This window comes from Erithacus rubecula, assembly GCF_903797595.1.
Source record: "Erithacus rubecula genome assembly, chromosome: 2".
In the NCBI taxonomy this organism is placed as follows: Eukaryota; Metazoa; Chordata; class Aves; order Passeriformes; family Muscicapidae; genus Erithacus; species Erithacus rubecula.
In genome coordinates, this window is record NC_136685.1 from 79535947 (window position 1) to 79680125 (window position 144179).

The 144179-nt window shown below is 47.0% G+C and overlaps 1 long non-coding RNA gene across 1 annotated transcript; it reads right to left on the reverse strand.

The window, feature by feature from the left end:
* Positions 1 to 3444: 3444 nt before the first annotated feature.
* On the reverse strand, positions 3445 to 69916 carry LOC306798475. Its single transcript, XR_013773362.1, has 3 exons — positions 69826 to 69916; positions 69503 to 69724; positions 3445 to 3795 (listed from the first exon to the last, which is right to left on the reverse strand). It is a non-coding gene; the product is annotated as an uncharacterized lncRNA (long non-coding RNA).
* Between the last annotated feature and the right edge of the window lie 74263 nt (positions 69917 to 144179).

Genomic DNA, 144179 nt, shown 5'->3' on the forward strand with positions numbered 1-144179 from the left:
GCTCAGTAGCAAAATTAGCATTTGCTTTTTTTCCCCATGCTCCCAATTTTTTCATGGTTGTCAGTCCAAGTATTTGGCCTTCAGAGCAGTCTGAGGGGAAGCATAAATCAGGCATATAAAAATCCAGTATATAAAAATGTAGCTTATTTTACATGCAAGACAAAAGTTCCTTTTTGCAGGTGTGAAAGTGGAAGTGAATCTCTGTTTCAAAGTGTGATCACTACTTTTTCACTGCAGAAAACTGCAGCATTATGTTACTACAGTGAGGAAATTGCTATTGGTCAGCTAAAGGGCAGTAGATCGTAACGTGCTGCTGCGTCTCCCGGAGAAGAAATGGTGATCTCATCATGGAAATGTTCACTGGGCTATATTATTACTGCAGCTTGTCCTCCAAGAACAAGGGCAGAAGCTGGTAATGGATATGGTGGCGGCACAGTCACACATGAGAGTGCTCTGCTCTCCACATGCCTCTGCACTGCTTCTCCTCCCACTGAAAGGTCAATGACACAGAGGTGAGAGCATTTATGTACTTGGTGCCCTAGCAAGAAATGATTTTAGGTAGGCTGGGCCTGGGCTGTAAACAGCCCCACTTACTTCAGCTAAACATCATTAAGGTCATAAAATGTCTCAAGATTCATGCAGACTTCGTGCCAGATTGGCTGTGGCTCAGGTGCATCTGCTGTGAAAGCCCCCTGAGAATGGCTGGAGAGCTTGAGGCCATCATAAGTCAGAGCCTTAAAGGGGTTGCTTTGGGAGGTTTAGTGTCTGGTTTCGGCAGTCCAGCTTTCTATGGGATGAAAACACTGCAAAAAGAAAATGCAACAAGGTGGTTTTATGGCTCCCTGAGGCTCTCTGTGGTTGTGAGTGGCATCTCCAAGTGAATTGCTGGGGCATCCTGGTATTTGGGTTGATCTGAAAGTGCAGGTGTATAGTTTTGGAAAACAAGGCAGACAGTGGCATTGCAAGGTGAGGAAAGGTTTTGCAGTGCTGCTGACTTCCATGCTCCAGTGTACAAGGTCTGCCCAGTAATCCTCAGATATTATTTATTGTGCAGGCTTTATTTTGAAAGCCGTGGCCTTTCCTTCTCAGGGAGGTAACAGCTTGTTCCTCTCCTTTTGCAAAATCACTGGCTGCCACATTTAGCTAGTGGTGGGACTCAGTGCTTGCTCTCCTTTTCTTCGTCCATGAGGTAAATCCACAAGGGCATGAGGGGAGGCTCAACAGTGCAGCCAAAGTCTGCATTTGCAGTGTGGGGATGGGGATGTTCCACCTCACATCCATACTGGGGTGTCAGCTGGGAGGAAGCTGGAGGAGGGAGGGGTGCTGGAGCCAGGAGTGCCAGTGAGCTCCCACACAGCTGACAGGGGGCTGTCAGCTCTGACATCCTGTAGCACCTACAGGGCATCCTGTAGCACAGGCAGAGATGGGAGAGCTGCCCAGGGAAGAGCTGTGCTCCAGTGGCAGGACAGTTATTAGGCTGGGGGAGCCTGGTGCTGCCTGATTGGTCTACAGTGACATGATGATATGCTCCCAGTTCCAGGGAACGTCTTCCCAAAAGAGATTTTGTATGCTAATCCCTCCTGCCCCCATCAGCCAGGCCTTAGGCTGCTGGCTGCTAAGTTCTCAGCAGGAGTAACCCCTGCTGCACTGATAAGAGGGGATGAAAGCCCCCCTCGCTGACCCCTCTGGCTGTGGTGGGCTCTCCCCTGAGCCCCCTGCAGCCAGCCCCTCACTGGAGGCTGCTCCCTTTCTGGGAGGGTGATGCAGTCACCCAGTGAGGATGGTGCCTGGCTCCAGGTGAGCAGGGACCACCAGCCCACAGATGGGGTCACCCCAGACCCCAGGGAGCAGGGAGTGGGTTCAGCACCCTGGTCTTGGTGAATCTGTCCCTTTTGCTGTGCAACTCAGCTTGTGAAGCAAAACTGGGCACATGGATGATGGACAAGGCTCTTATCCAAGGCATTACCACAGCCTGAAACACAGGTAGCTCTTTGCTCCAAAGCTCAGTGAGCTGAAGATGATCTGCTCTTCCTCATGGTGATCTCTGAAGTTACCTTTGCACTTCCCATGACCCCTGGTGTAGTCACAAATATATCTCACTGCTCAGAGAACCCTTAGGGTTGCTCACCATGTCAGCAAAAGCCTCCTTTTGGCAGCTGGGACTGGCTGGAGTAGACCATAGATTGTGTCATTAGTCCAACCATTAGTGCTACCTCTCTGCACAGGATTGTAAGCAAGTAATACACACCTCTCTTGTTGATACTCCTGCACCATGAGGAATTCAACAATGACAAAAGGTGTATGAACTCCTCTGCTTTGATTCAAAAGTTCTGAAATACAGTCAAGTTCTGGGCTCCTGGTATTTTGATTAGTGTTGCTGTCATATCTTGAAAGATAACTCTTAAATTACACAGCACTGACAAAGCAGCATACTGCTAAACAGAAAAATAATCCTTGTTGCAGCAACGTGTTTTATGACTAACTGCATTAACAGGTTTGTCTCTCCTTCAGAAAGCTGTTTTAAAAAAATTAGGTTGTTATGCAGACAAATCATGTCTCTTTAGTAAATCTATACTCTAATCAGATGAGGTAAATACCCAGAGACTAGATATGGGGGCTGTATAAATACCTCCATAGATAGAGGCATCAAGAGATGAAATGTAAAGATATTTATTATTTTATGAGGCTCATTCCTCTCCCTAAGGTCTAAAGAGACATGCTTCACTGAATGTCAGTAAATTGTCTTTGATGTAGAGAAAACTTCACTAGCTTTGATAGTGTCGATTTGATCTTTTAAAAAATAACCGTATATTAAAGTATTTCCTGTGGCACTGGTGACCTTTAATGTCACATTACTGAGTCTCAAGTGGCCATACATGGCTGTGATAGAGCAGGGGCTCTATGTGACTCAGGGAGTCCCATAACACAGGAGCTCTCCAAAAGTATTAAGTGTTCGGCAGAAAGTCAAGGCACTGTAGATTCTGCACAGCGTGTTTCACACCCAAATGTTTTTGCCATTTAGCTTTTTGGTGATTGATTGATACCATGGCAGGCACCAGGAATATTTTCTGAGCCCACTGACTGTGGAGGATGCCGCTGCCTGTTTCAGTAGTTACACATAAATTGGCATTTCAGCCCTTTGGGCTGCTGAGACACACAATGCTAATACATGAAGCCAGTGAGAATTCCCAGGGCTAACCCTGGGAATGGGCAGCCAGCCAAGGTTTCATGGCCTTGGTGATGTCCTCAGAGATGAAGGTGAAGGGGTAGCCCCAGTTGCTTATTTTAGGTGACACACAGATAGTTGCTTTCAGAGAAAGGCAGATAGACCCAGCCATTGATCAGAAATCTGTCCTGCTTGCACAGCAGTTTATGAAAGAGGTGGGGGAGAAAAAGGACCATGTTGCAAATACCTGGCTGGTCCAGGAGCTGGCTGTATGAGACCTGAAGTTCAGACGGGCAGAAAAGCTTCCTCTGACAGTCCCTTCTGCAAGAAGTGACAAGGAGGTGGCAAAACATTCAAGGCCCTCAACACTGCTTGTTGGCGAAATCATGCAGAGAGTTTGTTCCTTCTTCTCAGGCTTTTAATCAAGGCTTTATTCTCAGAGAGAATACTGCATTTTTTTTTATGTATGGGAGTGTTCTACCTCAATTATAATGTCTTCCTCTGGACTCTTTGGCCAGTTCAGGGTCATCAGATACCATTCGGTGCTAGGGATCTCTTCAGGAAGAGAAATAATTGATGTATCTTGAGTTTCTTGCCTCTTAGTGGAGGACATGTCAGAAGGCCAGCAACTGGGAATTAGAGCATGCTTGTTACAGGTTTATTTTAGTCATGATCTTCACACTCCCTTCTATCCTTAGGTTAAAGAAAATGCTGGTTTTGTTTCAGCTGCTGATTGCTCTTAATGACTGCAGAGCCCCACCCTTTCTGTTAACGGGTCAGTGCCCAAAACATGCCCACTGTTAGTCAGATCTGCCGAGTTTAAACAGGTGCTTTTTCTAACACACAGTAAATATGAGCTGACCTTTTAAAGTCAAGTTGTCCTTCTCATAGCCTAGAAGCAGATCTTGCTCTCACAGTTACCCTCAATGGCTGTGAATTTAAATTATATCTATCCTTAACAAGTAGTGTCTCGGGACATAGTCCCTGGCTAATGCTGAAACTGCTGCTTCTGATTAATGGTCAAGTAAACTCTCACATGACAAAGACACCTGAATCTGTGTCTGCTGGCAAGCAGAGAAATGACTGTCTGCCATTGCACAATGCCATGTGAATGGGTTTTTTTCCATTTCAAACCCTTCCCCTAAGGTAGCAGGGGAGGGCTCCCATGTATTCTGCCCAGTGTGGAATGTGTTTTCTGATACTATGGCAGGTGAATGACCACATCACTGCTGCTGAAGGTTGTGGGTGAAATGTGTTCAGCAAACTCAGCACTGTGATAAGCACCTGATCTTCATGTCTGCTCACCACCAAGAGGAGGGAGGTGCAACACTCAAGGAATTGGAGAAGGACTCGGGAGATTCACTTTGCCCTGGATGAACCTGCTGCCCTTGCTTGGAAACAGCCAAATCCCATTTCCCCAAGGGTGCTACTGAGGGCAGTAGGAAAAGTCCTGGGAGAATGACTTTGGGAGCTAAGTGCACAGAGTATGCAAGTATGTGTTGTCAGGGGGCACACACTTCATCTCAAGTCAGAGTCAAAATCCATCACTATTCTCCAAGATAAAACACATGCTCATTTGCTCTTTTTACGAATGCCTTTGAAGGAGAGGCCAGAGCCAGTGGTCCCAAAATATGACCTTGAGAACCTCTTTGTGATGGTATTGTTACCTGGATTCTGTCAAGGTGGGGTTGGAGGTGGGTATGCCCTGTGTGACCAGAAGTCCTTTAGGTTACCTTTGCTTTTCTGCCAAAAGTAGCCCAGAACTGCCCCAAAGAAGGAAGACCAGCACTCTGTCCCTTCACAGCTGCCCCCAAATCAAGATGGAGACCTGTCTGTCTCCCAGCACTCAGGCAGCTCATTGAGAGGGATCAGTCATTTTGTGGGAGATCAGGTGTCAACCCATGCAGACCCAAGTTGAGTTACAGAGTGTCTGACAGCCCAGGATACCACAAGCAACCCCCAGGACAAGGAGGGACAGAGCCCTGTGCTCCTTTAGAGCACAGTTTCCCCTTCATAGGCTGCAAGTACCAGGCTGTGGGGCTGTAGGCAAGGCAGGGTGAGGACAGGCTGGAGAAGACACCCTTGTGCTGAAGGTGAGAAGCAGAATGCATGGAAACCTGATGCCCTGTGCTCCCAGGCATGTCTGCTGAAATGTGACGTGGGCAGATCAGTCCAGCTGAGGAGCAAAAAGGCACTCTAGGTGCACAGAGGTGTATCACCCTTCACTAAGATTTGGCAGCTCGCTGTCTGCAGGGCAGAGGGGCAGGAGGAGCCAGGGCACCTTCTGAGCAGAAGGCAGGCAGCAGCAGGATGGAGTGTCACAGAGCAGTGGGCGTGTGGGGATTAGTGAAGGAGTGGGGCATTTTCCAGGATTCATGTTTAGTGTGCTTAGCTTAATCCATTGTTTTGCTCCATCCTCTTTCAAGCACCTTATCCCACCAGATATGATGATTTTTCAAAGCCCTTTTTGGGGTGAGTTCTCTGTTTGTTTTGTGAGGTGTTTTTCCAAAATACTCCAGAGGCAATGTAACACAGCCCAACCCTGCGTACGTGCTGCACCATTCTGGAAGATGGAAAACAAAAGCTAAAAGAGGATGGTTAACCTTTTCTAATTGTCACAGCACAGGACTAGTTGCCAGGAGGAACTTGAGTGCTAATCCTACTTTACTCACCATGTGACCTTTGGGTAAGTTACCTAATTAACTTGTCCTTCGGTTCTGCCGAGCCTGCAAAGAGCAGGTGTTTCAGTGAAACACAGCACTGCTGAGCCAACCTGTGGCCTTAGGAAATAACCAGGGAATAAAACCTGCTGCACTTTTTAAAAGGTGGTATTAATACAGGGAATGAAAACATCCTGCTGTAAGTTTAAGTGTGCCCTTTAATCTTTCGGCAGGTACAGGATCGAGCCCAGACTATTTGGTTGAATGGAAGGTCATTCTGGATGGCATTTGATATTTGTGGAGAAGTGATATAGAGTGATCTGATCAAATTATAACTGAGTCAGTTCTGTTCTGCTGGAATTCATTTCCTTCCACTGGAGGCACATGGATCCTGATTTTCCCTGACCACCCAGTGCTGTACTGCTGCTATAAGGAGTGCTCTCCAAATATCGCTGTGGCTGTCCTCTAGGAGGATTTGGGATTATCCCTCTTTCCCTTGCACTTGAAAGGAATTTTCAGGTTGAATTAAAAACACTAGGTGCAAAAAGGCATAGTTATCCCTTGATTCCAGGCTTTTTCCCAATCAGTTTCTCCTCCTTCCTTCATATGTCTTTTTTATTGACTCACTTTAGTGGTAGTTTAATCTCTTTTCCTGAAAGTATTCAGCATTAGGTACATAGACACAGTTGGATTCTTCATGCTAATGTGGAATGAAAAGATACTAACAACCATCCCCAGAGATCATCCTCTCTCTGGTGAAAGATCTTTCACCCTGCATTGGAAAAAGCACTTTACAGAACTATTCACTCCCTCTTTAGCATTTGATGTTAAAGAAAATGCCATTGCATCTCTGCTATGGATTACAGACACATCATTTATTATTATCTGGTGCTCAGGAGGCAAGCCTGCCTCCTGGGGTAGGTATGGCTTGTTTTCCAGGCTTGATCTCTCATTTAAAGAGGGAGTTTTCAGGAATATTTTTTTGCAAAGAGCCAGCCTACACTCTTCTCTTTCAAGAAGTTTGGTCTTCACAGTCTTTTGCTACAATGGTCCAATACAGCATTTATTTAAAACATCCCTTTTTATAATATGCTGTGGACTGGGGAGCTGAAATGCAGCCTTGGTTTGGATGAATGGATTCTACAACCAGGTTTCCAGAATCAGGTTTTGATCCCTTCTTATTCAAAAGTGCCTGTAACCATGAATGGTCTAATTGAAACCGGAGGCGCTTGCTGCAGACTAAGGAACAATTCAATGGGATTAAGGCAATGTCGCATCTGGGCTGCTGTGATTAAATTTTGCAAATATTAACTGAAAAAATCTTGGCTCAAATCCTAGCCAATATGTATTTGAGCAGTTCCCCAGAAAGGAGTGAAGCTGAGCCTTGCCTGAGGTGTAGCAGTGTTGCTGTTTTAACATGTCCTTCCATTGTCTTCACTTGACAGAATCTAAGGATTTTGGCTCAAAAAGGGCAAGCTCTTTGAGAGATGTTAAGGTTAGAATTTGAAAAGAGCAATTTCCAAGGGAAAAGAGTTTGCAACATGACAATGAAACCAGAGAGAAACCCTGCTGCCTTGAAAAATAACTCTGGGAGTGAGAATCTTTCCCACAAACCCAACAAGCTCTTTGGGGCACGTCCACAGCATGCAATGAAACACACTGCAAGGATCCCAGTGTTGGCCACTGATGGCAGGACCAGGGGCAGAAAAACTTTGTCAGCGTTTTTGTCTCCTCAGAGGGCAATCTACCATGATTTCAGGGAAGAACTTCATGTAGGTGTTGTGCTGTACTCAATTTACAGGTGAGTCTAGGGTTTGCTCTGGAATTTTGGGAAAGGCAGTATAGGCACATTAGCATATTCACTTACCCAGAGAGTGAGCTTTGGGACATGAAAAGGAAGAATTTCCTTTTCTGGGACAACAGGACAATGTCACTTGTCCCTGAATACATTGCTAACAGACTGTTTTGTTCTTTGCATGCTCTTCAGAGGAACTCATCATATATCTATCCAGAAACTGAAGCAAAAATAAATTTAACTGTGTGTTTATCACAAAGAGCATCAGGCTGTGAGTCCATTATGGCATTTCTAGTGGTAGGATTTTCTCTGTTGAGGGGTTTTATTCTTTTTTTTTCTACTACTGCCCATTAGGTTCCAGGATGAATCTGAGATGCTGATATCCATCTATGAATCCTCTGCTTCTCTGTGAGACTGCCAGTCTGACTCAGAGCCAAGTTTTGCAGAGCTGCCACAACTAGAGTGACTAGGTCATTCACAGTCAGGATCTCCCAACTTTGAAACTACTCCCTTCTCTCCTTTGGCCTGAAGTAACCTGTTGAATCAATCTACATCCACTTGTGAGCACCAAGCTTCATGAATAATGTTGACCAACTGGAGAGAGTCCAGCAGGCAGGAATAAGAGTGATGAGAGGGCTAGAAAACATGAGCTATGAGGAAAGACTGAGAGTTGGGTTTGTTTAGTCTGGGGAATTGAAGACGGGTAGATGTGCTAACACCCTTCAAGTATGTGAAAGACTACTGCAAGGAGGAAGGATAAGCTGTTCTTCATGTCTACTGGAGACAGGAAAGGAAGTAACAGGCTAAAAGTGAAACAAAGGGCATTTAGGTGAAATGTTAAAAGTAATTTTCCAGTTAGCATCAACTGAGACAACTATCTCATCACCGTCAGCACAGATGATCCTTTCTGGAGGCTGGTGAAAGGGCAAGACAACCATTAAAAGTTTTTTCCAGCTTGATTTTGTGTGATTTCTGCTATGGATGAAAAAAGTCACAAGAGTGATTCTTAGTTCTCTGGTAGGTGTTTTGTGACCAGGCCACCATCTGTTGTCTGATGGGAGAAGAGATTAGTTGTCTATCCTAAAAATGTCCAGAAGAATATCCCCGAAATGTCACAGGGGCTTGTATTCAAGAGAGTTATGGATGCAAACAACCATGAAGGCCAGGTCTTAGCTGATGTAAAAAACAGAAAGTCTCCCTGCTGGACCAGCTGCACTTGGCAGTGTCCTAAACCATTTCTCCAGTGGTGACTGATGTGGTGCCCTAATAGCACCAAGGTACACCTTGGTGCCTGAGCCAGCTGAATCAGACAGACAGCCAAGCAGCCAAGAGCTCCTTGGGTTTCTCTGTTTGACTCAATAAAAGGAATGAAAACAAAAGCAAAACCTGACGCACACAACAAGCAGCACACAACAATCCCTCCTTCTTCGGTTTCACAGTGAAGCAAGTTCCAACATTGTAAAGTCAAAGATTAAATAAAAAGAAAAAGCCAAGGGCACCCTGCCATGTGTATATTAGACCTGGGCAAAACAGCACTGAGCACACCCTCACAGATTTAAACACCATGAGGTGAACAGGGGCTTAGGAACTGGCAAAGATGCTGCCTTTTCATCAGATTCATTGTGTCTGCATTTTCAGCCCTTCCTTTTCTGTAATCATGTCTGCTTTTAATGAGGGGACATTATGCAACCAGCATTTGTGCAGAGGAGTGACCCTCATGGGCCAGCACGGGAGGAGGGGAGGCTTGGATGGCAGTGGTGGCTAAGGGCTCCCCAGGCTGTGGCTGCCCACGCTCCTACTCCTGAAGAGGTTGGAGCTCATCGCTGCTGCCATGAGCCAGGGACTGCTGGGCAGAATTCCTCCATGCAGCTAAGCCAGCACAATGATCATTGGCTAGTTTAGAAGTAAAAGGCATCTCAGACATACTCATGGATAGCAACTCTCCCGTTTGTGAGTTCAGTTCCCTTCTGTGTCCTTTTGTCCTCTTTTGTGACTCTTTTCTGGACTTTAGATTTGAGACACACACACCAGCCAAGGGACAGCGAGCTCCTTCGACCTTCCACTTCATCTGCAGCAGACCCATGTCTAAATAGGAATAATGATAGATGCTGATGAGGTGCAATATTTGACATTCATCTGGGAGTGCAGAAGCACGTGATTGCTAATTTCACCAACAACTAGAAATGGGTGGAAATTTATCTCTTTTGTCTGTGCAGTTTTGAAGGTCAGCAATTCAGTTGAATTTTCATAGGTTTCAAAAGCACTTATTTTTCCATGGATTTGCTAGTTGCTCAGATTTTTAAATTAATCTTTTTCTTCTTGAAGAAATCAGAATATCAAATTCTTAACTGCAAATTAAATTTTTTTTTCAAGAAATAAATCTTTTTTATTGTTGCCTTTGAAAAACTGATAATGCTGATCAAGGGAAATGGCAATTGAAAAACCTAGAATAAATGCTGGAGACAAAGACTATGGGAAAAATGTGAAATACTTTCAAAAATACTTGCAGAGGAATATCTATGTCTTTAACTATTTTTAAATGATTAGTAAAGTTAATATAAATTATGCACAACCTTGGTTTTATCATTGGATGTAAAAGGTAACTTTTCTCCAAAGAGAAAGTTTCCATTGTGGATAGAGGGGGGGTTTGGTTTATATAGTGAACTTCTTGAAAATTAGAAAATAATTTTCAAATTATGTGCATCAGTTCTTTTATACCCCCAACTCCCCCTTTGCACATCTGAAAACATACAGGTCTGGTAGAATAACACTCCCAAGATGGTAACTCTTGGACAATTTTTTCTACTTCCACCCCTCTGCTCAGACACCTGGAAGGCTTTCTGTTCTTGGAGGACCTGTGCCCAAGGTTTTCAGCAGCTCACTGCTTGGGATGTGCATGTGGCTTTTGAACATAGCTGCTGGCATGCACTGAGGGAGGAGAAAGTTGTCCTTCTGACTAGTCCAGTGCTGGTGCCAAGTCAGGGCTGGGATAACAATGCCATTGGATGCTTCAGAATACTTAGCAGGACAGAGAGGTGTGTGTCCTGGACAGCAGGGTTTTTGCTATTTTGTATCTGGAGGGGTCTTTGACAGGATGCCAAAGAATTCAGTTATTTTATACTTGGGAGTATTTCACCTGATGAGGTCCAGTCATCTCCCTGTGTGTTCGCTCACAAACACAACGGGTGTGACTACAAGCCTGTGTGCCCAAGTTGTCCCTGGGAGTGTGTATCACCTGGATCCCAGATGCCAGGAGCCATGCACACGGGGGCAGGGCCAGGGCTGGAGCAGGGTGGATCTGCAGCTGGGGTGCAGGCTCTGTATGAACGCCTAGCTGTTCTTCCCATTGTTACTTGGGGCAAAGGTTCAGCTTCACTCCCTTGTATGCAGGATGTACTAATGCTTTAAAATGCTGCTGAATGAAAGGTGTTTTATGTATAAAGGGTATTAAGCCCTTGTACAGCACTGTGGCTTGTGTATTTACTTTGGGTCCTGGACACCCAGCCCAAGTTACTGGAGCAAGTAATCTCCTGGTGCATGTTGTCGCACGCTCCACAAACTGCTGGGACCCAGGCAGCTGCCTCCTGAATCCGGCTCGGGCTTCCAGCCCACAGCACTGCTTCAGATGCCAGCCACAGGGACCTCCTCTTCTCTTATGCAATGGTGTTTGGATAAGGTTCTTTGTCTGGAAAAAATCCTGCAGGGGAATCCCAAGTCAGATCTTTCCTCGACTGCCAGCTGCACACCTAGTACTGCTGATCTTGCTGAGACTAAACAACCCTAAGATTGTTGAGGAATTCTGCCTGAATGAATGTAGCTAAATCTGCACACCTCAGCAGTAAGAACTCTTCACCCAGTACAGTTGTGGTGGATTGTAGCACTTGATGCACTGTGGAGTAAACTGTGGGCCTGGTACAAGAACAAAGCATCTTGACTGCTCTCATATCCCACTGGGACCAGTCCAACTGGAATACCCCTCTGTGAAGCCCTTGACTTTAGATAAATGGGAGGGCTGCAGTCCTCTGGGAAACCAAATTTTCTTGTGCCTCTGGCAGAGGTCAAGAGAAGATGAGGCCAGCCCAGGCAGTAATATCTGAGGCACCCCAAATGGAAGGAAACATGATTAAACTGATTAAATGAGTCACGCCTACATAATCCTGTGCTGCAGAGGTAGGCAGAAAATCCCACCCCTTCCAGTCTGAGTTACAGATAGCAGTGTCTGTTAAAAGGCTTTTCATTGTAGCTACCAAGATGCTGGTATCTGTGTTATTTCCTGGAGAAAGGGTGCCATTTTTGCTTCACTGAAGCATGACAAAGCAAGAACGGTCAGTGTTTGGCCTGTGCTCAAGTGTCAGGGTGTCTTATAACTGTGATACACAGTCTGTATTTTTGTGAAACTCCTGAAGTGGAAGAAGTACGAGGAAACCAGAAGGATTAGGCCAGTAAGCATAGTCCTTATTTGTGAATATTTCCACAAGCAAGACTTTATAGTCATTAAAGTAGCTGCAGCTCCTTTTGGAGCATCCACGGAAGGACAGGATAAGTTCACTGTTAGAAAAGATAAACTGCCTTAAAGTGGGTTTGACAGTGCTGCTGTGGGATCTGTGGACAAATATATGAGGCTGCAAGAGCTTGATGTGTCTTAACATCCTCAGTCTATTCAGGTAGAAATGGAGACTGACCTCATCTAAAATCAAGTATTTCAAGGGCCACCAAAGTAGATTTGGTGGTTTCACAAACAGGACACCAACTGGGATTGTTTGGTCTCTGGTTTTGAGGTCTGGGTGTGTGACACGGGACAAGCCCCATCACTCTCATGTGCTTTCTTTTCTCTATTTATCTTTTCTCTTCCTTAATTACGCTCACCTAATATTCAGGCCATGCACAGGCCATTACTAAGTGTTATTACAAGGGTTCATGTGCCCTCTGATGCCTCTAAGTATGAAGTTACCAGTTTAGCTTCCAAATATTTTTAAATCTTTATGATACACAGAGCTGTTTCTTGCCATTGCCTCTTATTAAGCAGTAAAAGTAATTGAAAGCCTTTGTGTTCTCCTCTTGTGAAGACAAATGGGCAACCAATTCCCACACAGTCACCTTTTCATCTGACAGAGGGACAGGCACACCTCCTCAGGGCTGGCCTAGGGATTTCATTTCCCTAAAGCTGTGATGATGAACATGAAAGCTGTGTTCATCATCAGTTTTTATGTCACTTTTTCAAATGTGACATAATCAGAGAAGATTGCCTCTTTGGGAGAAGGAGGGGTTTAAAGAGGAGACCACTGGCTCAACTAACAGACCATTTGCTAAAATTTGCTGGCTGTTACAAGGAAGATGGGCAAGGAAAGCTGGGTTGACATCTTCAATGGCCTCTCTCAAGCTAGACCTTTGCTTCAGAGAGGAAACTGGAGGCTCGGGAGATCCACCTCTCTCTGCCTGGCCAGTGCATGCTTGTGCCATGAGCAAAACAAGCCTAGGGGAGATCCCTCAAGTATAAATAGCCATCCCAGAACACCTCTGAGGATTCCAACCAGCTACATCAGGTATGACTACCCATGCTTGCTTGCTTTTCCCTGCTGCAGCCTGCATAGCTGGAGAGCTAACACAGATGGAGAATCCAGCTCCCCTTGCTCCCAAGTGTCCAAGGAATGACCCAGCCATCTGCAGGAATCATTACCATCCTCCATAAGAGGGGACAAGGTCAAACCAATTGAATGTTGTCTGAAGAGGATCTTGGGGAGGGAATGTTTTCATTACAACAGTTCATCTTTCTTTTCACAGCTCATCAAAAGCAGGCCTTCTGCATACACACGCAAGACAAATAGGACCGAGGGGTGATGACGGATACTGTGGGCCCGCGGTGATCGGGGTGACCCTCCACTCACACAGTTGATCAAAGGCAAGTAAAACAATCAGCCAGCCATCAGCAAAGATGTAATATTAACCTCCCCAAACACCTCATTTAATTAAGTCTTTATGATCAAAATCTCCATACCAGATCTTTTAAGTTAAACACTCTTAGACCTTGCCCTAAGATAGCAGAAAAGGACTTCCGGAGGGAAAATGTCTGTAAAAAAATTATTCCTAAAATAGTGTTTCTTCCCTCTAGCCTCCCAGATAATCTGCCTCTGAGAGGATACACTTCTGCCTGGTTTGCCCTGGCAGGACTCAGAAAGGTAGGGTGCCTCATGCCCAGCACTTGTCCCTGCTAATTCTGCTGCAGACAAAAATCGGGAAACAACAAAGCTGCCTTTTATGATGTCATATTTTGGTTGTGGTGATGATCAGGGTGTGATAAACCCCATGTCTGTGAACCTTCTGTTGGCCTTACAAGTCTGAGCCAAAGCTGACTGAAAAATGTCAGGCCTGGGCAGGTGCAGACCCCCGTGCAGGAGGGGAGGAGAGATGGATGGGTACAGGCATACACCAGGAATACATCAGCATGGAGGATGCCTGCACTGTTCAGCCTGGTCCCCAGAGAGTAAACATTTCTGAGCCAATCTCTAGTCAAAAACAAGATGGGATGTGAAAGGCAGATGTCCTGGAGGTGGAGCTGGAATTTATAGTAAGGAGTACCTAAACAGTTAGAGCAGATCCAAGGGAGGGGCACAAAATTGATCAAGGTGTTCGAGCAACTATCCTAGAAAGTTGAGAGTTGTGGTTATTCAGCCTGCACAAGGGAAGGCTCCAGGAAGATCTTAGTGTTGCCTTTCACTATTTAGAGGAAGCTTTTAAGACTTTTTACCAGGATCTATAGTGAGAGTAAAAAGCGTGACAGTTCTAAAATGAAAGATGTTAAATTCACAGAATCACAGAATCATCAAGGTTGTAAGAGCCCTTCAAGATCATGTAGTCCAATCATCAATCCAGCACCACCATTATCACCTCTAAGCCATATCCCCAAGTGCCACATCCAGATACCTCTTGAACACTTCCTCTACACCACCTCCCTGAGCAACTTATTTCAGTACCTAACTGCTCTTTCAGTGAAAAAATGTTTTCTAATATCTAATCTGAACCACCCTGGCACAACTTAAGGCCATTTCTTCTCATCCTTCCACTTGAGACATGGCAGAAGGGACCAACCCCCACCTCACTACAACCTCTCAGGTAGTTGTAGAGAGTGAAAAGCTCCATCCAAACCTTCTCTTTTCTTTATGATGAGGGTGGTGAGACACTGAAACCAATTGCTCAGAGAAATTGTGGATGCCACATCACTGGGAGTGCTCATGGTCATGCTGAACAGGGCTTTAAGCAACCTGATATAGTGCAAAGTGTCCTTGTCCAAGGCAAAGTGGTTGGATTAGATGATCTTTAAGGTCCTTTCCAATCCAAACCATTCTGTGATTCTGTGAGCTCCAGGTGTCTCAGATACCTCAAACACACATATTTGTATGAAATATACCCTGCTTTGGAAGCTTCTCTCTCCACTGAGGAATCTGCAAAACTAGCTCAAACTAGCTGGATAAATGAGCAGAGGTGAACCCCATCCTTTAGCTTTGCAGCAATTAATGGAAAGACATCAGACACTGTATGATGACAAATGGGCATTATTTTAATTCCTACATGAAAAAGGAATTTTTGTAGTTTTCTCTCTGTTTTTGTCATTGGCTTAGTAATTGTACCACACCTGAAAGGAATGACTCAGCCCTGCATCATGTGTTCCCACCTCACCACCTGTGCTCCTTGCTTATCAAGTCATTTAGCAGTCAAAACAGGGATTTGGATGAGGAAACCCTTCCCTTTTTTTAGTGTTTTCTGCTGGGTGGAGCATTTATCTGGCTCAGCCTGATGTGCTCCATTTCTCAGATGGATGAGCCCTACAGCTGGCTCAAAGAAAAGGATGGGAAATTATGGATGGGGCAAAACAATTCAACACATTTTGACAACATCCACAGTTGGATGGGGTCAGGGTGGTCATAAAACCACACATAACTCACACATGTTCTTGTGATCTAGTGGTGAGAGATTCTCCGTCTTGTTACTGGTTTCCAGGGTCATCTGAGCACTGCTATTCTTTTCCACTTCTTCATAGAAAGATAAGACACTTAAGCACAGTAAAGCTTGCCATACATGAGTTCATCAAACACTTGAAGTGAAACCTGTCAAGGTGTTGTGTGGCAGCCAACTGCTGCACTTGTAGTAAGCACAGTTCCATTTGTCAGTACTGAACAGGGAAAAAAGATTCATGGGAATCAGCAAGTGTGGTTACTCTGGAAGATGTGAGACAAAAAAGAACCAGGATTCCTGGAGTAGCAGTTACTGTAAAGACTTCTTGGACAGGATAAGAATGTGTTCCTGTCCCTTCTGATGAGGAGAGGAGAGGAGAGGAGAGGAGAGGAGAGGAGAGGAGAGGAGAGGAGAGGAGAGGAGAGGAGAGGAGAGGAGAGGAGAGGAGAGGAGAGGAGAGGAGAGGAGAGGAGAGGAGAGGAGAGGAGAGGAGAGGAGAGGAGAGGAGAGGAGAGGAGAGGAGAGGAGAGGAGAGGAGAGGAGAGGAGAGGAGAGGAGAGGAGAGGAGAGGAGAGGAGAGGAGAGGAGAGGAGAGGAGAGGAGAGGAGAGGAGAGGAGAGGAGAGGAGAGGAGAGGATTAGCTATTCAGGAGGAACCTCAAAGCCTGTGTTTATGTTTTATTTTGTTAAAACACATGAATTAATTAAATTGGGCTGAGTTCCAAATTCCTCACCGTATGTTTGTTAAGGGTAACAGTAGTCTAAAGGCCTGAGTCACTAAAATAAAACCCCCTTTATCTGCTCTACACCACTATCCACTTATCTACACCTCTACTACTTTAATAAACCACCAGGTGACTTAACTGCTTTGACAGGTTTATACAGTTAAGTTACTCCTAGAACTGGTTTCTTTAGTGAAGCACTACTTTTGTTTGTTTGTTTTCCACCTTCCCCTAATTGCTATACTATGCAGAGATGTTTCCTTGGGCAGTACACACAGCAACTTTGCTACCAGATAGATCTGTACCTGGAGGTTTTGTCATGTTGTATTACTGTGCTATAGCCACAAAAGGCAGAATTATCTGTAGCTGGAATGAAACTCATGGGGCAGAGCAAAACATGAGGTTGCAACTACATCTGGTGATACATGAACTAAACTCTTGATGGTGTCAGTGGAAGAGATTTCTTTCACGACAATTTGGCAACAAGCCATTGCCATGTAGCTGAAGCTGGATCTGGTGACTATCCTAGCTGTGTTTCCTGTCTTCACACTGACCAGCCTAATGTCAGCCCAGAGTGAAGGGATGTGGGGAGGAGGAGCTGAAATTAAATGAAAATAGCCCTCTCAACATTATCGTGTTCCTCTGGGGTCTGGGTTTCAAGAAGACTCTCTGAGAGTTGTGTATGTAAGATCAGAGAAACTCTGGGCTGTGCGTGCAAAAGTAACACAATGAAAGCCTAAAGGCAGACAGCAGCATGGAGCACACAAGTTATCCTTCAATAACCTCTGTAGTGGTGAAACATTTCCAGTGAGTAACTCACTGCTAAGGAAATGGGATGTTCTATAGGACCAGGTAACAGTAAACTGGAGTCTCTGCCTTATCAAGCAGCCACAGAGCTGAAGGGTATCCAAAGCTAGAGGGTATCCAAGTTGGCTTTTCTCTTTTATCTCTTGTTAGAGCAGTTCAAGTTATGGTAATATAGCAAGAGCCAACTTTTCTGGCTTAGTGGTTAGAACAGGCTGGGATGAGAAGGGGAGTCACCCAACATATAAACTCTGATCCAGGGAGGAGCTCATTAATTTTGTAAAATTGAGCCCATCAGCAGAAGTCCTAGAGAGTCATTCACCACTGGGGTGCGTGCCTGGGGCTGTGAGCCCAGATCTGGGAGGTGGCCAAGATGTCAGCTTAAGATGGCACTCACTCACCACCATACTGTACTTCCAGTTGACTTAAAGATTTCCAGTGACCGGACTAAATTTTGTAAGTGTTTCAGCATCAAAACAAAGAAGCAAAAGAAAATATTTGTTTCTATCCAAACCAAAATATTTGGGGATTTTTTTTTTCTTTCTTTTCATTTGGCTGACAAACAAGTAACTTCTACATTATTAAAGGAAATGAACTAAGTCTTCTGTGGTAATAAGTCATTCCCCTCTCCCCCTTGGTTTCAGGGATTCAGGAAGGTCAGCAAAGACTCTGACCTCGTAGTTCACAGAAACCAAAAGGTCATGTTCTCCAGAAGAACCTCTGAGTGCTCTGCCTCAGGACTGACTTTGTTTTATCCAAGGAGTTTTTTTGGGCTGTCTCCCACTTTCTGAAAAGTACTCATAGATGCTAGGTATCTGCAACCACTTCTTGGCACAAAAAAAGTTATGGATGAGTCATGATTCTGGTAAAGGGAGTGATGTCTCCTCTCTATGGACAGGGATAAATGAGGACACTGGCAACAAGGAGTTTGTCCAGCTACTTACCCTCTCTTGAGTGCTCAGGCACAGCCTCCAACCAGTTCATATATTTCTATTTGTTCACTCTTCTATCATCCATCTTGTGTCATGACAGATGAGCATGAAAAGACCTAAACTCTGCCAAGCCCTCAACAAAAACATTAATATAATTCACCTTCCAGAGCTCTGCTCCAGCTGCTCCACACTGTATCTTTTGTTAGATACTTGTATGAATAATAATATCTGCAGTTAGTCTAGCTAAGATTGCAACAGAAAAAGAAGTTAACCCTCCTGCTTCAGGGCACAAACCAATTCAGATTCTGGCAGGTTTGCCAGGCCTGAGGGTAGGAGTTCATACAACCTTCTCCACAGGAGCCAGCAACACCTGCATCCCTTCCCTCTGCTCCTCCTTCCTGGCCTGTTTTCTTGACCTCTTGTACTACCTTTCAGGATTTTTACTTGCTGCCAGCTTTTGCCCCTGCCAGGAGAGGCAGACTGTTCACCCTGTTGCATGCCTGCAGCTAGTTCCAGCTGTTCCCTGTTCATCCTGGGTTTTGTCAGTATTCTCTTTCTACAGCTTGAAGTGAAAATTTCTGGGTTTGCTTCCCCATCACTGCTGTTCCTTTCTCCTCAGCCTCAGCCATCCCCTGACGCCTCTGCAGGTGTGTGTGGACTCAGCTCCATCAGGTCCAGCCTCATGCCTATGCCACCAGGTCTCTGTACTTGAAGACAGGGAGAAAGGGAGTAGGAAAAGGCATCAAGGAAAGTGGGGATGGCTGAGACAAATCCCCCTTTGCCTACAGGGTGCTGGATAAAGATGAGAGCTTCTGCCTAGTGTGTTGGCCAGAAAAGTCTCATTTTTTACACATTCTCCCTGAACTGCTGTCTTTTATTTATAATTAGACTGAAATGTTTGTGGAGCTGGGACCATCCTTCCACTCAATATTTATAGCATCAAACACAAGGATCTTACTGGGTTAGTAGGGTCATAGTCACTGCTCAGGTACAATGCTGACTTCACTGGCTGGTTAAATTAGAGTATATGAGTAAGGCAGGGCTGGAAGAGGAGTGGCAGAACAGCCCATCACCCAGTCCTCCAAGCTGGGACACTTTTTCTGTCCCCTTGCCCTGTTCCTGCAGAAAGCATAATGTTAGCTGCTGTGAGGGTTTTGCTGAAGGAAGATTACACAGCCAGATTCTGCTGGCACATGTGCCATGCGGAAGGACTAAGGGCAGACACCTTCTCAGGACTTGCTGTTCCCACTTTGAAGTAGGAGACACAATGACAAATACTAAGCAAAGGAAATAGACTTACCCAGTGCATCTCAGTGCAGACAACAGACTTCAAGCCACAGAGTTTGGTGCCTCCCACCACATATTCCCCTAACCTGCTCTCACCTTGCCCTGTCCCATTTTTGTTTTCCTCAAATCTTTCCCTGATCATAACCAGGAAAATGTATCAAAGCAGAAGATGGACTCCTTTCAAATCTTGTCCCTGTTTGCTTACATTCTGTGTTTTTATTTCTCCCCTCTCCCACTGAGATCATTTGCCCAGAAAATAGCTAGAAAAATGTAGTATGTCCTAATGGAAGCCTGGTACTAACTGTGGTTCACCATGCACATAGTTGCAGGCCCAGTAGAGTGTGATCACATACCCTAAAAGTGAGGAGTTTATGGTGGCCTGATCCAAACCCCTGTAATGTAAATGGCATCCTTTTCATTGGCTTCAAGGGGCTTTGGGTAATGCTGTAAATAGTCCAGCAAGATACTGTACATGGATATGACAACTATTTATAGGCGTTATGATAAATATGTACTCACCATCTAAATCTGGCCACTGTGTCATCTGAGGAGAGACAAATCAGGACTGATGCTTAGCAGTTATCAGTGAGATATAGAGAGATATCAGTGACGATAAGGGACCATTGACTGATGTGTCACTTGCTTCCCCAAAAGAGAATCACCTGGGATCCTTCACCATCTATTGCAAGTGCCCTTCATAACTGACAGTTTTGTTCTAAAGGAGAGTTTGTCAAATATAGCTAGGTAATAGCCTTCAGATTTATGACATTCTTCTGCAGCAAATGCTCCTGGAGCATCTCATGGTGATCCAATCCCTCTGAGAGATCTGTAGCCTTGTATCTTCCTTTGACTGGATCTCCCTCACTGTGGCCAATGACCCCACAATCATTGCTTGGTGATGGTGCAAGTTGATGTGGATGACCTTGTTACCCAGGATTACGTGTGCCATACAGACTTGATTGCTATCATCAGTACCCAGGGTTACCAGCCCTGACAACATCAGAGTTGAGTTACCTGCGTGGAACAGCCTATTCATATTCACACCTGTGAGCAAGCTCCTCACTGGCATTCATAAACACACTTCTCCCTCTGAGCAGAACACAGTGTGCAGGTGTTATCGTGCAAATGGATTTTTTCAGATAAAGATGTCCTAGCTTCTGACGGAGAAGTGTGTAGTTTCACATTACAGAGGGATCACCAACAGATAATTTAGAAATCAGTGTCAAAGTGCAGGTGAGAGCAGGTTGTCCATACTCTTGTAATTATGGTGGTGCCTAATCAAGAACAACCCTATTGTCTATGGCACTGCATAAACATACAGAGAGAAATAGACAATCACGTATTCCAAGGATTTTAGCACAAACACCTCAGAAGTGATATAGATAGTGCTAATGAATTAGTGGAGAGGCCTTCAGTAAAATCATCAATGGATCATTAATCTGCAGTCCTGTTTCTTGTCATGAGGAAGGAGAGAATAGGGAAACAGGAGAAAAAAAGAGGAGGGGTTCTACAACTCTTAATAGCTGATGTTGGTTTTACTTTCTCAAAAACACCACTGGCAGACATCACTTTGAATATGATTAGGACAGATTTTAAAGGCCCCTTTGCACACACAAAAAAAAACTCCAGAGCCTTATTTAGCAAGATCCCATGCAGTAGCAAGAAGAGAAGTCAATCTGGCTTATTTGAGGCTTAGCACTGGCCCCAAGATAAAGGAATGACATGGACATTATGCTAGGCTTTGAGGAAATGCACATGCAATTCCTCAGCCTCTGGAACAGAAACAAAAAATATTCATGGAGTGTAGAAAAGCATCTCCCTTCTTTAAATTGCCAGATGGAATTTGTGAGGCTTGCACAAATGTTGTTGCAATGTTTGAATGGATCCTCCACCATACCTACATGACTCCAGACCGGCAGTGCTGGTTGTGCTTGAGTTCCCAGGTAGCAAGATCCAGGCACTAATATCCAGGGGTTTGTGTCAGCATGGTTTCTCTGTCATGCTGAGTTCTGCAATCCCATTTCTGCAAAGCATCTCTTTTATTTCAAGGATCTGCTCACATCCATCAATATTCATGGAAATACTGGGGCCATACTTATTGTTAATCTCCAGCTGGACTCATATGCAAGTCCTCTGCTGAGCAGAAACTTAGGTCCCTGGAGAACACATAGAGCCATAAGAGACTGTAGGAAAGAGGGATATAAAGAAGTCAGCTGTCTCACACTGGCAGCAGCACTTGCACACATGAATTTGGGGTTCCTAAAGAATGCAATAAATCACTGCTGTCTGCATACACACTGTTACAGAATGGTAGGATAGATCTGTTTGTTCATTTCAGTCTCGATCCACTGAGGCTTTCTAGTCATTCTATGCTTGTATTTTTCTGTTGACTTAGTTATATAAACTTCCTCTAAGGCAAGAATAAGTATCTTTTGTACTGTAACCCTAAAATCCTCTGCAAGGGATTCTGAATGGGCTGCAAATGATCTCAGACCCTGTAGTGACCACTCAACTACAGTTGTCTGAAGAGCTCTCAGACTTTGAGAACAACCACATGAATTGCAACCTCAACTGTTTCTGGAAAAGTCTATACTAAGTCTTTTACTTAAAAGGTTTTGTTTTGTTTTGGCTGTTTTGGTTTTTTTTCTGAGAAATCTGAAGAAAAACTACTTCGATTGCAAAGAATTTTTTCCAGTGTTGGGTTGCAATTTTCAGTAAACAGTCCCCAAAAACAAAAACAAAAAACAAAACAAAACAAAACAAAACAAAACAAAAAAACCCAAAAACAAACAAAAAAAAAAAAAAAAACCCAAAAAAAAAAACAAAAAAAAAAAAACCCACCAAAAAAAAAAAAAATTACTTGACATAATCCCCCAAAGTCTAATATGGATTTCTTCAGGAAATGTTAGTTCTGTCCACAAAAATGTGCCAGTTTTGGTATCTTCTGTTGTTGATGTCATTCAAATAAAATCCTGGACCAACATTACTTGCTTTTTTAAATGATCCTTCCTCTGTTTGAATTTTTTCTTTTCTAAATGCATGCATCTAGTTAAGTTCTGAATTCCTTTGCAGTGACAGACCACATCACAGGAGGAAGTATGTTCTTCCCCACAAGAAGGATGGGGAATCCCTTCTCATCTTGTCACTGTGTGCAAAAGAACATACTCTGTCTCTCATTTCTTCCAGTTATTCACCACCCCAAAAGCTTCTGTAATTAGTACTGATTGAAAATATTCATTACAAAGGGAAGTGTTTTCTTGGTGAGCTCCCATGTGGCTTCTTCACAGTGATACCAAGAGCATTACTCTATTTATGCAGCTTGTTACAAGCACATCATTTGTCTCCAGTGCCTCTGGTTTAGGTATTGTCTTAACACCAAGCTGGAAAATGACAGCATATGATGTATACCTCCCAGACACATAATATTGGTGACATGGATTTGTGTTTGGTTACACTTTTTTTTATTGGTGAATTTTCTTTTGGCCAATTAGAAACTGTCCACTAAACTGAACACATTTGAAATGCTAAGTCAATGTGGATATTCCACCAGTGTTGTTCCCTAGAAAGTTATAAGAATTTCAGTTTATGGTGGCCTGAGGTCTGGGCACTTACAAAACCTAAAAGTATAAACAGGTCAGGCAAGTTCTGAGCTTCTGGAGCTGTTTTACAGTCTGTGTCTCACACCTTCCTTGATTGTAGATAAATTCTCCTCTCTTATCTGCTTTCTAGAAAGTTTCCCCGACATGAAAAGCCGAGGAGTATAAGTGAATACTGATTTATGGTGCATTAGCACATGCAGCATATGTTTCTCTAACTCCAGAGAAAACCTGGCTCTGCAATGCTTGGAAATGGTCTTTAGAAGCCCAAGGCAGAGTGTTACACACATCAGAATGTGCTCTCTGCGGGTGAAATTCAGCTCCCTGTAGTGACATACCACAATGCTGAGGTAGTTGCTAAGTTCTGATCAAATGCCAGGATGCATTTCATCCTGTAGCCTTTATTGATATATTAGAGAGTAGATCAGAAGTCATGTACCTTGGCATTGATTTGATATTGGGACTAAATCAACATCAGCTTTGATTGCTCCAAATTACTCTGTAAATTACCAGGCTCCAAATGCTCTGCCAGGGGATTAATCACCAACAACAAAGAATTAACTACGTGTCAAAGTTGTAAAAGGAGGGGTTTTAAGAAGCCATCTCTTTATCCTCTTTGTGAAAACAAGGCAATGCGCAATGAGAGACGTACAAATAATCAGAACACCCAAGGGGGAGGAGCAGAGGTGCAGAACAAGCTTCCAGCAAGACAACCTGCTAAAAAGGTTACTTTAAAAGCTTTTTGATGATGGAGCTTATTGTATTTATGAAAGATGTGACAGAACACACTTGCCTGTAATAGCAAGGGATTGGAATTGTCAACTGGGGACAGCTCTTCTGGCCCTTTTCCTATCGTGCACTGTCTGAGGCATTGCAATTAAACTCAGCACAAAGCTGTAAGTAGGGAGAGCTGCAAAAGTACAGTCAGGTGAAACTCTTATCAATGAAATAATAAAAGCAGTCAGTGTAGTGTGAAGAAAGTGGGTAGCAGGACAGAGAAAGGCTGCACAATGAGAGAGGGGAAGCCAGCAGGCCAGTTTCTGGACACAGACCAGTATCTTGTGATGCATTGTGTTGTCAAGTCAATCATTTCATGAAGCTTAGGACTTGTATCTCAGGAAAAGGAAAAGATCATTTTGAGTTCAAATGTCTGTCATCACAGCTAGGTTTGCAATGCCTTTCCAAGAGCTGAAATAATAGCTGAAAAGGTTCATCTGTGTATAAAATCAAATAAAAGATAAAAAGACAGATTTGTCTCTACTAGAAGGTTAGTGAAATCTATCAAACCATTGAAACCACTTTATTTCTTTAGAAATCTTCCAAAAGCAGCCTCTCTAACTCTGTGTTATTTCCAGACTGCTCACCACTTCCTCTCATCTTTATAATATACGAATGACCCTCCTATCTTTCAGACTTGGCTTTGTTGAAGTTTATATTCTGCTAAATAAATATTACATGTTCAGCTCTTAGCACTAAAAAAATATCAGCTCATCTGGGTTTCTTTCCTCTCTAGATGAAAAGCATCTTCAGGGAAGACTGCACGTCTATGTCCTGAAGGATGGGGGCAGGCAGTAAATCCCATCCATGATGAAACCCATGTTGGGTATTTCCTCTTTTTATTCTTGATTATAGCTATACACACGCTTCCTTTTGCTATTTTCCCATCTTGAGCACTGTCCAGACCTTATAAACATCAAGGTCAGGGCTGAAAACACTATTCTGGAGTGTGGCTGATGGCAGATTTGTGGGGATGGATCCTGATACCTGACTGGTGACTAGCTTGTCATTATCACTGAGGACATTGTGAGCTACTTTTCCTTCAGTCCTTTTCCACTATACCCCCTGTGGTTCCAATGCAAATGAAGCCAACATATGGGCTGGACTCTGGCTGCCTCCTGATCTGTGAGCATCACCTGCTGCTGTGTCCATGTCACTCAACCTGGGAAGCAATGGCCACTGACTTCAACTAACAACTCATACCTGTAACATGGGCATCCAAAAGCAAGTGTGCCCAGAATAATAGCATGAAATGGTCTCCTGAGGCCCTCACCATTGGAAGACCTGGTACATCAGCTACTGGGAAGAGCTGAGGGCAGGATGGGCACAGGTAGATGGACAGCTCCAGCTAGGACCCAGGTAGGGGGCAAGCCCACCCACCTCCCCACCAGTGGCAGGGGTAATGCAGAGCAGAACTTGGAACTGTCCCTTTTAGTAGTCACTTGAGCATTTGCTGATTCCAGTGTGGTTGGTCTATGGCAGACTACAGGCATCTATTACTTCTTGAGACCTTCTATGGCTACAAAAAGAGCCAAGTAGCTCCCTTCTCCCTGATGAAATAACAGCCAGCATTTGGGTGATGCAGGCATTGTTTCTTTCATGTGCCTAGAAGCATAAGAATGAGTGGGGCCAGTGGGAATGAAATGCCCAGGAAGAGAGACAAGCCAAGAGCAGACAACCAGATCTGAAGAGAGGGTGCTATCTTCTGTTTAATGAGGTGCATCTCTGACTTGTATCATCAACAGCCACGGACTAAGCAGAGGAATTATCCTGCCAAGAAGCACAGAGAGCAACATCTCCTCCTCAAGAAACTAAGATGAAAGGCAGGTCTTGCATGTAGGTGTCCATCAGGCTGACTTGATTTCTGACCGGTCTGGAGAGACAACTTTTTGTTCTCTCTGATTTGTCCTCCGCGTTAACATTTGCTTTAGATTCTTGTCAAAACAAAACCAGCCTCTTGAAGTGCAGCACGCATTCTGTCCTGTTTAGTTTTGTAATGTTTTGTTTGGCTGCTGGCAACTTGTTCATTAGCAGAAACAATAGGTCCTTGATCCATGCCCTAAGAAATCTCCTCCTGTTACAGCAGAAATCTAACAAAGCCCACCCTGTCCATCAGATTTCAACAGAAATAAAATAGCCAGCCACATCAGCCTCTGACAAACGTCAGAATCTCACTAGGGTGAAGCTGTGCAGAAAGTTCTTGGGATCAGCTCATCAGGGAACAAGTGGTGGAGAGGACTGCTGTATTACGAAAAATTGTCCACATGGTCCAGTGCCAGAGCTACAGCTAACAGTAGTGGATGCTTGAAGGACAAGTGCAAACCCCTTCCTATTTCACCTAAATTCCATGCCATCAGGGATATCTTACTCTGCCCCTTTCATGGCTGATTATTTCATGCCCTAAATCTGGGCACTACAGTGCTTGTGATTTCCTCCTGGCCAGCCTGGGCTTTGAAGAAACATGTATGGCTAGTGGACTGTAAGTGCAGATGCAATTATTCGTGCTTTATTAAGACATAGTCCATTCTCTTTACCCAACAGCAAAGGTAAATTTAGTCCCATGTCTATAACATGTTCAGTCTAAACTGTTTGTCAGAATATCATCCTGCAACATAGAGCCCTCTGAAAGTACTGTATACATTGCAAGAAAAAGTATTTTCTTTTTTACTTTCAAGTCTGTCTTCTTAAAATAAAGGGAGACTCCTGGTCTTGTTTTATTGGAAAGTGAAGTAGGAGTGCTGGTTGGAGTCACCTGCATTACTATGTACTCCTGCTTCCTCTCCTCATGCTCCCACCTGAGTATAATTCCCCTGACATTATTTCCTCCTCATATCAAAGCTCTTCTTCCCTTCTCACATCTTTCATTTTTGTAACTCTGTGGGTAGACATATTCCATTACCTCTGCTCAGTTCTCTCTCAGGAGCAAGGTGATTTGTGGCCCACACATACCCGAGACTTTCATCCTGGCAGCCATCCAGAGTCCCTGCACTGACTTAGCTGCTGCCCTGTATCCCATCATGGACTGCCTGTTTGTCTTTCCATCACCTGCCACAGCTGATTCTAACTTCACCTGGGAGCTTTTTGAGGACAGAGCCTGCCCTTTAACAAGTATATGTCCCACACTCAGCCCAATGCAGCACATCATGAATCCCACACCACAGACTGAGTGGATTCCCTTGCCAATATAACACAGGCAAAGACAGCTCTTTAATAGGCAGCACATCCTCTTTGCATAAGCAAGACCACTGGCAAATACAATGGGATCAGGAAGGAGCTTGCTGAATGAAGTTGTGTTTCAGTTAATATCAATGAGGCTGGCAGCAGTGAAAACAACATTTTCCTCATTAGCTTCTAAGCACTTCCAATTGTGTCTCATCCTATTTTTCTGATCACTTTTTTACAACTAACAATTGCTCTGTTTCGAAAGAGGGTTTGAATTTTTTCCTTCACAGATATATGGAACTAATTCTGCAAGTGTGTGATCGTGAATAGACCTGAACAATTACCACTTTTGCAGAGAATAATACATACTCTGCAAATGTGGTTTTAGTTGTCCTGAAACTGTTCACACATTATTAGTGCTGCATTTCATGAATGATGCTAGCTGGAAAGGAAAAGAGAAAAAAAGGAATTAACTTCACAAACAGGAAGGAGAAGGCAGTGCTCTTCAAATTGTATGCTTATATCTAGTCTGAAGAGTTGTAGAATAGTCAAGTTAAACTCCCACACAGCAAGGGAGGATGCAACCCTGCCTCTCAGCTGCCTGGAGTGCAGCTGTGGGTGGCAGAACACAGAGGGTCCTGTCCAGACCCTCCTAGGGTGCAACTAGCTCTGAGCTTCCATTTTCCTCTTGGCTTTTCCTGACATAAAGCACATAGTCCCTCCCAAAAGGAGGTGAATCTGTGCATCTCATCCTGTGGGACAGTACTCCAAACCAGCAGGATGAAGAAGGCTCTCTTCTGGCACAAACAGTATTTAGACAAGAATGTCTTCAACAGGAAAAGTGAGGAGTTAAATATCAGCCACCCCAGAATCCTTTAGAGACTGGGACTCTTGGGCAAGGAGGTGTCAGAGACCCATGCTCAGGGCTGCTGCTTCACTCCAGTCAGGGACTTCAGCCTGAACTAGCCTTGCACTAGAGATGGGGAATCTCTTATGGCCTCCTCTATAACAGATAAAAGGCTGCAGTGTCTATAACTGCTCCTTCCTCATGAGGTTGCATAACCCACCCCCTCTTTGCCTTTTGTTTGCATGTTGTCCATAGCAAAGCATTTCATTTTGGATTACATGGAACATTTTGTGTCAACTGAAAACAATAAGACTGATCCCCTTCCTCTGCCTGTGAGTTAAACCCCCAAAAATTTACATTTGTTTTTTTCTCTGAATCTAAATTATTTTCCAGTGAGGCTGCCAAGCTCAAAATCACTTCATCATGTAGCTCCAGAGATGAAATAAATGCATCCTCTCCCATACCTACCTGACTCCCAATGAGAAACAGGACAAGAAAACCTAAAACAGCACAGCCTGGTTTAGTAGGAAGGGTTGTTGATGATGTCCACACAATAGGCATGAAAAGGAATTACAGCTATGTTGGAACAAACAATATATGGTCACTTGGAGCAAGATTTTGCTACAGAATCTGAGGACTCTGACTGAATTTGTAGTCAATACTGCTGGGAAGATGGAGGTGATTTAGAACTAGACTGAAAAATGAGGATTTACACAAAGGGCAGCATCTCCTTCCCCTTGATCTGCTCAGCTGCAATAGAAGATCCCAATGCCACTTCCACTTCTTCTGTCACAATGAAATAAGACCCTAAAGAGCCACTTTTAAGAGCAATTCATCAAGCTCACTCCTCAGTTGTTTTGAGCTGGCATGCAATAGATGTTGCATCCCTCTATGAAGCTGCTGGACTATGCTATCACAAGGTTTTTATTATACCTTTTGACAAGCAGATGCAATCTTTGCAACTAACAGCCATTTTTACTTTTCAGGGCAGAGTTGTACTTCACAGAGGAGAAGGACTATACAATCAACAGACTAAAGTGGCTGAAGAGATAAATAACAGCTAACCAAAGTGCAGGTACTGTTACTTTCTGTGTGCTAATCAACGCCCCCGATGTGGGACATCAAAGCAGGGCAAACCAAGCACAGAATTCAACACGTCCCTGAACTCAAGGCTGTGTGACAGAGACAGCACAGACATGTCCCGATTATGTTTCACAAGCTGGCAAATCTTAGACCCACCCTCAGAGGAAGATTGGCCCTGAAGGCAGGAAGATGTGGTGGGACACGCTGTTCTGTGTGACTCCAAGAGAATCTGTGATAGCCCTGCTTTCATGTGGCATGCTCTCATGTGAAATCTCTAGTGAAGATGATAAAAGTGTGGGACACTCTCTTGTTTTGGTGGGTGCTGGAAAGTAAGGATGAGTGGGAATGCTCTTCCTTGACAGTGTTGGTCGAGCTCTGACCCTGCCACTGAATGGGAGATCTTGGAAATAAGCTTGTTCCATTGACATGGCTCAGAGGGATTATCTCCTCCTTGACCTTACAACCCTATGGCTGATGAGCTTACCAGGTGCTTTTATCTAGCCCCAGCTGACACTGCCAAGGGGTTTTGTCAGATCTGCCGCTGTTGAGCAGAATACCGTCGGATGGATTCTCCATGCCCATTCTGCTTTATAAATTACTTGGACAATGAGGCTTTCACACCAAGCAATGGGGCTTTCAGACTGAGAGTCAGGGCAGGAGGACTGAATGAACCCACACTTAGTCCAGTCTGATGTCCAACAGGAGCATGGATCTCAGCAGCTGAAAGGAGAGCTGAACCTCTGAACAAATGCCTATAGCATTTGTGCCTACTATAGCTCCATGTGAGGGGTCTAAACACAAGCAAATAAACCAGCCATTCAGGTTTAAATGCAGCGCTTATGAACAGAAATGTGGCTGTATTTCCAATCTACCTCTCACCTACCCATCACCAGTGCTTCCAAAGCAAAGGATGGACTGTCAGAACTGCTGAAAAATGAGCACTGGCCACTGAAGTTCTGGAGTGCACAGCGCTGAAAGTGCATTTTCCTGCATCCACGTGGTTAGCAGAAGCTATGCCTAGGCCAAAGAAAAGGTCAATGTGAAGACATGCTAGCTAGTTTCTTGGACTCCTGTGAAGTTCAGGCAAACCATTGTCTTAACATCACGCACATGAATAATAACAGCAAATAACTATGATATAACTATCCTTGCCAAACCACAGGCAATCTGCTGCCTTATAATTCATCACAGCAGCAGGTCCATTCTCTTTCCCATGTAACACTCACAGAGGAGCAGAGAAACATATTTCCTGGCTGGAGTGGGTTTAGACCATAATTCAAGATACATATAGAGCTTGTCTGGCAGTGACACTTGCCTGTATGTATTGCATACATTGCCAGTGTTTCCCTTTGAATGCCATGGGCATAGTTCAATCCTAATGAGCTAGTTCAGTCTTTTAAGGAACACTTCGGCCATTGAGACAACTCCTAAAATGGAGTGGATCCTGATGAAAGTGGATTTTTAACACAGACAGGGTTGCATGATTATCGCCTTCATTACAGTAACTTTGGTGCTGGCAGCCCATTGTGCTGAGCAGGCAGCCCCAGAGCCTTAAGTCCTCTTCATCTCCCAGAGTGCTACAACACGAGCATTTGCTTCCACTACAGCGACCTGTCAAGTTGCCTCAGCCTCGGCTCAGCAGGGTCACTTCCAGGAACAAGGAGATAATTCAGCCACTGTGACCCTGTCCAGCTCTCCCGTTCTTTGATAAGCCTCCTAACAAAGGTACCAATTAGTGACAAGTGTGATGGGGAATTTTGCAAGGCAGGCACCTGGGAGCTGAGCTGAGACAGAGTGCTGGTGGCCATCAGCACTGCATTGGGAGATGCTTCCCCTTGGCACTCACAGGCACAGGGTTTAGAGATGATTTCTGGGGAAACCCCACTACTGCAGGAGATGCAGGGTGTGCTCCAAGTGCAGGCATTTTTCCTCCAGGCTGGTACAGAGCTCCTGCTCTCTTGTTGTGTCTGAGACAGTTTGTTTCAGATAAAAATCAGGCTCAGAGAACTTTTCTGTCACAAAGTGTCCCATCGAATATTTATGGCCTATTTCAGGAAAGAATAAGATGGTAGCTCTTACATCCTCACCACATGTCCCTCTCATCTTTCTAAATCTCCTCTGCACTGTTTTATTTGGATAATGCGGCATTCACAACGTGCTTTCCATTATTATATGCTGCTGTCCAGCTGTTCAGTGTCAGGCTTTGCTTCAGGCTTCTTTTCTCTTCAGTCGTGTGTCTTTCTTTGCACGTTTGATTCACTGATGTGCAGCGTATGCTCCAGGGCAGTTCCCTTTCATGGGCAAGCACCGGACTAATAGATGATCTCAGGAATGATCAGATCAATTCATTAACCTTCTGAATAAAGTTCTCTATTGATACAGCCCCTCTTATCAGGGAAGCCTTGGGTATTATTTATTCCACAAAATGGAAAGGCTGCTCTCCCCCTCTCCCACCCTGCCAAGGCTATGGCCTTACGTCAGCCTGTGCAGCGGTGACCTTGAGGGTACTCACCCTTTGGAAGCGCCGGGCTCTTTCCCGTCGGTGCGCGCACGGGCACGGCTCCCACACTGCGTGGTGATCTGCACGTCTCACTGCGCTTTGCATGCACAGGCCTCTTAGCATATATTTGCATGAGGGTTATTGGCCTTCCCTTGCTGTAGCACCAGCGAGATGTTTGGCGTCAGAGCAGCCTCGCTGCAGTGGTTATCAGTACGTGGGCTTGCAAGTCAAGGGCTGAAAAGGCTTGGATTTGTCAATAAGGGAGAGATGGAAATAGGTTGCCCAAAGAGGTTATGGAGTTTCTATCCATCGTGGTAGCAGCTGAAGAAACAGCTGGGCATGGCCCTGAACAACCTGCTCTAGCTGACCCCGCTGTCAGCAGGTGGGTTGGACTAGCAGGTATCTCCAGAGGTGCCTGCCCAAGCCAACCACGCTGTAGATGTGGGATTCGGTGACCTTGCTGAGTGTGTTTGCAGATGAGGAAAATGAGAGGCAGCAGAACAAAGGGAGTTCAGGGGGTTAGAAAGGGTTAAGCAGCCTCAGCCCAGAGGTGAATCCACCGTTCCCTCCTAAAAACACATCCTTGGGAAAGAGGAGACTGCGGCATAAAGCCAAAAAGCCCGGCACAATGTTCTTGTGAGGCCTGGAGTACATTTGCAAGCTAGGCCTGTCTGACTACCTCTGGTCTTAAATCCATCAGTTTAATAGCTCACAAAAGGCTACAGATTTCTTGTTGCTTTTATTGCAATTACTTGGATTAGCACTGAATCATCTTTTTCAGCTGTAATATATGAGAGTCACACAAGGTTTTGTTCCGTGCCTATTTGTTCTTCTCTTTATTCAATCCACAGAACCCATTAGCCAGATCATCATTCACTATGATCTTTTTCCTTACCCCTACTCTAATAATCTCCAAATGTAATTTTGAACATTTTGGTTAGTTACCAGTTGTCAGGCTCCTGGAAAGTTCTTGGCACTTCTCAACTAGCAAAAGTAAGCTCGTCCCAGCTTCCCCTGTATCCTTTTTGTATAAATGAAATAGTTTGTATCACAACACCACAACACTCTCTTCCTGGCACATTTGCCTCCCCAGACTGTGGTTGTTGGGAGAAGGGGAAAGTAAGCCTGTTCTCATTGCTGCCCTTCTGGGATAAGAATTAGGAGGATTTTTCCCCTTGCCATAATATTAGCATGAAGAATCAAGGCATTTTTATGGTGCAAAAGGTAACATTTCCAGTAGCATTAGCCAGCTTTACCTGCTACATTTTCATGGAAATTTCCTCAGGAAAATACATTTCCCGTTTGCTTTGCTATGGAAAGCTACTGGTAGCAGCTGTCAAAGAAATTCCAAGTACCCACAAATATTGTCATTTTCAAAGGCAAATATTTGCAAAGCATGAAGTCAAGTCGTGGAGTTAAGCCATCCCTTTGGAAGAGTTCCTGTTGGCTAAGGCACTTCTGCTAGTGCCACTACTCACACCTTTTCTCTATATGGCATACCTGTTTTTCCCTCCTTCACATTACTGTTACTGCAGTCACTGCAGTCCCAAAACAAGTGCAGGGCCCTGCCTGTCCATTGTACAAGTATGAATAAACTCACTTTTTTCCAACTCTTATTCTTCTGTTCACTCTTGTTTGGAATTTCACCTGGAGTGTGTTTGGTGACATGTTTTATTTCCGCTTTGAGTGCTTTTTTTTTTTTTTTTTCTTTACAGTAACAAGTTATAACTCACTCACCCTCGAACCAGAAGTGGTGTTTGCCTTCAGTTTTCAGCATTCATCAGCTGCAATTTGAGCTACAGCAACCTGCTCACCTGCACACACCCCCACCCCACACACACACGTTTAAATAAAACAAGGGATCCTTGAGCAAGCACCTGATTTCAACACCTACAAATGGGAAATATTGTGGAATGTTGACAGAATGCCTTTGCAAGGTGATGACCCAAACACTGGGTGTAGGGCTTGCCAGTGTACTTCAGGTCAGCACGCTGACGTACCCGAGTTCATCTGGATCCCTGGAACCTCAGCCCACCATCCCACAAGAACACAACTTGGTTGTCCCATGAAAACACAGTCTCTAAGGCAAATCAGAAAAATTAGCAGGAATTTTCTCAGTTGCTTTGAGAACTCTACAGTTTACACAGTGACGGATTCCAGCAGCTGGTGGATATAGACTCACCAAAGGTCTACTATAAGTCTCTCACAAGTGTCTCTAACCTGAAATTTATGTTAATGATGTGAGAAAATAAAGATCTGTCATGTATTGAGGCTTGTGTGAATGCAGGAGAGAGAGGGACTTGGGAAGGTGTGAGGAGAGAGCCCTCTGTGTCAGAGCCCTGTAGGACACCTGTAGAATGTCCCCTCTGAGAAGCTGCAAAACTCCTTAATGAATTTCTCTGCTTCCTCCTGGGCAGCCATCAGGTCCCTGCCCAGACAGCAGAACACAGGCTGTGTGCCTTGGGTCTGAGGGGTGATTTATTCAAATCCAGCCGCTCTAGTCACACATGTTTTTGCTGTGGTACTGCACAAGTACACAGTCTCTGGGCAGGAATGTTTCCAGGAACAAACAGGTGGAAAACCTCAGTGTTTCTAAGAAGATAAGCAGGAGTTATCATTATATGAGGGATACTCCCTTCAGTGTTGTCATGGCAAGGATAACATATGACTGTAAACACCATAGGCTAAACATCTCTGCATGAAATCAAAGGGTTGTGTATTATCTGGTGAAGAACAGCTGAGAAATTCAGCGGGGTTGGCAAAGAAAGGCATTCAAATTATGAACTCCAGCCTTAATCCTCCCTTTTGGATGGCATCTGAACTCTTTCAGGATGGTACTGGAATCCAAAACCATAAGAAAGACAAAACTGCCTGAGGAGAGAGCAATTTCTGGCTGCTGCAGTGCTTGTGAACTCCCACCCACAGCACAGGTGGGGAGCACAGAACTGATGGAGCACCTGGAGGTGGTGGAGTCAATGGCTTCAAGGACACCATTACCATACACAGATGAAGATTATTTGTGTAGGAGATGAGCTGTCAAAGTGGGGTTGGAGAAAGGTAGACTCCTTACAGGCTGAAGTGTATTTGAAATACAGTGTCAGCAGCTGGCCTGAAATAACTACATCCCATGGCAATCTCCATGGGAGGGGCACCAAGGGGCTACAAGGGGGCTTGGGATGAGATGGTCTCTATTTATTACATAGCACTGATGGGAGGTCACACCACTGGGACAGTCCTGCTGAGGTCTGAGCTGAATCTGGGACCAGTGGTGACTGCTAAACTCTCCAGTTTACTACCCATACATACAGCAAAGGAGATGTCACCACATTTAGCCATCCTTTCACCAGTATCATGAGGAGCAATCCCATCTTTGCAGAGTGGGAACACTGGCAACTCGGGACACTCTGAGAAAACTGTTCCACTTCTCATTAGAAATATATTCACCTTTTTCTCCTGCCATTGTGGCAAAGGGACATGTTTGTCCTCGGACTTAAGGGTAAAACCTTGTAAACAGCAACATTTTAGTAAGAGAAAACACTTTTGGCAGTGTTGGGGTATTTGTTGTAGCAGGATTTACTATTAGCTTAGTAAGATTAAAAGGGATCAGACATGTTATGTGAGGAAAAAACAATATAAACTTTAAAGTTATTTAATGCTTTAGCCCTCCTGCCTCAGGTATAAGCCTGCTGGAGCCTTTAATGATGCCTTTCCATTATTCCTGTTACTCATCCCACAGATTGCAGTGGCATCCATCCCAGTGTAGGCAGGAAGGAGCAGCACTAGTGATGCATTTGGGATGGCAGCTGCCAGGCACACAGATGCCAGCCAACAGCTGTAGACACTGTGGGCTCTCTCCCAGCTAGTCACTCGTGTGATTTCCAAGAGCACCAGAGTTTCAGAGGATCCCAAGTGAGCCCGTGCAAGGAGACATCGTTCCTCCTCCCCTCCGCGAGCTGGCTGCAGGCACGTCCGCCCTGCTGCGATATGCACATTTCAGATTAACTGACCTTCTGCAGTCCGGTTGTTTTGGCTGTGCAGCCTTGGTTTATATTTGGTCTGGGCTGCCTTTTGCTTAGCAGATCAGGTGGGAGGGTTTAACATTGTGTTTCTGGGGATTTGGGGATTTCTTCTTGCTCCCTCTCTCTTATTTCTCAATGATTTCTCCGGCTGGGTCAGGTTGATCTGTGTGGGATCCTGGCAGTGCACCAGACTGTAGCATAAGCAGTGCTTGTAACATTGATTGCATTGTATACTCAGTCACTGGGCTGCTTGGGAGCCGGAAAACCTTTTACAAAACAGCAGATTTGTCCCCATTGAACACACTTACAGCAAGTGAAACGAATAAAAAGCCAACTGCAGGCAAACCTCCAGGTATCTCTGGGGCAGAAAATGTACCAGGATATATCCTGTCACACTGCAGCCTTCTCACACTTGTGGGAGATCAATGCCAATTCTATTAGGCAATACTGCTTCTTTCTGTGGGTTATTTTGCTTCAGCTGAATTTTGTAGACATGAATCCATCCTCAGTCTTACGCAGAGGTCAGAGTGATCTTTGCAAAGTCTGCTCAGTCCTGATTTTCCCTCCACCTTCTAATAACTCTGTTTTGTTATGTTATGGCCTCTTCTAGACCTCTAAATCACTGCTCCTACCAGCAGTGCCAGGTGATCCAACAGAGCCCTAGAGGCAACTGGGCAATCCCATGAAGACTGCTTGGTTCCTCTTGAACACATTCCTCTTGGTCATCCCCAGGAGCAGACTTCATAGCGAAGCCTTTGAGCTGAGAAATTATTTTCCTTGAGATGCTTTTTTGAATTGTTGTGTGCCATTGCCTGCTCCCTTCCTTACTGGGAAGGTCAGCGTGGGCACTCTGCACTTGCAGACCTGCAAGTTTCTCCAAAGCATCATGAGGTATCCACGACAGCCATACAGTGTCTGCAGAGAGGTGGAGGCCAAGGTCACAGGAAAAGTGGGTCTGTACCTAGCAGAAAAAGATTACCCGGGTTAACCTGGGTTCCTGAGGAGAGACAGAGTGACGTGGGGGTAGCATGCTGAGGCTGCCTTTCCCAAAGGTTGGACAGATGCAAGACAGATCTTGCCAGGCACTGCTCACACCCAAAAGTCAGTTTCTAATTTGAGAAATTTTCTAATGCCCACTGTACTCTGGGGAATGCAGCCTGGCAGAAGGCATGAGCTGAATATGGAGTCCTCCTGCCACGCAGCTCCATACCTCTGTCCCCAGCAGAGAAAAGGGACATTGTGATGGCCAGGAGCACCATGCCAGGGAGGAAGCAGCCTGGCCAGAGCACAGCAGGCAGCCTGCAGTCAATGCCATGAACCCTTTGGGACACCTATGGATGTGGCCAGAAGGGAACAGCGCAGTGGGGAAGTCTTCACACAGCTCTGTGACAGCTTCCACGCTGCACCTCAGTCTTCCTCCCTACATCCGTACAGTGAAAGAGGGTGGTGTGCAGGGAATGGGGTCCCAGCAGCTCTGGGACAGGTGATCTGGCATTAGGCTGGATGCAGCTTCCCTGCTGGACAGGCAGCAGCCTCATGTGGGTTCTGCACTCCCATGGGCTTAGAGCTCTTCCGGTTTAGCAGCGAATTCTCTAACTGGGCTACTCTCCATCTCTCTGACACCTGAAACCCAGCGTTAGATTTACGAAGCTCGCAAGGCAGCCTCGTGAGATGCTTGCCAGGACATGAGGCTAATAATTTAATCAGGTGAATTCAGACGGGGTCCTGCGGCAGCTCGGGTTGCGTTATATAACAGGATCCATAGGAGACTTCGCTGGGTGATAGGCTGGATGCTGCACAGCCTGCTCCAGCATGGCCATTAAAGAGAAAGTCTGCCTCCGTTTTGTACCCTGTCCAATGTCATGAAGTTTCACAAGGAGAGAAATGCGTCTTCCTTTCCATAAAACTGTGGCAGGGCTTTGAAAATTAAAATGATTTGGTTTAATAACAGAAAATATCGTGTTGTGGCTGCATTCTCCCGAAGCAAGAGCCAGAAATGGTACAATTCCATCCAAGAGACTGAACACAGGTTTCCATCCGGCTTTGGAGCGGGTTTAGCAATCCAGCCAGCTGCCCTACTGAGGCACTTCGCCCCACAGACCTGCACAGTCTATTATCACATAGGGACCTGGGGCAGGTGGCTGGGTGAGAGCTGCTGCTCTCCTCAGTACCCGAGGTCTCCTGGGCTGGTATGACATGCTCACTTGCCTGTCCTTCCTTGGTGGGTGTGATTAGTATCTGCCCCACGTTCAGCATGTTCACACCCTGCCACTGTGTGACTGGGGGCCCTGCTGCAGCGTGTGACAACACAACACACAGGACAGGAGAGTAGGAAAGATTCAAAACCTGCAGCAGAGGTTGTGCCTGCTCTGCAACACCGAGATTTGCTTTGCAACAGACAGAGCATCAGGTGGGGAGGGACCAGCGCACAGGAATCTCAACTTTTTGGATCATTTGGACCCCACTCATCCTTCCCTTCCTTCCAGGTGCCCCACTAACTCCCCACTGGTCATACTGAACTGCAGACCCAGCAGCTTTCAGAGATGAGTCAATCTCTAGGTGGGAATCCAAGGCTTACACTTAGGTTCATGCTGTTATTTTAGTTTGCTTCTCATTACGGTAAGCTCCTAGGAATGTCAGCACTAAAATAGCACAGAATCACAAGGTTACCTGACGAAGAATGAAGTAAACAAGAAGGATATTCTTTCTCTCTGCTTCTCTTTTATTCTTTTTCTTTTTCTTTTTTTTTTTTTTTTTTCCTTTCCTAAAAAGAGGCATCCTGAGTACTGACATTGAAAGCTGGGGTGGAGATTTCAGGCTGGGAGATTGGGTGTATCTTCACACAGAAGGTGCTTTGGACAGGCTTTGCCTAACCTCCTCTGAGGAGATGTGCAGCCAAGGTGCCATAGGTCTGCAGCAGCTGAGGAGATGCCATTCCTGTTGGCCCACCCTTGCCAGACACAAAGGTGGGGCTCTGCCAGTTCTGGGGAGCACCAGTGCCCTGGCTGTCACCAGCCTACCTATCTCTGGTAACTGGAGCTGACACTGCAGGATGATCCAGCAAAGTAAAAGTGCCCTTTGGAAGAAGATGCATATTAGGGATGTTGGACTGGCAGCACTGCCTCTGATCCCCATATCCCAGGGCTTATCCCGGAGGAATTATGAGCACATGTAATTCTGTGTTCAGGAATTTCACCTGCAGCAGACAGCCCCTGGCCCTCTCTCAGAGGCAAAAACAAGCATGCACAGCCTCTTTCCAGAATCACACTGAGGCCTCCCAGGATACCAGTGCACAGTCCAGAAGGGAATCAGAGCTGTGCTTCTCTGTTTAAACTCCAGGAGAAATCAGAGTAGACAAAAAACAAAATCAGCATCTGTCAATCAGAGAGGGGCCAGGAGTGACTTCCCTGTTTCTAGGAAGACAGTGCAGATGGTGGGAAATATTTCAGTGGCAGCAGCAGTAGCCTGGCACTAGGGCAGCAGGGGTCCAGCTCCCTCCTCTCCTGGGCTCTTTGCGTGACCTTGAGCACTGGGCTTGCACAGAGCCTGCACTGGTGCCCCCACTGCAAACAGCCTCCACCTGCACAAGCACAAGTGCATTCAGGACAGGAGGGATGCTTGGTGACCTGAGGTCCCCATCAGTATGTGGAGGGACCCACATACCCCTCCTTAGAGGCACAGCAGGAGATTGGGGTACAGCCACCACATCTGCTGCTACTTCTCTGTGTGACTTGGAAAGGACATCGCTCACGCCAAGTGTCTGAGAGGGCACTTGGGATGGAGGGTCACAGGGAAACCTGGGCTCTCCTGCAAATTAACAGCTCAGGCTGCCAGCCTGGGGATTGTGTTATGCTCCTCCTCTACCTAGAGGATGCCTGGGGCAGCAGCAGAGACAAACAGCAGGGCTGAAGGGGACTGCTGAGGCAAGCAATGCTTTCCAGCATTAATTGCTCTCTTCATCTCCCCTTCCACTATTTGGAAAAGAAATCTACTATACACAAAAGTGGTTCAAAATGAAAAACCAAACCAAAACAACAACAATCCAACAAAACATCCTTCTTACAAAACCAAAATAACCTCCATATAGCAAAACTTACTTATTTACTTACTTCAGCTGCTATACCTGGCTGGAGTGCACTGGTTCTGTGGGATCACCCATATGCCAGATAGTCAAGATAAGCCAGCAGCTGTGCCCTTTATCCCTGTCTGGTGTACTAACAAAATGATAAAAAAGCCACTGTGGTTTCACTGGCCACACTGTACACATGGCTCAGGACTCCAAGAGGGAATATTATGACAAAACTGGGGAGACTCCAGGCATGAGAACATGTGATGTCCTTCTGTATCAGCAAGGAGGTACTAGCATGTAGGGCACTGCTGTAGAAAGATGTGCAACAGAAATTGCCTATCTGTTGCAAGGGCAGGGATGAAAGCTGGAATGTGGAGAAAAGTGGAGTAGACAATAAGGTCCAGAAATGCAGCTTTGGCATTTTGTCTTCCTAACCTTCAGCAGAGAAACCTGTGGGGAGCACAGGCACAATTCCTTCAGACATATTTACACTATGCATCACACTAGAAACTCTGTTGGAAGTCACAAATAAACCTGCAGCTGGATTGTGTGGGGAGAGGGCCATTGATGCCTGATTTGGAGCTGCCTAGCCTTGGCTTCTCTCCCTTCACCCTTTGCCATGCTCAGGCCTGAGCATACTTTGGAAAGAAGATGCCTGCTTCAAAACAGTGGCAGTCACTGTATTTGGCCAGAGGCAGCCAAAAGGTGGAGGCAGGCAGCAGCTGGGTGGAACACAGAGGAGTTGTGGAAATGTCAAAGGTAGCAAAAGGAGCAGCAGCCCCAGCAGACACCACCTGCACAAGAAATTTCCAGGCTTGTGCAGGTTTAAGTTTTTTTACTAAATGTTGCAGGGGCTTCCCAAGAGAGAGAGGTGACTCATATCTCTGTGTTGCTCATGGGCCTGAACCAACCAAGTCACAGCCCAGCAAACCCAGGTTTTGTGCCTGCAATTAGGAAGGAGATGATTCATGAGATACTACAGGACATGTAACAGATGTCCTGGCTGAGGGTGCTGCAGGGAGATGAAGATACCAGAAAAGCTGGGCAAAATATCTCAGTTTGAAGGGACTTTGAAAGGAGGAAGGTGTGGTTTCAACAGGAAGGGACCTCACAGCTAAGCAGGGGAGGAAAGGTAAGGCTTGGTTTGGGCTTCAGGGTCTACTTAAGAAGCATGTTCTGTCAGGCCAGCTGAGTCCTGTACTACTACATCTGTGTGGTCATTGACATCTGGTTGAACTTGAGCATGTGAACATGCACAGACCATGGGAAGGGGTTCCATCACCTCAGCATGGATAAATCTGGTATTAAATGCTGGAGGAGGCAGTGGGTGAAAATGCAAGCTGGCATGTTATAGTTGTAATCTATTTACAGGTTATGGAGCCCTTTGAAAGACAGAGCATGGTGCTAATAATGCCAAGGTCATGGGCTTGATCACTGTGTGGATCATTTCATATAAGAGTTGGACTTGATGATCCTTCTGGGTCCCTTCCAACTTTGACAATTGGGTAATTCTCTAATATGCTGATTTTACACCATTCATAAAGAAACAGCACTGTCAAAAAAAAAAAAACAGCAAAAAAAAAAACAAAAACGAGATACCTCTAAACTGACTCTAAACTGAGGAGTGAACTCTGTGGAGAAACCCAATAAAAATGTTGTGGGTAATCCTGAATTGCTTCAGAGGGAAGTAGAAATCCAGGGCAGATGGGTAACTATGGAGAGGTCATGTGCCAGGGAAGATGGAAAGGAAACCAGTCACGACGGTGGGAATGGTTCAGGCTCGCCTGCTGGAGTTTGTTTTACACAGAGCCTGTCACTCTTTCAAGGGATTCCACTGCAGCACTGGGGTGAAAGCAGAACAGAGATCTCACATCCATTTTAACCACTTCCTGACCCTTTTGGTTGAATAGCTGAGCTCACAAGATCCCACAAAGGTCGCCCTGCAACAGGATACCCATTGAGTGATGTGGAGAGATCTTGCTCCTCCTCTTCAACAGGCCATTCACCTTCCATGGTGTTTGGTGGCAGGCAGTGGAAGGATTTCACAGGGACACAGAAGGAGTGAGTGGGAGCTAGTACACATCACCACGGAGGGCTTTCATGGTCCTTTGCCACAAAAACGTCTGAACCCTGCTTCCAGTTTTCCTCTATGAGAAAGAAACCCTGCACCAAATCTTTATCAGTGGCACTCCTCAGCAGCTCCATAGCCTTCAGGATGCCTTGGAATATGGGCTGCTGTCTGCCTGGGGCTTCCTATCTGGGAGGGAGGCAGCTTCGGTGGCTCGGACATTATCCGGTAGCATCTGTTTCCACACTGTCCTTCACAGATGGTGCTGCTGCAGGATCCCCAGGGTTCAAACTCACACCCAGCTGCTGGATGTGCCTGTGCAAGGCTAGGGCAGCCACAGCCAGGCAAAGCAGAGCGTAGCCTCCTTTATTGCACTATGTAAAAGCAAGGGATGTGTTTACAGAGGTCTGAAAGGGCTGGCTCAGGACTTGAGATATTCTTCAAAAGGACAAGAGCCAGCTGCCATAGGAAGCAACCTCCATCCTGGTCCCCAGTTGCATGTCAAATGTAACAGCAACCATTAAACAACAGTTGATAATGCTCACAGCACTAATAGCCTTGAGACATTGTACAAATGGTCGCTCAGTTAAGTATTTGCAGTAAAATCTGCCTAGGAAGCATTTTTTCTCCAAGTAGATGATATTTGGTCCGTGTTCAATTTTTTCTTTCCTGTTTCAGGGTCTAGTTCCTCCCTATTTGGCAAATCATCACGTTACTTCCAGGTGGGCAGAAGATGGACTTCTGATAGAGATTCATTTTTAGGTCTAAAGGGGTTCTTATCACTGCCAAACACCCGAAACTCCCCATAGTTTCCATTTTTATCCAGCTCTTGGAACAACTTTAGCACAGCTTCAATTTTTTGCCTGGAATCAGGGTTTAAAGGTCAAAGACAACATCTGCAATAGTCTTGAGAGTGAGCCTGTGCAACACTGAATTTCACATTAAAATTTCCCTCATTTGTTTCATACACAAATCAGCTTTATGTACCTTGTAAGAGTGCTTAGAAAGCGCTTCAAGTTCCAGAGAACAAAGTGGAGGTATTATTAGCAGAGAGCAAAGAGCAGAGCTCTTGCTCTCTCTGTAAGCAGGCATCATGCTGAGCAGGAGGTCTTAAATAGTTTCCTCTGAGACAACTTTGGCTCCTTCTGTTACACAGTTTTACTCAAGTGTTCAACAAATTATCTCATGAAGGAAGCAAATATCACAAGAACAATGTCCCTCATATGTCTTGCAGGGATTGAAAACCACAGCATGGAAAGAGGAGCCTCAGCTCCCTAAACAAGCTAAACAGAAAGGAAAGGCACAGAGAGGGAAATCCTCTCTGACTTTGTTATGGAAATGTGATACAGTTTGACATTTTAATTGCGATTCTCCCCTTATTATCTGGCACACGTTCATAGTGCCCAAGATGTTGTTTAGTGAATCCAGCTGCCTCCTCCGCTTCGTTTGAAGTCCGGTGACTCCGCGTGATAGGGGAGTGTGAGAGTCAATGTGATTTGTGTATGAGGAAACATAAATATGTCACAGGAGTTTAGTCTTATAGGTCTGCAGAGTTTATACTCACAAAATCTGTTGTACCCTTGTTTACACACCCAGATCCAAAGGCCTGACACACCCTCGCTCCAGCTCAAAGCTTTCATCATTTCTGCCTCCTTCTAATGAGGCCATTGCAAAGCATGTGGATGATGTTTGACCACAGTTTAATATATCTAGGAAAATGTGCTCTCAAATGTTAAGACGAGCTTTAATCAAAGTGGTTCGTTGTCATTAGCTGAGATGAGCACACGCAAGGTTCTGCTGCCACATGTACAAACTCCTAGGCATGGGCCTCCTTATGTGCCAAAAACTTGTCCCCATCAAAAAAAAAAAAAAGTGGAAGACTTGCAAATATATGGATTTTAGTGCATCCCTGAGCATACACACCTGAGTACAACGATGCAGCTGCGCTTCAGTGATGAACAATATTTGTGCTCTTCCTGCAGCTTACTTCTGCCAGCCAGAATTGTTGAAATAAACTCATCTGTTTGGTACTGAACTTCACTACTGTTGCCAGCCAAAGGGATAAAATGGTCCCATGATTCTATGTAACAGAAGAAAGCAATGGGCAATGGGCAAATTAAAAAAAAAAAAACATAGGAAGCCCAGGGGTCTAACTTAAGGGAAGAGACTTTCAAGAACATCCTATTGGAAGCAGTCCTAGTCTCTGAGTCTCCTTCAAACCACAAGTTGTAAAATCTGTGTTTCTGAAAATGAGAGACAATAATAGCCTCCCTTTGGATAGGAGGTTCTTTGAGAGAAGCAACCATGTGAATACAATGACTCAGCCTATTTCACCTTAGCACTACAACTGTCTCCCTGAAAGCAGTAAGAACTCTGCCCTCCTTTGAGCAAGAGAAAACTATTTGGTAATTAATGCTGCTGGAATAAATGTCATAGTAAAGGCTACCACAAAAAGGCTTGGTGATCTTCCTAACCCCAAGTCCAGTCCTTTTTCTAGCACTGGGAGAGCAGGGAAGAGTGTTGGCAGGACACACTTGAAAAATCTGGCTAGAGATGAGACCTGTGTCAATGGAGCCTTACATAAAGGTGTCGCCTGGGGAACATCCAGTTCTGTGCCATCTCATTCTTAATTGAGGCCTGAGCTGTTAAATTTCTCTTGCTTCTAACCTTTACTTCTATAGCCCTGATGAGTGACTTGGTGTGATAAGAACCCATAAGTGAGTCACAGTTTGAGGAACAGGATTCAAAGTAACATTCTGTTCCGGATGCTCAGGCAGAAACTTTAATGAGTAGTAAGACAATCATCACACTGAAAATGTCAGCTAATTGCAGGACCAAATTACTGGAGCTTTGCCTTCATGGACACACAAAACATAGCTCCAATTTCTAAAGAGCAGCTTTAGAAATAGCACATAAAGGGGGCTTAGGTGCACAGGTCAAAATTTTCAGGGGATCTGAACACATGGTTTCAGGTAAGGACATTTCCTGCTCAATTTCACAAGAAAGTAGGGTTCTTCTCAAGAGGGAACACAGGAATATGGTTTAGATGTAGCATCTAATGATACCATGATGATGTGGTTAGCATGGAAATTGAGTAGAAACTTAGATTACTCTTCTCGTTACTTTAAGATTCATTCATCAATTAACTGCAAAGTGACTTGACCCCCAGATACATGACTATAGGCTGCTATAGTTGTACAAGAAATGCAATTAATGCTGCAGAAATGACATCCTTGCTGCCAGCAGCCACCATGTTCTGGTCTTCAACACACTTCATGTGTCAACCAGCTGAGCTGGGGAGATGGCTGTGGTGAAAGGTGGAGAACAAGCAGGTGTGAGTAAAGCAGCCCTTAGAGAGCATTGCAGAGGGGCTCACAATATTTTATCCCACCTGTGGTGTCTTAGTAATCTCATTGTCCATCTCTTAAACATTGTTTCTTATTTATGTCCAGAGTCTTAGCAAAGGGAGCCATTCACTGCCCAATGCCAGAGGTTTAGTGATAAGGGAACATGGAAATGAAGCCAATACTTATTTTTGTCACTGAAGCATGTGCCTGACACTGTAGCATGAGCTTTGTCAGGCCTTACTTGTCTTCACGCCAAATGCTCAAATGATGTGAGACTGCGGGGGCATTCAGGAACATTTTGCTGAGTGGAAGCTCCTCAAGAGGACTTCCCTCTCCCCTGCCTTCACCCTTTTGTTTGAGGAAAGCTGGTGTCCGACCTGCCCAGAGCATAAACTAGCTAACACTTGAGCCAGTTAGAGGCCAAGCAACTTATGAACCTCTCATCTCCCTGCAGCTACTGCTGGAAAATTCACTTGTCCCAGGAGCAGGATCAGGGAACTAAACACAAAGCTGTGAATTTGCAGCTGACCTGGGTGAGAAGAGCCCCCATGCTTTAGATGGCCTCATATCCATTTCCACCAGCAGAAATATTGTCACCCTAGCCACTGAATCAGTGAGCTTGGGATTAAAAAGGGAACAGTGTCCACCTGATAAAGATGATTTGCTCTTTTTCTTTAATTGTGGTTCTCAGGAGTGCAACTGCTTGTAAAAGCTCCATGAGCTCCAAAATATCAGCTGAGCCACAGTACCTAGCCATGCCCAGACTCCACACCCTCAGCAAAGGAGGAGTTAAATGAATTTTGTGGCAGCGGTGAAACCTGCACCCCCCACCTCCTATCTGTGAAGTGCTCACACACAGAATCCGTTCCTCTGTCCAGCTGACACACGCAATCTCCAATGACAGACCATATGTCTGGGCCTTCAGAAGTGATTTAGGCTGACTGACTGATTTGTCCAGGGCAGAGAAAAATATCCTTATGTGGTCCTAAAGAGAGCCAGCAAAGATTACCCAGCCCAGATGCCAGTCACTCCCTGTTGGTTGATGGGAGCTCTCCCTCGTCTGTTTTAGTGCAAAGTTTTTAGTGCAAACCAGTTTTAGCAGTAGGTTAAGCTAAACCAGATGACTCTGTCTTTGCTCAGCTGAGGAACACCACCCTAGGAAATCTGTGGGATGTCGTATAAACTCCAGCAGAAGCATCATTGCAAGTAGGTGTTGAGTGCAAGCATCCTAAAATTTTTCCTGGTCACTTGCAAAGTCAGTGTGCATCTTTGTTCTCAGTGGCAGAGATCATTTCATCCACTGCATTGCCTGGGTCATTTACCTAAACCATAGGATCCTTCCTGGTTATTCCATATGGGAGGCAGACATACTCTGCATGCAATGGGAGCTGCCTTACAAGGCTTTGTTGGGGGCAATGGAGGAGAAGTGAGTTTCTGCAGCCAACTACTGACATTGAATAGCCCTGCTCCTTTCAGGAATCCACTCGTGAGACCCTTTAACCACCCATTCCCATTGATCTCTGCCCAACATTGCTAGTTTCACTGACTCTCCTCTTACCCCCATCTCTCTTTATGGGATCACCTAACCTCTCCAAAATTAGTAGTGCTATGTTTAGCTTGTTCTGGCACTCCGGGCACTCCTGTGGATGCTGAGATGGCCTCACAGGGACTCTACGAATTTCCACTGCTGTTGGAGAGAGGAGTGTTTTCAAAACTGCTGACACCGGATCCCAGTGAGTGAACTAAACCGAGAGGCTGGAGCCTGTGAAATGTTCTTAATATAACCGGGGCAAATGGCTCTCATCTTGTGTTACTGAAATCCTGCAGTCATGTGCCCCAGCAGCCCCATGTCCCTGTCAGGCAGAAGGGCAAAAGTATGAGGTCATTTCCAACAGCTCTGTTTCTGTGACATCATCACAGGAAAGCCGAGCATCTACTCATTTTAGGCGTGGGGAGTCAGAGGAAGGGGCAGGCACAGGACTTAAGCTTTCCTTTCTGCTTCCATGAGCCAAGCATAGTTCTGAAGGGTAGAGTGGGGTCATTTTCCTTCCCTTCCCTCCTCCTTGGAGGAGACTGTAGCCGTGTCACTGGCAGCTGTTTGGGAGTGCTGGGCTTTGCTCCAGCCCTACCAGAGTATGCAAGAGCCATCTACAGGTGATGGGAGATAAGGCGGCACAGCCCTACCTTCCCTTGCCAGCGGGGGACAAGAGGCTCACCAACCCCAGATGCTAACCCCAGCTTCCCTGCCTTACAGCCCATCCCCAGGGTCACCACCATTCCTCTCACAGCACACCCATACCTGCTGTGAGTGGCCCTAACCTCTTCCAGCCCATAGCTGTTATCTTCAAGGCAGGGAACCACCGTCTGAGGTTGCTGCGAAGGCTGGCAGTCCCTGGGGTGGTGAACCCACCATAGTGCCACAGGGAATGTGCCACTTACAAGCCACCACAGGTGTGAGAGCCCCATGGAGACAACTCCAGAGCAGCCCTTCACATGCCTCTAGTAAGGCAGCAGGAGGCCAGACCTGTGTGGGACCAACAGAGTGGATTCATAGAGCAAGAAAGGAACCTTCACCTCTTAATCACCAACCTTGAGATGTAGCTAGACTTCAGCCATGCCCCAGAGAGCTTTGCTAGCTGCTGCATGGTGCTTGCCTGTGGCAACCTGCATGGCCATCATGCCAACGTGCCAGAGGAGACAGAGCCCAGCTGGCAGCTGGAGAAAACACAGTGGTCATGCACAGGATACTAAGGAAGGTCAGTCTTGCATTGGAAAGAGAGGGCTCCAGATGGAGAGCAGTGATTGCAAAACAAAAAAAAAGTGGAAACTTCTATTCAAAAAGGAATTGCTGTAGGAGGTGGAAGATGGTATAGATTGGGAGACCACTTTGACACAGTAGTTCTTGAGAGATTTCATGTAAATCTATAAACTTCTGTGCATTTGCTTTTTTCATCCACTGTTAACATAACAGTTCCTCCTTTCTTCCATCTTGTATTTCTGCATGGACAAATGCTCACAAGAGACAGCTCTGGGCATGCTCCGTGCCTTAAATTATACTGATCCCAAGAAAGGCATCTGGTGTTTCTCTACCACAGATATTTGCCTAGCTCATGGGTTTTTGCTTTTTTTTTACTCTGTTGCCTCCAATATCTCATCTTTCTATTTGTTTCCATTCAGGGTATTTCCCCACTACCCCCACCATCCCTCTGTTCTCTTCCATTTGTTTCCTACATATTAGTCTCATTGAACCAACTCTGGCTTCTGAGTGCTGTAGCCCCCAAGGGCTCTGTCTGACTGACACATGACATATTTTAAAGAGTGTGGACGTAGCCCCAGTGAGGTGAAAGAGCAGTAGTCAGCATGTAGGAAATGTGCAGCATAATAGAAAATACAGCTTTTAATTAAAACTGGTATTTTGGGACCTCTGTTGGTGGCAGCCCTGCTGAAATACAACATTGCTGAAGCCCCATGGGTTGTAGTGTGATCCCATCCCCAGGAGCTGCTGCTCCCACCATCAGTGCCAGCTCTTGGAGTGATGGGAAGAGCTCTGTGTAGTCACTAAATAGCCAACTTGGGCTCAGAGCCCAATGATGGACAGGATGGAACAGCTTTGTAGCCTGGAGTAATGACCTGTGTGGCAAAGTGCAGGTCATAGCCATTGCACTGCTTTGTATATTGTTTCCAAAAATATCCACGTAAAATTACATGAAATTGAAATGTTGTGGGATTGTGTCCCTGTTGTCATATACATGAGTGGGACTAGATCCCAGGAGACTGGGAGCAAAGTCTTCCAACATCAACCCTGTTTATTTGACACAGGACAGCACCTGCTCTTACATCTTATTCTGCCAATATCTAATTTCATTTATTCCTTTCGTTTTTGGCACCTGCTGCAGATGACTCTCCAAAGCACTCTCTGCAAGGACAGCCCCATGCCTTTCCCAGCAGGATGCAGCACCCCAGCTCTCTGTTCACTCCTCACCCCTTGAAGGTACCGCCACAGCTGCAAGGAGACACATCTGGGGATTAGACCCAGTGCTCCAGGCACAGACGAGCCTTGATTTGCTCCTTGTGATGCTACTGCCTCCCTGTTATACCTGGGGCAAGTCACTTGAACCTTGATCTGCAAAGACAAGCATGTCTTGGTCTTGGTGTCTGTAAACCTGACTGACAGCACAGCCTTATTTACAAATACCACAGTGGAAGCGGATGTGCCCTACAGACAACTCGCAGGACCAGGATGGCATCTCAGAGGGAAAAGGCAGCAGCAGGCAGAGCTCATTATGAATAATTCTCTTAAAATGGAAGCAGTGCTTCCCACGTGACCCTGTATACCTTATCTCCCTGGCACAAGTGGAAAGGGCACTGGGAACCTCAGCTTGCCCAGTTTGGTTCCTGTGCCACGGTGCCCTTGAACAACAAAAGCGATGAGCTCTCAGAAAGCTGCAGAAGCTTGACACAGCACTTCTCATTTCTCTCTGTGCCCTTTCAGCCAGCCCATGATCTATGCCCAAGGCATGCCATGGGTATCTCTCAACTCAAAGTCACAATGATACCTTCTGACTTTTCAAGCAAAAAAATACCTGTTCCACGGGTGGGCTGTGAGATCGATATTTCCCATCAAAGGTGAAGTGAATTAGTGCTCTGTCCTCCAGGGTGCATCTGCCAGAGTGCACTGAATAGCACTTCAGAGAATATCAGAGGGAGAAGAGAAACTAAGTTTTTAGCATAGAAGAAAATATAGGTTTTAGTGCACACCTGGTGCCCAGAGCCACAGCTCATTTGATAAATAGAGGTTGGTTGTTAAGGGGTTTTTTTAAATTTATAATATTAGGGTGTGTCATGAGGTAGAGCTCCACAATTTGGACCCAGCAATACCTCTACCTATCAGCAGAGGAAACAAACAGCAATGAAGAGCTGGCAGCAATGCTCCTTCCCCAGCACTGCCCTCAGTGAGGTCCTGGGGCTCCTTGGTGCTACATTCCAGTGAGGGAGCATGGTCCTCCAGGTGGGAAGAGGAGTCAGCAGTGACTGAAGGTGGTCATTCTCTCATCATAGAGTGCCTCAGAGGTCTGGCAGGAAGAAGGAAGGACCACCAACAAGAACCCAAGTTCATGCTGGCTGGTGACTCAATGTGGGAATTTGGTTTCAGGGTAGGAGCTGCAGGTCTGGTTCGGATTTGCTGAGAATGTTTTCTACTGCTCTGGAAGTGGGGGTCTTAATGACTGCTGCAGTCATGTAATGGAGGGAAGACCAGGGTTCTGCCATTTAGCCCCAGACTTCCTGAGTGGAGACCCTTGAGAGCTTCCCCAGGCTGTGCAAGTGCTGCAGAGTACAAGGCACTGATCATTTTCCCACTCTTGCCCTTCCTGAGGCCTGTTTGAGGAGAACGATCCTCAGAGGAGGAAGAGGAGCTGCACCTGATGTTGTGCCTCAGCACCTGTCCTTCAGGATATGTGCAAGGGTATTTTGGCTGACAGCAGAGCTCAGCAAGAAAGTAATGAAAAACCCACCCCAAGGGACTCCTGTCCTTTTTATTCACAGATTTAGGTCTTTCACACACCAGCAACCATGGAGTTAAGACTCCAGATCAGATGAAATCCAAACATTTGCAAGTGTGGGAATTCCCAAAGAAAGCAACAAAACTACCTTCACTCTGCCCTCCCAGCAGTGCTTTTACACAGCCTGCAGCTGAGACTGCCTCGGCCAGCTGCAACAAAGGCTTTAATCTTATCAGTGACCATAAAAACTCAAATTCCTCTTAGTAGAATTGCTGATGGGGACAGTAGTGCTAAGCCTGGCTTCATTGCAGGCTTGTGCAGTCAACAGCAGGGAAAATTGCTATATCACAAATTCCTGAATCACGAATTCCTATATCATCCCCCACTCCACAGAATTCAAAATGGCTTTTCCCTCCATCCACTCTAGGGCTAGAATTTTCACACTATTGCAGTTAAACAGCTACAATGCTTCCTACCAGCTCATCTAAAACTGCTGCAGAAGTGCTCTGCTGTGACAGCAGGTGTGCTTGGCTGCAGGTGAGACTGACAGCTCCCTTGCATGGCTCCACCCAAAAGCAAGGCAGGACAGTGTGCCTGTGAGCAGAAGTTCCTGGGAAAGGTGTGCTTCTTCTCCCTGCAAGGTGCAGGATGTTCACCAAGAATGGTGTATGTCCATGGAAATGGCTTGGCATTTTGATGGTGAGAAAGCAGAGTTTCAAATGCTCATCTCCCACCTGGGCTCTCTTCCATGTATGATGGCAGGTGCTAGAGCTGGAGAGTAATAGGTGGGGTCAGGTCTCAGACATGGAGCTGAGACCTGGGTTACACCTCAGTGGCTAATTTTGGTGTTACTGACAGACAAAAAGGTGCCAATAAGGTTGTCTCCCATGGTCTGTAACTTGGACGTGTGAGCTCCATCCCACAGGTACTTGGACCTTGGGCAGGAGTTGGTGAATAAGACCTCCCACACACATGGGACTTTACTGGGCTCACTCAGCTGTCTCTCCCTTGCACGTGTGCCACTGCCATCATCCATCCTGCTGTCTCAGGTTCATCCCACTATCTTCCTGCTTGTCCTCTCTTGAGGCATTTATCTATCACCTGCTACAACCCCACCAGCTATGCCTAGACATCCCACACTTTCAGAAGAATTAACCATTTCTGTGTTTCTCTTGCCTCTGCCTTATGGTGCATGTGTTCTCTCAGCCTGTTCACCCACATGCATTTCCCTCTCCATGCACAAGAGTGGTCTTTACGTGTACGCTTCTCATGTAGAGCTCTGAGACAATCTGAGCACTGCTCCAGCTCAGTCTGGTCTCCAATGGAGATGCCTCACCCATAGAAGGAGCTTTCCCCTCTGCTTTGCAGCTGATGGCTCGTCTTGCCCACTGGGAAGATCCTCCAGGATACCCAAGGACAAAGCACCCTTGTGCCAAAGACCTGGAATGACCGTGCAATGCAGACACACTTGAATGCCCTCTGGGAACAGGTCTGTAAGTACTGCTCATGGCTTTCCAAGGTCTCGCTCCCGATGCTGATAGGAAGTCACTCTGCTTACACAGGAGAGGCTGGTGGAAATACTTGGCATGCACTTGAGCTGTTGATAAGGCTGGACTATCTGCCAATACACACTGTGCCTCTCCCTCTGTCTGACTTGGAGTGGTCTACAGCTCTCATCTCCATCATATGTCAACAGCTGTGCCTTCTGGCTCCTTCCCCTTGCCTCACCCTTTGTACATCTTGGGTTATAGCTGCTCAGCACAGGTTGGCCAAGATGCCAATGTCCAGGTCCTGTGCTATCTGAGTGCTTTGGGAATGGAACCATGGAGGATATCGCAGAGGCACACAGTAGTGCTTGCAACTGCATTGAGACACGTGGCTTCCCTTGCAGGAGTGTGCATCTAACCCCAGTGTTGGGCAGAAGGAGATAATGGGCCTCCTTCCTCCCACTGTCAAAGGCTGGGAGGTGACAAAGAACCATCCTAATTAGGGGCTACAGAGATGACGCTTTCACTGAGAACAACTTTTATTTATGAGCCAGATTAGGAGGCATTAATTGCTTTCTCTCCTGGTTTCTGCTCAGAAAGGTACAGTAATCACAGGAACATTTTTGACATTGTTGACATAGCTTCCCAGCCCTCCTGCTGAGAAACAGGGACTCTTGCATACTTCAAAAGGGCTTAAAGGCTCGGGTTGTGCCACCACAGTAGTAGTGCCGATCTAGGACTGGGGTGGGGGGAATTTGCATTAGAAGGATTAAATACCAGGGCTATTGTGGAATTTTAAACTGATGTTTTCCGGCTGACCACAGGCCCAGAGCTTGTGTGTGGCATGTTTGAGCCTCAAAAGTGCTCTTGATCCTCTGATCTTTTATTTCATAACATTTCTCCCCACTCCCTCCCTTCAAATGTATTTTGCTTTTCTTCTGGCTGCTGAGCAGACACACACTAGCAAAAGGAGCACATTGGGTTGACAGTATTGAAAGCAGTCTGAAGCTCAGGAAAGGGAAAGCTTACTTTGCATGTATTTGAAACACTGAGTGCCTGGATTACTCTTGTAGTCCTGGGCCCTGCAGTAACAACGAAGTTAAGACAAGATCCATTCTGATCATTCTGATCCAAGCGCCCTGTGAAGCTTTCACACAGTCCTGCACAAACACTAAGGAGTGTTCTTACATCTGATTATCTTAAGAGATGTGTGTCTGGCTTGTGGTTCATACAAAAACTCTCCTGACTTTCATAGCATGATGCAAAATGAGAGGTTTCTTGCAGCTTCATCAACATAATGGTGTCTCTGCTGAGACAACCCACTACCAAAACATCAGTCCATTATATTTCTGGCACTTCTCAAGTACCTTGCTCTGCAGGAAGAGATTGATCCTGTGAGGATGCTCAGCCTCTGACACCACTGCAACCATCATGTTTCTGTGCCAACCTGCCACCCAGCTGCCATCAAACACAGGCTCAGGCTGCACACAGATATCCTGCTGTGGTAGCAAACTGCTTCTTATTAGGTATTGCAGCTGTTTCTGGGTTAATTCTCAGAATGGTCACCCCCCTGCACAGGATTGTGTAGGAAAAGTATGACTCTGGCAGGGAAAGATATCTGGGGCTGGGGTTTTGGATTGGTTTTTTGTTTGGTTTTTTTGGGGTTTTTTTGGGTTTTTTTATGCTCTGCACAGAGGTAAATAGCCAGCCTTCCAATATTAGCCTTGCCACGTACAGCATCCCAAAGTTGAGCAAGTCTTGCCTTGGCTTGTCTTTGAGACAGACTTTAGAAGCTGAAAAGAGCCAGTCCTGGCCCTTAGAATGCAACATTGTGATTTGATGTCTGAGCAGGGCCTGAGAGAGAGACGCATGCCTCTGCCTGAAGACTAGGAGCACTGGGGGAGTCCCCTTGCTGCACCCCCACATCACCACTCCCCAGTCAGCAAGCATTCCTCCACAGGATTGTCATGAAAACAGGGACCCACAGCCGGCTCCCAGGTCTTGCTTAAACCTGATTGCCTTCCCAGAGCACAGCCCTGTGGTTTACAGGGCACACACACCCTCTGTGAGCATATCCAGTCTCTGCACTGCCATGTGGCCCTTTGTGGCTGAAGGCCCCTGTCAGTGTCAGCTCAAATTGCTGGGGACGTAATACACAAATATATATCTGTTCCTGTCCTTTCAAGAATCACTCTTTCTGGTGTTTCCAGTAGTTATAATTCAGCCAGGACTTGGCAACTCATCAAAGCAAGCATTTTCCCTTAGTCTGATGCAGCAAAGTAATAAAAGAGCAACCACTAAAGATCTTGGACCAGTTATACAGAGGCACAGCAAGAGGATTCAAATTTTTCCCTGCAGCCATGACTCAGCTTTACAGCCAATCCCCTACAGTGTAGTTTTCCCAAAGTGATGGTTGTACCAAAGCCAGCTATCCCTCTACCACATTTCCTCACACGTCCTGGGATGGATCCTCCATGGGAAGCTGACCATGCTGTCATGGAAGCAGCTTCAAGAGCAGGTGTGCTCTCATCTGCATTTGACAGATGCCTGTTAATTATTTATAAATGCACAAGAGGTGTACTTGGTGCTAGACCAAGCCCCTTTCCCCAACAAGTTTTCAGTGCAGATTACGCAGATACCAAGAGGCAAGGCAGGATTAGGCATGAAAGAGGAAGCCAGCCATATCATGGAGGAGGTTGGTGGTGAAAGGAGGGACAAAAGGTGTTAGACATTTAGTGGAATTGAAAGGGGATGGTTTGAAGAAGGGAAGATAAATGGTTTCCTACTCATGAGAAACAAAACATAAAGAGGCAGCAGAAGTTTGTCAGAAGTCCCAGGGAGTATTGAGGAGACATACCAGCTTCAGGCTTAAAATGAGCACAGCTCCTGTCCTGGCCACCATATCTTACTTGTGCAATAAGGCTGTTGGAACCCAGGAATGAATAGTCCTAGAAATGCAGCAGAAGGGACTGCCATGAGTTGATTATTTGCAATACACATGGATGTGCAAGATTCTGAATGTGTAGCATGAAAGGATAAGCAGGAGGTGTGGAAACAAAGGCATGGCAAGATTTATGCTGGGCTGCCTGTACAGGCCTCTATGGTCCTGGATGCTTTGGAATGATTTGTCTCACAGTAGTGTTGATCAGATCCTCATGTCATCCTTCTGTTTAAGAAGGGGTGGGCAGGAGAGCACCAATGACACTACAAGAGGGGCATAAAGTCACCAGTACCTCCTCACAGGAGACACAACCCAAAATCCGTCCTGCTTCACTCTTGCAGCTCCAAACTGACAGGATAAAAGCTGCTGACAAAAAGAAGCCCTTTAAATCAATAGACAAGCCAATGGCTTTCTGATTCACAGTGCCCTGATTCAATATCCTGATGCAACAAAGATATGTCTCTATTTGATGGTCTACTCAGTAAAACAACTTTTTGGAATTCTGTACTGACCACATCAGACCACATGTTACACAAGTTACAACACTTAACATGTTGCCTACTTTAATAGTTGAGGTTGCCCTTTTATTTTAATCACTTCTTTTCATTGGCTTCTGCAACCTTCTGAAACCATTTCAAGCTGATATTTTTTACCCCTGGGCTGAAATTTCTCATGCTCTTGCTCAGCCCCGAGTGATGAAAGTTTGGCGATAATCTGCTGCTGCTGGTGCCTTGACTCAACAAAGTGGTGATTTTAGGCTGGAACAACTGGAACTCACTTTTACACTGATTGGAGGAGGCACAGAACAAATTGTGCCTCCTCACTAACTCCCCACACTCTAATTTTCAGGCCCCATGATGTCTCTTCACCGCTGCTTGAGCACCCAGGCAGTGTCCAGACTCCAGAGCACCCTCTTTGCTTCAGTCCATGCTGCCTGCTGATCCAACATGCGTGGTCCTGCTATGGCTTATCCATGCAGGTCACTTCATTTGAGAGACATTAGCAAAGTAGTTGATATTATTAAAGAGAAACATAATCAAACAGAGCCCGCAGGCTCAGCAAGCCAAGTGCTTGCAGGGTCACACTGCTTTTCATTTACTTTTTCCTTTGGCACAAACCTTGCTAATTTGGGGCCACTGATTTTGCAGTGTGCCCATCCTTTTCCCTGTGTGCCTCCCCTGCCTTCTAACACACAGTACACAGAGTTTTGCTTTGAAATCCCTTAGGACAAATGGACCTATTCACAGGATTAAAAGCTGCCCACTACGGTTTCCAGAGCTAGCTTGACTGCAGCACAAGACCTGGGGCTCTTGATTTCAGCTGACTTCCTCTTGGTGCAGGGGAGTGGGCTGTTTTGTGTAGGTTCTTATGGTTCTCTTGCACTCCCTTGTTCTCTCTGTTCTAGGGTCCCTTTGCTTCACTTTTCCTGCTCCCCTACACACACTGATGCCAGGAGACCCCTTCCCCTCCCTGCACCTGAGCCCTTGGCAACATGATCTCAGCTGGATACTTCACCTCTGCACCCCACCGGTAGCTCGAGATCAGACAAGGGTGACATCTGAGCCCACACTCTTTTTTACACAGCCCCTGTGTGCTCTGCAACTGTTGGAAAGAACCCTGCTGGAGAGTTCCATGAAAGGCAGCACAGGGCAGTGGCAGAGGACTTTTCATTTTGTTTCACCTTGTGAAGAGCCCAGCTGAGCAGATACCTCATCCCAAACATCTGTGGAAGAGACCAAAAGCCTTGAACCCCTTTAAAGTAGTCTGATAGTGAAGACCTCAGGCATTGGCCAAAAGCTAAAGGGTCATGGCAGGGAAAATTATCCAAAGCCAGGCTAAATTCAAAAGAAGGCCAGAGCTCATCTGTGCTGCCCTCACTCTCTCTTGGCAGTGTCCACCCCTGGAGCACCCACTGCAGAGCCCACTGGAAAGCACAGCAGTCTCACGAAGGGCAGACTATTAACTTTGAACCAGAAGGACATTCAGGCAGCCAGCAGGTCTGGTGGGAGGGAGGGCTGGGGGGAGCACAGCCCCATCCTGCCTAGCTCTGGGAGCCCAGCCAAATCAGCTGGGCAGGGGGAATAAACGTCTCCAGTGTCAGCCAGTGAGGTTTGTCTTCCCCTTATAGCAGCCCTGATGGCTGAGTGGGAGACACTGCAGGGAGAGCTGAGCTTCAGGGGTGAGGGGGCCAAATGCTGGCCTGCAAAGTCAATAGTAATATAACACCCCACTGACTTTTTTGGTTGGCAACAGGATAGATATTTAAATCATAACCTTCTCTCTCCTATACCCCTCCTCCCCACCAAAAATAAATAAATAAACCCAGCAGACCTTGTTTTGGCCTGCCAAGAACTTGGAGCATTTGCAGTGCACTCCCTGAGCCTCACGTTGGGCACTGTCAGCTGAGTCTTTCCTTGAATCAGGGATGCTCACTCCTATCCAGCCTTTGTAGGGGTGCTGGGCACCAGGTGTCAGCAGGGCTGGCCCCAGCAGCTGGCTGGGACCCAGGCCTGTGTCCCTGGGTTGCTGTGCAACCAGAGGCACAAGGCTCAGCACAGCAGTGCATACGTGCTGTTTCATCCATGCCACAGCCAGCTCAGAGCAGCCTCTCTGACCCCTGGCACTGCTCTCACGGGCCCCAGCTGGGCTCATCGCCTGTCAGGGCAGCTGCAGCAGAGGCCAGGAGTCTGTGGAAAAAAGGTATTTTTGAGTGTCAAGTAGTGCCCTTAGAGAGCCACCAGCATCTGAGACTAAATTCTTTTCCAATTGAAACAGACGCCTGAAAACACATCCTACAAAATCCCTGCTCTCTGCAGGTTACAGAGCCATTGCCCCTCAGCCCGTCAAGCCTGCAATCTTCTTTTTATTGATTTGTTCAGACCCTGGAATAAACGGAGAGCAGAGCCATCTCTTGCTCAGTGGGAATTGTCCCAAACCCCATGTTTTGTCCTCCTACCCCACAGCGTAGGACAAAGGCTCAGCTCCAGCATCTCCCTTACCCCCTTTCCCTTGAATGTCTTTTCCTTGCTCATGGTACTGCAAAACAGCTCTTTCCCTAAGGGAGCTCTCTGTCATTCTTTACAGCTCTGGTTTCTGTTTGCACCCTCTGTCTATGGGTCCTAATCCACAAGGCAATGAATTCAGTGGAAAAACATCCATCAGCTGCAAGGCCCATTGAATATGCCTGATATCAATTAGGATCTAATTTGTCTAGTCTTATTATTCACATATGAGTCCTGTGACTGAGACTCCCAGCTGTAAATGGGAAATTTTCTCCCTCTCTGCACCTGGGTTTCAGTGGTATTGATCAAACTAAATAGCCTGGCTTGAACTTCTATGGCTGCAGCCCCTGCCTAGCATCACTGGGCTGGATGTAGCAGAGAGAAGTGCTGACTTTGGGAAGGTGGAAGCAAGAAGAGGAGCTAACTTGGAAGAATACATGCAGGTAAGGAATGTGCAGTGGAATGTCCAGTAATCCCCAGAGTCTTTCTAATAGTATGTCGTTCAGGTGAGCAGCAGGAAAAGGGGCTTTTGTTAATGTGTGGCGAGGCCTGTGTGCTTTCACAGGTTGGCAGGGACTGAGGTGCTCCCCAAGATCCTGCTTTCCCTTGGACTGTACATGCCAGTTGTCTGAAAAGCTGAGAAGTCAAAAGAGGGGGCTGCAAACAAAGAGCTAAGTGATGCCAAATATAACTATGGGATCAGCTCCCTCCAGTCTCCTTTGCACATTGACACAGCTCAGGGCAGAACTGCGAGTCCAAGCACCTATAAATTAAGGCTCTAGTCCAAAAAATGTCTGAAGAGTGTCCTGCTGCCAAATGCAGGTGCTGACTGTGAATATTAGGGCTAAAGCTGCTGCTTTAAAATTTCTGAGAGTTGGATTCTGTCCTATTCCCTCCCTTATAGTATTGCAGCAGGGGAGCTTCTTAGCTTAGCCCAGCCTTTCAAATGTTGGTGCCTAAAAGTAGTTTCCAAAATATGTGTGGAGCAGCCCTTTTCAGAAGCTCAGTGCATCTGGATGAATAATGTCGGATGTCCTCACAACTATTTAAAAATGCATTCCAGCTGTCTAACTCTGGTATTTGGAGCCAAATTTGAGGTGAGTAGGATGGAAAAGTTTGGTTTCACTTGTTAGCAAGTCCTTCAGTTCATACCCAGTGGAGAAAAGGGACTAGAAAAATTTAGGACAGCTACAGTAGAAGACAATAGAGACAGAAAATTGGTCTGTTAGCAGATTTCCACCCATTTCTTTTGTAAGCCCATGAATAAATATTTCTCTGATGCCACTGTTTGTTTTTATCCTTCCTGAAAATGGTCCTCCTATTATTTTTACCTCATCCCTTGGCACTCTTTGTAATCCCTCTAGTACATTCTTTTTGTGAAGAAACCTAGTCTGAACAGAAGAAAGGTCATGTTCTTGGCCACACCTCTGTTTCAGCCTAGACAACAGGGGGCTATGGCATGAGGTTATAGGTTGTGCCACTGACTGAATGGAAACAGGAATGGCTATGGGACTGTGCTTGCTTTGTCCTTCAGATATGTCTTACTTTCAGGAATGGTGCACAATAGGTTCTAAGGAGTGGTTGTTTTGTTTTTTTTCTCAGTGTCTATTTAAAATTGAGCAACTTTTTCTTCCTGTATCATTTTTGTACAAATCTTAGTTTATATGCACCTCCTTTCATGGCGAAGGGGTTATTCAGGAATGCTGAGCTTCATAGACTACTGAGCTTTGCCTTATGACATGACAGATCCCAGGCACTGCTGAGTGGACAAATCTGGATAATGGAAGCAGTGGGTCTGAGAGGAGGTAGAATATGTGTGCAGGGCTGTACTCAGAGGAATTACACTCTCAGCTCTTCCTATCAGAGGGAGTCACTCCCTGTGCCACCTTTATCAACTAAAATCAGCTCAGGATCCTTGCCTGCAGGTTCCAAAACAGTCCCATCCTTGTCTCCCTCCTTCTAGCTCCCTGTCTTTAACTAATACTTCCTCAGGGCTAGGGAGATGGCAGAGATCCCAAGGGAGTGGTGGTGGCAGGGAAATCCCAGATATCTGGAGATGACCTGCTGTAGGGGAGGAAGTTAAATGCCAGCCTTCCCATGAGAACTCAGGAGACATGGGGAGAAGGACCTGACTACTTCTTTCAAGTCCTGTTGACATTCAAGAAAATGCTGCCCAAAGACCCCAATGGGCTGGTTCTTACAAGATACATCTTCTTAATGTTCTCCAGGCACAACTGCTCCACAGAAACACATTTTACCTAAGTAGGAATAAATGAGTTTGTGTGTCCCAGGCCTTTAACCCTCTCAGTCCTGGCTGGTCACGTACCAACAGACACTGGTACTTGAACTGTGTCTTTACAGAGTTCCAGTGGTAGGGAAGAGATGTTCTCATGGCAGAGGACTCTTGTGGGGGCCACAGTGGCATTGTGAGCTTGGTATTTTATGAGTTTGTCTCATGTGAACACAGTCCCAGAGGAGAAAATGACACAAAATCAATTGCACAGATCAATACCTGTTCTGATGTATTTCCTGGTGACAGGCCAGATGGAAATTGAAGGTAAACATAGTCTGAACAAAGTCTGGTCACAGCAAAATGTTTCAGATGGGAACCAGAAGTTCAGAGCTCATCAGAGCCATCTCCACACACACATTACAGGCACCAACCAAACACTAATAAATTATTAACAGGGCTGCTATGCATTAGCCTCAGCTTTTGGTCCCCTCCCTTCGCTTCTAGAGAATTTCACCAAAAAGGCAGATGATAGGGAATTGTGCATTTGGAGATATTAATTAGATATTTAGCTTCCTGTGAACCTCATACAATCCTGAGAATTCTGTTGCCCACTTCTTAATGCCTCAGACCACAGTCCAATCCTTTCAGATGGACATTGCTCAAAGGCAGTCCCCTTTGGAGTCTGTCCAAAGTCTTAAGCATCCAACTCTTTCCTGAAGTCCTACAGAGTAATGCAGCAATTCTCTTCTTCCTTCTCTGGCTTGAACCTTATCTTCAGAGTCCTCAGTCCTTCATATGAATGTACAAAGAGAGAAGACATAGGGATGGAAGTTTCTGCTTCCATGTCTTCTGGAGGTCTCCTTCTCTTCTGGATGAAGAGCGGACACAAGAAAATCACTTGGGCTTATTGCCTCCTTCAGAACATCCTCCTACATTTCCACTTCCCCTTCACTTCCTCTGTCTTTCAGCTGTGAGTAGTCTGGACATCCATCTGCCACTTCTGCCTCTTGGCCCATTTTCCATGCCTGTAACACTGCAGCACTGTAATACCAGAAGTATTCTTTCTTTCTTGGGTGCTGCCCACTCTTTTGCACTCCATAGTACAGTCACACTGTCAGACTCGTAATAGGCTGAAGGGAAGGAAGCCTTCACTTATTTTGCCAGGCTCCAGCCTTAGTTTTCAATATGGTCTGAAAGTGGTGGGAGATATAGCCCAAGTGGATGGAAGAATCTGGAGCTGAAATTGGTCTTGTTCTTTCTATCCCAAGTGGGGTCTTCATAGCATTTCCCTTGAACATGGGAATCTTGAGTAAGAGAAGACCAATGGTCTGGTCACCAGGAGCAAGAGAGGATGGCACTGGAAAGGACTGTGTCCTGACATCTCTGCAGAGCACAGCAGCTCTGCAGCAGACAACTTCATTCTTGTTCTCTGACCTTCAGTTCCCCCTCTCAATAATTTTATTCATTATACAATACCAGGATTAGACAGTGCTTGCTGGTTGGCACGCTCTGATGGGCACTAATACCTGCTGGCACAGAAACAGGCACATGCCAATACTCCTGTGTGCTAATGAAAAGGCCCCATTTCCACTTACATTTCAGCACACACAAGGTTTCCTGAGAGCCAGCATTGATCTTTGTGTTCAGGGGAACATGTGCTGCCGTCAGTCCTGCCTTGCAGCTCCAGGAGTCCTGCAGCTTAGAGCAATGATGGAGAGTGGGATGAAGGCAAACTGAATCCCTACAGAATTTTTGTGGGGCCGGAGCTTGTCAGCACCATGTCACACTAAAGAACTCCCAGTTCTAAGGGCCAAGAGCAGGACAACACCCAAGAACACTGCACGTGACCTTACTGTCATCTTATCAGATTAGCAGGAACTCATTGTCTCATAGTGCTACAGGGCACATGAGCTAAGCAAGGTATTTTTCTAAGTAGGTAGTATTTATAATGGTCTACAAATGTTGTGTTGGAATAGTAACTATTTAAAGCATGTTAGACTTCCAAAAGAAAAATGTCCCTTATTGCTTCTGATAAACTGGTTTCAAGGCCATGGGGCTGAGAAGGAATTTGCCCTCAAGCTTGCTTAGTCCAGAACCAACCACTGCTGAGTATCTTGAAGTATATCTCTGGGGGAACTGATAACAATCACATTTCAACTCAGAATGGACAATGGAGCTATGGAGCCATTAGGCTGATTCAGATGTCTGCTATGACCAGAATGGACAGCATCTGTCCACCTGAGCCATAATTGTTTATGTTTTAGCTCTAGAGAATATAAAACCTTTGAATTCCTCTGGGAATATAAAACCTTTGAAAAAGAGGGGTACTGAATGCAGAAATGGACGTGACAGGTACTACATGGAGGGGTTCACATCCTGCAGGTGACAGATCTGATGTTATATGGCAAACCAATTTAAAACTGTGCTCAAGACTACTAACAGCAGCCTGGCACTGCTGCAGTTCATGTGTCAGACAGTGGGTTGTCTGAAGCCTCTGTGAACAGGACGATACACACACACATGCTAGGTGACAGTCACCCACCCTCAGCAAGTTGAGGATATGAAAATTTGCTACTCAGTTCTTGGGGTGTGGGAAGTTTGATTCAGTTCCACACATGCAGCTCTGCAATTCAGGCTCTGCAAACAATAGTTTGGTCACTCCAAGAGCAGTCAGCATGAAAGGGGTGTGACTGGAGTGGCTCTGTTCCATGAAGTCAGGCCAATTCTCTAATGGGAGCTCAACCAGCATCTCTGTTGAGCGTCCAGAAAAGCAGTTTTTGCATCCTCTCTGGAGACAGTTCTAGTTCAGGAGAAACTGCTGCTAGATATGGAACAGACAGCATGCAGATCATGCCTGTGTGCAGCCAACAGCACAAGCAGACATTTTAGCCAGGGACACTTCTACAGCATGCTTGATCTTGACTTTTTATTCATTGCATTGCATTGTTCTTTCATGTCAGCCCCCTCCACTTCCCTCTGCTTCACCAGCCTTTCATTGCCAAACCATGCCACATCTCCTCTTTGCCCAAAACTTTCTTTGATTCTCTGCTCCTTCCCCAAAACAAGGATTTCTCTTTCTCCTCTGTTTCAGATTCACATATCCCATAGAAAACACTCTGATCTGTGTTTCCTATTAGAAGCACAATAAAAAAAAGGAAAATTTTTGCTTAAACAAAAGGCCCTGCTACTAACCTGCATGAGAAAAACATCCTCTCGTATAAATTCTTTGGGCTAGGCACCGTTTCATCCTATCTCTCAGAGAAATCCTCCAGCACAAAGCCTCTGCACAGCACAGTTGCAGTTAACAAACAGGAACTATGAACTGAGCTTGCAAGGGATGAAACAGTAAAACTGACCTTACTGGAATAAGTTCATTCCCGTTTGCAATTATCTGGTGACAGACTTCACCTCAGGCTGAATAAATATAGTAATTCAGTTTCCAGAGCTCCAGTTACTATTTCATAAATGGTGCTCAACTGTGACTTGGCCTGGCTTCAAACAGGGATGAGTAGCTTAGCTCCAATTGATTTGCTCTTTAAGTAAAAATTAGAGCAAGTACAATGCCAGGATTGCCATCCTCATGTGGAGCATGATATCTCTGAGAGAGAGAGAATATGGCTTTGGACCTTGTGCTGATAGCTGGGTTCTGAAACCAGCTCAGCAGGTCATCTTCAGAAAATCACCATCCTTCAGGTTTCAGTTTCCTGGAGGAAAAAGGGAGCATCACAATGCAGTGCCACAGAACCACTAGAGTGTATTTCCCTTTCTTGAAACCAGTATAGAGACTTGTATAATTACATTTACAGTCAACTTCATGTGATATTTCTTTCAGTGGGGCACTTCTTTCCTAAAAAGCATTGTCCTCAAATGCTCATGAGCACTGCTTTGAGGAAGGGCACCATAGGCATCTAGCAGTCCTCTGAGAGAACAAAGCTTTCCCTGCACAGTGCTGTCCAGTCCAGATAGGCCAGTAAGTACAAAATGTATCAGCAGACACCTAGGTTTGACAGACCTTATGCCTGAAATAATTCAGAAACGAGCCTTCATAATTTGGTGAATATCTATTCCTAAAACATGAGTCAAGACAAACATGGAGTTTTCAACCATCCCCATTGAGATTCTAAAAGACAGTGACTAGCAACACCTCTGCACAGCAGCATAAATCAAGAGCCAGGGGATACTGAGGTCAGCTGAAACATATATTGGTGGAACCAGGCTTGGAAAAGCTCTGGACCAGCTGAAAGGTTGACTGTATCTCAGGCAGGAGGACAGATGACAGAGCTGTGAGAGGCACAGGATTGTGAGAATGGTGGAGATGTTCTAGATCTGGACAGTGTGGCAGCAGCAGCAGCAGCAGAGCTGCACATGAGGACACATGGACTGACAGGGGAAGGGATGTTGCCAGGAGGAGTGGTGGCCACAAAGGCTTCACACACTGGCCTGCAGCCAGGCAGTGCTGCAATCAGCCTCTCTCTGCTGTCAGCAGCTGGTGAGGCCACAAACTGAAAGACAAGGCTGCACAGACAAGATTATGAAACCCACCACAGCTGCATGAGCAGGAGCAATCTTAAGTTGTTCAGAGAATGAGATATAAAGGTGAGGCTTCACACACCCAGGCTCCATGAAATAGAGCCACCACCTCACAGCAGTCCTCAACACATACAAAACTAGCCCTGAAGGTAATGCAGGGGCACAGTGGAGTATTTCTGCAGGGCTTGGAGCTATTTGCAGTGCAGCAGCAGCTCTGCATCCATGAGACACTGCTTTGCATAGGGCTGGCTGCTGGAAACTCAAGCTATAGCATAGGGGAAAGGGCTGGTGTTTAGTCCCCTTGATGGAAAAGGGCATGCTCTGCCTCAAGGGTGGCCCATCTTTCACTTTAGCAGAGAGGAGAAATGAAATTATTGTCAAGTAGCAAAGCCCAATGTTTGTATTCTCCAGTTCATCATGCTCAACTCTTGCATTGCTGATGCATGAGTCTCAAGGTGATAGAGAGTGCCAGCTACCAAGTAGAGGAATCATCTTTCTTTCCATAGATTTTTTTGACCATCTGGCTTGAAAAGTCATTGTAAAATACTTTAAACCAGTCTGAATTGTTTTTTCAATCAGTATTGAAAACCCAATCCCTAGGTGAGTGGGCACCAAAAATCCTGAGTAAATTTTGAAAATCCTGGCCCAAATAAATAGCCAATTAATACTTATGATATCAAACACTGCAATGAAAGGGGAGAACCCTGATGGCTACTATAAACCTCTGTTCATTGCAACTGCATTGGGAATCAGACCTGGGAAACCCCATTTCTGAGTAGGGCAGGATCTCCCCAACTTTCACAGGTACATGCAGTGCTGGCAGTCATGTCCACCCTCACAGCAAGTCCCCAACTTTGTCCTGGTGTCCTGCACGGAGGTGACTGTCACTCACGGCAAATATCTCCCACAGTGTCAAACCCAAACATGAGTTATTGCCTTGTTGCTGGAGGTCAGCAGAGGTAAAAACTTCACGCTGGAAACAGAAAACAAACACGCAAAAATCCCCAGCAAGAAAGGACAAGCCAACCTTAACAAGCGAGTCCGTTACCCGTAAATAAAAGGAAGGCAATCACAACAGGCGTTAAGCTTGGGGGAGCCAGAAGTCATCTCCCGTCTGCGGGTGACTGATGGCCCGCGGGCTTTCCAGCACAAACTTGCCCGGTGTCGTTTGTCACCTGCGAGGGGTAAGCTGCTCCTGAAGGCTCCTCTGTGCTGCTGTGTGTGCGTGCGTGCATGTAACTCACGGAATTTCAGCAAAGTCGCATAAGAGGATTGTAGTCCTGGCTCAGCTAAAGACTTAGGATTCTGCATAATGTGTTAAGAGGAGCTTAATGCAATCCTACTACTCTGCCACAGAAACCCTGAACAGCAGCCTGTCTGTTCTCACCTTTCCCCATCTGCTAGCCAGCTGTGGAAGAGCCGGCTGGCCCTAGGACTGCTTAAAGGAGCAGGTGCATAGGCAGAGTTTGGGATTCTACATCTGCCTTCTTTTTGTCATCTCTACAATATAAAGACACTATGCAGAACAACTGATACAAAGTTCACTGTGTGGAGAATTCATATTTTTGCATAATCTGGAGGCCTCTGGACAATGACTTATAAGAAATGAGGCTTCACAGCTCTGAAAGACAAATAGAGAGCCAGAAAAGAGCAGTTTCATGTCTCAGTGGTAGGAAGTATTCTGAAAGTGAGGAATGGATCCCTTGGCCAAAATTACATCATCTAGGAGGACATGTGCTATTGTGGAATAAGTTATCATGGCTAAGGCAACACAGGTAAGCGTGCACTTGAGATGAGATCAGCTGTCTGAGGATTAGAGCAGGGATGGCAAAGCGTAGGGAAAAAGGAACAGAAAGGCAAGATACTCATAAATCAGACATGAATGTCAGGCAATAGTGAGGTCAAAAGGTTGGGTGAGGGTGTTTCCTTCTACTCAATTGCTGGGAAAGTTTGAGTTTTAACAGCCAAGCCAGAATCGCACACATCCTTATTCTAAACTTCTCCATGTCATTGTGTCCCATCTGCAAAACAAATCGATTGTGAAATCCTTTCTCCTAGATTCTGTGTATCTTATTCTAGATTCTCAGATTATGATGGTGCAGTGTTGCCAACAGTCCTGCTACATGCTTGGGATTCTCCAGTCACCACCTCATATAAATAAAGAAACAGTGCAGAATATGAAATAATGCATATTATGAAATAATTATGCAATTTCCCAAAGTTATCACAGTGACTAGGATACTAGCACAATAAAGACTGAGGGAAAATAAAGGAAGAACATTTATTAAAACCTGGTTTGCACATACATAGCAAAAAAATAACAGTTCCAGGTGAATGAGAAACAGGCAGGGAAAGGAAGTGGACTGCAATATAATTTATTCCCTATTCTGGAAGAGGGCAGAATGCTAGAACAGAATTTCAACATTCCCCATGCTGGAGAGTTTCTGAGTAGAGAATCGGAAAAGTAAAATGTCTGTAACAGCAGATCAGTGATACAAAGTGATCCCTGCTGTTCATAATCAACCAGCAAGCAGGTGATGTGTGTAATAACATCTCTCCTAGATGAATTTTGCAGGGAGTAGTTCATATAGACAAGCTTTAAATATTTATGACTCTGGACAGCAGTGACTTTGAGAAGCTCTGAAGGGTTACAGACAATCCACTGGAAGCTGGCTCTTGGCAGAGCAAGAAAGCCTAACCTATTCCTCCTGGTAGATAATTGAGGAGATATAGAGTAGCAGAAAGAACATTTTCCACTGGCATGGCATTGACAAAACATTTACCCACATTAAAAAGGGAAGCAGAATGACTTGGAAAGGTTTAGAAATGAGCTACAGAAATCACATACAATCTCTAAGATACTATCTAGGATAAGAAATTCTTCAAGATACCATATAATTTATCTGAAGAAACTTAGGGGCACTATGATACTTTAATGTTCTACTAAAGAAAAATGCATCCCAAGAGCAGAAAGGCCTATTACCCCAAAAACAAACACCCTAACAAATTCCAATTCAAAAAATGGAAGTCATAAAATTAAAGCTGAAACTAAGATGCAGGGGTGGGGGCTTTTTAAGATTTCAAGAAAGAAATCTTTCTTGATATCATTTCCTGAGAAAAACAGTGAGTTTTTCATTACTTGGACTCTTTACATCCAGTCTGCGATAATTGCTAAAGTAAGTGGTTTAGTTTACCAGAATGTACTGGGTTTGATAAGTACTGGGGAAAAACAAAACACCTGGACTGCCAGCTGGCCAGGCACAGCTCTGTGTGTTGGGTTTTGCAAGTGATGTGAGAGATCAGCCACTGTGGTCCTTGTGGCTGTAACAGTCAGATCTCATGCATTTTCCATCTGTAATTCTGACAGTGGCTTTTATAAGCAGTCAGTGAGTTGGGCTGACCCACTCTGACTTTGACCAGAGAGTCTCCTTCCTCAGTGCCTGATCAAGGCTAAAACCTTTGTTGGCATTGCCTAATGACCACTCTTCTTCTGAGGGACAGATAATGAGAAATGGCCATGGTGAGATTTCTCCACAATGTCCAAGCTACTTAAAGTTTGGCACGTGGGCAATCCTGGAGCCAGAACCAGAGTCTCAGTGGAGTTTTCCTTACATCTGCTGGCACTGATTTTATCATGACTGTGATGTGTTTTCTAGAAATCTATGCACAGGGTGCAATGTGAGCACCAACCTTTTATATCTGTCGAGATGATGACTCAGAAATATAGCGCTTTTCACTAGGGGCAGCATTAGACATAGAAAATTAGGTGTATAAACAATAACTATTATCAGTTTCAGGGTGTGCCTACAGAAGAGTTAAGTCCTATCAGGAAATTTCAAAGAGACAAGAACTTAAGGTATAAGCAATAGTAATGGAGAGTACCATACTTGACTCCAGCTCTGAGCTTTGCCATTGCATGCATGTCCATCTCTATACCTGGACTTCTGCAGCAATAGAAAAATTATACTTCCTGTCTCCCACCTGTATCTTTACAGATTCCCAAATCCAGGGGCTTTGTCTCTCCAGCTACGTTTGTTAGTGCCCAGCAAAGAAAAGAGCTTTTGAGCTTCTCAACTCATTTTCTAAAAAGATGTCTAATAACAACTTCCATGTGTGCTGAATATGGTCACAATCTAGGAAGCAAGTGTGCGTCTCCAGGTGAGATTTTGATGGAACCAAACAGATTGTATTGATGATGGCTAAATTGTTTACATTCCATTCTATCATCACATTCAATAAGATAGATAAGTTCCTCTAATATCTTAAAGATATATAGTTCCCCCAGTCTACTCTCTAGTATGTGGGCTCATATGGTTTTAAATGATCCCCACTTTCAGAACATCATCCACTAAAGACAACTTCTTTCTCCCCTCTTTGACCACTTCTCTCTCTTAGCATACTCTGTTCTTCCCTGCTTGTGCTATTTCACTGTAAGGATTTGAGTCCTGCCTGCTACAGAGTGATTCTTGGTTTTGTTTTGTGTCCAAGCAGAAGATTGTTACCCTGCTATGGAAATAATTAGAAGTTTTTTCATTCTTTTCCGTGAGCTCTTGGACTAGGTTCACTCAAATTTTCAGTTTACTTGTCTTATCTTTAGCTCTGAGAGCTGGATTACTATTGCTGGCAGGTATGGAGACCAGACTCCTTCCATAACGCAATTGTCTAGGAAATACACATTTTAAAGTGCTTGTTTAGAAGCTAGTAAGAAGGAAAAATAGAAGTGGGGTGAGATTGATACAATACAGTAACATTGGTGTTCAAAATCCCAGTTGTCTACTGCTAATGAAAATAATGGTTCACTAAAACATTTACAGGAGCAAGAAACACCACACTTCACATGCTTGAAAAGAATGGCATAAACTTTCTGCAGAAAAGACTGAGATTCAGTGAAAGATTTTGGGTAGTGACCCATCATTTGTTAGTGAATTCTTTCATTTATCACAGTGGATGTAAATATTCCACCTTAAATAGTAGAACACCATCAAAATATCTACCAAATGCTTGAAAGACCACAAAGGAACTTACTGCTTGACTCTTCCTAAAGCAGTTGCCCATCCAGAACAAGGCAGATTGTTGAGAGCTTGTCTCTTGACACTCTTACTCACAGGGTCTTGTGAAGTCAGGCTCTTCAGAGCACAGGTTTCCCTCTGTGTATTACGTCTGTATTCCAATGCAACCAGCTGATTATGATTCAGCAGTGGTGGCTTCCAGAAATAGAGGGAGTGCCCATCCATCTCCTGACAGGTGCTGAATAGAAAAATGAAAGTAACCGAATAAAAATCCCTGGAAACAGAGATGGTGACAGCAAAAAAAGGGGAAAGTAACTTTGTTACTCATCAGGCTATTACCTTTGGGAAGGAAACCATGTAATTTAATATTCTTCTGGACCATTCATCTTCATTCTCCTAACTTGATATCAATAGCTGCCAGGTGGTGCCTGCAGAGGCCATTCAAATCAGATTATGTTATCATAGTTCTCCAGTCATCTCCAAGAGCAGGATCATGATCATGAGGAGGAAATCTAGTTATTCAGGTACATGTTACCTTATTAAAAGTTTGAGCAAAGTACATTGAGCCATTATAATGGGATTAGGGTTTGAGTTGTGTTCTCGTGGTTGCCATGACTATGTGATTTTGGTATTGTGCTGCGGGGCTTGGAGAGCACAGCTTCACTCTGGCCAACTGCAAATAATCCAGGCCATCATCACTGGGGAGTGGACACCAGCATGGACTGAGGCCAAGAGCATGAAGCTTGTAAAGATTAGATTTATCTAGGTACAAATGCCTGAGGCAGAGACTGAAGAAGAGGTGTGGAAGGATACCAATGCCTACTCACACTAAGCAAAGCAGCAGACAGGGACAGCAAGAAGAAACGGCTTTGATAAACCTTCTAGAGTGTCTCTCAACACCCATTTTTATCTTTTTGCTTCAGTATTAACACGTTGCTCCAGGAATCCAGTCTTTTCTCATTAGTACCACCTGTTGTAAGAGGGTATGAAGAATGGTTTTTTGTCCATCTGACAGGAGTTCATGGGGTTCAGTGTCCTCCTCCACATTCTCAGTGCATAGGAGCCCACATAGCAATAGGCACTGAAAGGTGCCACTCAGATACAGACAGTAAAGGACAAAATCTGAGGCAAGCAGGAGGAGCAGACTGTGACAAACATCAGCTTCCTGAGCTGCTTTTACAAAGAACTGTCTTGCTCCAGAACCAAAAACACAGCATTTTTTAACAACACTACTATTTGATTAGAACTACTACAGACGTGAGATCCTCTGTCTAGGATCTACTCTTATAATTCAGCAACACACTGGCTCACCCAGGAAATGTTATTAGTGATGACCTGTGGACCAAATGGCCAGATTCTCAAAAAAATCTGGTCTCAGTGTAGGGTGCAGGTCTCTCAATGAGTCCTCAGTATGTTTGAAGTCATACGCCTTTTATTTTAAACTTTGCCTTTTAATTTGTTTTGGTCCCATCAGCCTTAAAATGGTCTACTCCTCACGTTTTAATCCTGTGACTGGTGCATGGCTAGCACAGGAGACATTTCTAGCAGCAGGGAAAACAACATTTCTTTCCCAGCTACTCCTGTGCCTGGAATAACACTGACATTTTGGGACCACTTAGTAGGTTCCTATTCTTAATCTCCTGACAAGGAGTCAAAAGTACCTTGTCAAAACTGACAAGGGGTAGTCGTGGCCCCCTCAGAGAATGACCAAAGCTGACACGTCTCCACACACACTTTCCCAGGAGGGTTTATGGCACAAGGCTCAGCACTTTCCTGCTATTACTGCAATCCTAAACTCACATGGCCAGCACAAGCCCAGATGTGTGCCTTCTGGCCATTCCCAGCTTTTGATGGTATGCAAAGACATCACTGAATTACACAGAATCACAGAATGACAGGATATGTTCTGTTGGAATGTACCCATAAGGGTCATTGAAGTCCAACTCCTGGGTCTGCACAGAACCATCCTCAAGAGTCACACCATGTGCCTGAGAGCATTGTCCAAATGCCTCTTGGACTCTGACAGTCTTGGTGCTTGACCACTCCCCTGGGCCCTCCTCCAGTGCACAACCACAGGTAAGAAAAAAGAAGTTTTAACACCTGCCAAACCCTCCACATTTATACATGCAATTGCTGGGTAAGGAAATGCTGTCAGTACTGCAGTGCCCTGGCAGAGAAAAGAACACACCCCTTCCCCAGTTCACTAAATATGCAGGAAAAGAAGTGTGACATGTACAAGACTGTTCTCCTTCTACATAGGGACCTGAATGAAGACAAACCCCTAATGTGCATCTGCAAAGTGCTCCTGGACCTGGGATTAACTCCTGGAAAACAGTTACACGCTTAAAACCTTCTGCTGTCATAAAGCCTTTTTCACACACTCCCTCCCTGGATTGTTCTCCAAACCTGTCATGTGCTCAGGGATAAATCCCTTGATGAAGAGATTTACTTTTTTTTCCTCTTCACATTATTTTAATATATTTTATAATCATTACAGTCAGTATTTTTTTCTTTGGAAATGCAGATTTTAGATCTTGGAGTGGTGAGAACACCCATGCATTCATGAAATGCAGTAATTTCTGTTATGGGTTAAATGGGTACAGACTGGCAGTGCAGATTTGCCTAGGATAGGACAGGATTCCCCCCTTCTGGGGACCCAGTGACTCAGGCAACAAAGAAAGAGGCAAGGAGTTGCCCCATCCAGGGTCTTGGCATCAGTCCAGCCTTTTCCCACCTTGTCCCAAGGGATCAATTCCCTAGAGGTGTGTGGTGGAAAGGGGGGGGGCCTGTGGAGATGGCTGTGGGGTGACATTCATCCAAGGTGGGGAAAGCTGGACCCATTGGGTCTGAAGAGACATGCAGGCTCCTGCTGGCTCTCTGCACAGGGCGCCAGCCACTGCAGGCTTCTTTGTATGAAATCCTGGCCCTGCTCACAGACTACCATGTGTCCAAGAAAATCCTCTTTTTTCTCATCCTCTCTCTCCCCACAAAGAAATTCTTCCATGGAATTTCTTAGAATCCCAGAATGTTGGCCATTTAGTTGAAGTTTCTGGCCGCAGCACAATTATAATTGGTCTCTCATGGACAGGCTCAGCACGGAGGCCAAAAAACTGCAAGGGTTATTAATGACTGAGTTCCCTTCTACTTCCTAACAACCAGACAGGCAGGAAAGCTAGAGGGGAACACTTGGGGCTGAGCCACTACTCTCCTCTCATATGCACTGTCCTGGTGCTCCAGCGCCTTCTTGCAGACACAAAACTGTCCACAGTGCAGACTCCAGATAGAACAGAGTTGTGAAAAGAAGATCAGGCATTCAGAAGCCCCTGTGGTGCTCAGAGAACATTTTGGGGGCCTTCCCCTGCAGCTGCAGAGTGCATCAGGGTACAGCCTTTGCAAAGGCACCTGGTTTGCCACAGGCAAGGTTGGAAGGATAAAGAGACACAGCTGGAATGGCTGAGACTGAGAAAACAGAATCAGACAGAGATCCTTCTCTCTCCACCCCTCAAATAAAAAGACTGTCTCAGGAGAGGTCTGAACTGAGCAAGAATCATATTATTACAATTATTACATTCCCATTTTACAACAATCACATGGCACAGTGCCAGCTGGCACTGGGAAGCCATTGCTGCTTCTCCTTTCTTGCCTGACAAACACCGTGACAAGAATACAGTCCTTGTTAGGTTGAGAACTGAAAAATGGGAGAGGAGAGGCCAAAAACACCTCCTTGAACAATCACTGACAAGTAAACAGAGCTGCACTTGGGAAACACATATTTTAAACATATCTTCCCTGAGGTTTTTGGGGAGGGGAGCTTGATACATGGGTTGGGAAGGTGAGTGTGTTCACACTCAGGCATATTTCTGTGGTGTCAAGCAGACTAGTGGCAGCTAAGAGGAGAGTCCATGATGCCTTCATTTCACAGGGAAAGATAAAAGGGCATGAAGCTGAGAATTTAGGGACTCATGCCAACATAGCAGCTTGGGTAAATTTGGACTGGCACTCCATGCTGGTCACGGCTGTGCTCAACCTTTGATAAGGGTTTCTCTCACAGGAGCTCCTAGCAATCCATGGTCATTCCAACAAGCCATTCTCTTATCAAAGGTCACGTCAAAAATTCGGAGGGGAGCAGGCCCAATAAATGCAGATGACATAGAGCATTGTTTATTCACATTAATGTTCCTAAAATCATACCTCCCACTGACAAAATAACTGTATGGAAGCACTGGGAAAACTGTTGTTGCTTCAACAAAATTGTGCATGTCAGCTGCTGTGGTTGAGTAATTTTACACTCGGTTTTGTACAGGGAAGCTAGCACTAAAGGTTTGGAAGCAGTGGATTTCAGAAAGACTTGTGCCTAATCCTGAACATGAGCCACTTGTACCTATAAGACAATCTAAATGAACAGTCGCCAGAGCATAACTATTAGGTTTGTCCAAATGTGCATCCTTGTCCCTGCCAGTCTGCTAGGCAGACATTAAACTCTGGTAGCTGAAACTGATTTCACCCAAGCAACATTTGCACCAACCTACCTGAGCAAGGCAGGACAAGATTTGGCCTGTGCAATCTCTGGCTTGTTTGATAAGTAAGACAATAGCTATGTTCTTGTCCTGCCCTAACTTTACAGGGCTGGCCAAGAGCCCTGGGGTTGCAAGGGGATGTCCCACAGGGGACATTTATGTATCAATGTTTGGCATATCCTCCTTGGAAATAATTGCCCAACTATTGTCTCTCCCTGCAGTGAAGGTCCTACATTTGGTCCTGTTTCTGTCACATTTTTTCTATGACCTTTAGCAAATCTCTTGATTTCTGCTACATCTGAGACAAGTTGAGCTTCATTTTCTCAAACAGGCTGGGGCTCAGATGAAGCTTCACGAGTGTCCTTGGACAAAGTCCACCCACTGCTGCCTCTTGAGCAGCCCTCCCTGAGATGGCAGCAAGCCAAATCAGTGTGCTGAAAGGTGATCCACAATATAAATAGGAAGAGAACAAGAAGGGGTCCATACCTCATTTCTAGTCTGCAAAGGTTCAGGAGGCTGGTACAGCCTCCTGTTTAGCTCTGCCTCTCCTTCTGTCCTTCCTTCCACGTGCGACTGATTCAGGAGAGTAAAAAGGCTCTATGAAACAAGTAAACCAAAGAAAAAGAGACCTCTGGTGAATGTCCAAAGGCATTTGTCAGCAAAACCCTTTTAGTAGCCAGTTCTGCCTCCACTTTCCTCCCCAGGACAAGCATCCTCATAAAAAAGGGGTGCAAGCAGACAACAGATACCAGGCCTAAGAACATAGCATGGCTGCTCCACATGAAAGTAAGAGAAAAAGGAGAAGGGAGGGAAACAGCTAGTACTCTTTAATAATCTATCCTCTCATGCTTTGGTAAAATTGGCACTATGATCTTGCATGGTAATAAGGAAGACAGAGTGATCTGCCACAATCTGCCCTGTGTCCCTCCTATGATAAGATTTAGATTGAGCTGTCAGTGACCAAACACAGCAAGTAAAAGTGACATAGCTCTCTGTCTGGATCTATTTTGGCTTTACTTGTTCCTCCTCTCTTCCACCTTGCATTTTCCATATGTAATTTGGAATTATTAAAAATCAAATTTCCTTGTTGATGGGTTCACAAGAATCTTGGGATACATTTCCACTGATATTACTCTTAGTTTCTTCTCTTTCTCAGAGATAAGATGGTTTTGCACATGGATCTGGAATCATTTTTTCAGGCATGGCATTCAACCCAGGTCCAGCTGAATTAAATACATGATTTTTATCAGAATGCATATAATGGCTAGGTCACGAGTAAAAGATGGCATGGGAATTGTGGAAGGTTGTACACAGCTGGCACATGCTAAAGCCCTTTCTCCAAGCAGCATAACACTCTTCAGTGTGTACCACTCAGGTGGATTACACAGGGAAAGAGAGAGGCTGGACAAAAGGCCAGCCTTCAAACGTGCAATTGTGGCACTCTTCCTTTGGGGCAGGAATGACTGGTATGCACAGCTGGCTACTGCAGGCAATGTCCCAGCTTTCCTGTCTCCAGTCAAGAGTGCTGCACACCCAGCGGATTGGCCCTGGTGCCCATGGGAGAGAAGAGCAGGCTTTCTGAATGGCCAGAGCTTTCTGGGTACTGCATAGATTTGAAGGGTGTGGATAGAAGCTGATAGTGAAGGACCTCACTTATTCAGCCCCCAATTTATCACCTCTGCTGAGCCCACACCAAAGAAGCAGCTTCTTGTTCCACCTATGCCTGTATCTCTTTTCCTGGTACCCAATAAATACTCATCAATAACAGCACTTACTGCTCTGTCACATGTTCTGCCCACTAACCCCAGACCAGAAAATATTTGACCCTGAGTGATGTTTTCTTTCTCCCCAACCGTACTTTGTAGTATCAGACTTCAATCTACGTCCAACTCAAACTCAGCTAAAGAATGTGTTGTTGCTAATGTATAACCAGGGAGTGTGAAGCTGCGTGTGAGAACAGCACACACTACCAGAGTGAGAACAACAGCAAGCACATTGTGCTGCTGCAGAGCATTGTTTGATGTACTTTTTGCAGGACCGTGTCTTGAGAACTCAAGTTGAAGCTAGCTCCAAATGCAGCTGCCTGCCTGTTTCGGGGCCAAAGCATATCATGGAAGAACTGAAGACTCATCCCTTCTAGGTGTTTGGTTTTAATCTGGACTGCTCCAAGATGCCTAAAATCTGACTAATACCAAATCTGTCTCTTGCCCCATGCCACACTGTCTGGAGACTGTCTGGGAGGATATTTAACAGCAAGCTCTCTACGTCTGTGGACCTGGCATCAAACCTTGCCTCTCCAAAACTCGACTTGCTAAGCCTGCTGTTGGCCACATCCCGTTCCTCTCACACGCAAAACTTCTGCTGTATGATGAGCTGAGAGACATCAGGGCAAGGGAGAAGCAGCTTCCAGGATGACTTCAATGGTGTGTTATGCACAAAAAAAGGCACTTCCTATATTTAAGGATCATTAAGGCATATGTGTAGTCATTTAGCGGGAAGCATTCCTGCAGTCCCACGGAGAGCATGTATGTGAATATACTGCATTCCCTGGTGCCAGCTAGCATCACCAAGGCTTGACAAACTGGCACCTGCTTACAGTGGGCGAAGGTGGTTCAATTAAAATTCCCTTGGATCATCTGAGACACTCCAGTTTGGCAGCTGGCATGGTGGTTGTGAGGCAAGTGTGGGTGAGTGGGTGAATTGCAGCAGCACTGCTGCAAGTGGCACAGAGGATCCCCCAGGCAGGAGAGGCTGAATGAGCCAGGTCAGAGCTGCCTCCAACAGCCACAGCAACCACCTCAGATGCACTACGTGCTTCCACCCACCATGGAACATTTCCTAATACCCTCTGACAAACCCAGCACACTGCTGAAGGAGAACAGAGTTTGCCTGCAGCTAGGGTGCCCAAATCCAAAATACGTGCCACAAGCCAGAATGTGCGAGACCAGGCAGAGGCAGGAAGATTTTGTACAATGTTTCCAGAACAGCCAGATGGGACAGTTTTCACTCAGAGCAATGAGAGAAATGATGGCAGTCCAACGTGGCTGATGGTGAGCTTGGTCCTCACACGAGGGGAACCAGCCACTGAGAAAGGGCCTGAGGGGAAATGAGAATTAATTTTGTGGCACAAGTGGTCCTTAGAGGCATCTCAGGATCTACTCATACTGGGAGCATTCTCTGTGTCCCATTGACTATTGGTGAAGAGTCATCTTGCTGTATACACATAACCACAGTGTGCTGTGGGAGTCCTGATGCCTCTTCCAGATTTTCTCTGGCTACAGACTGTGTAGGCACCCTCTGCAGAGACTGGGAGTGGGATGGAACTCAAATTTTGACTATCTACCCAGGACAGAAGGAGATCAACCAGCCCCCACCTCTCCATACTGCCAATTTTTGAGCTCTTCTACAGGTCAAGCCAAGAAGGGTCATACCCTGAGGTGTAAAAAGGGTCAGGCAGCAGCTCTGCTGATGACTGTGATGTCCACACAAGAGACAGGATTGTTTGGAAGAACTTGTATGTGTCATGAAATCACCTGTGGTACATGATAATACTGCTGGTTTCAAGACCTGGCTTCTGTCCCCAGCTTTGTCATGGCCTTCACAGGGTGATGCTGGGCAACTCATATCCCTTATCTGTGCCTACACCTGGGAAAATGTTGCTGCCTTGAGTTAGAAGGAGGATAATGAGGACAGATCTTTGGGCCCTAGGGCTAAAGGCTCCCTGCAGGTTCAGGCTGAGAGCAGATGAGAACACCACCTTTGCCTGACACACCACCAGTGTGTGGTGTCAAAGATGACATCATGGCATGTGAACAAGCATTTAACCTCAGAAAGAGAAAATAGCAGAAGCATGTGTAATGATTTGCCTCTCATGCCAACATATTTTCCTTATGTAAAGAGAGGCTCTGGCGGCCCTAAGGAGGCTGAGAGATGCCCGTGCTCCCCTGCAAAGGTGGAACTATCAGGCCAGGATGCCAGGCTACCCGCCTGGGTAAATTTGTGCATGCACTTCATGTCATAATAGACTTTAGTATCTGATAACAGAGCCCTGCTGGAGTCTGGCATGAGGACAGAAGGAATCAAAGGTCATGCCATGAATTCCAGTTATGCTGATAGGCATCTATAGTCAGAGGAAGGAGCTCGAGAACAGGAACTTTTAAACTGGTGGGGAAGGCTGAAAAGCAGAAGCTGGTTCAGGGAGGACAGGTACAGGTCATTTTGGATCCCAGCTGGACATTTGGTTGCACATATTGGCCAGGGACGTGGTTCAATGTTTTTCCTGATGGAGTGAACATGAACTCTGCCATTAGTAGCTTAACAGACTAAGCACACTGCAATAAATGCATTAAATAGCTTGCACATGTCTCTCCAGAGGCCTCTCCCTCGTGGAGGAGCTGATTCATGACACAGATGGGCTGATCAGCAGATAGGTAGGAGATGCAAACATGCAGTGTGTACCTTGCACCAGGGAACCATCTGCACACGGAACCAGCTGAGAATGGATGTGACAGAGCACTCTCTGCTCCCTGCCTGCTTCTGCCCTGTGAGTCTGACACCAGCACTCACCTTGTGCCTTACTCCTAGCAGATGCCTGCGTGGCACAGTGCTCTCTGGTGCACACTGGGGGCTGAGACACACAAGGAGAGAGACTCTGCAGCTGATCACAGAGATGGTTCAGCAGTCCCTGCACAGCACAGCCCTGCGCTCGGCTCTGGAGGCAGAAAGAAGAGTTTTGAGTTCCTGTGGTACATCCCAGAAGAAAAGGATGGGATGGGATGGGATGGGATGGGATGGGATGGGATGGGATGGGATGGGATGGGATGGGATGGGATGGGATGGGATGGGATGGGATGGGATGGGATGGGATGGGATGGGATGGGATGGGATGGGATGGGATGGGATGGGATGGGATGGGATGGGATGGGATGGGATGGGATGGGATGGGATGGGATGGGATGGGACGGGACAGAAATGAAGGGTGGGGAAGCAGAAGAAAAGCTCCTAGTAAGTGACTGACACTTCTAGTTGTATTGCAATAAATTATCTTATTTCTTTCTTCTTATTCTCTGATTAAATTATTCCATTGTTTTTACAGTTTCTCAACATTATCCTTGGGCTAGATGTGCTCACTCTACCTTTACTTTTCAAATTGTGACTTCTGTTTGGGCTCACCAGCTTCATGGCTGTTGTTTTTTGCCTCATCAGGGATACTGACAAAAGCTTTGACGACAGTCTAAAGTCACTAAACCCACCTGTTCAGTAACTACAAGGAAACTGGACTAAAACTGATAAATTTGAGCTTCAGTGAACAGATTAAATCACCCATTTAAATTTGTAAGCAGGAGAACTTATTTTTAAATATTAAATAAACCCTTTTTTTCCATTTATCCTTTAAATTATTTTCCATAAAGAAAGGTTGATAGTCATCACACTGTAGCCAAAAAGACTCTACTTAAAACCACAGTCTATCTACTAAATTATTATTACCAGGAGGCGGTTTTATCTACACATATTTATTTACAGCTTTACATGTCTTTATTAGATCTTGATTGCCACAATTTTCTATGCTGGGAAATAGTGAATTATGTATTTTTAATTTGTTATAGGATGACTGTTTATCTTTAGAATTGATTCATATCAGGATGCAACTGCAATGAACTTGAATCCATTAAAAATCTCCAAAAATATTTATATTAAACTATTTGTTAATTATTTATTATACAAACTACCTTAATTGCAAAAGACAAAATAAAAATTAATATTAAACAAAAAAGTTGCATCAGTGGCTAGTGGGTTAAATAGACTGTTACAGGATGTACCCCAACACTGTAGATCTGCTGGATCATGCTTGTCCATTTTCCTCATAGGTCAGAGGAGAAAAACAAGCTTTCCTGTTTTTTTTGTTTTCAAATTTCATTAAGTTTCTTAAGTCTGAATTAGCAAGTCACTAAATTTAAGTTGTTGAATAAACTGGAATGGAATAAATAGTCATCTACTCATGGAGGAGCAATTAGTCTCAAAAGTGGATTTATCACTTATCAAACTTTGCTTCCAGGTGCTTAGGCAGTGTTTTGGTTCAGCTTTCTGAAATGTTTTAGCAGGAAGCAAGTGTAACTCAATATTTAAAAAAATAATTGACGCAAAGAGATACTTTTTATCAAATATACTAAGCATCCAAATACAGATGGCCATTGTTCCACATATAAACAGCTCTATTTCAAAAGAGAGAAAATATACTGAACTTACAATTCTTAAAAGTATTAAAAGTTTGCCATTGTTATAAGTCATCTGCAATGGATGTTAAGAATGGGATGGAACTTGCATTTCCTACACAGTGACTAGTCCACCTTAAGCTGCCACTATGAGTTTGTGCGTGGCTTCAGCACCCTAAATCACTGCCTCAGAGACAAAGTTTCCACCTGGGAATTACAAGTATTCCCCAGGCAGAGCTGGACAGAGCTGTCAGAGCAGTCATGTCCACTTGGGTTTTTAATCCTCTTCCACCCAGCTTGTTTTTCCAGTTACAATCACAAAGGAAGTCTTTCTATAGTGGTTGAAAGATTGGAGGAAGACCCTAGACAAAATGAAGAGAGAATAAAATCGATGCTGATATGCCTGCTTGGATTGAAAAAGCGCCTGAAACATCACCTTGAAGATCCTGCACCCCTGGCCTCTCTGTCCACCCTAGGAAACCAGTCTAACCATGTGGGAAAGGGGCAGCCCCTCCCTGTGGGACACTGTGAAAAAGGCTGACACATGCTATCCTAAAAGACTGCAATACTCTTCTGTTGTATTGCCAGTTGACATTAATTAATTGGCTACTGTCTTCTTTCAGAATTGTCTTGACCAAGCAGTATCTGTTCGTGATTTATACTTGGCACTTTCCTGATAAAAGCTTTTCCATTCTAACTCAGCTTGAGCAAGACTTCTTCTTCTTCATGCCAGCTTCACTGAAGTGTCTCATCTTCCTGCTTCTGCCTCTCTTTGTACTAAAGGCCATGGGAGATGCAAATCGACAATCTTTGAGCCAGTAGCTGTCTGCTACTTTTCCCATCACCAGCACTCAGTGTGTCATCTCGCCTGGTGGCAACAAACATGTCACCATTAAGAGGAATTGTTTCAGGGTCAGATGCTCCTAACCTCCAGCTTCACTGGCTTCAGTGAGATGCATCTGTGTTATGGCAGCTGATGATCTGCTCCTTCAGGAAAACAAGGCCTATCAGAAAGGCTGCACAGGGAGGAAAAACAGGGTTTCTTAAAAGGTTAGCTAACACTGCTTTAACTAAAGCCCACCACAGCCCAATTTCTGGAGGCTTATGACACGTAAATCTTGGATTAACTCGATATTCAGTAGAGCTTTGCAATCCACTCGTAACATTTTCCAGTTCAGTGTAAAGAATTGGGCCTCTCATGAGCCTCTTTTCAGCATTTCTCCAAAGCTCTGGATATCCTTCTCCAGTGAGGGATTTGGAGGGGATGCATTATGAACAGGACACTAATCTGCTCCTCACTGTGGCGTGTGAGGAACAAAATCTCAGAATGCATCATACGGCATTTGATCCCTATTTCATCCCTAGGGTAGCCTGGTGGAGACCAGTGTCCAGCCCTTTCCACACAAAATTTAGTATTTAACTGCTAGACATGCTCTGGTGTCAAGTTTTCACAGATGATTTCAGGTGGAAGAATACATCTAGCTTTTAAATTAACTTGAATGGAAAAGGCAGTTTGCTGTCACTGCTGGAACACTGCTGTCAGTCATTGCTGTTTAGAAATTTTATATACATATCAAGAGCTATGACTGAGAGAAAACCTGAAGCTCAGTCTGTTAAGGAATCATGGGGCTCACATTTGTAGTTTCTAGGTTCATTCTCTTTTTTTCTTTTTTTTTTTTTTTTTTTTTTTTTTTAATGCCTGAGAGGTCTTCTGTTTGCAATTCAGCGCAGGCTTCTGGCTACATGAAACAATTAACCATGCCTCCAATCAGGACGGAAACACAAAGGTACGGAGAGAAGATTAAGATCAAATCCCCAAACATAAAAGGAAATATAAAGCAAAAAATTGAAAAGTGGAACGGCATGCTTCATCTCTATCATTGATAAAATATTTTGCAATCCTGGAAAACTTAATAGCTTCTTTGGCATAATCTTTATGACCTTAAAGGGGTGATAAGGAAGGTAAAAAACTGCTTCTGAAAGGTTATGCGTTTTCCTAGTCAACTCACATTTTCCTTCTCACCTCCAAGGCTAATATTCAAAAGGAAGTTTGACATATATGGGCTGTGTCGGAACTTGGAAGCTGTTTATTTAACTTCTCCCAAGATACTACCTATGGAACCTTGCAGAGCAGGGCAAGAAAGGGAGCCCTGTGAAGTGGCAGTGGCATCAGAAAAATGAAGGGTCCATAGCTCAAACTGCTCGAGTTTATTAAAACAAAATAGGTCAGTGGAGTTGCCCAGAGGGTTACATAAGGCAGAAAGTAGCACTCCACAGGAGAGGAGAAGCGAGCCTGTTAAAAGGCAAAGGCACTCCAGTTTGTTTATGGCCAGAGATAACTGTCTTGTGGTGTGTCTGTTCTCCATAGCTGACAGAGTAAATCACATTCTTTATCTCCACAGCAGATGAGAATTTGGACTGGGCTGTTGTTTTGTGAGCTGTGGATTAAATCAAATGGGGCTGTTTTATTTATTATTATGGCTAGCATTATTATTTTGTTCCTGCCATCTCTGCATTTCAATCTCTATGTAAGGAATTTCACCACAATGGTTTCTTGCAGGGAATGTTAGGCATTGTAATAGCAGTAAGGATAAAAGCTTGATCCACCTGAAAATAAAGGTGGCTGGGCAGTTGCACACAGGCAAGGAAATTGAACCAATGTCCTTTGGGATAATGGCATTCTCACTCTAGGCTGGAGATGAGCACAAAGTCGGATATGACATCTGGGAACATGGAAGTGCCTGTGGCCTGCTGACACATCTGTCCCAGTACCAGTCTCCTCCTGTTCTGCCTGCTGTGCCAGAAATCCAGCTTCCTATCTTAAATACTGTCCTTCCTCTGTGTCCCAATTCCCTGGTCCTTGCTGTAGATAGGCATCTCTTGCAAAGATATTAGGTACCCTGCAGCTCTCACATCTTGGTAAGGGTATTCTCCATTCCAGGTACTCAAATCTCAAGTATTTATCCTTCAGAAGTGGAAGCCTGCTGTCCCTTTTCATGCCTCCTCTTTGGCTCCTGTGGTACACTGCTCCTTCCTTTCGGTCACTTCAGCATAGTGACAGGGCAGAGCCACTTGTACTGAGAGCTCTTCCCAAAATCAAGTAGCACCCAGGTCCCACTGAAGCTCATATGATCAGAGAACACCTGATACCACAGAAAACACAAGTACTATTTTTCATCTTTTCAGGTCTGTAAGAACAAAGGAGACCTCTTTGCTAGTTTTTAGACTTTCTGATCCAATGACACCTACTGAGTGGGCCATGACCTAGGAAGCTTCTCAGCAGCTTCAGGAGCAGGTTCCTGGGAAGAAACACGAAACACATGCCTTTGAGCCATTTGCTGGGAACTGGACAGAGGAACAAAGGAGCTTTATCTTCCATGGGAAAATGCTGAATCAGCAAAACCGACACTTTGCATAGGGGCACATCAGTTTTCATGACATTTTCAGGAAGAGGTTTCTCTAATGCAGGATAGAAAGCAGAAGGTTATTTTTATTTTTATTTTTGTTTAGGGCAGAGAGTCAAAAGAGACAGCAGGAATAAAAGGCTACAGTCATATTCAGTCTGCTGGACAAACAGTGTGAGAGTCAGTTCAATTTTTGCTAGGGGCTGGATCTGCTCTAAGCAAACACCTGCATGTTAGAGAATAGCTGGAGGGGACAAGGGTGCAAATGTCTCTCCTTGGATAATATTTGCAAGATACATTTGAATAGGCCTGGGTCTGTCCCATGTCAGAAAAGCAGTTCTGACACCCTGCAAACATCTGTACCTGAGGATTTGACCCTCCCAGCCAGATGGATGGTTTACATTCTCCTACACCTCATCTGCATCCTTCCAACTCACCAAGCTGCAGCAGCATCTGTGCCACGTGTCAGGGTCACATCCCTGCAGGAGAAAAGGGGATGAGACCTGAGTCCTCTCCTTTACTCAGAGAACTGCTTCCTTTCTTTCCTGTTCAGAAACTTTTCTCCTTATCAGCCGACCTCTGCCACGCCAGCATGGAATAGGTTTTTGGCTGCAAGAGCACTGGTTTCTTTCATGCTGCACCTAGTTATCCCCATGGAGGATCTGGGCCCCTGGAACACAGTAAGGATGCTCCCACCACAGCATTCAGCCCTTTCTGGAACAAGTACCAGAATGCTGCTCTGTAGGGTCACTTTCTTCCTCCACCAGGTCTGGCCCTGCCTTATAGGATCTCGCTGCTGGGTGAAATGCATTTTCTTTTGGGACACATATGCCTTGTTTGGTTGGCTCTGCTCTTTTTAAGGGATCACCCACAGCCCATGCAGCTTTCACCTTGAGCTCTCTTCCTTTACGGTGCCCCAAAAGCGTGACATTTTCTGAGTAATTTACACCAAAGCTCAATTCCAAAGGGATCTTTTTTAGTGTATCTTTTTTAGTGGCCCAGGCTTTGGCAAAGCAGAAATCCCTTTCAGGTGTGGCAGCTTTATTCTCCTAACAGGTAGGTATTTCCACGACTAGTACAGATATTCATTCCTCCTCACGCGTGGCTGGGAGCCTTAATTCCTGGGAGGGAAGAGCACAGCGTGACTTGTATGATCCATAGTGTTACAGGCCTTTGAAACTGCATTTTCTAGTCCTTCAGCTTCTCGCTGGCTCCGAGAGGCCAAAATTTAAAGCAGGTCTGTGCTCTAGTGAGTAACTGATGTAATTACGCTCACTTGTTACAAGGAGAAGCTTTCACAAGAGGGGGAGGCGGTGGCCCCACGCCAGGAGGTGTGTCCCCGATGACAAGCCGCGGAGCCAATCACAGCCCCGAAAGATCATCACATTCATACCAAAAAGAAAAGAAACCGCCCCAGGGTATTTATATTGAGGAAGGAGGGGAAAAAAAAAAAAAAAAAAAAAAAAAAAAAAAAAAAAAAAAAAAAAAAAAAAAGCTGGCAAGAAAGAGAAAAAGAGACTGAGAACCTGCAACTTTGTTAACTAACTCTCTAGCTGAATTGAAAAAGGCCAGGCTGGTCCCCCTACAAATCTTGCTTCCTATCCCCTCCCCTCTCTCAAGAACCTCTGGAAATCCGTCTGCAAACTGGAGTGAAAAGTTCAGCGGCTTGGAGTGTCCTCCTCTCCTCTCCCCCCGGCAGGCAAGCTGGGGAGCCGCTGCCTGCGGGGCCGGCCCGAGCCGAGCCCGGCTGGGAGGGCGAGCCCCGGCAGGCAGGTGGGCAGCGAGCCCTGGGTGCCAGCAGGGCACGGAGCAGCCAGCAGCCCCCGGGATTAATAATTACCTTCAGCACGCTGGCATGGGCTCCCACTGCCCGAACCTCTGCTGAATCGCCAGCCAAAGAGAAGGCAGGTTTAGCTTTAACCAAGGGGTAAACGGTCAGCACTTACAAATGCTGAACCACCAAAAACCAGCCCGCCACAGGTTATTTATTCCACTTGCACAAGAGCACTGTGAGGTCCAAAGGATGAGAGGGCCCGTGGCAGCCTACAAACCCCATTTTCTGCCCCTGGCCTGTTGGATGAAGCAGGGTAAAAAATGCTTTCCCTCCCTGAGAGGCGTTTCTTCCTGCCCGCCCTCCCTGCTGCCTTTCTCTGTTCTGACTGCCTGTTCCCGGGTACAGACTGTCTCTGACCGCCTTGTGCGGAGCCTCGCACAATGGGCTGTAATATAACCTCAGCGCGAACGAGCTGCCATTAATAATAATAATAAAAACGCCCATCACACCCTCCGGCAGCTGCGGATAGGGCCGAGCAGCAGCCGCAGCCCCGCTCCCCGTGGGAACCCGGCGTCCCCCGGGAGCGGGAGCCCCCTCTCCGCCGCCGCTCCGGCTGCCGGGCTGGGCAACACAAAGGCTTTTCCCCGCCCGGGGAGCTCCGCAGCGGGCCGGGCCGGGCCGGGCCGGGCCGGGGCGAGGCGAGGCGCGGGGCTGCCCTGCCACCTGCCGGCTGCGGGGGCTCCGTGCGGGCCGCGGCCACGGCCCCCAGCCGGGCCCGGCGCTGCCCCTCGGGCACCGCGCCCCAGGGACCGCCACAGCTGGGGCCCCGGCGCTCTGGTAACCCTGCCCGAGGGCACAGGCGCTGGGGCAGGCCTGCTGGGGAGAAGCTGAGCGTTGCTCTGCACTGGCTGGTGCTGTAGCGCTGTCAGCCCTGGCTCTTTGTTCCCTCTCCTCCCCACCTCCCGCACAATCGTCTGACTGTTTCAGGCACGCACGGCTCTGGCTAGTCAGCCCCTCCCCTTGCAAAAAACAGGAGACCAGGGAAACTCCTCTCCCATCCGATGGTGTGAGAAATGAGGAGGAGACCTTTCCCATGCCGTACTGCGTTGTCAGTGGTAGTTCTCTGTGGGGCTGGAGAGCCTCTCTGGCTCCGAACCAGGCAGCTGGCCTGCGCTGCCAGCCGGCCGGTCTCTGGTGGCCACGCAGCGTGGGCATCTTGGGCTGGGCAGCGGGGCTGCTGCTGAAACACCCCAAGTGTTCGGGGTGGGGAGGGGAGAGCAGAATGGGCACATGCAGGTGGCGATTTTCAGTCAAGCAGGAGGCCTCGGGGGTTAATTGCAGTGCCTCTCTTTTGACAGGGGTGATGACCTCAGTGGAAATATGTGGGCTCAGTCTAACGGTGCCCATAGAGAGCCCGCACTGTGGGGCAGCCATGCCAGGTGTCAGGCTGGCACAGCCCCTTTGCCAAAGGTGGTTCTCGGAACACCACCTCCCTGCCCTGCACTACAATCCCTTCTCTCCCTTTCCATGAGACTTTCGGGCTGCCTGCCTTTAACATCACTCCCCCCTTCTCCTCACACTAAGACTAGCTCGCTCCCTGTCTCAGTAAGGACCACCCATTGCCATGGTAACGTTGCCTCTTGCAAAGTTGCAAGCAGACACAAAGGTATGTTTCTCCCCTGCTTTATAGCCCCCATCCCTTCATCCTGGTTAATAGGCCAGGACTTTGCTTGTAGGGAGGGGATGGTGGGCTCTTGCATTTCATTTTCATTGAGGAGGGAGAAGTTATTCCAAGCCCTTTGCTCCACAAGTGCTGAAGCCTCTGGTCACTGAAGGGAAAGAGCTGTCATTCATGGAGCACCTGAGAGCCCCTGAAAGCAATGGTGCCCCAGGTGAATACTGGCAGTGCATATACTGGTCCTGCACTGGGAAAGAGTAGCTGCCAGTTAGAGGAGACAGGGCCCATGGAAGACAAAAGAGGGGAATGAAGACCTGTATTTCATCCACTCCGAGCAGAATAAACCTCTGCTGTGGTTGTGTTCTGTTGCTGCCTCCCTGAGCAGCTCTGGTTCTCTTCCCAAAATTATTTCTTCAGCTTATGAAGCTAATTGGCCTGTCTCCAGGACTGCTGGCACCCCTTGCTGCCACAGCCAGGCCATGAATAATGGTGTGGTACTACTTACACAGCAGTAGCAGCAATTTAATACTAGCCAGGATGCACCCATGGTTCACTGCAGCCAGGGTACAGACTGCACTGTGGACACCAGCTTATATTCATCAATCTCTTGTTCACTTTTCCTTCCCTTCCTACTTATATACATCTCCCTCTTCTCTCCCAGTGGCTCTGCCCCACGCCTTTACAATGCTGAAAAAAAATCTTTCATCCTCCTTTTTCTTCTTCTTTCACTTCTTTTCACATCTTTTCTTCTCTTTCCCTTTGACCAAGACGTTCCTTCTTCTTGACACCAGTAAAGGATCTCCCACATCTCCTGACCTCTTTGTCAGTGTGGTCCCTCCCAGTTTATAATTTTTGTTGTATAATTGCCATACCAGACTGTCACATATTCTCTTACCTCCCTTCAAGCACTCCATAAGTCTTCACCTCTTCCACATCTCCCCTCCCCTGAGTTAACTTTACCTCCATCACCACTGAACTTCTCTGCCCTGACTAGTCTCTGTTTCACCCCACCGTGTTTTTTACAGTCACAGTGTAAAAGCCTCAGGCTACTCTGCTCATGTCAAGTGCTGTGGCTTGCCACATGCTACTGTAGTGCATCTGTGCCAGGCTTTTGCACCACAGCTGTGCAGGAGAGCTCGGTGTGAACATCAGGAGCTTCCCATCAAATGCTGTTGTTTGCAAATGGGCTGCTGAACCTGCTGACTGTGCCAAAGCAGGAGTGTGTTTACAGCACCTGAGAACTGGCTTTGAACATTCCTATTTAAAGCAAAGGTGTTATAATAAAATAACGTTTTTTATAGGCAGCTGGACTAAGGAGAAGAAGGATTGGTATCAATAATATTTATGCTCTGGCAACCCTGAGAGAGACAATGGCATGGAAAGAAAAGGAATTCTCTCTCCTAATATATTTTGCAGCAAATGGAAGAATCTGAGAGGAAAAAAGAACTGGTGCCATTAAAGTGAAGAAAAGCAATAGAAACCGTTCCTGATACACAATCTGGACTCATCCCAGCATATTTCGAAAAATTAAAAATAAACATGTAGGCAATTCCAGGCTTTAATTATCTTTGACAAACTCCACTGTCAAAGTCTCTCTGATTGACTGCAAATTTTGCACCCTTCTGAACATGAATGAGAATTATGAGGAAAACTACAGTAAATGAGGCTGTAGCAACAATGGACTTTCCCAGAGGCTGAGAAAAGTCCACAGAGAGGAAAATCTGCCAAGCCAGAAGTGCAAAGGCACCCCTGACCCCACTGCTCTTGTCCCTACATGTTCCTTCCTCAGTGAGGAAAACTGTAAACTCAGCAGCACCCATGACAATCAACAGGGTCAAATCCAAACATGATTTTTTTTTTTGCAAGTCACAGCTTGGCCTAAATCCTTCTAAAGTCCACCCATGTTCCAGCCATTGTTCTAGTCCAAACGTTTACCAGTGCTCTGCTCTACTCTTCTGCTTATTCTCATAGTCCTATTCTCTAACTTCTATTTCAATTCTAATTTTTCCTTGAGATTTTGCCAACATTCCAACACACTATGTCAGAAGCATCCACTCCATGCTAATTTTACAGTCATGATCTTTTCATTACTGTCTGGTCTCCTTCACTCTGACATGGACGCTGAAGCTCTGGCCTTCCTGCAAAACTCAGGCACTGCCATGGCAGCTGGCCTCTACTGGGGAGTGCTCCTCCCATGGGATTTTATTGGAATACTATACCTGGGGTACAGAGCTCTAGTAAGCACCTTCTGCCCTCCCTGTAGCTCTACACACACCTCTACAAAAAGCAAGACAGACTTTAGTTGACTTGAGTATTTCTCTAGATGTTCATCTCTCTTCATTGGCTATGAATAAAGCCAAGGGTTTATGAGCTCCTCATTTAGTGTAAAGTGAGCTGAATTCAAGATTTTTCGGATGCTCTTGTTATTTTTCCATAGTAGTTTTTCTTCCTCATAGCAGATAGCTCACAATACTGTGAGAAGAACCTCCCAAGAAAGAGAATACTTTTTCTTCCCATCAAATGCTGTTGCTTAGCTCCCTAGCCTAGCCAGAGTTCACATAGCTACTGCTCTCCCAGGGCAGTGAGCCCAGCAGTGTCCAGCTACAGTGCTACTGATTTTTAGGCAGGACATGTAGGACTTGTATTTAATTTAGGTGGGCTCCTCCACTCACCAGATAGAAATTCCTTAGTGCAATCCATATTGTCCTAGACTCCTAGGATACCTCTTGCATGTACAGAGGACAAATCCACATCATGCAGTCTGAGTCTGGATATCATGGGCCCCTTTCTCAGTTAGGATAATCCAGCACATTTCCAGAGCCTCCAGAGAGGCTGTGCTGATTTACACCAGTCAAGAAATGATTCAATGCAATGCCAGCCCATAACACAGATCACCTGGGCTGCTTGGAAGGATCACAGTCCCCTTTGGGCTGCCTTCTTCACTTCTGATTCCTTGGGAAATGGTTATGGCTGGAGGAAAGTCACCACTGTGAAAAGGCACATATTACCACACAATATTCTTACTAGCTTTGACAAACTTGTCCCCTCCTATGTTGCTCAAACAAGCTCCCAGACGTGACAAGATGATTTGGCCCCCTCTTTCAGATTTCTCAGAGCTACCCTTGGAATCTTCAGAACCCCATGGTAGACAGCAGCACAAAATATTCAGTCATTGTTGAGCAAAAAAGGTCACTGTGCCCTGCAGAAGAGAAACCATTTAGCTTGTGTATGGTGGCACCCCCAAAAGCGTGGATAGGCTGCACATCCAGCACAGGAATACCTGTTCAGAAGTGCAGTGTTAAAGGACACTGATTCCTGATCCTTTTCTTAATCACCTCCTCCCATCCTGTATCACTGACTTCCCCAGAGCTGGCTCTCTAACTTGCCTTCTTTTATGCACAGACCATGAAAAGGCATTGGACTGTCCAAGAGTTAATTTTGTAACTCAATCCTCCAGGATAGATCAGATCATACCTGTTTCCTGAGAATAATTTTTACTGGTTTGTAATATAATAATTTGGCTTGTTCTGATCTCAGTGGCAGGTGCATCTCTGAGCAGCATGAAAAGATTTCAAGGTTGGATACTCTGATACTGCTTCTTCTGAGCTCCTCTTCAAATTGGAAAAGGCAAAAAGTGCCTTTCTGTTCCCAGGCATTATCTCTTCAAATACCTAATTATAAATTATATAGAAAATTGAGACTTTCCTGAAGGTGTACAGCAGAAGAACAAGAAGCAACAGAACAAGTTGTAGCAAGAGAAAATATAATTAGATATTAGGAAACATTTTTGCACAATGAGGGTGGTCAAACACTGGAACATGTTGTCCAGAGATTGTGTAATGTCCAGCCCTGGAGATCTTCAACTGGACAAAGCCCTGAGCAACTAGATCTAGCTCTGAAGGTGGATCTAACATAAATATTTGCCATGCTTTGAGCAAAGGCTAGGACCAGATGACCTCCAGAAGTGCCTTGTAACCTAAATTATTATATGAGTCATGAATCCATAATAGCAGGAGCAAGCTGTGCTTCCCTTTGTCACAGTACCCTACGCAGTACCCTGCAGCAACTTCAGAATCTGCTCTGCCAGTTCATGATGTCTCAGCCTTGAATCACTAGAAGACCCTTATTAAAGAAGCTCAGGTGACTCCCAGTAAAGCAGAAACTTAAGAGACTGCTCTGTCAGTTGTCACTGCACACCCTCAAACCATGCAAGTCAGAGCAGGGAATGATGGAGTCTGGACTGACAGCACATCCTGCACAGGGAAGAACTGTGTGGGTCACGCTGCCCATTCACATGTCCCTTCAAATGAAGGGACCAGTGGCCTGCATCCTTACCTGGTGAACTCCTGTGACACTGTAGTGTTTTAGACATATCTACAGGCTCTTCTTTACAGGAAGAAATGTTTAACACAGGGGGCACCAAATCTCAGAGCCACCTCTCAGAATTATTTTGGAGGTATGCTCACTGCTAATCTAAAAGGAGAGGTAAAAGACAAAAGCTGAGAGTTCCAAAAGTGGCCAGGTAGAAAATCCCTCCAGGGTTGTTCTTTACTGTTTACTAAATATACTCCCTTTTCTTATTCCTCCTACTCTTCAAAAACAAGCCACATCACCACAGAGAGTTACAATATACTACATCCCAATGTGCCTCAGTTTTGGAAACCCTTAGTACCACATTTTGCTTAAGTTGCCATGCTGCAGTAAAAAAAATATTGCTGCCCTCTCCTCAGTGTCTCCAGAGAACTTGTCTCCAGGAGCAGCTGTAGAAGAGCCAGGAAAAGTGGGGAATGCTAGATGCTTGAAAGGTTCCTTGGTATGGGAAGCAGTTACATTTGGGGTTTGGACGTGGATGCAGATGAACACATATATGTACATTTATGTGTACACCCCATTTCCCAGCCAGCAGCATGCAGTATGTTTCCCCTCTGCACCAGACATCCTCCTGGGAACTGTGGGTGCTGCTGAGCAAGCAGTACAGCCCCAGATAAATTATTTATGGCAACTGGTAGAGGGACATAAGCACCTAACTGGCTTTCTCCACAGAAGCTGCCTTTTAGCTGCTGACTTCTCAATCTGATCCTTAGGGACATTTATAAAATACCTTCAAAGAAGAAGCTGGGATCTAGAATACACGGTATTTCTGGATGGCAAAGCTCATCAACCCTGTAAATGTACTATTTTATTACACAGTGTTTCTTATTTCTCACTGCTTCTCATCCCTCACCTTTTTACAGGTGCTAACCACCTTTTTTCAAACTGTCCAGTGGGTTACTTAACCCAAACTAAATTCAAAACATTTGTTCTTAGCCAGTCCTTTCCAGGAGTTTGCCGTTTCTCATTAGAAATTGAAAAAGAGGTTTTTGTGCCAGTGAGTTTTCCCACTTTTTTTCAAAACATATCACTGTATCAAAATAAATTGGTTCTCCCTACAAGCCTATCTGCTTCATGGCTGGTAGAGCATGGTGGTTGCACCAGAATTATTGCTAGTGCCATGGAGAGGCTGTGCTTGCAGAGGAGTAAGCATGACTCAGCTGCCAGGCAAGGCAGATGAATGAGGGAAATTTTAATTTCCTGATCAGGCCCAAAACTGTAACTCAGGCAGAGATGCAGACACACAGCAAGGAGGGAGTAGACAACTAGGGCAAAGGAACTGCCAGCATGTCACACGACTGGGGGAAATGTATCCTGTGATGGGAATTGCCTCAGAAACAAGGGCCCTTAGCCATTTTCATCCGGCCGTCCCCCAGCTAAACAGACTATGATGGAAAAACAAGATGACACAAATGGCCAGAAAGAATTCAATGATCCCTGAGTGGGATAAATGAGCTGACTAAATTGTTGGTGCTGTGGGATGCAATCTGTTTAGATCGGACAGAGATCAGAGCAGGGATGCTACTTACCATTCAGGGCCTCTCTGCATGCTGTAGAATACCAGCAGACACTAATGGCTAACATGAGAAGAGCACACACACTCACACACAGATATAATAAAGCAGGACAAAAATCAGAGCTGGTGTCTGCTATAAGCATGCACAGCTCAGACAAGAAATCAATACATTCCTGCCTAGTCACACAATGCTAATGGCAAGGTCCCAGTACATGGTAGTCATGGAGGATTTTAATTACCATTTCTGCATGTCTGCTGGGAAATGCACAATGCTAAACACCATCCAGCAGGAACTTTCTCAAAGAGCTTGAATACCATTCTCTGATTCAAAGCACTAGAAAGACATGCTAGGCTGATAGCTAAGGAAGCCAGTAATGGGATATGGAGCCTTTCACCTCGAGGTCACCTTCTAGTGACCCATGGTTATTACCATCTGATTGCTGTTGCTTGTGTGAAATGAGGTGAGGAGCTTCGACCAGTTCCTCGTGGCCAAGTGCCTCTATCACACAAAACCTGTCGCTGAGGTTGGTGCTAATTGGCCCTGCTGGTCACCAGCCTCTCTGGGAAGGCTGGGGACCCTGGCTCCCTGCTTCCTGCTGGGGGGCATCCCTGTCAAAGACATGAGCCCAGTGCCCCAGGGCTGGAGCTCTGATGGTTGGGCAGGCTAGTGCTCTTTGAGGGCCCTTTCCTGTTGGCTAGGCTCCTTGGGAGAAGGACAATTCCTTCTTTGTGAAGAGAGGGTTGAGGAAGGGCTTTCTCCTTTAAGACAGGGAGAAGCCCCCTTTCAGCAGCTCTCCCAGCCGACACACAATGGCTTGCCACCTCCTCGGCTGCACAGAAATGATAATCAGAGGTTCAGCTAACGGGAGAGAAAGGAAGCTGCTCCCTGCCCTCCCAACCCCCGCCATCGTGTGATTTTGTCACACGAGATGAGGTGGCAGATGGGTCGTTAGGGCCGCATTTGCTTTTTTAACTCCTTCCTCCCCCTCGCAGCCCATTCCCAGAGGGATGTGTAGAGGCATACACAAAGCAAGGAAGCCCTGGTCCAAGGGCTGGTTTTGCCATGGAGAGGAGCAAAAGCTGTTGGCACATAGAGCCACTCTGTATCATATTAATACCACAGTGTTGTATCTGTTGCTTGTTTAAAAGATGGTATCTGTGCTGAGGGAGGTATTTGGTTGGATCCCATTTCAGTCAGCAGTTCTCCCAGGCTCCCACACCCAGACAGGGGAGATGTATCTGAGAGGGGCGTGGGGCATTGGCATACCACAGAGGGATGGAAAAAAGAAGTGCCTTCCTGTCCAGTGGCTCCATGTGCTTCACTTCATGGCCATTATTCACACAGATTGGCAGGACAAGCTCTCCCCCTCCACCTCAGCATGGACTGCCAGTGTTTGCTTAGCCAAGTAAACTTCACTGACCCAACCTCTATGAGGCAGTGCTACTCCTGGTGCAGGGCCAAAGCCTGTGAAACTCCTCAGGGTCTTTTGCCACCTCATTTCTTCCAGGATGCTCTGAACTCCAGCAACCTGAGGAATGGCTGCAGGAGGAAGCACCTGCCTGCTATGTGCCTATCTTTGGTGGCTTCTTTTTTTCCAGCAGTGATATGTGCTGCTGAAAAGAGAGAGCCTGGCAATCCAAGCTGAGCTCTGCTACTGATTACAATAGCTTCAGTCTGATCCCATTATCCCTGACCTACAGGAACCTGGAGTTTTGCCACTGTTTATTACCAGGCATTATTAATATTAGAAACAATAGTTCCTGGCATAGAGGTTAAGGGGGAGTTGGGGCATCTTCAATTAATTCTGCAGCATTTCCATCATTTTTTGGGAGTGCAGTATTGTTGCTCTTTTTTTATTGTTGTCACATTTATTATGTGTGTGCTGCTTGTACTCAATCTTTGGCACATTTTAAAAGGCCACACCATGCAAAGGGATGCTGCTCAGGAGAAGGCCATGTGTGCTGTGTTAACACAGCCAGTGCTTTGCTTCTGGATATGTGTTTGTACAGCACTGTGAGCCATGTTTTTGCAACACTGGTACCATCAAGAACTCCTCTGCTTTACTGTTGCCTTTGGACCTGCCTTGAAGCCTCCCCACTAGCCTAGTCCTGGCCCCACATCTATACCCTCCTGCCCCACAGTCCTTGCTATGCCCTTCCTCCAACTCTGCCAAATCCCTTTTCTCCCCATTGCTACAATATTATTCAATTGCAAATTCCTAATCTTTATTAATTAACACATCACATTAACCCTTGTCTCTTGTAGCACCTTCTACAAGAAATACCTGTCTGACATTGAACAAAAAATACCCATGTCAAGTTTCTGCTTAGAAATAGAAACCCAGCAGCATAAGGTGGGAGGTAGAAATCTTTGAAGAGCCACATCCTGCACTGTAGTTCCCATACTAAGTTACCATGTGCGTGCAGTTCATCAACGGCATCTTGCCCTCTGTGGGAAGCAATAGGTGCCTTGCTCCTGTTAAATGTTGAAATGAGAAGAAGCCAGGAGCCCTGATCTCTCCTGGATACAAGTTCAGAGTGTATCAGACAAAGTTTGCTGTTTACTATGTTTGACTGCCTGATGGCAGGTTGCCCCTGTTCCCTCCCATCACGAAAGGCTTTCTTGCTCACCCACCTCTCATTTTTTTTCTCCACACCTGATGCTGTCATGAGATGCCACTGATTGAAAAGCTGCTCCAGTTTGGGCAGGAGGTACTGGCAAAATTTTGCTGTGATTTAGGATTCATAGGTAGTGTCTGCATATACCAGATGTGTAACTTGCTTTTTTCCTTCATGCCCAGCTTCCCAGAGGTCAAAACACAGAATTCAGGAAAGCAGAGGCTGGTCTTCATCCTTAAAAAGTGCCTTGATCTAAGCCAGCACAAACCTGACACAGTGAGCAATCCTACTGAATTAACAAACATCAGTTCTCCAGAACCCCACCCAACCATCCATTTAAAATACCAGCAGTATTCCTTTCTTCATAAAAACAGACATTGTCAGTGTTTCCAATCCAGAAAAGTTGTGTAGGCTCAAGGATCCCACCAGAGCCACATGACCACTGCAGGAATCTCCATGGATTTCTGCAGCCACTTGTGCCCTGAATGAGCCAGAGTCCTGTGCTCAAAGAAAATAAAGTGCTCTGTCTGCTCTTTCCCTCTTCCATTTGGGAGAGAATTCATCTCGGTTGGTGAAATCTTCAAACAGTTGCTCCAACTGCATGTAGGTTTTCAGTCCATTTTCTGCTCATGCAGCTTCTGCATGACAAGTGCAAGTCCCAGTCAGAACATGCCATGTCTCAAATCAGAGCAGGAGTCAGGCTTGGCTGCTTCCAGCTGCCAGCACTGCACTGGGGGGTCAGAAACAGGCCTGAGGGATTGCCAGAGGAGCAGGATCTCCTGGGCACAGCCCATGGCAGTGCCAGGCTTGCAGGAGAGAGAAAGGTACAGAAGCTTTCCCCGGGGGGAGGTCTGGCTGGTGGTGACCAGCTCAGGATTTGACACCCTGAGCCAGGCAGGAGTGCAGAAAAGCCTTCCTATTATCCTCTGGTGACAAAAAGAGCCTGTGAAACAGATGTCCAAAGCCATGCTCTTCAGGATGCAGATTGCTCCATAGATTTGAGCTGTCAGTGAACCTCCTGCCCTCCTCCCCATCCGGCTGTACATGTGTTTCAAACGACAATTACATTTGTATTTTACAAAAGACACTGCTCATAAGGGGAGGGGAAGCCACGGTGCTCCCTGCCCCCACTCCTCTGGGCCCCCATTAAGTCTGTTTGCCTGTGATTTCTTCCAAATGACAGAGTCAGTCTGTTAGCAGTTAAGTTAAACAGAGCTTGTCCTGTAATAACCCCGTTCAGGCTGCTAATTGGTACCAGTACCTACTCCCTGCCTCCTCCTTGCTACTGGCAGGGCTCGGTCTGCTGCTCTCCTGCCAGGTCAGCAAGAAAAGAGGTGTCACCTGCTGGCCTTTGCTCTGGGACAGGGCCTCCTGCCAGGGCACAGGTAGCATTGGCATGGGGAGACGAGCAAGAATGGGAAGGGCTTTTCCAGGGAAAGCAATGACCACATACCCACGAATGTGCTCTGTTCTCCACTGCTGAAATTGAAGACAGCAGTGTCTCTGCCTGTTCTGGCCACAAAGTCATCCTAATCTTCTCCTTATGACTTTGAGTGCATTGAGTGCATCAAAAAATAATGACATCCCAGCATCACCACAGCAACATATGGCTTCACAGCAGGGAAGGCAGACAAGGTACTGCTCCAGCTGGACACAGCTATGCAGTGCTGGTCCCATGAGGTGCCCAGCTTCCCTGGAAATGCAGCTATTGTTATTACCAGAATCCTCAGGATTATCTCATAAAAGTCAGCCCTCATATAGCGCCATGCACTAGGAACAATTCAAGTTGAGCAACAGGTGAAAATAAAGATCCTGAGAAGGAATGTGCTTCCAGCATTGCCCAGTCCCTTGGAGAATACAGGTGACTGGGCAGAAGTCAAGATTTGTTGTTTCGTGTTCACAGTACTTGGGTTCAAATCCTTTGGATAACTTTTGGGACTATGATACTATTTCACTTCCATGAGAAACTGTATTTTACTGCTCAAGATACTTCTAGCCATCACATTTCAGTTCCCTGCACAAAATAGAAAGAGTATAATTATCTTTGCAGTAATCTCAGAGAACATATTTGCTCAACTACTCAGCAACACCCTTTACATGTGAGGAGCCACCCCCACTAACACACACTGAATTTCAAGTATTTGTTGTCAAGTCACAGGAAAAGAGATGACCAGATGTTTTCATTGATTAAATCAACAAACAAATGCAAGAATGCGAGAAGAACGCAACTTCATAATGAGTGCCATTCAAGGAAAAGAATGAGAAGGCTGAATATGACAGGCTGCTCCTTATGAAATATTTGTGCCACTCCTATTATTATTAGTCACTTGTACATTTCCAAAGCAGTTAACTCAGTAATCTTCACAGAGTCCATGGGAGGTAAGACAGTTGTTACACATTAAGTAAAAACCCTGGTTGTCAATGGTACCGAGTGTTTTGGCTGCACAAAGCCTACCAGAAAAGAGGATATTCTGAATTCTTGGAAAGTAGGGCTTTGCTAGGGCAGCACAAGATCTTAGAAGTTCTCATTTTGCCTGTATCCAGAGTCAAAATGGTCTACCTGCTGCCCAGGGAGGCCTCCCTGCAGTATGTGCAGTATATCTAGGCTTTGAAGGAGTAATTTGAGCCTGCATCCTTTTATGAAGACCTTTGATAAGATTGTGAAGAATGATCTCAGGCCCCTGACAGAGCATCTATCAGGCCCAATGGTCTTCCCAGTGACTGCTGAGAATGACAGAAGCAATGTGTCTTTATCCTCAATGTTGCCACATCTTTGTGTTAGCAACTGGAAGACCATCCTCAAGCACTGCAGCCCTGCACAGAGGGGACCCTGCCCAGCCTTTGGCCCTGCAGAGCAGAGAGGGAATTCAGCATAGCCTTCCTACCAGAGTTATTCAAAGATCAGGCTCCAAGATCCCACCCTGAACACATTCTTGGGAAGAAAAAGAAATTTCTCTGTTCACTGACTAAGTGCCAAGAAATGTGTTTATGCAGCCCCTTCTTTGAGAACAGTGTTTGATGCTGCTCACAAAGCCTCCCTCATCCCCATCAGGCAGGGCTCCAAGCTCCTCCAAGCTTCCCCAGCTCCTTGGACCTGGAGCTATCCATGGTTTGTGCAACACACCCTGTTCTCATGTTCTTACTGCAAACATCTGACTTCATGCACGGTTCCTGTTTTGGCACAGTAGTGTCCAAATCATCACATCACAAAATTGTTCAACTCAGAACAAGTGGCCCCAGCATTCACTCACCTTAGGAACAATGAACCCCACAAACGTGGAGAAGGTAGTGGTAGCAATTTCTAAACTGACACCTTAATTTAAGGAATTCTAGGACTCCCTGCTCGGGAGAAAAAGATCAGAAATGAAAGATGCTCTGGAGAGATACTCTGGAGCTCTAGGTAGTGGAAGAAAAATCTTGGAAGTTGGCAAAGACTTCTGTTCCAGAGAGTCCCAGGAGCATCTCCACATAGAAGTGGTCAATAGCCTCTGTGGCTGGACCAGAGAGAAAGCAGAAATTTGCACTGGCTGTGAAGCCCAAAGCTTTTGGATCTCAGGAGCAGAAGCTATACAACCAGCACGTTCTGTGTCTCTGAACTAGTGGAGTAATTTTAGGGGCCTTGATATCAAAGAGCAGTGAGAACTCACAAGTCAAATGGTTCTTATTAGGGGCTCATTTTCTTGGTGTGAGGGGTAAAAGCGCAGAAGAAGCTAAAGAATCTCCCAGCATTTTGGTGAAGGGGAAGAGAATAACTAAGGAAGACCACCCTTTCCCCAGGCAGTGACTCTAGAGCTTGGCATGGCACTGAAGCAGGGCTGTATTGCACCCACGTGCTGCTGTCCCAGGCTGAGTGCCTGGCAGTACATCTCCCAGCCTTCAGGAGCTAAACAGGGAGAGACTTGGGCAAAAAGGGCAAGAATACACCAGCTGTGCTTTGAAAAAGCCACATGAGCATGGTATTTCTGGAGCTGGTAGGTTTCCAGGGGTCTCTTGGTTTTCTGGAGATTTCTTGGGGAAGCTGATATGCCATGTTTGAATATAGCCAGTTGGGAAGCATAAAAAAATATATATCTGTAACAATATTTGCACCCATCTTCTGGCATTTTAAGAGCCATCAACCTGCTATCAAGTCAGTGGAGCACTATTGCAGGTCTCAGATCAATCCTGTAAACTGATTAGCAGGCAGTAGTCTGACCTTTTAGTGTTGAAGAACCAGCATTGAAAGAGAACTCTGGAGAATGGTCCCAGGGCTGAGGAGTAAGCTGATGAGGGATTGTTCCTCCCAATGGCTAAAGGGTTATGTAGCAGATCTTCACTAATGGTAGAGAAGAAACTCAAATGTTTAGAGCAGCTGCAAAACTGGCCATGCTGCCCTTCCAAACGAAAGTGAGAATTCTCTAAAATATCTCAGAGACTCTTGGTGCCCTTGCATCTGGCTGCTTGCATGCTTGAGGCAGATCCACTGCTTTGGGACCATCCACTTGAAATCTTTACTGCGAGGGTTTGTTCTCTGCTCTGGACACTCGGATTTTTTGGAAAGCAAGGTGCAGCCCACTGGAACCAGGTCTAGTCTTTCCAACCACAGAGCGCCCGCCCTCTTTGAGTCCAGCTCACAGCTGTGAGCCATGTCAGATTGGAAATCTGAGGGCTGGAATGGGAGAACATCTGGGTGGCCACCAGAGAGGGCTGGGGAGAGCTGTCAGGGACACCGCCTGGCTTTTGATCAGCCCGAGGAACTGGCAACGTTCAGCAGGCGCTAATCTGCTCTTTTAGCAATTCTCAGCCATCAGCTTCCTGTCACCGCTGAAGGAGGGTAAAGGTTACTTGATCACAAACCTGGGGAACCTGGTGTTGAAACATACCTTTAGCTTTTTTCGGAATTTGTTTAAGTTATATATGAGGAAGGTAAGAGGGAAATACAAAGAAATACACAGCAAATATTCACTCTACAGAGTAGAACTCTCAATTAATTCATTGTACGTTTTCAAACAGATTATTTGCCTTTTGGGTTTTCTGCTTTCTTGAAATTTCACATGATTTGGAGAAGGAATTTTAGTCTCTTGAGATCATGCAAGCAATCATCAGGATAGTCAAATGTGGCTCCTTCTGCTGGAAACTCGTCCAGTCTGTAAGATAGCTTTGCATTTGTGTGCAGCCTTCCTGTATAAAACAGATAGAATACTTTTCCCTTCATAAAGAAGAGGAAGCTGAAAACCTCAGCTCATGCTGCAAAGCTGTGTCTGGGAACTAGATCCAGATCCAATGATCCCAAATGGCTTAGCTGTAAGAGACTCATTGTGAAATCCTTTGTTTGAGCTGTCTTTTCATTTGCATGGTGCTGTTTCTGCTTTTGATGGACCACCCTAGAACACATGTTGTCTCCTCAACCCAAAACTGGATCTATCATTTAATTACTGTCAGAGCATGAACTCTATTCACTTGCTGGGATCACAAAACTTCGTACAGAAATGCTCTTTGGCTGCAGAGAAAACGATGCCCAGTTAAAATTTAATTCACAGATGGGAAAAAAAATCCTCTAAAGACTGACCATTTGTATCACAGCTGTCTTAAGGGGAAGAGAGACTAGAGACTTGCCGTGCTGTGTACTTGAAACTGCAGTCAGTCCCTGATTCAAAGATTTATTGTTCAGGCAGGGTCCCACTGGAGGCTCAGCACTCCCTGGCCTGTATGATGGGAATGGAGCCACAAGTCAGGTGGCTTTCCCAATATTGTGCTTTGAATCCAGCTGATTCAAGTGCAAAACAGAAAACTCCTGAGCTCCGTTACAGCTCCTGACCTGTGGGACAGCCCTGCCACTCTGAATTTAATAAGCTTTTAAATGGGACCAGCTGTGCAGCATAAGCTAAAAGAGTCCAAGGGAAACCTCTCATTCAATGGTAGTCACCGTGTTCTATAGGTCCAGCCACAAGTGTCACAAGGACACGTAGGAATGTTCTCTACCACCAAAGTGTGTGTCACCATCCTTGATCTTAAACAGACAGGATGACTTTTCATTAACAACACAAGGCCCAGAAGAATGGCAAGATGTGTCTGAATTTACCTCTATCTTAATTGAATCAGGAAGTTGCCTTCTGGCGCTGATCAGCTCTGAAACTCTTGGCACATCTCATGCAAATGGAGTGAGGCTGCAGCTGGCAGCTCCTCCCAGGCTCTCTCTGGGCTCTTATTCACCAGCCTCTGAGTAGCACCTGCTGCAGGCAAGGCCTGGCACTACCAAACTGGGCCAGTTCCCATGTGGGAGAATAGGATGCTCCACTGAGCCACCTCAGTGCAGGCAAGCAGAGGAGTTACAAGGCTGCAGTGGATGGGGAAAGGGTAATTGAAAGAGTGGGAGGTTTATACAAGCATCATCCACTGGGGGAATCTCAAGACTGGATTTGTCATAGAGAAATTCCACTTTGTTATTCCAAATTATCTTGGTTCCAGTTCTGTGTGGGTGGAGATGTATGTAAATGTGAATGTGGTACGTGTACAAACAGAGAACAGCCAGACTGACACCTCTACAACCATCTGGCTTCCTTCACACTTGCTACTGGCTCCCCTGTGCCAGGGACTGATGTGACCCCACTGATAAGCAGGCCCAACTTGTCACAGCACAGCCCATTCTGCCATTCTTAATGCTGGCTGGGAATGCAAAAAGGGAGAGGGCAGGACCAGGGGATAGAGTGCATTCCTTCCCCACATTCCTCCTTATTCCAAGAGGAAGAATGGGCTCTGGTGAAGCCCTGGCTCATACCAGCCCCTCTCCTCTCCTCTCCTCTCCTCTCCTCTCCTCTCCTCTCCTCTCCTCTCCTCTCCTCTCCTCTCCTCTCCTCTCCTCTCCTCTCCTCTCCTCTCCTCTCCTCTCCTCTCCTCTCCTCTCCTCTCCTCTCCTCTCCTCTCCTCTCCTCTCCTCTCCTCTCCTCTCCTCTCCTCCTCCTCTCCTCTCCTCTCCTCTCCTCTCCTCTCCTCTCCTCTCCTCTCCTCTCCTCTCCTCTCCTCTCCTCTCCTCTCCTCTCCTCTCCTCTCCTCTCCTCTCCTCTCCTCTCCTCTCTTCAAACTTGCTGTATTTCTTCTCCCTGCCCTATCTCCCTGTGAGGGAGTGTGGCCAGGCTCCCTTCCTCTCCCAAAGCAGATGTGAGGTTTGGGACTGCAGCTCCTGGAGAGCTGGGCTATGTTGTCCTGTACCAAAGCCCAGCTGTGTGGTGGCCTTGATGTTGCAGCACGCATTGAGTTCAAAATGGCAGGGAGGTACTTGTGTTGAGCACATCTCCCTTGTTATACTGGGTGGCCCAAGCCTGCTGACAGCTTTAATTTAGGAAGTTGATGGTGGCTCTCTACACACTATGTCTGCCTCTTGGTTTGAGCTTGAAACACATTCCCCTCACTCCCCATGGCACAGCCTATTCAGGGTCACAAAGTGACTCTGCTACCATGGGAATCATGCATCCCCAAGCTCCCCTCCTCCACTTGCCCTTTTCCTCTTGTGTTGCAGCTTAGAGAGCATTGCAGAGAAGTTTCTGAGGTCTGAAAGCCTGGTAGCAGCAGGATGGCAGCATCCCTGCCTACAAGAGCCTCAGAGTTAAAGCGTAAGGTCACATGGCCTTCATGGAGTCCATGTCCCAGGAAGGAGGCAGCACAAAAGTCTGCAGCTCTCCAGGCAGCCCTTAGAACATGTGAGCATCCCTACTCCCCTTTCCATAGACTGGTTCCTTGGACAAAAATGTGCACTGTGGCTGAAATAGGGTCTATGTACGGGAGAGGCTGAGCTGGAACAGCTACTGGGGCTGAGACAGCCTTCTTGGTGATTGCTTTTCTTTATTTAGTATCTACTGCTGGAGGGCAGCTTAATCCTAGCACTTGCCTTTCTTCCCACATGAAATGCCATTGCTCTGACCTACACACCCAGGTGCTAACAGACTAAACAAGATGAAGGAGCAGGGGGTGTATAATTGTGATACCACTATATGTCACAGCTTACGCAGCAGATAATCGGAGTGTGCCAAAAAGGCAGTGGCTCCCAGAGGAGATTTCTCCCTAGAAGAGCAGCATTTCACACCACCAGCCTCTGTACTGTGGGGAAGGCTATGCATCCTTAGTCCCAGAGGTCCTACCATGAGGTGTAAGCAAGCAACTTAGCTCTCCTGTGGTCACCCTCAAGCACAGCAATTTGCCTGACTTGGGGCAGTGGATACACCTCATGCCCTCTCAGTTTGTTTTGTTACTCTTCTACTGCAAAACTATGTTTAAAGAAAAGAAATGAGTTAATTCTGCCAAACCAAAGGGTTTGACAATGATTGCAAGTTTTGGGAAGAGAGATAGAATGGGGTTTTTTCTCAGCCATGACCACTTAGTGTTTGCTTGACACACTTCCCACCACAGCAGTGCAGTCTTTCAAGCACACTGCTTACTTAAGCCATCTTTTTGGTTTGGGCTGTGGGGTTTTTGTGGTGGGTCTCAGGTTTCCTTGTCGAATTTGGGAGCTGTGTGTCTGTCCTCAAAACTGCTGAGCATGTCTCACGAGTCCCCTTCCCTGCACCTAAGTTAAGAGTTGTTTTTTAGGTATTGTTTTCTATTGCTCAGGGGATGAGAAAATGCCAGTGAAATAGGGCAGATCTTGATGGAGAATGAATTTCTCTGGAGGAAAGAGAGAACCACAGACGCCTGCCCTTCTATTCCTGTTTACCTTTGCTTTCAGGAGGTCAATTAAATTGTGGGCATAAACTTACATTGTGGTTTGCAAACTGATACTCACCAGAAGGTGTTCTGGCGTCACAGAGCATTTTGTATTTCAGTTTCTTCTTTCCCAGCTCCTTTATGGCTTGGTAATAACTTGCAACACATGTATCACAGCAACATTATTTGCAAAATATTTTTGCAGCATTACAATAAATTTTCATTAGCAAAATTCTCATGAAAATGTTACTGCTGTGGAATGACCAACAACGCATTTCAAACTCCCATTTTTTCCATATGGTACAGCTGTGGGATTTCTTCATAAGTAGTGATTGAAAGGTTCATAGTTTTTAATTCTGTGTATGTTGAGAAAGGGTGTGGGCCACTAATGGTGCAGGCAACAAACATTCATTTGGCCTCCTACCCGCTCAGTTACCCCCTTTCGCATGAGACCAAACCACCCCATGGAACTCATTGCTACAGGATATTGTGGAAAACAATCTCAGTGCCTCAAACAGCACAACAGATGATAAGAAGCCTCTCATGGTCAAATACAGTGGTCTAGCCAAAGCTCCATTTCTGGGCATGGCTGCAGTGCAAGCTCTCAGGTGATAAAAGGGTGCAGAAAGGAAAAGATCCCTCTGTCAATGCCCAGTTTTTTTACTTCAGCTGCTGTCAAAACTAGGAGGATGAACTAGGTGGACTTTTGATCTGATTCAGTATAGCACTTACTTCAAATTTACACTGGCTGGGAGTCAAACATGGCTTCAATCACAATGTGTTGTGCAATTCTTGCTCTCATTTCCAGTGTTGTCCCACCCCATCCCACAGAGGTTAGTGAGTTTATACCTCAAGGAAAAGAGAGAGTATTTTCTTACTGCAGTCACTTTTATACCACCAAGCCTTGCCCAATTTTGCTTCTGAGTTCTTACTCAGAGAACTGCTTGCACTTACTTCAAAGAACGTGCTTACATGCAGCTGACTTTAACAGATACCTTGGAGTAAGGCTTCATCAGCTCTCTATCCATGTGATGGCTGTCCCCTCATTTTATCACCCATTTTCTCAGTCCTGGACTCAAACAGAACCTCTCTTAGGCTCTCTCTTCCCACAGACACTATCCTGACACAGAACCCAAGACCTGCTATCTGATCCTCAAGTCAGGAAGAGCTTTTCTTTGCTAGACCAACCTAAGGAGAACAGTCAGCTAATTCAAGAAGAGCTTTCTAGCAAGAACTAATGAGATAGTGTGTTTTTCAAATTCCCTTAGTAAAGCCCTAAAGTCAAAGGCAGAGGCTGGTAAATCTATCAAGTAGAACTGCCTGGGGCTGTTGGGATTTCTGTCCACCCATCATCCAGGCTTTTCTACAAATCTGCACTGTTGCATTTGTTGGCAAGTCCATATTTTTAGCATCTTGAGATCACTTGTATTATACCATGCTCCTGGATTTCCCTGATCCTGGAGCTTGATATGCTTGCACCCAAACCTGATAATACTTATCCTTCATTCCACATTCCTCCCTGGCAAGGCTCCCTCACTGTCAGCAGCCCTTCTTCACTGCCACGTGCTGATTGCTTGAATGATCTAGAAAGGAAGATGTACAATAATACAAGAAGGATGTATAATGAGGTACAGAAGATGTATAATGTATAATGCAAATTCCTCCTGGATAAGAAAGGACTTGACAAAGCTTGAGGAGTCACTCCTGAGTGGTTCAGTGAAGAGGGATCCCCTTTACAAGAGAAAATCAGAGTGATTAAAACAAGTAAAGGCATCTTGGAGCCCTTCTCTGACTCATGGACTTTATGGGGCTCTAGGTGACATGTAGCAATGCTCAGGGAGGAGGTTGGCACTTGTGGTCATGGTGGGCACCACTGCTGGGGTCCCAACACTTTTGTAGCAGCTGCTTTGAGCTACACATCTGATCACTCACCCCCATAAGGGAGATAATGAAGTGATAGTGGTGAGACCCTGAGCATTCCAGAATGAACATGCCTCAGGAAGGAGAAAGTGAGTCATCAGTATGAGTTTACCAGTGGTCTTAAAAGGGACAGTTGGCAACACCTGGTTTTTTCCCTTATAAGCACAAAAGTGATGGAGGAAAAAAAAAAGTTAAAGAATGGGGAATTCCAGTGGAATACACATATTTTAACACCAGCCATAAATTCAGCAGTACTCAGAAAGGGCCTGGGTAGCTAGAAGGCACAGGGCCATTACAAATAACAGTAAGTTATGCAATTTTTCTTCTCATTCTTGTTGCTGGCTTCTGAGAGCTGGCCTAGGGAGTTTCCCTCTCAGGGAGGGGGGGAATGTCTGACTTCAGTTATCTCTGTACCATCAGGCCAACTTCTATAATTTTGAAGGCAGTCAGCAAGACTCAGAAACACTGCAAATAATGACCATTTCTCAGAAGGAGTATGAGTATCCTGCTCCAGGGACTGCCTTTGGCTGCTCGTTGACTGAGCTGCTTAGCTGGCAGGTATACCCATGACAGAGGATGAAGAGCAGAGATATGCTTACTCCACACTTGAGCCCTCCAAAACCTGACATCTTTCCTAGGAAACCTGCTGGTGGCCACTGTTGGATACAGAACAGAAAGAGAGATTCATTCCACATGCATATTTCCAGTGGTCCCCTTCAGTTTTTTTTCTCTGGTGCTGCAAGCACATTTTCAGGCTTTGGCTCCTACACCCACCATGACCTCCCAAGCTTCAATATCTGCAGCACCTGAAGAGAAACCTGGAGCATCCTGCATTTCATTGCCTGATTCCACCAGCTGCAAGTCTGAGGATGACCTGGCTGTCATGCTGACAGTCTGGAGTAACACCTGGACCTCCAGGAAGAGGGTTAGATAGTGTCAGAGTGATATGAAAGAGAGGCAAAAGATTGTCTGCTCCAGAGTCACTCTGGGCTTTGGGTTGAGCTAGGCTTCATTAGAAGCTAGGCTTCCTTAACTCTGCTGCTCCCCATAGGTTTAACTTCACTTTCTGGAGCTCATACTTCACAGCAGTACCTGCACCTTTACAGGGGACCATGCTGATGCTCTTCTTTCAACAAAAATACTTCTGCTTCTTTGAAATGGGAATTGAACAAATCTTCCTTTAAGCTGCTTTATACTGCATCTAGTCCAGACATCAGCAAGAAATTAATCTGCATTTATGCATTATTGTGCCAGCAACCAGGAACTGCAGTAGCATCCCAAGGTGAAGTCTGATCTCTTTGCTCACATCATCAACTTTCACAGTAAAATTTTCCTGTGCCACAACAGACAAGGGGGCAAATCAGGTAAGACCTCTCCACTGTTCTGCCCAGGTGACAAGCACTATTCATGCAACATCACTCTCTATGAGCTTTGACTGAGCCACACAGAGCCTCCCACAAACAAAAGGGATGACACAGATTCTTCTATGAAGCACTCAGCATGTAAGGAGACAAAAGAGTGATGGGATCTGAGAGGAAATAAATAAAAATGCTTTTTTTTTCAAGATCACAGAACAGGTCAGCAGCATTAGGTAACACAATGCTGAACTAAACACCAAAGTGCAGGTGTTTCCTATAGGACTCCTTCTGTAGATAATCTAGTCTATTGAGCAGGTTTCGTTACAGAAATATTTAGGAAGATGTTCACTGCTTTGATTTGGGTTCACAGGCACATCAAACATTATGCAGCTGTGCATCGTTGGAATTGAAATGAGCAACTGACAGTGTAGAATGGGACAATCTGTAAACTCATAAAGCCCTTTCTGATTCCCATTTCTAGCAATAAAAAAAACATTTGTGCAATTGCATGAACTATTAAACATTCTCACAACATTATGTTGTAAAGTCCCTTCTGTACCAAATGGAGGAAGGGCCATTAGACCTTTTTTCAATCTGATTTTTCACAAGATTCTTCAAGACCCCTGTAAATTTTGTCAGAAAAGGTATTTGGCATTGAAAAAAAATCTTAGGTGAGAAAGCTGGAACGTGGGGTGGTGTTCTGCAGAAAGGGCCTGCCCTTCTGGAGAATCCAGTCTGTGTTCTACCATATCTGCCAAGGCAATTCTGAAGAAATAGCCCCATTGTCCAGTCTCCAAAGAAAATATAAATTAAAAAAAAAATAATCTCTTTCTTCAGTTTTTCATTCCGCTAAAATATCGAGCTGGGATATTGAGAAGGGATGCATGAAATTTGCTCTGGTTATTTGCAGAGCTGTTTCACATCAGGATCACTGTTTCATCAATAGAAATGTAAATCACAGCTGAGCCAGTAGAAAGGTGAAACAGCTAAGATGGCAGGAATCCATTGTTTCAAGTCTTCTGCTCAAAAAGCTTTTTCTATTTCTTTCCACCAACTTCTCATACGTTGTTTCTATTCTTTTTTTTTCCCTCACAAAATATAATTAAGTTAATCAGATTTTTGTCAGAGGAAAGAGCCCAGAGATAGGCTGAAGCCTCTCCTAAGCGCCTTTCTGTCTGGGAGGAATCCGAGTCCCAAATATTGAATGTTCCAGTCTGGCATGCTGAATGTCACACAAATATCAGCTGTAGTACAAGTGAAATGCTTTGGTGAATCATTGCACAGTAGCTGAGACTGCTAACAGTTCAGTCCCATCCTATTAGCAGGCCTTTTAAAAATAAATAAATAAATAAATAAATAAATAAATAAAACAGCCTGAAAACTATCCAATGCAAAAATATGTAATAAATTAATTTAGTGCAGACCTCCTAAGATTAACAAAACACACCATGAACTTATTTTTATAAACATTTGTGATCACAGCTGGTCTTTTTAAAGGGTTCAGAATTTGCACCTTGGGTAGACAACTACTTAAAAAATTGAAAATTCACTGGGCTTTCTCTCACTACACTCTATACCTGATCCACTTGGCTGCTTAGGTTTTTTTCTGGGAGCAGAGGCATGCATCACTCTCATAATTTCATGGCAAGACTTTCCCCACTCTCCAGACATGGAGATTCCTAGGGAGAACAGAGATATCTTAGGCATCAGAGATATTTTAGGCTATGGACCTGTCTTCTGCTGAGCACTAAATTGCAATATCATCTTCTCTAAATGAGAAAATATCCACTCATGCAACAACCAGGTGGGCTACACTCTGTCCACAAAGGGTTGCAAATCCCACTTGGTCAAAAATCCAGAAGTGTTTGTCATGCACTACTCAAGAAAGAGAAGCAAGTGTCAGGTTTAGAGCTTACTGCCTAAATGACCCAATATGAAATGAAAAAACTGCCCTTTTCAGAAAGGCAGTGTCAGCATGGGTGATAATTTTGGGGATTTTAAGGTCAATGAAGCCTAGATAGTTCATGACACAGACCAAAATGCCAGCTCACAAAGCAGAGCTCAGTTATGGCCATACTTCACAGAACCTTGTGCTGTGTTGGCAGGTAAAATTAATTTAAATAAGGGAGAGAGGCACATGGTTGGTGTCTGCTTGAGGCTATAAACAGTGCTTAAACTTGCATGTAAGTAAGGAAATACAAGCCTAAAGGAGAAAAATATGAAGCTGACACAGCAAGGTGGCTGCAGTCATTGCAAAAGAGTGGAGGATGAAGTGAGGCTCAGTGGTATGTGGATGGTTTATGTTCAATTCATTTATTCCATGTTGGCTGGTGTCCCCTATCCCAAAGATTTCAGGATGCCTCTTTGTCACAGGTTTCTGGAGTGGTTTCAGCTGTGGAGTCACTGTCTACCTTCACCAAGCAGCCACAGCCACCAGCCTTCAATAACCTGCAGCATCCATGTCCCAGCCAAACTTCTGCATAACCACAGCCAGTCTCCTTGTTAAACAGCTTCCCTTGGACTGACACAGTCATTGTTTCCCCAGATCTGTCATGCCACAGCTGGAACAGGGGCTGCCACAGCTGGAACAGGAACAACAGCCGTAGCTGGCACAAAATGAGGGGTGGTTCAGGCAAAGCCAGTGGAAATTCTGTGGTTCACACCAGGAAGATAGACCCAGTCCTGTCATACTTGAGCTCTGTCCCGTGCTTTAGATGTAATACATCACCTCTTTTCCCATCCCAGCGTTTCTCCATCATCCATTACATCACAGGCTTCCCCCACTGGCCTTTGTCCTCCACACCTAAAGCCAGCAGCACCCTGGCCACAGGCAATATTTTTCATTCAATTTTTTGTTTGTTTTATTAAAATACCAACAGTAAATACATTAATTAGTAAGACAGAACAAGTAGGAAACACGAGGCAGGATGGAAAGGTTTGACCAGCTATAAATAGCAGATAGAATAAACAGACAACTGTGAACCATGGGCTGTGAGGCTGGGTTTCACATGGAGCCAGCACCTGCTGCCGGGAGACTTCCACCAATTTGTTTGTTTGCTTTTAAAACAAAAATTATTTACAATGATGGACTCCAGGCTGAGAGATCTGCCACTTTCTGGGAAAACATTATTGCTTAGTCATCACTGGCAGGTGTTATTTCACCTCCTGTGCACTGCTTCACCCACTCTGCATGCCAGAGGCAAGGTAGGGCTTTTGGCATGGACTTCCCTTACCTCAAAACCTTGGGATATGTTGGCAGCCTGGGTAAGCTGCTTGTATATTAACAGGATAGGTCACAGCACATTAGCTGCACGTACAGGGGCTTAGGATATTTTGCAAAAATGGAGATTTTTGGAACAGGAGGCATGGTTAGACAGGGAAGCACATGGAGGGCTCTGCCCTAGGGGCACACAACAGGAGGGAATCCTGAAAGGTCTGAGGAAAACATCCACTGATGCTACAGATGAGCCTTGGAAGCATTTCTGAGCAGGGGAAAAAAAGGATGCAGAGGATTGTCCTGGAATGTCTGCAAAGCCTTCCCAGAAAGGCTTCCCAGGGAGTGGGGATGGTGACTCTGAGCAGACCTGGCACAAGCTGGTGGAAGCACATGTGGGGTGCAGAGGCTCCAGCATTTTGTCTTCCCCTGAAGAGAGGCTGTCAGGGGCAGGAGGGATCACCCAGTGTGGCTATCAGAGCCGCTGTTCCAGGTCGATGTGTGTGGCAGTGGGCAAGTCCCTGCAGACACTGCAATGACTCCTCCTGGCCTCAGGCCTCCACTCAGACACCATTGCCTGTGGCTGCTTCCACACAGTCTAGCCCTGCTTTCCCCCAGGAAATAAAGGATACAGGCTTTTTTCGGCCATGCAAGCATCACAGCCCCTTAAGAAGGTGGCATTACTCACCACCACCTTGGGCAGTCCCTGAGGGTGAGGTGCTTGGGGTGAGTATGGTATTTTTCAGTTCAAGTCTCTGCCTGAATGAGGAAAAGGCAGGAATTCTTAACCTGACTAATGCCACTGTATTTCAACCATCACTGCAGTTGAGCTCAGTAACTGGATTTTATCTCCCAGAAAATCAGCCTGTCTGGACACCAAGCCATTAAGTGATGCTGAGTCCCACACAACCTCCACACATACTCTGTCTCAATGTGAGCCAGCACCCCCTGTGCAACATGCCTCATTTCTTATTTATGTTTGCCAGGCCTGAAACTGCAACCCCTGTTGCTTGTTATGCCTCTCTCCCCTAGATTAAAGAGCCCTAAAATGTCACCCTTTTAGTGTTATCATCTGCCCTCTGCTATTATTGCCTCTCAGTAAATAAAAGGGACTTCCCAGTCATTATTTTATACTCCACAATGACAGTCCTTTTTCAGATCAATTAGTTTTCACTCCTCTTATCTGCATTCAAGCCTCACCTCTCTTTCAGTGTTTCCATTGCCTGCTCAGGGACCTTTCCTGTGTCTCCTGTGACCTCTGGGAGAGGAGCTGAGCTGACTCAAAAGGGGAGCTTGGTGTCAGGACATCCGATCTGCTCACGGACCAGCCAACCTAATGTCGAACACGGGCGATGCCTTTGTGCTTGTCTGGGCTTCTCACTGCACATCCTGGGAAGATAATCATTGCTGGCTTGCCTGTGAAGTTACATCCCCTTTAGCATGATCAGCTTGTACAAGACACATCAGTTTTTGCGACTGGGTATTTATCTATAAGGACTTTCATTGTCTACTTTGTTCACAATTACCTTTCAATAAGAACTTCTCAATTTAAATCACCTTATTTTACACACTCTCCCTTTCTATCCTGAAATGCATTAAAACATCAGGGCAAAATCTTTTTCTGCAAACAACTGCAAAAACTAACTTGACTGGGGATGCTCTTTGGATTTTCTCTCTCTCTCTCTCTTCCAAATCAGTATTTTTTTTCACGCTGGCAAGTACCCACCCTATTCCTACCCAACATACAGAAACAAGAAGCTAATCTTAAGTGGGTCAGACCAACTTCATTGTCCATCTTGAGAAAAGTTTAAAATCCAAGCTGTCAACAGTGCATAGTTAAAAAGCATGTTGAAAGCCATTGAAGGCCAGTTTGGACTACATGACAGTGAAATCTCTTTTAAGGCATGGTAGGAAACTGTGTTTAGTTTTTAAATATAGCTTTTCAACCCCCTGCTATGGTTTTACAAAGTAGGAGCAGCATCACTGTTCCCCAAAATATCCTAACCACATCATGTTAGAAATCAAGCTTTACTACTTCAATTTGTTTCCTAGATACCAACATTTTTTTTAGCTTAGTAGTAGAGATGAGCAGTGAAATTTGGCATTCAGACTGCAATTTCATAAAAGCCTTAAAAAATCTCATGCATATATACATATCTATCTATATATACATCTGTAACAATTCCAGTTGCTACTGTAGTTCTCTTTTCAGAAATGTTTCAGTTCCTATTGCCTCCATCCTGGTTATTCAGTCATTCCCATCCTGGGGCCCCTGCCAGCCTAGTCCTGGACACTCCCCAGGTCTGCCCCTGCCTCACAGCCCCCTCCATCCCAGCCCCGCAGCTCTGCACCCTTTTCCCACCCCAGCCTCATCTGCTGTCGGAGCATTCTCTCTTCTCTCCTCTCCTCTCCCCCTTTCCAGCTCTACCAGTCCTTTTACATTCATCACATTAAAGAAAACATTTCATGGTCATCTCTTTTATCTCCTTCAGTGAACAGTTAATCAGAAAAAATGCTTTCATGTTGCTAAATCAGGGCCAGTGGGCAAAGCCAGGCTGACAAGAGACATTTTCCTCTGCTACTAACCTGGGCTAAATAGTATTAATTACAGAGGCTGGGCTTTGATTGTTGGAGTGTGGTGGGGCTGGTGAGAGCTCCCTCCTCCCCCTCTGCTCCCTCCCACCACAGACCCAGGCTGCACCTCCTTACCTGCCTGCCCTTTGCCAGCATCCCCGTCCCATGTCACAGCACAGCTGCAAGTGGAACCCCCTAAATTTTCACCTGGGCTGCTCAGACAGTGACTCTGGCAGAGTCGGGTCCCTGGGCTGGAGGACAGTCCAAGCTGGGTGGCTGGGATGTCCCTGTCCTTGCCTCCCTCATGCTTGTCTGCCCAAGGCAATGTCTTTTCCAGGACAGAAACTGCTTCTTTTCATGTGTTTTCAAAGAACCTGAGTTCTGGGAGGCAACTCAGTAGACATCACCCCATACCGTGTTTCTCAGCCTGTGGTCTCTGGGCCACAAGTGGTCTGTCAGATGTCAAAGGGAGTGCAAAATGACTGCAGACAATTCCTTGGGACAGACATATCCATCCTCACACATGCACAAAGGAGCAAAGACAACAGGCAGTGGGAGCAGAAGGCAAATTGAGGACAATGTGCTACAACTCAGTCCTCCATGGGGCGGTCCAAAGGTGTTTATTGCTCTTTCAAAGAAAGAAAGAGAAAATGAGCCAGACTAGCCCCACAGACACAAGAGGCCCATTTCTGCTCATCTCCAAGGCCATTATGAAGGAAATGACACTGTGCCCCAATCTGTGGTGGTAATAATATTCCCCACATCTCCCAGGTGGAAGGTGACAACCTTCCATCCCAAAGGTGGCATTGGCAAACAACTAGTTACCAATTCTGCTAAACTGGCTTCCCACAAATGAGCAAAACAGGCCAAATCCCCAGACAAAATGAATCACAGCTGAAACATTCTGCTTTTTAAAGACACAATGCCACTAACTTCTTTCCCCATCCCTCTCTGAGCTGAGCAGGCCTTTACAAAAGTGACCACAGGAGGAATTTTCAGGGCGGCCACTCTCTGTTTCAGAGACCTTCCCTTGGGATGGGTGGCACAGTTTGAGGCCTGAGTCAAGCTGTGGTTTAAACTGGTTAAGGTGACTGTCTCTGGTGACCCATGGTGCTAAGCCCTGCTCCCATGCACCTCGTGGGAAGCATAATGGGAGCACAGCACTCCAGGGAAAAGGCAGCTCCAGATTCACTACAAAACTCATCTGGAGCAACCAGGCAGGACAATATTTTTAAATGTTTTTTGATTTGAGTGTTTGTTGCTGTACATGAAGACCTGTTTCTTCAGCCAGTGTGAGCTGGAATGTGAGGCCAACTGAATGATCTTTGAAAGCTGGGGTCTCACATTTCCATCCTGATGCTGAAGACCTCATGTCCTTCCTCCTCTTCCTTCTCCTCCTCCATGATGCATCTGGTTTCCACAGGCTCACCCTGCCTCCTGAGTCAATGTTTTGCTCTACCCTGCACAGGACAGGGGGAAGCTGAAGGGGTAGATCTGGTCCATTTTTCCTTAGTCCACACTCTGATCTTCTATGTGCTCTTTTCAAGGACACATGGATCTGGTTTTCCCAGACAGCAACAACAGGCTGGAGTCTCCACCAGGGTAAATTAGCACATGACCTTAGAGATCTGCCAGCATGGTCTAGCCTCTTAGACACATTTCCTCTGAAAAGCAAAGAATAGGAGAATTTGGAAAATATCTGGGGTGATTGGGGCCCAGCAACCGAAGTCAGCTAAACCTTGATATAGAAGTAGCTTGCATGGATCCAGATGCTCAGGACAAGTTTACTCCAAGTTTTTTGGGAACAGGGCCTTTTGCAGTACCTGGATCTCTAGGGCAAAAGACCTCAGACTTGTCAACAGCCTCATTCCCACCTTCAAATTACAGTGTAGCACTTAAGAAAATTAAATACCCAAGTAACCCAACTAGGTAGTTGTCCTAATGCTACTCTTCTCTATATTCAAATATAATCTGACAGTGCTGTATTTATAGAATACAGCATAGCAGTTACTGTGCAACACCCAGGAAGAGCTGTTGAGGAGGCAGAAATAGGCATTTTGCTGTCTAGGAGGGCAGTACAGAGCCTAGGGGATAAACACATCCTCAGGCAACATGCAACAGTGAGGGAAGCTAAGTCCTGAGTGGTCAATGCTGAGTTCAGAGTTAAGAGCCTGTTGATATGAATGACAGCTCAGAGTCCTCATTGCAGCATAATTCAGACTACAAACAATGCAGTGGCTTTTTATATTAACTTCAGATATTTAGGGCTATCTTTGTTGCCAGAAAGATGAGAAACTGGTTGGGTTTTTTTTCAGTGAAAATATGGAAGATAAGAACAGCCTGGATCAAATTAAGTCTTCATCTCGCCCAGTTTTCTGCCAGGATGTTTTTTGGTTGCTTCTGAGAGAAAGGCAAGAAGCTTTGCATCAGTGGGATAATGTGCTTCCAGAGGAGTTTCTTCCTCAGAAGTTGTCTCTCTTGCTTAGAAGTTGTCTTCTGCCTTGAGGCAGGGTGGTTTCTGTCCAAAACTACTTGATTTGACTTTGTTCTTTGTTTATTTTCAGCTCTGCTGGCTGTCACTGTGAATAATGGGTCTTTGGTGCTGGAACACAATTCTCAGATGAATATTGTCTTCCATGGTAAATTCCAGGGCTGCTCAACTGCATAATAAATTTTACCTTCATGGAGGGGGGTGGCTGGTGCCTTTGGAGATGGGACAGGGTGTCTGTACAGCACCTCCCTGTCTGTGCAGAGAAGGTCACAACTCCTGCTGAAGTTCTGCCTCTGAGGGCCAGGCTGTCCTCCAACATGAGCAGTGAGCTGGGCCTGCCTGAAGCTCTCCTGAGCTCCACACTTGGGAATCTGCTGCCACATGGTGGCATACACTCTCTCTTCCCGGCCCTAGGAATCCCTCCTTGCCTTCCAAGAGGTAGCACATGTGGAAAGAGCACTTCTCAGCTCTGCATTGCAACTAGCTCACCAAGTATCCAGGCACCCATTCTGGAGCTGCTAGAAGCTTTTCCAAGAGCATTGTTTCCTGTTTGAAGCAACACAAAAGGATGAGGAATGCTGGCAAAAAATCTGAGAAGATCTCATGTGTTTTGGGGTCAGCTGGTAGGATTTGCTAATGAAAGACCTTTACCTAACCTGAAAACACTAGAAGTATTTCCACAAAGCAGACCAAGGTCTGCATCCACCTCCTTGAATTTCTGCTCTGCAGAAGATGGAAAGGCAGCACCAGGCAGGAAAAGAAACTACAGAGATCATTCCTGTTTCTGACAAAGACTGAAAATCAGAAAGGTGATTGTCACAGGAGCTGGTGGAGAGCATCACTTGCTCTGCCTGTGTGCAGCACCTTCAGTTTTCAACTCTGTGTTTCACTCCTTGAGTGTACAGGTTGCTTTGTCCTGGGTCAGGCAGCTGTGTGCAAGAGAGGATGCATTTGCCAGGCAGCTGCTCAAAACAAGGCTGACTGCTTCCTTCCAGAAGGGTGGTGACACCTGTGGGTGGAAAATCCATGGGAAGTGCCCTGGGGCCACCTTGGCTCTGGAGGCTGTGAGGCAGCACGCTCAGAGCCTGCTGTTCACACAGTGCTGGAGACGGCAGCTTTGCACAGCAGCCTTGGCTGGCTGGGAAATGCAAGGAGCAAAGAGGGAGCAGGGCAGAGCAAGGCACCTGCCCACAGAGTCACCTCAGTAGAGCCACTTCGTTTGCAAAGAGCCTTGGGGAACTGGGCCCAAAGCAATAATGTCTGGAGTCTGCAACAGAAAGACTAATTGACAGCATTCCTGCTCTCCTCTACATCAAGACAAAGTTGAAGTCCATCCAGCAGCAGCTCCTGGATGCAGGAAAAATATAGATTTTGTGAAAATGATGAGTTGCCATGGGCATTCCTCCCATCCCACCACAGCCTGTGCCCAGTGGTAAAAGCTGCACCCATTTCTTCTTCCAGATTCACCCTCACTGCAGTCCTCTAGCAGTGAAAATAATGCAGGGAGCAACACAGGATGGGCACAGTGACACTGGGAGCAGTAAAGTGTGAGAAAGTAAGGATGAGGAGGTGTGGCCTCTAGGGAGGAAGAGGACTATCCAAGAAGCAGAATGGAGAGGGGGAGAGGAATAAAGGTGCTGTGGGCAACATATTAGGAAACTATGCTGTGGTGGGATCTCTGTGTTGGCAGGACACTGGTGCCCAGAGGCACTGAGTACTCAAGCTTGCAGAGCAGGGACTGGGAGGACCATCTCTCCTGCAAACCTAGTAGATGACTTCATGACACATCACAGAGCTGCCCCATCTTCTACCTCTGCTGTTCCTCAGCTGCCTGAGCTATAGGGAAGGGGTGGCCAAGGAAGGGGATTTTGCAAATGTTGGGACAAAATAGGCAGCAAGGCTGTTAGCAGCTCAGTCACTGTCATTCCATATGGTTTGATGTGCTATGGTCGTTCATGCAGATAAGAGGGAGGCTTTGAGATCGGCCCCAGATCCTCTGTCCTCATTGCTGCTCTCTGCACTTGCCTGCTGCATTTTTGTTCATGGAAAGGGATTCACTATGTGAGGCAGAGGCCACATGTGTGCCCTGGGAGACCTCGGGTGCCAGGGTAACCCACCTGTGTGATTAGAGCGGTGGGAGGTGCTGCAGGGGTGCTCGGGCTGGCTCCCCACAGAGGCACTGTGTGAACGGGCAGACACATCAAAGGGTGTCTCCCTTTCACCCCCTGCTCCAGCAGACGGCTCCGAAGCATCTCTTCCAAGGACAATACAGGGAGAACTCTAATAACCTTACAGTGTGGAGCCGTGCCAGCGCTCCCAGTGGCCGCTCTGGCGGCAGCTAAAGGGGCGCCTTCTCCGCTTCCACCCTAATTGCCCTTAATTGGCTCCTGCCTGCTGGCAGCGGCACGGCGAGGGCTCTCCAAGGATCACTGCACAGCAGTGACAACGTTTGGAGAAGGATTGTACGCCCCTGCCTTGCCCCACCTCCTTCACACTCTCCCCCACCCACCAGAGCGATACAAGAACCTTTCCAAGTACCAGATTTTTCTGTCAGTACATATCTTTTTCCTTTCCTGCTCTGGAGGTGAGGCAGGAGGGCAGGGCAGGGTCTGTGTCCCGAACCCAGAGAAGGGGGTGTGTGGTGGCCTTGGGCTGAGAGGGATGTGAGCATTGTCCCTTATACAGCACTGCAGCCACGGTGCCCAAGAGCCTGTGCCAGTGCAGCGAGCCCTGCTGCTCTGCTCTGTCCAGGTGACCAGACTTTTGAGGTTTCCCATTGCAGAACCAGCAATCCGGGGGTCTCAGCCCATGAAGTCCAAATATCACTAGCGAAACGTGCTGCTGTCCTAGGGCAGCCAGGTGGGAATGGGGCTGTATCCCATCCTGATCTCGGGCTATGCACTATTATCTTGGGGATGTGGAGAGGAGGGAGGGCTCCTTTCTGTCCCTTCTCCATGTCCCAGTGCTGGGTGAGGGCACACAAAGCAGAGGGTCCCCAAAACCCCCCTTCCCTAGGAAGGGTTCTCCAGAACACGCTGGCCCTTGGCTCACCTGGCTCCAGTTTCCTGTGGCAGACCACCCTGCACTTTGCCCTCTCCACCAGACACCCACACAAGCCATCTCCTCATGCCACCAGGAGGAAGGGAAGCTGTAATACAAAAAGCACCTTGTAGCTCTGACCAGGCACGTCCTCATCAGACTGCCTCCCTGCTCCTGCTTCCAGCCAGGACAAACCCTTGCTGCAGCAGCAAAATATAGCCAAACATCTTCCCAGTCCCTCATGGTTGCCCACATCCCAGCCAGGGCCAGTGTCTGCAGGCAGCAGGCATCACATGAGCATGCTCCACGGCAGGCTGGCAAGGGCATGGAAGTGCAAACAGGACACAAATTCAGTTCTTATGGAGGGAACTGCAATGTCTTTCCCACCAAGGTTATTTTTAAACTGTTTATCAAAGGCTCAGTGCTCTTGGCAGCAGGGTGGGCTATTTTTGGATGCCTGCTTCACCTCTCCACGGAGATATGCCAGCAAAGGCTTGCCCTTCTTTTGCCTGGCACCCTCAGACTTCCAGTGGTCTCTGAGGTTTGCCCCACTATGGTCACTGCTGTTTGCTTCCTCACATGTCAAGGGACTTTTTAAGCAGGAGGTCTGAGCTCAGGCACAGCCTCCTTATGAGTCCTTGTTAGCAAAGTCCCTCATCCTTTCCTGCTGTCAGTGGTGACACTGCTGCTTGGGTATGGGCAAAATACACACTTGCACCTACTGCTCTCCTTCAGGATTGGTGGAATGTATCCTGAACTAAGCCTTGCACCCTGGAGCTTTGCATTCAAGTTTCTTCTCTACTGTTGGCTTTCCACTTGCTGCTGCTGGGTCTCTTCGCCCATCTAGAAGAGCAAGGTCATGTTTCCCTACTCCACGGGATTGCTGGGACAAGTAATTGGGACAGGATGACTGAAAACTCAACGCTGTCCTCACAGGGCCTCTTCTCTCTGGATGGGTGAAGGACATGACAAGTTCCACTGAGGTGCAACACTGGCAAAGGTGGTGGTCTGGTGAGGCAGGGCTCAATGCAAGTGCAGGGAGGCAGCAGGGGTGTGTGGAAGTGCAGTAGCTGGGTGTTGGAATCAGTGAAGGCACAGACTGGAATGGGAATGCAAAGCAAGCCATCAGGCTCTGAGGTTAATAATAGGCTGTCTGAGTCTTGACTGTGTAAAAGAAAATCAGTCCTTAAAAGAAGCTCACTGGCAGAGTGCTTGGCCCTGACAGAATTATCCACAGGAGCCCAAACAAATGACTGGCCTCATTACCGACCCGCAGCCTCAAGCATGGCTTGAGACACGCTGGGCTCACATAAAGAAATCAGCACTGTCCACACCGCCCCTGCAGTACCAGAGAAAAGGACTTGGAGAAGTTTCCCAAGAACATCAACAAATTCAGGGATTTCCTTTTGTTAGCAAAGCACAAACCTTCTGCTGAAGGAAGATTTTCCTCATTCAAATATGATTTTAGAGAGCCAAAGGGACGTGCAGGCCAGGAGATTCTCCTCCAGGAATGAGAAGAGAAGAAAGCCAGTGCTGGCATGTGTGAGGTTTGTACTCATTTGTGAGATCTTTACTCAAAGAAAACGGATGTGTCTTTTCTTGCAGGAAATGACTGGATGAAAAGGTGAAAACCACTTACTTGAGCTGGTTAGAAAGCTTCAAGCTATACAAGCACACATAATTGTACTCTCCAGCCTTGAGAGTTAATGGACAGACTTCTCTGAAATGAGAGGCTGTCTCAGGCTTAGGAGAAAATGAGGTGGAGCCCATTGTGGTCTGTGACATCCACCACCCAGCCAGCCCTGTGGCTTTACTGGTCACCATCTCCGAGGGCAAGGTAGCCAGAGGGGACTGGAATTGCTGCCAGACCAACAGCAAAGAGCTCAGGGGAAACATCACTGGGGAAAGAATCAAGGGGCAAATGCCAAGGGAGAAACATGGGTGAGGAAAGGGAGATGTGCCTCCACGCTGAGGACACAGAACTATATCCAACAGCACCCACAAGTGCCAGAGTGTGTGTAAGACTGCTGTGCCAGCACAAGGCAGTGTGTCTGGAAAATAGGCATTCTGATTTCTAAGCAAGTCAGGAATAAAATGGGCAAGGTCACTAAGCAGCTCCTTCAGACACGCACCAGGGGAGGTGACAGCAGCATGTGGCTGGCTCTGGGGGCCAGCACTGCAAGCGTGGCCAGGACAAGCTTCACAGGGAGCACATGCTCATGTAGGGAGGCCGCTGGTGCACTGAGGCTGCTGGCACAACATGTATTGCTGGCATGAGGTCTCACTGAGGCAAGCTGCCCCCTGACATCTGTGGGCATGTTGGATGTGAGCAGACATTCCCGTGGTGAGCGAAGGTGATGCCATGGGGTACAGTCAGAAAGACACATTCACCATGAGAGGGTGCAGAGAGAAAAATCATACCCTTGACCTTTTCTCTTAGTAACAAGGGGAGACTCACTATGATCAGTGGGGTGATTGGGAAGTCTAGGGCAGGGATCATGAGAACCTGAGCCTGTCTGGATGAAGGATGAGTTCACTGTTCCCAGTCAGAGAACTCAAGAGGACAGAGTTTCTGGAAAGGAAACAAATGGAATGCTAAAATTAAAGAAAGAACTAAGTATCAACGTGCTGTTACTGTAAGCAGGATTCACAGTTTAATGAAAGCAAAACTCACAAATCCCTTCAAACCTTGAGTCAGAGTCCACTTGTTTGCCTTCTGCACTGGGTCACCTACAAAAGAGAGATGGAGAAAAATGCATCAGAGGGCTTTGCACAGTACTAAGCCAAGAGTCTGGTACAGTAGCTTTGTCTTCCTGTGGTGATGACAATATAGGGGTAGATTTCCCTGATATGAGTGCAAACTCAGGCTGGAAAATCTGGGGGAAAATAACTTGGTGGAAGGTGGAAAAGAGACAGGGATTTGAAGAAACAGTGGGGAGAGGGACATCATCCTGGACATCACAGGGAACACTAACAAACACAAATGCAAGCAACCCCTGCCCGCTACTGTGTCCAGAAGAGTCCTGGTGTGTCCCTTTTAATCCTCCATCCATCATTTGAGTTGACAACATACAAGACCAGCATATAGGCCCCTTCACCTGACCATGTTTCTGCCACAGATCTCCTCATCACCAGCCACCACTGCGTTTTCTACAATGTCCTGATGGGTCAGCCACCTATGCCAAAATCTGGGCCAGGCCACCCGGCCCTACATGTCAGCAAGACTCTGATGTGACACAGGGGAGGAGGGGAAGCAATGACTGAGTCTGTGTTGGCAGAGGCCCAGGGGTCCCAGCCCCACCTGGCAGCAGAAGCCCTCTGCTTTGGGCAGCAGGAGGTGGGACAGACACCCTCGTGGGCACAGCAGCTGCTCGGGCACGCTGCCCACCCACGGGGGACATGCTCCCTGCCTGGCACAGAGACCCTCCGCTCCTCCTTTGTGCCGCGGAACAAAGAGCAGAGGGAGGGAAGGAAGTGACTTCTCTGGAAGCGATTGCGGTGGTGGGATGAGCACCCACCTCCTTCCAAACAGACCCAGCAGTGATGCCCCGGCTCTTCTCCCATCCCCTACTGCCTCCCATTCACTGCTGGCATCGCCTCCTTCTGCGCCCTCCGCCTCTCCTTATGCAACAGGGCGAGTGGGAAAAAAAAAAGCGAGAAGAAAGCCGGAGCGAGGGAGGGAGGAAGCCGATGGGGCAGTGGCTGGCAGGCAGACAAGGAGCGCGGCAGGGGCGGCTGGGAGCCCGGGACACGCGGCCTCTGCCAGGCTTCTGGGCTGCGGGCAAGGACGTGCGGCCAGCAACGTGCGCGGGGCTGCGAGCGGGGCCGGGCCGGGCCGGGCCGGGCCGGGCTGGGCTGGGCTGGGCTGGGCTGGGCTGGGCTGGCAGCCGCCCTGCCCTCCTCAGCCGGGGTGCGGGGACCCCCTGCACCCATCGCTGGTGGGTGACAGGCTGCTGGTCCCCGGCCAGCCCAAGGACAGCACGTGCCACATCCCCGGGCGCTGCCATCCAGGTGCTCGCAGTTTCCAAGCGGGCAGGTGCGCGGTTCTGTCTCACCAGCCGGCTCGCCAGTTTGGAGCTGAGAGGGAGGAATTGTGACCTCCGGCGTCCCAAGGCCGCACGCCTCCTCCCGCTGGCCCGTGTGCGATGCCGTGCCGGGGATCACGCTGCTGCTCCGCTCCCTTCTGCTTGTGTCAGCAGTTCCAGAGCGCTTCCAGCCTGGCACGGCTCCCTCCCTCCGCTCAACCCCCTGCATCCTGGCCACCTCTTTGGGAGCATCCTGCCCTGCTGCCACTTCTCACCCACAAGCTCAGGAGCAAAAGTTCTCACCCACAAGGAGAAAAAGGAAGTCTCACTTCTATCCCCCGCTCAAAAGTGCCTCCCCAAATCACCCAACATTCATATTCCACACTCACACACCATTTCTCTGTATTCATGGGAAAGAAAGGAAGGGAAGGGAAGGGAAGGGAAGGGAAGGGAAGGGAAGGGAAGGGAAGGGAAGGGAAGGGAAGGGAAGGGAAGGGAAGGGAAGGGAAGGGAAGGGAAGGGAAGGGAAGGGAAGGGAAGGGAAGGGAAGGGAAGGGAAGGGAAGGGAAGGGAAGGGAAGGGAAGGGAAGGGAAGGGAAGGGAAGGGAAGGGAAGGGAAGGGAAGGGAAGGGAAGGGAAGGGAAGGGAAGGGAAGGGAAGGGATTGACACAGTGGAGCACTTCAGAAGACATGCTTTCTTTCTTTCTCTGTCCATTATGTCACAGGCCAGCTGGGAGTTAAGCCTTAGTCTCCTTTTCCTCATCTCCTGAAAATAAATGAGGTTTCCAGATATTTGGAGACCTTTGGTGTGCTGCACCCGTGAGTCAGCAGCTGTCAGTAACAGCTCCACACACGTGGGTGACACCACTGGGGTAGGAAAGTCCCTGGAATATCACACACCGGACAACAGGCACGTAGTGCCCTGATTACTCAAACCCACCCTTGGCACGACTAAGAATATAACAACACCACATCCAAGGAGTCCCTACGTCCTGGAGAGCACGTAGCACTTCTGCTGTCCGAGGAGGTGGCAACAGTGTAGCTATGCAGGGATAGAGACCGCAGCAGCTCCCGTGGGTCACGACTCCACTGCCAACGCTGTCAGCTCTGCTTCTGTGCCATTCCCATCTCCATCCGCACACTTTGGGGATATCCAACACAAACAACTGCTCCTCAGCCACTGAGATCCTCTGAGAAAGACACTCATCCTGCAGGACAAACCCAAGGGGAAGTGGTAGCATATGGGCTGGGGGTGGCTGGTGCCTTGTCAGGGTACTGAGATGCCCCTGGGCAGCAAGTTACCTCCCTTGCTGGGTGTCACTTGCAGACCGGCCCAGTGGGCATTGTCGCAGAGCCCTGGCTCTTTGCAGGGGAAACACTAAAAAGATTGTGGGCAGGGAGAGGCAAATGCCATGGGTAGGAAGGAACACCAGCTTCTGAGCTCACATTGACTGTGCTTGAAAACATTTTTTTTCAGTTCTCAGTTACTCACTGTAGAAGGCTGCTATCCAGCCTCTGGCTATCAGAGAGCAAAAGCATTTAAGAGCAGTAAGTGTATAAGCAGGCCTGACACGCAACAACTGCTGCATGAGGGCAGCATTTTCAATTTCATGTCCTCACTGTGGCTTTCTAGCCCAGCCCTGAGGCCCTGGCTCTGCCCCTGCCCCTCACCCCTGCCCTGGAGCATGCCTGACTGCCACCTAACATGTTATGTATACAGCAGATTTATAATTCATACTTCCAGTCATGGCAAAGGAGGGGGTGCTAAATAATATCCCAGGTTTCTTGAAGCAGATGAGTAATTATGTGTCTATAAAACTGGAAAAGACTAGATTGGCAACGGGCTGCCACCACATTCCCTTTAATGGAGGCAAATGAGGCAGATCTAAGCACATCCTTCATTCACTGCATCCTGCAAACTGCCTTTGCAGTGCTCAGAGAGCAAGAGTGAGCCTTTGATCCAGGTAGCCCAAGCAGAGCAGCTAGGATGGATAGACATGCAAACCAGGCCAAGCTCTCAGGTCCAAACCAGCTCTGGAGAGCTCTCCAAATGTGTGGGCTGTTCAGCTCTGTTCTTCCAGTGGAAAGGCATCTTGGCCTGTTGGCCCAGGAATGGAAGGTCCAACAAGAGCATGTTGGGCATAATTTCAGACCACGGGGCACAGTGCTGGAGTGACGTGGCAAGCTCTCTGCCACGAGGGAAGGAAGCAGGTCACTGGGGAAGAGGAAGAAGAGGGGCCAAGAAATAGCAGGTGGGAAGCTGGGATGAGTAGAAAGCAGGTTTGAAAAGTGTAGGAAGTGGTGTGGTCAGATAAGAGAAAGAAGACAAGTTAAGGGATAAACTGAAAGGACCAGAAGGGAAGAGGCTGTTCAAAGGGAATTACAGGGGTTGTTTAAAATGAGAACTATCTGGAACAGAAACTGCCTCCATGGTTGCCCAGCCTCTAGGTCTGTGATGCCTTGGGTTTTAGCTTTTATATTTTTCAGATTGTCTGCTGCTTCTTGTGTAACTCTGAAACTTTGTATTAGGTGTTTGTAAGTTCCCTTCACACAGTGGTTAGACAAAACAATCCCTTCCCAGCTAGAGAATCAAGGATACCCATTACCCAAAAAGCAGAAATAATGGCTATGGGAAGGGGGCAAGCCAGGGGGCTGAGACTTCATAACCTGGCTGTGGTTGGACAGTTGACCTCAATATGTAGATGAACCAAAACTACAAAAGTGTAAAAACTTGTGACTGGGATTCATCTAGGATTTGACTTGGGCATAGCCCCATCTGGGCTCTTGCACTGTCCGAGGTGTACCCTTTCAATAAATAACTATTTTATTCCTTTTGCTCTGCCTAGTCTCTGTCCCAGGTCAGCCTTTCCAGGCATCACCTGAAACCCAAACAACCAACAAATTAACAGATGTGTGAATTTAAAACACATCTTAGAAAGGAGATGAAAGGGTGGGAATTACCAGCATTTAGAAAACTGGTGAAAACATCCAGACCCAGAGAGGCAAATATAGAAAGAAGCTGGAAATGCAAATACAGCCAGGTGTCTGCAATCCCTAGCACATGGGATAAGCAGAGGAAATGGTGAAGCTGAGCTGGCACATGGGAAAACAGCCTGGCCCCGCCATGTGCCACCAGCCCTGCTTCAGAGGAGCTTAGCACTGGAGCACTCCATTAGGGAAATGTCACTCTGGAAATACTCTAGTTGGTGGTGAGATCATTCATTCTTCTCAGCTGGAAACCCGACCCTGTTGCCAAACTTCCAGGCCAGGAGCTGATGCTCATGGAAAACTTTGGCCCTGAGGCCCAAACAGAGATCCTGAGCTTGTCGGTGCCAGTGCTCAGCACCCGGCAGCGTGCAGAGCCACCTCAAAAGTGTCTCTGGCCACGCTGCAGATGGGTCAGTGGCTCAGCTGGGGAAGATGAGCACAGCCAGCATGATGTGGTGGCAAATCACACTCCACATGCTGTTGCCAGCTCCCAGGCAGCCATGTGCTGGCTAAATTTGGGTTGGCATGGAGTACTCCTTGCATGATCTTCAAAGAGATTTCACAGAGGCAAAAGCCTGGCAGTAAGTGGCAAGAGTGTAAGAAGGCTCAAATACCTGATTTGATATTAGGTCCCCTAGCTGCTATTAAAGGGAATTAAGTTCTCCTGGATCTCTAGCAGCAGGAGGAGACATGTTTTCAGAAGCCTTTTCTGGCTCCAAGCATCACATGAATGAGTGTGGATATGTCCAACTCCTTCAGTCATGGCTTTTGTCACGAAGTCATGATTCTGCCAAACCACCATCCTACATCTGAAGTTTTGGGCAATTTACACCGTGCCATGCCAGGGAAGTGAGCCATTGCATTGGCAGACCCCCCCATCCCAGCTCTGTGCTACCTGCTGTCCGTGCTGCTTCAGCTGCTTTTCCATAAGCAGTTGGCCTCAATCCAAAGAAAACAGCAGCAGTGGTGCCGTGTCAGTGCAAATGTCTGTGGGAAAGGCAGGCCTGCCTCGGGCAAGCAGTCTTCATGGGGCTGAGGGGGAGGCTGGGCACGCTCCAGGCCCTGTGCCTAATATTTGCCGTGACACCCAGATAATATTTGTGTGGGGCTGGCAGGTGCTGGCCTCACCTTGGCTGGGGCAGTGTTTGAGCATGTGGTGGAGTTGTGAATTATACCCTGCTTCAGGCACTGCAGCACTGAGGGATACCCAGGGGTGCAGGCATCTACCCTGCCTCCAGCTGGGGTTGCAGACAAACTCCTGCAAAGCCCTCATCTCCTTCCCTTGCCTTCCCTGCCAAAAGCACAGGTCAGGGGGGACAGGGCAGCCCCAGGAGCCCCCAGCCACTTTGGTCTCATGCACACCAGGGAGAACCAAGGGACAACACTCCTAAGGAGGAGCTGAGTTTGGAGAGTCAGACGCACATCGTTTGGGACACTGGAGCGAGCTGAAGTGCCAGGTGTCCGGATGGAAGGGTGGCGAGCATCCCTGCTCCGGCCGGCAGTGAATAACCATTAGCCGGCGCGCCTACAAAGACCGCTGCCTGCGGGCAGACGTGATCGCAGGCACAGCCTCGGCTCCCGTGCTTGTGGGAAGCTGGCGGAAACCCTCCCGGTTTGCCCTGGTCCCGGCTCAGCTGCGCCGGGAGATTTGCATTGGCAGCGGGCTGGCGGGGAAGCTCGCCCGCCTGCTGCCAGCGTCCTGCCGGTGCCCGCAGCCCTTCGCCTCTGTGAACTTTTTGTCTCCGGTGTGAAAGGGGAGTGCTTATCAAAAGAATCGTTCGAACAATTTAAATGCATTTTAATTAGAAGTGGGCAAGTGGCACAAGGAGCCGTACAAGGAGCAATGCCTTTAGCTTGGAGCACACCTTTGCCCATGCGCTCCTCTCTCACCTGTAGACATCCCTCCCTTCCATCACAGGTTCCCGGGAGGCTCAGCTGGCTAAGCACCTCAATCCACGCTGGCAGTCTGCAGTGTCCCCCCAGCTGCACGCTGCCCCCAGCCCAGCTGCGTGTTCGATACGCACGGCTGGGTCAGTGCCCCCTCCATCCCCTCTCCCAGCCTCCCACCGCTCTCCCAGCCCCAGGCACCCTTCCTGCCCCCTCCCTGCAACCCCTCGCTCCTGACCCTGGTGTCACCTATAGCTGCAACAGCTATTCAGCCTATATCCATTACTAAAAGAAGAATCCTCTGTAAAGCAGCAGAAAAGCCCTGGCTGTACAATGTGCGGGAGTGAAAAGGGAAGGCTGTTAACACCACTTGGAAAGGGGCCTGCATTTGACAACAAACACAGCCAAGTTTCGAGCTCCTTGCTAATTAGTCTATTAGCTGTATGAGCAGAGAAAGCCTCTCACCATCCAGCACCGCTCCACTCTCGCTCTTCAGCCCTGTCCCCTCAGGAATCCCGTGCCCCATCTCCGTGGTGCGGTGCTACGTAGGCATCACACCAGCGGCTGGCCACTCGCCTGCGCCTGCACAGAAGAGCCAGCCAGAGATGGCTCCTTGCTGCCGACCGTCTCCAAGGGACAAAAGCTGCTTAGGAAATGGAGCCAAGGTCCCAGGTGCTGCCAGGATGCCAGGCTGTAGAAGAAGAGAGCACCCTGCAGTAACCCACAGACCTGCACGTCTGCCGGATGGACACCCCCAGCCCCGTGGTGCTGGCAGGAGCCACTGGGAAATGTCCTGTGATGAAGGTGCTGGGGAGAACCCATCCCTCCTGCCCAGCAGCACATCTCCCAGTCACGCTCCTGTGCCTGCAGAGCCATCAGTCCAGGGAAGATATTGCTCCCTGGGGCATATTCAAACAAGGAATGAGCAAAACCATCATTATTCACCCTGGCACATGAACCCATACACCTCTGCACCCCCAGCCTTCCAGCACCTTTCTGGCAACACAGCCAGTACAGCAGAGAGTGGTTCCCAGTACATCAGCAGCAGCTGGGGAGCATCCATCCATCCATCCATCCATCCATCCATCCATCCATCCATCCATCCATCCATCCATCCATCCATCCATCCATCCATCCATCCATCTATCCATCCATCCGTCCATTCATCCAGGGAATGGGTTAAACAGCCTGTGCCCCACCCTTGAGGCCAGCCTGGGTTTCCAGGCATGGAAGGGAGAGGCTTACAGCTGGGGATCATTACTGGGCAGCCATAAGGAGGGTGGAGGCCTTCCTCCCACACTGATCAGAGAAGCTTTGCAACTGTATGCCCTGGAGCCAAGGGTGAGGTCCAGGGCTTGTTTACCACCTTCTGTGAAACAGGGAGAACATCAGCAGATCCCACCATGAAACGTGCTATGTGCTTCCCCAGAGCAAGGGGACCACCACTTGATGACCACCAGTCTGTTTTGGTTGTGTTCTCCAAATCAGAAGGCCATGATTTGGCTGGCCTGCCTTGGGATATTTATTCATCTGACATTCTCTCAACCAGGAGGCAAGAGGGGATATTGTGTTCCCTAACCTTTTTCTCCTGCTAACAGAGCCCATTGACAAGTCATAGGAACAGATACACCTCTTCTGCCTGAAAATATGGAGCAGCAAAACATCTGACTCTGTCCTGCCCTGTGCAGGACTTGCAGGAGTCAAGGGAAAAGGACAGGCAGCCTTTCTGACTTGAACACAGTGCAAAACCTCCAGACGCTGAGTGCTCTCTACTCAGACTGTTCAAAAGACTTGGAGAAACTTAGCAAAATCCTAAGAGATGAACTAATAGCAGAGGAACTAAGCATCAGCCATTTTGTCGTAGGGATGGCATGTTGCCTGGACATCCACATATGAATGGAAACCCACATGCCAAGGGATGCCGGAAGCACAACCTTTTCCTTGGAACGACAGGGAGCTCCACATGAAAAATGGATGATTCCTGAGCACCACAGTCAGACAGGGAGGGGAAGAAGTTGTGGTACTCCTCCAAGCTCAGCCCCTGGAACAAATCTGCCAGATACAAAAATAAGATGTTATGAGATATTTGGCTTGTGTGGCTGTTTCCCTGCTTCATGCCCTCAAGCAGCAGAGCTGTGCTGGCTGGTAGAAATCAACAGCGTAGACACAATCTAATTGGTTTCCAGTGAAAGTCAGGAATGTCTGGAAGGCCACTAGTAGCTTCTGAGGGTTGAATGGATATATATCTCCTCATCCAGCAGAATTGAACCAACTGCTGGGGAAGTTTCATCTTGGCTAAGCAGGACATCCAGAGAAGGTACTTTCCAAGATCTAATTTGCACTATCCACTGCGACCCTCCTTCTCCTCCCTTCCAAGAACAGGGGATTTTGTAATCTCTGCAGGATGGCCTTATCAAATACTGTTGAGCTGCAATATAACATCCTGGAGGAAGCTATTCCCCTTGATTTCACCCTGCACATTACACAAGGGTGATTCAGCCAAGGAGTTTAGAGGAATTATTTATTAATGGGTCATGAGATCACTGACGTCGCTTTTCTGTGAAATTACTGAGAGGCAGAAAACAGATCATTTGCCTCAGGTCCTTGAAAATCATATAAACCTGTGGGGAATGTGTCTGCTGCAGACCTCATCTGCTCTTGACAGATGTTTATACCACAGTGGCCTCTCTCATCTCAGAGCTGTAATCCAGACAAGGGTCAGCTCAATCATTGCAAATGTGCCTCCATTGCACTAATGTGTGGTGGGTTGGCTTCTCTGTGTCAGCGAGTTTCAAGGTCTAGTTTTTCCATGCAGACTCCACCAGCCCCTGTGAACAATCTCACCCTCTAGCAGAGGCACCCACTGCTTCAGCCAGCTTTCACAGACCATTGAGTTTGAAGGAGTGGTTTGCACACTTCAGCACCAGGCTGAACCAGCACAGACAGAAGAGGGTTCCCCATGCAGACAATGGCAACAAGTCTGTGGGAAAAGGAAGGTAGTTCAGGCCTGCTCTGGACAGCCTTTTGCAGAAGGCTGGCACAGCTCTGAAGGAATTCTGTGGGTTCAGTTTCACACTCCCAGGAGGACTCAGCAGCTTCATTGCACTCTCCTCCCAAAGGGCTGCTGTGAGGCATAGTGGAGACTGATCCCCCCTTCTCCTGCTGTCATGAAACCCAATTCAAAGACTGTTGTTTACTCCACAGTTGCAGCTTAACTTCCATTAGTGATTTAACTTCAGTCACTACAAAGGTAGGCTTCCTCCACTTCTTCTCTAGATCTTCACTTGTTATTTATCCAGCACCAAATGAGGGACCTGTTCAAGAAGTCTTGCCATCTGATTCTTGTACACAGGAATGATGTAATAGCCTTCCTGATCAATTGCAAACGTAGGAGCCTCCACAGTGCAACTAAACCACTGCATCTCCCATGAAGAAGTGATAGCAGCCTGCTGTCCTCTGTCAGCTCAAGGGCAGGTCTGTCTGAACAACAGGTTAAGTTTCATTTAGGCTTTCTGCTGTTGTGCCAGGCATCCTGCAAGGCTATTCACTTTTTGAAACAGGGAATATAGTGTGGTGACTAGAAAACATAGCAATGTGGGGAGAATCATTGTTATGCTCTTGTCACCCTGCAAAGACCAGGTGTGCCTTACCATGTAATGGTGCATGATCTAAAACAGGATACCTGAGACATCATCTAGCTGTATCCCTGCCAAGGACAGATGCCACTGTCCAAGCAGGCCTGATGAGTATTTGTAGCATCTTGGTTTTGGAAATTTCTCAAGAAGGAGATTGTGTCGTTGGAGTTGGAGCAACTGGCTGGATGTCACCAGTGATGTCCCCCAGAGTTCTATATTGGGTCCTGTGTTGTTTAACTTATCCTTGCATGAAGGGGCAGATGCCTCCTTAGCAAGTTCACTGATGACACAAAGATGGGAGGAGCAGTCAATACCCCAGTGAGCTGTGCAGCCCTGCAGAAGGACCTCGGGTTGGAGAGATGGGCAGGGAGGAACTGTCTGAAATTCAACCAAGGGAAGTGCAGAGTCCTGCACATTTGGAGAAACAGCCCCAGGCACCAGTGCAGACCTGCTGAGGAGCAGCTCTGTGGAGAAGGAGCTGGGGGTCCTGGTGGACAGCAAGCCATCCATGAGCCAGCAGTGTGTCCTGTGGCCAAGGAGGCCAGTGGAATCCTGGGGTGCATTAGGAAGAACACTGCCAGCAGCTGAAGGGAGGTGACCCTGCTCCTCTACTCAGCCCTGGTGAGGTGTGCTTGGAGTGCTGTGTCCAGTTCTGGGCTTCTCAGGACAGGAGACATGGAGCTCCTGAGTGGGTCCAATGGAGGGCAACAAAGATGATTGAGGCACTGGAGCATCTTTCTTACCAGGAAAGGCTGAGGGAGCTGGGCCTGCTCAGTCTCAAGAAAAGACAACTGAGAGGGGACCTCATCAGTGTTTGTAAATATCTGAAGGGAGGTTGCCAAGAGGGTATTTCCAGGCTCTGCTCGGTGCTGCCAATAGGAGAAGAAGCAATGGACAGAAACTGATGCAGAGGAAATTCCAACTGAATATGGGGAAGAACTTATTTTCTGTGTGGGTGACCCAGCACTGAAACAGACTGCCACAACAGAGAGATTGTTTCTTCTTTAGACACTTTTATGAACCTGAAGGTTGTCACGTTTCTCCTTTCCTCCTCTCATAAGCACTGTGGTCCCTTCCAACCTGACCCATGCTGTGATTCTGTGATTGTGTGGTCTCCACAAAGTACTCTGTGTTAAGAAAACAGGAGCCCTGAAGGAGCTGAAAAGTTTTTCTGGACGTCTAACCTTGCCTAACCTCCTGAAGATGGAGAACAACTTGTTTGATTTCCTCTTCAGACTTTTTTTTTATGAATCTGAAGGCTGTCACGTTTCCCCTTCCCTCCTCTCATAAGCAGACTAAACAAATTAAGTTCTTTGAAACTTCACTCATAGGTCATGGTTACTAGGCTGCTGATCATCTTTCATAGACTCTGATAGGTGTAAGCTTTTCTTGAACTACATTGCCTAAAGTGAATATACCCAGAAAGTATGAGGCTTTCCTAATACTTCATAAAGTGAAATGATTGCAGCATTCCTGATGCCTGTGGCACTTTTGTTTATATAGCTGAGCAGCAACCTTTGTTTTTCTTCACATCTGTGTGTTACCAAATCACTCAATGACACCCATCACCTCAATGATATCATGTCCTTTTCTGAAAGCCTTGTTGCCCCCTTGTATATGGATACAGCAAATTATCCTGCTATGTGTGGCTTGCGTTTGCCCTTATGAATTGCATCCTGTTTATATCCATTTCACCAGTGTCACACCCTGCCTGAACTCCCATCCTGAGCTCCAAAATTCTTGCAACCACCACATGGCAAATCAATGTCAACAAAAAACTCAACATGAGCCAGCACTGTGCACTCACAGCCCAGAAGGCCAATGGCATCCTGGGCTACATCAAGAGCAGAGTGGCCAGTAGGGCAAGGGACAAGATTATGACTTGCTGCTCCACGCTGGTGAGACCCCACCTGCAGTGCTGCATCCAGCTCTGGGGTCATCAGCACAGGAAGGGCATGGACCTGCTGGAGTTAGTCCAGATGCAGGCCATAAAGTTGGTAAGAGGACCAGAACACCTTCCCAACAGAGACAGGCAGAGGAAGTTGGGGCTGTTCAGCTTGGTGAAGAGAAGGTTGCATGGAGACCTTATAGGAGGAGCCTTCCAGTATCTGAAGGGGGCTTACAGGAAACTGAACAGGGACTCTTCATCAGGAACTGTCATGGTAGACAATAAGTAATAGCTACTAACTGAAAGAGAGGGAATTTAGGTTAGATATTAGGCAGAAATTCTTTACTGTGAGGGTGATGAGACACTGGAACAGGTTGCCCAGGGAGGCTGTGGATGCCCCAACCCTGGCATTGCTCAAAGCCAGGTTGGGTAAGGCCTTGAGCAACCTGGTCTAGTGGGAGGTGTCCCTGCCCATGGCAGGGGGTGTTGGGACTAGATGATCTTTAAGCCATTACAAACCTTTAACACTCATTCTATGGTTCTGTGGAATGTAATACTCATCTTTGAAACCAACAACCAAGTGGATCATGCAAGTAGTTACCAACATTAAAACCAGGACACATCTTGCTCATCTCCTCCAACCCTGCAGTGTAAGGAAATTAGGTCCTTGCCAAACCCATGTTGACTGTCACTTCTCATCTTGCTCTCTTGGTCAGCCTTACAAATAGAGTATCTGTTCCTGGGCCCTTGCTGTTGCTGAAGGCAGCCTGAAAGTTCTGAAGTCCTGTGACTCCATTTCCTTTACTCCTTTAAAAACAGGTACTATCCTTCTGCCTCTATTCCCAAGCCAACTGGAACCTCACCCCTTCTTCTTAAGATAATTACTACCACATTTAAAACCATTTCAGCCAGGATTTCTGCAGGGCCAAGTAATCTGAAAGGAAAGGAGACACATCTGAGGTCACTGACAAAAGGATGAGGGAACCAGTGGCTCTGCCCCATCTGTGGGGCACGTGGCTCCAACCTCTCTGCCTGGTTAGGGGAGCTTGCAGGTGCAAGTCCAGCACCTCCTGTGGCACAAGGAGTATACGTGAGCCTGCAGACAGCATCCTGCAGCATCTGGGCTGTTTCCACAGCAGGGAGCTTTTGTTAACATCAGGAGGTTAGCCAATGAAGGGACATTTTACAATTACACCACACAGCTCCGTAGACTCAAAAGGAAGAGTTAACTTCAAAGGCCCACGTAGCCAGGCTCACGTAGCCCAGGCAGCTGCACAATGAGGCGTTTCAGCGCGAGGCTGGATGGCTGCAGGACGTTCACACGGGGCAGATCGCAGCTCTCGCTAGGCAGCTGGCAAACGGGCAGCTCCCGGAGCCAGGGAGCGCCCTGGGAAAGGGGCAGGCAGAGCAGAGAACAAAGGCTGCCCAGGGGCTGCGGGTGATCAGCATCCTCTCCATCAGGCTGGAGCTGGCAGCTGCCTCTGGGCACCCTGGATGATGGGCCACTGAGTTCCCAGGCCCCTCGAGGGATGCAACAGCAGCTTCACAAAGTGCAGCTCTGCGCATCAGTGAAGGGGCTGCCCCAGCGCTGCCCCCCGTCCCAGCCACGCTGGTTTTCATTTCTTTTCCTAGACAGGGGAGGCCCAAGTCTTTGGGGAACCTTCCTGCCTTGTCCCCTTACCTTTAGCCATGAATGAGTTTATTCTTTGCCCTGTTCTTGGTCCAGCAGTTTTCCCAGCCGAGCTGTGAGTGAGGTAGGTGGAGGGAAACCCTACACCCATCTGTCACTCACTTGTCCCCTGCCCGCCGCAGGGCCAGGCAGCCCTGCACACCATCAGTGACAAGGGACGGAAATGCCCCGTGCCCAGTATCCGGTGGGGCTGGGTGATGACAGCCCACTAATCATTTCCAGGATTTGTGACTGGAATTAAAGGGCTGGATTGGCCTTCGGTGAGTGTGGGAAGGGCAGCTGGGGGAAGGGGGCAGCCCATGTTTAGGGAACAGACAAAGCTGTGCAGAATATTGCTGTGCTGCTGCAGTGATTCAAGCTGAGAGGTGATTTATGAGTTTACAGGACAGAGATAAGTGTTCTGTGGAACATCTCATGATTGTGAGTGGTTATAGCTTTGTTGGACATGAGTCTCCCCTTGCACCCATCACATATAGCACCTCCACTTCCAAAAACTGCATGGTCCCTTCCCACTTTCTTAAGGTCTTGGAATGGAGTAGGTCCTGCCTCCAGCCTCCACCCTGCCAGCCCTACCCGGCAATCAATTCTGCCTGCTGGCCTGCTTTCCCAACAAGCACCTGCATGCTCCTTCACTTCTCACCTGCTTGTGTCCCTGAGAAGCTTCCCACACATCTTCCCCAGATCTCTTTTTCCACTGTGGTGCTGGGGAGCATAGACAGAGATCAGCCACTTGCTTTATTCCAGCTGTGAACCTGCCTCGCTGAATGTCCTGATCTTCCCTGGTGGCTGGTGCCAAGGTTGTCACTTGGCTGGCTGCACTGGGAGAAGGACATCCTTGGAAGGAGCCATCTTTTATAGTCTTGTGTCTCAACAGGACCCAGCAGCACCCCAGGGGCTCTGCTTGCACAAGGAGTATTTGGTCAAAAATCAGCTCCTGCACTCCAGACACAAGGTATGGCCCTTGTGGTACAAATGGTATGGCCCCCAGGATGCCAAAGGCAAAAAAAGTCTTTTATTATTACCTATGTCACCACGAGATGATCACTCCAGAAGAGAAGCAAATATGGCTTACTGACCTGGCTTGTTGCTTTGAAGCCCCTCATCCAAAAGCAGCCCCAAGACAGTCTCTAGAATGCTGCCCTTTCTAAGAACAGACCTGTTTTACCATGGGAAGAGGCACTGCCCAAATTATCTCCCATGCTCCTTTTAGGGACTTCTCTCATTTTTGTCTGAAGATATAGGTCTGGTCTGTAAGGTAAGTGTAAAAAACCCAGTCTCTCCATATATCCCCACTCTGGGCCCCAGCTATGAAGCTCCTCTGAAGGGAGGCTAGTGGCAAAGTCCTGTGGAGACAAGCTGGAGAGAGCTATGGAAATGGAAGCCAGCAAGAGGGTGGGACGCCTGGATGGCTGCAAAGAAACTTTTAAGTAATTGTTTCAGAGGAAGAAGAGATTGGGCTGTGGAATGGAAATTAATGTACTGTCTGCAGCATGTGCAGGACAGGCAGGAAGCCTTGGGACACTCCTGGAGCAGGGCAGCCAGCTCCCACAAGAGCAACATCCTATGTAATACTGCATAATGTCCATGCTACACACAGCTTTGGCAGCACATGTATTTTGGGATGAGCCTCACTGCCTGATTTCCAGATAAGGGTTTTACAGAGATTATTTGCTCCCAATTTCAAACCACTGCAGATGTAACGTGTTTCCAAGCTTCAGGTGGCCACTTTTTCCCAGCTGCAGGCAGGGCTGGGACATCCTTTAGCAGAGATCATCAGAGCAGGGAACCTTCCCTGCATAGCCTGCTAAATGCTGAGTTTGACAACTTTCTGCAGACCCTGCCTGCCCCAGCTGGGCGAAGAGGATGTTTGCAAAGGGCCTGGGATGAAATCACAGCCTGGAAGATCTCTTATTCCTCCTCACAGCCTCAGAGTTGAGCTCAGTGCCCTGCTCAGATCCACTTTATGAGTGCTGCTGTTTGATGTGAAATCTCCATCCCGAGTTCAGGGCTTGAGACAGATACAATTAAGAGGTTTCATGTAGTAACCGAGATAAAGGGGGATGTCTGCTGGATGCCAGGCCAAGCCCTGTCCGGGATCATGCCAACACACACATTTGGGAGAGCAAATATGTATCAGGAGTGTGAATTAATTACCCAGGCTCATTTATCACCACCTCTCACTAATCCCAGCCTCTCAGCAAGGCTCACTTCCCATCTCAGTGCCAGCCTGCACGTACAGGAGCAGGGCTCTGGCTAAGGCTTGCCTAGGAATCCCAGGCAGCATGATCCCATCTCCACACCCTGGCTGCTTTCTCCTGAGCCTAGCAGGCAGGGCAGAGCTGTGAGGTGAGCCAGGCAGGAGGGTGAGCAGCCACCTGTGCCTTTTCCCTGCTCCATGGGCCTTGCTCCCACCTGGTGCCAGCTGCTCGCAGGTGACCATCTGGGATGAGAGTCACTGGGAATGATCCCAAGCAGAATTAGGGATGCTGTGGTGCTGGTGCATAGCTCCCACAGGAGAGATGGTATTCCTGGAGGGTCTGGGTGACTGTGGGGTCTTGGCAGCTGATGTGGGGGACAGAGGACCTGGATCAGCCCTTCTCAGATGAAGAATAAAGCATCGGGAAAGGCAGCAGTTGCATCCTGAGGCAGAAGGATGCACAGGAACAGGGACGTGTTAGCAGTGCTCTGACTGCCAGTGCCACACTGGGGGAAGGCTTGTCCTTCCAAAGCCCTTAGTCCCACTTCAGTACATCCCTGAGCTCACAGGACTATGCTACTCCAAAAATGAAGATGCTGAGGGCTGAGAGAACCCAGTCCTACTGCACTGCAGGGTTCCTCCCCCAGGCAGACCCATCCCCTGGGCCCTCCCTTGGCTCCTGATGGGCTGCATCTCCTGTCACCCCACAGTCTCCTCCTCCACCATTGGCCACCAAGAGCTGAGTCTATCGATGTCGTTTGCATCAGCCTGTCTTGGGCTGATCTGGTCAGGGATGTTTCTGAGGAGCTGGCAACAAAGAAAACTCTGTACACTGCCCAAAGATACCCCATATGCTCCAAGAGCAAAATCCCTTTAGCTTGTAAGGAAGATGCAGACAAGCTTGTAAGCTTGTAAGCACCCTGTCTTCACCCTCCTAGAACTCCACCAAGGGGCTAGGTCAGCACCAGAACAAGGAGAATATAGTATGTCCCCAATGCCTCAAGAGCCCCACAGCTTTCTGAGAGCCCTCATGCTCTGCATGCCCCACAAATTTCTGCAAGCACTGGCCACACTGGGACTGCAGCTTGCTGAAGAAGGCTCACATCTTAAGGAGAATTTGGAGCAGCGTTAAAATTTGGGGAGGCAAAAGACCAGGCTTGGCTGTAAAATAATCCAAGGAAGAGAGAAAGTTTGTAACCAGCTCAGATAAGGAAGCTGGTGGGAGGACAGGGAGTGTGCTCCGAGGGATGTCATGGTGCAAGGGCTGCACAGACACAGCAATTCCTGTGTGCTGTGAGCTCGTGGAGCAGCAGCAGGAAAGGGACTCACACACGAGTGAGGTCACCTCTTACTTGGAGGAAGGAAATGGTGCAGAGGACAAACACCAGCCAGGTGAGTGGAGAAAAGAGCCACTACCTCCTCACGTACCAGGGGCTTCTGCAAGAGGAACCAGCAGCATCTCCTATGGGAAGGGATTCACTCCAACTGCCCAGCTCAGATGAACAGAAATGGGGCAGCTCCTTTGACAATCTGGCTAATAAAATACAGCAGCAGCCCAGGTACTCCACTTGAGAACATGTTCTACAGCACCCTGCCCACCACACATCCCTTGCATTCCAGTGACATCTGTGTGTGCTCAGCACAGCCACAGCAGGCAGCCCTGATGGTGTGCAGTACAAGGCACAGAGACAGGCACAGGGACTGCAGCAAGCTGGTGAGCTGCCCAGTGCAAAAATTCACTGTAAGAATTTACTGCAAATTTCTTGACTCCTTTGGCATCTCCCCCAAACACACAGCAGGGTACTGATGGGAAGGATGACTCTTGGGCTTATAGGATGTTTGTCCCAGAAAGCACATGTGCTGTCCTTGTAAATGGCATAGCACTCTGCAAAGGACTCTCTATCAGTCCTGAAGGATGAACCCAATCTAGCATTAAATCCAGCTGGCTTGAGTGCCAAGAGCAACAAAGCTCTGGTCCCACAGACTTCAATATGAGTCATTTACCCCCAGCATGTTGCCTGGACCATGTCCTTGTGGTGACTAACCATTGGCACCACTAGCTCAGAGGTGTCTATATATGTTCTATACCTGCCCAACTGCTGCCCTTTCCAAGAGAAAACTCATCCCTCTCACAAAAAAAGCCCTTGGGCTCTACCACCAATGCTGTCCTGCACAGTTCCTGTGCTGCCTCCTCCTGCCTTGGCTGGCAGGCAGCATGGTTGGTGCTGTGGTTGCCTCAGTTCTCCCTTCCCTGGTGCTGCAGCCAGTCACAGAATCACAGGATCGCAGTCTGTGGGAACAATGATGACAGCAGAAATAGTCAGAATGCAGTATGTACAAGCACTGATGCTGGTTGCTACCCTCAGTTCCAGGTCTACAACACCTCTCCTTTCCAGGTCCCCATCATTTTGTTTTCTCCTCCAGGGCAAGCTTTGGTTATTTAAAGAAACTCACTCCCAGTCAGTGCAAGGTTTCCTCCCATCCAGTCCCACTGGCTGATGGGCATCTCACACAGTCAAAACACAGTGTGTTTGTGGTCAGCACCAAGCCTGAGCACGATGAGCAAAGGGCTCTTCTCCAGGTTCTCTCTGGTTGTTTCACCCTCCTTGGTCACTAGGAAATAATAACCAATTGGAAAAGCAGAAAAATAAGTACCCCTGTGTCCTCTCTGTGAACAAACCAACCCCAAAGACCCCAGCCAGGCACCAGAGGACCCCCACAGCTCTACCCACTGGGAGAGAAGCAGCACAAGAGATTTGAACCATGTCATGGCTCCCAAAAACCTTCCTCTTCCCTGCCTGCTTCTCAATACCCACCACTGCCCCAGCTCCCTTTCTGGCCACCACTGCCAGGTCGGCCACAGCTGTGGATTCAGTCACTTCCTGACATTCAGCACTGCGCAGGGTGACCAGGAGCAGATGTATATGAGAAATCAGAGGAGAGTGGGGAGATCTAATACCGCAACCAACAGCACATGGAGAGCATGCCAGGCAAGTGAAGAAAAGGAAAAAAGAAAAAGGAAAAAAGGAAGGGAAAAAAAGAAAAAAAAGAAAAAAAGAAAAGAGAAAAGGAGAAAAAAGAAAAGAAAAAAAAAGAGAGAGAAAAGATGGAGAAGGGAAAAAGAGGGGAAAAAAAAAAAAAAAGCCTAAACCACAGACTGCTCAATACTTTCCATGTGGTGCCGCTAAGGAGGAAATCGCCTCCATTTGCTACGTGCAGAGCCGGGTGTCTGCACAGGCGGGAAGAGAAGGAGCCTGTTTCCCAGGTGGGGAGGAGGGGCTGCCGGCGAGCAGCGGAGGAAGGTGCCTCCCTCGCACCCCCACGCGGGACGGGATGCGGGGCGAGCCGCGGGCGCCTGTGCCGCGGGGACACCGGCCGGGGCTCCGGGGACCCCCGCTCCAGCGCTGCTCCGCTCGGGAATGCGAGCAGCCCGGGGGCTGCGGGACACCGGCTCCTTACCCAGCATCTTGCTGTGGAGCTGGGGTGCCAGCTCTGACCCCCCATCCCCTCCCCGGCCGGTACCGCGTGCATTTTCCCACCGCTCCAAACAGCGGCCAGGGGAGGTGAGCACAAATTTCCCGGTCCCGCTGCGTCCCGCTGCACAGTGCGGTGGGTGGGACGAAGGTACAATGTCCCCCCGCTCCCTGCTCGTGACTGCCCCTCTGGCTTCTGCACCCACCAGGCTGCTGCCAGCTGCTGTTCCCGGTCCCTCCCCGGGCTCCTGCCCAGCCCAGCGCCTCTGGGAGCTGCTGCCTCCATCCTTCATCCCAGCTGGCAGCCATTTCTGCAGGAGCAGGAGACGGGGAAGGATGCTCCTGCCCAAGGTCCCTATCGGAGGCACACCCAGGTTGCTGCTTGCGGGATGATAGCAGAGGATGCAGCACCTGGGGGTAACTGAAAACCCCTGGAATTTCGAGGGCTTATCTTTCCTCACTTCCACCATTGTCACAGCAGCTACCCCTTCTTCATCCACAGACTTGTTTCTGGGCTGGTGCCACAAGGTCCATGCTCCTCACCCTGTCCCACAGCACAGCTAGACGTGCTGCAAAAGCCACCCCTCCTTGCCCCAGCATCAGAGTGGGGCACAGTCCTTGTGCCATCCTCACCGGGGCAGGAGAGCCTTGGGCTGAGGGGTGGCACCACATTACCTCATGCTCTTGGATCAGGAGGCAAAGTCCCTGAGCAGAGGTCTGCCACAATCACATCTGAGCTTTACAAGCCAGGGAAAGTCCACGGTGAGCAAGATGAGCAAGGTTAGGTTGAGGGCAGGGGCTCAAACCCAGGACCAGGGCACAAGAAGCACTTCCCCCCAGCCCTCAGTGAAAAGCAAAGAGGTGATTGCTGTGGCCTCACTGCTCTCGTGCCCAAACTGCTGTCCACCCCAGCCCACAGAGCACATGGGCTTGACATCAGGAGACTCACATCCAAAGCTTTTCTCCAGCTGTGAAAAGAGAGAGCCAGAAAGGCTGGGAAAATACCTTCTGCTTCCTGCAGCAAACACCTCAGCTGTGAGCTGTAAAGTCAGCCTGGTTTTGCTCCAGGCTGCCTAAACACCAGCCCAGAGCCCTGAGTGCCTTGCCTGTGATATCTGCAGGATCACAGCTGCTAAGGAAGTTACAGCCCTCCCATCCCCTCTCTGGGAAGTCACTACTCTGTCCCAGTTTGACCCATGTCACTGGGGCCTTGCCTAATCTCATTTGCACAGGTGGGGAACCCTTGTAATCCACAGATCTGCATCCATGCCAGTAAAACAAATCAACCTTTAGGCCATTGCTGTTTCATGAGAAAAGACAGGATTAACAGGGCCAAGTCATGGGAAATCCAAATGACCCATTTTACAAACTGTCTGCTACAGAAAAGGTTCTGGAGGGGAAGACAATATTTTAATGGCTGTGGAGTCTTTTTCAAATTCATCAGCCATAAAACACAGGGAAGTAAGACACTGTGTAGCACAACCCATACCATTTTGGCTGGTCCATCACTTTTCCCACAGTCCTGCTCATCCTGAGAAGACTCCATGACATCAATGCCAAGAACCATTGCAGATTTTTGTGGGGCACACTGGGGCACAGATCATTTGGCAAAGTCTTCAAGCCTTCTGTGATTTGCAGAGAAAAACTTCAGACTGACATACACAAGTCTCCAGCACCCCACTGGACAGAGGAGGATGCCAATGCAGTTCTCAAAAATGTCACTCAGCTCACCCCTCCTGACCCACAAGATCTTCTGACAGTTATGGAGTCTATAGGATAGCACAGGAATCAGGATCCTGGGCAGTGCACCCTGAGGCCTTCCCCAACCTTTTGCAAAGAGCAGAACTTACTTCCAAACACCTCCTGACATGTGGGACTCTCCCCATTGGGATGTCTCATGGTTCCCTTGCAAACTGTCACAGCTGGAGACTTCCTGGGCACCTTCTGCAGTGAAAAAGGCTGTCAGGACATGAGGCAGTGTGTCCTAGCTCTGCAGCTGCCAGCCAGCTCTGGCTGGAGGGGCTGTCCAGCTCTGCACTCACTGCTGGGCTTTACTGAATGTACACCATGGCCAAGGGCTGATGGTGCCTTACTGAGGGAGGTCCAGTCTGTCTGCCTGCAGGATGGATGACCCCCTCACTGGGAGCAGCCCCAACTTAACAGGACTCAAAGCCTTGAGAGAGTGGCTTGGTTTTCCTTGGGAATCAACATGGTGCCCATAGGAGCTAGCTGTCTCCCAGCAAAGCACAGGAACTTCCAACAGGGACCCCAGTTTATCTTCCAGGAAGATGTAGGGAGGTGACATCTTCTGCTTGCTGGTGGTGAAGGCACAGTGGGGATGATGCCACACCATGCTGCCCATGGGCAGAACACCCACTTCTACTAAACATCTCTCCCTGTGTTGTTTTATTAATTTATTTTTCGTTTTCTCTCCCTCCCCTTCTTCCTCCTCCTTTTTTCCCCCTAACCCACAAACAGGACTCTCAGAGCCAGGAGAGAGGAGAAAAGCAGCACAGCTGCAGATTGGCTCAGGGGCTGGCAGGAGGCACGCACAGCTGGGAGAGGGGAGCACGCTCTCACACACACAGAGCAGCACCAAATGGAGCATGTGGAAGGAGGCCAGCAGAGGCTGGTGACTCACATCCCTGGCCTCCATCAGCTTCCAGAGAGGAACACCAGTAGATGACCGAGGCTGGCTACCACAGTGCTGGAGCGTGCTGAGTACCACGAGCCACCCAAGCAAAGGATGGCCAAACACTCCTGACTTGGATGCTGCTCATCACATCTCGGTGGCAGCCAGATGCAAAGCACCTCGCTATCTTCTGTGGATCTGACTCTAAATATTTATTTCCTTGTCCAGGCCCTGACATGTCCCTCATTTCTTCTTTATTTGTCAAAAGCATCCATATCACCAGTGGCAAGAAAAATGGGAGAGAGATGCCACAGACTCAGCAATGGGCAGAAAGGAAAGTGTGGTTTGCTCCTCGTTGAGCACCCAGGATTCATGGAGAGCCCTTTCCATGGCAGAGGTGGAGAGTAAAGAGGCTGTTGTGAAAATTGCAGCTGCACCATGAATTTCTGCTCTCCTCATCTTGGGCTATTCTCTCCCCTTCCCAAACACCCCAGTGACACAGCAGGGCCTGGGATGACTGCCAGATTCTCCTTGCTCAGAGGCTATTTAGTCTCCCAGAGAGGAAAAAGAATGCTCATGGGAAACTGTCAGCAGAGCAAAACCAGCACCTCTGATTACACACACAGCACCTTTGCAAAGGGCTTCTCAGCGCTGCCTGCACCCACAGCAGCACCACCACAGCAGGGCCAGCTTCTTGCCTTCCTTGTGTGCTGTGACAGCAGTGGCCTGTGCCAGGGCACAGCACTGGTGCAGGAGAGAGAGGAGGGAAAAGGGTCCTGAGCTGATGCAGCACCTCTCAGTGCACAGGGTTTCAATAGCTAAACGAGGACTTAAGGCTTCTGCCATCCTCTGCAACACCTCCACTGCTGCAGTGCAGCCCTCTGCCATGTGCTATGGCCAGCTGCACATCCCAGT